This window comes from Mchenga conophoros, linkage group LG20 (genome assembly GCF_057382185.1).
Source record: "Mchenga conophoros isolate Kocher_MC1m ecotype Shallow Benthic linkage group LG20, M_conophoros_male_GT1.1, whole genome shotgun sequence".
NCBI lineage: Eukaryota > Metazoa > Chordata > Actinopteri > Cichliformes > Cichlidae > Mchenga > Mchenga conophoros.
In genome coordinates this window covers 2,180,800-2,320,196 of record NC_140545.1, presented here as the reverse complement: position 1 = coordinate 2,320,196, position 139,397 = coordinate 2,180,800, and the positions used below count along the sequence as shown (strand labels likewise).

At 41.6% G+C, this 139,397-nt stretch overlaps 7 protein-coding genes and 1 long non-coding RNA gene across 12 annotated transcripts; 3 read left to right on the top strand and 5 right to left on the bottom strand.

Annotated features, from left to right (window-relative positions):
- The first annotated feature begins 204 nt into the window (after positions 1–204).
- Positions 205–18,272, top strand: LOC146550033 (RNA-binding motif, single-stranded-interacting protein 2-like). 4 transcript variants are annotated; one of them, XM_085258949.1, is made up of 14 exons: positions 205–447; positions 6,723–6,904; positions 9,724–9,782; positions 10,809–10,900; positions 13,440–13,597; positions 13,840–13,919; positions 14,068–14,177; positions 14,287–14,333; positions 14,427–14,520; positions 14,680–14,730; positions 14,813–14,923; positions 15,076–15,156; positions 15,254–15,335; positions 15,416–18,272. In XM_085258949.1, the coding sequence occupies exons 1-13, from the start codon at positions 331–333 to the stop codon at positions 15,329–15,331; spliced, it is 1,260 nt and encodes a 419-aa protein (XP_085115075.1). In that variant the 5' UTR covers positions 205–330; the 3' UTR covers positions 15,332–15,335; positions 15,416–18,272. The 4 variants fall into 4 exon arrangements, with proteins under 4 accessions (XP_085115075.1, XP_085115074.1, XP_085115077.1 ...); XM_085258948.1 differs by having other exon boundaries at positions 6,720–6,904; XM_085258951.1 differs by having other exon boundaries at positions 206–402.
- A 942-nt stretch (positions 18,273–19,214) lies between these two features.
- senp1 (SUMO specific peptidase 1) lies at positions 19,215–28,117 on the bottom strand. The gene is made up of 18 exons (XM_085258947.1): positions 27,453–28,117; positions 27,208–27,266; positions 26,927–27,114; positions 26,769–26,844; positions 25,771–25,963; positions 25,476–25,620; positions 25,262–25,380; positions 24,647–24,930; positions 24,469–24,532; positions 24,229–24,267; positions 24,061–24,145; positions 23,823–23,963; positions 23,312–23,443; positions 22,802–23,005; positions 21,479–21,558; positions 21,284–21,368; positions 20,646–20,741; positions 19,215–20,555 (listed from the first exon to the last, which is right to left on the bottom strand). The coding sequence occupies exons 1-18, from the start codon at positions 27,584–27,586 to the stop codon at positions 20,493–20,495; spliced, it is 2,187 nt and encodes a 728-aa protein (XP_085115073.1). The 5' UTR covers positions 27,587–28,117; the 3' UTR covers positions 19,215–20,492.
- A 1,627-nt stretch (positions 28,118–29,744) lies between these two features.
- On the bottom strand, positions 29,745–35,248 carry LOC146550031 (protein lifeguard 2-like). Its single transcript, XM_085260040.1, has 12 exons — positions 35,108–35,248; positions 33,787–33,877; positions 33,564–33,652; positions 33,352–33,416; positions 33,197–33,250; positions 33,051–33,101; positions 32,915–32,954; positions 32,625–32,662; positions 32,299–32,386; positions 32,087–32,182; positions 31,340–31,393; positions 29,745–31,198 (listed from the first exon to the last, which is right to left on the bottom strand). The coding sequence occupies exons 1-12, from the start codon at positions 35,120–35,122 to the stop codon at positions 31,049–31,051; spliced, it is 831 nt and encodes a 276-aa protein (XP_085116166.1). The 5' UTR covers positions 35,123–35,248; the 3' UTR covers positions 29,745–31,048.
- Positions 35,194–38,590, bottom strand: slc61a1 (solute carrier family 61 member 1). The gene is made up of 2 exons (XM_085260039.1): positions 38,459–38,590; positions 35,194–38,104 (listed from the first exon to the last, which is right to left on the bottom strand). The coding sequence occupies exon 2, from the start codon at positions 38,021–38,023 to the stop codon at positions 36,578–36,580; it is 1,446 nt and encodes a 481-aa protein (XP_085116165.1). The 5' UTR covers positions 38,024–38,104; positions 38,459–38,590; the 3' UTR covers positions 35,194–36,577.
- A 374-nt stretch (positions 38,591–38,964) lies between these two features.
- On the bottom strand, positions 38,965–51,364 carry nr1d4a (nuclear receptor subfamily 1, group D, member 4a). 2 transcript variants are annotated; one of them, XM_085260037.1, is made up of 8 exons: positions 50,471–51,364; positions 44,710–45,015; positions 44,521–44,609; positions 44,260–44,404; positions 41,226–41,806; positions 40,949–41,134; positions 40,598–40,808; positions 38,965–40,487 (listed from the first exon to the last, which is right to left on the bottom strand). In XM_085260037.1, exons 1-8 carry the CDS (start codon positions 50,490–50,492, stop codon positions 40,291–40,293), a joined length of 1,737 nt encoding a protein of 578 aa, XP_085116163.1. In that variant the 5' UTR covers positions 50,493–51,364; the 3' UTR covers positions 38,965–40,290. The 2 variants fall into 2 exon arrangements, with proteins under 2 accessions (XP_085116163.1, XP_085116162.1); XM_085260036.1 differs by lacking the exon at positions 50,471–51,364 and adding an exon at positions 45,384–45,541.
- Positions 51,365–57,975: 6,611 nt separating this feature from the next.
- rarga (retinoic acid receptor gamma a) lies at positions 57,976–93,992 on the top strand. Its single transcript, XM_085260038.1, is given in 10 exon segments — positions 57,976–58,165; positions 65,522–65,888; positions 88,275–88,423; positions 88,632–88,773; positions 89,629–89,792; positions 90,124–90,300; positions 90,603–90,807; positions 90,981–91,139; positions 91,305–91,616; positions 91,619–93,992. Coding segments are annotated over 9 exon segments (1,533 nt in total). The 5' UTR covers positions 57,976–58,165; positions 65,522–65,719; the 3' UTR covers positions 91,675–93,992.
- A 2,854-nt stretch (positions 93,993–96,846) lies between these two features.
- On the bottom strand, positions 96,847–111,477 carry calcoco1a (calcium binding and coiled-coil domain 1a). Its single transcript, XM_085259599.1, has 15 exons — positions 111,271–111,477; positions 110,068–110,228; positions 109,875–109,977; positions 105,117–105,319; positions 104,729–104,941; positions 104,359–104,507; positions 104,197–104,266; positions 103,946–104,101; positions 103,323–103,577; positions 102,218–102,343; positions 101,911–102,006; positions 101,088–101,175; positions 100,662–100,909; positions 100,346–100,437; positions 96,847–98,848 (listed from the first exon to the last, which is right to left on the bottom strand). Exons 2-15 carry the CDS (start codon positions 110,197–110,199, stop codon positions 98,821–98,823), a joined length of 1,959 nt encoding a protein of 652 aa, XP_085115725.1. The 5' UTR covers positions 110,200–110,228; positions 111,271–111,477; the 3' UTR covers positions 96,847–98,820.
- Positions 108,920–133,117, top strand: LOC146550026 (uncharacterized). Its single transcript, XR_014890152.1, has 3 exons — positions 108,920–109,123; positions 117,988–118,164; positions 133,059–133,117. It is a non-coding gene; the product is annotated as an uncharacterized LOC146550026 (long non-coding RNA).
- The last annotated feature ends 6,280 nt before the right edge of the window (positions 133,118–139,397 follow it).

Here is a 139,397-nt window from a genome sequence, read left to right as displayed (position 1 = left end):
TGCACTTTAAGCGCAGGCAGCTCTGCATTTCTTCTTCCTAATCATACTGGGTTGGAGGGATGACTTAAATGAGCACAACACTGGAAGTTAAAGCAAAAAAAAAAAAAAAGTCTGCTAGGTAGGTTATTTATCTCCCTGCCTAAAAGGTGTTATTATTTGGCGAGAAGGCATAAGCAAATAGCCCAGTGCTTTGAGCGGAGTACATGAGAGTGCTGGGAAACGCGGCTCCAATCACTACCGCTGTTCCTGGCTCAATTTCCCTGGCTGACGTCAGCTGACTGCCTTGGCTCTCTCCACTCTCCGCTCCTCCGGACACAGCGCCGAGTAAAAATGCTGCTCTCTGTGTCACCAAGGACAGGAATCAACCCTTACAACAGCTACAACGGCAAAAACACCAAGAAGGTAAATAACGACACCACCGGCCACTTCTATCGCGTCTTTCTCAAAGTAAGTCATTTTCCCCTCTCGATGCGGTGTTGTTCGAGCTCTGGCTCTCCAGTTAAAAGCTGCTCGGCTGTTTAAGCTGCAGTGTCCTTGAAAGTGGATCACAGGCGACGTTTAAACTCGCATACTTGCCATTGCGGTGTTCGTTTCCGGCTTTTTGCTTGTTCTTCTTTAAACTGTTACACATTAAAACGGGGCCCGTTACGTTGTTGTTCGTGAAATAGTAGCAGGCTACAGTTTGCTTTCGTTTGTTCTGATACGGCGTCTGCTCGCTTCCTATACCGAGCCTGCACACAGTACAGCTTATAAATGTGTTGTGGAGGCACGCTAGGCTCAGGATAAGCTAATAAAGACGAAGCATATTTGACTTTAATATGGATTCGCCGGGTTTTAATGTCATATATTCGGCTAAGTTCTCTTCTCATTGAATTAACCACAAGTTAGCAAAGTTTTTTTTTCCCTCTTTCACGCGCACCAGCATGCCCCACCCCTTCTGTCTTACAAATGATTACTGATGGCACTATAAGGAAAGTTACTGAGCCCACGAAAGAAGTCTAGTGTAATCGATTTTTCTCTTTTTTTCCAGTAAAATGACAAATAGTTTTTAAGATAAATGTTGATTATTTTGCATACTGAGATGAGTAATTGATGAGGTGACGTGCAACCACTTTTCTGTGCAGGCTGTATGGATTTTTCTTAATTAAAATTCTGGAACTCGCACATGTGTAAAGATTATATATAACGTTTGCAGTCACGGGGAAATGTTACTTAAGTCAACGATTTGAAGTTTTCGTTGTTTGTTTTTGCTCGTGATAGTGGCAGCATTTTTTAAAAACTAATATTTAACCCCAATTTTTGGATTTATAATGTTGGTATTATAGGTATTTTGCATCACTATATATGTATATTATCTACATGGGCATATATAAAAATATGCCAACACGCTATAAAACGGCATTACGTGTGAAACAGCTGAAACGCTTCCCGTCTTTCCCTTCTTTTTCCTCGTCATTCTCTCTCCTGCCTCAAGAAGACTGGAAAGAATTCAGATTGCTCAGATTAATGATCTGGAATTCCTGGAATCCTGGATTCAGACATTGTGCTCACTTCTAGAGGTGCTTTGCAAACTGAACCCCTTTTTTTGCTGAAAGAAGACATGCACACACAGTTTTTTTTCACCCCTACACACACACCTTCACAAAGAAAGGGACTTGTAAATCCAGTGTCAAGTGGCAGCCCCTGGTCTGTGTCATTTACTACAAGAAACAGGGCAGAGAAAAGAGAGGGATTAAGAGACACCCCACCCACCCCCTCTTCCTCTGCTTTTGATTAACTCCCTGATCTTTTTTTTTTTTTTTACTTTCTCTCTTTTAGCCTTACAGGCTGTCTAAGTGTTAAGATGAACCCAGGTTTTAATCAGGAAGAGAAGAGCAAATAGGTCTCACCTTCGAGCCGCAGGACATCAGGGGTTTCCTTATGTGGTTCTTTCCACCTTGCTGTTTTTCTCAGTCTTTTTTTTTTTTTCGCTTGAAGCAACAGAAATTTAATATAAAAAGATTGCATCTGTAATACTAAAATCGTTTCCACTGCCCCTAAGGTTTCTTTAACCTAGGAGGTAGGATGGATCTATCTTTCTGTGATACAATATATCATCAATTTATAAAAGATGCTGTTGTTGCGTAGTGCAAACATGATCGACTTTGTGATGCTAGTAGTTTGTGCATAGATCGAAGGCTACTGTATGGTAATAGAAATAAGCAAATATGCATTTAATGTTAAGCAAAATGAATTTTTGCTTGTACAGTTTAATTCATCTGGGATTTTTATAGGCTACTGTGTTCTTATCTTGTGATTAATATGAACTTAAATCAAACAAAAGAACTAAATGTGGTGTCTGACCGATGTTGCATTTTGTTTTAACATGCTCTGTATCAACAGATTTAGCATTAAAGCGTCTTACAGTGAGACTCATACAGTTAAAAGCATGCGTTCTGCCTCATTTAGCACTCATTGTTCTTGCTTGGGTGAAAAAGTCCTTGAGTCACCTGCTCTCCCTACAGGAATCACCTGTGCTCCCTCCAACTGTAATCACCTCATCGGTCTTTAGCTGCTCTCTGCAACATGGTGTAGTCCCCCCCCCCCCCCCCCTTTTTTTTTTTTTTTTTTTTTGTAGTTATGCTGCTTGCACAGCTGTGGTGACAACACACAGCGCTGATTTATCTTTCTTAGGCTGTAAAGAGATAATCGTATAGTAACCGGGAAGTGGGGACTGCATAGGGAAGCAACGGAGCATCAGTTGTTCATAGGCAGATAGCATTGATTAGTTAATATATAGTGAAAATAATTAAATAACATCCTCATGCATTTTTCATTCAATGTGCGTGTGTATGAATATATATATATATATATATATATATATATATATATATATATATATATATATATCTCATTACCTCATGATCAACATTTCAAGGACGTGAATTGCACCGAACGGTGGCGTCTCTGGGAATGTAGTTCAGTTTAAAGAACTTTAATCTTGAACCCATGGTCCTCGTTACTCCTTGTATTGATGTGCTGCAGAGGAATGTAAAGAATGCTGACACTGTTATGGATATAAGGAGCAGTGTAAACAGATACTGTATGTCAGCGGTTGTGGATTGACAAATAACATGCTTGCAGCTGGGAAATCAGTGGTATGCAAGGAAGTCAGGTTTTGTGCAATGATTAACTGAGAAGAAATGTAGCCTGTAAAATGAGATTTTTAATTCCTAATCATTTAAATTAAAGGTATTTGTCACAGGCTACCCTTTGCATGCATATTTTCATGTGTTTGCACCATTACATTGGAAATTACCTTACATGGGTGGCAAAACACCTGGAGTGGGACTGGGGCAGATGGGGAGTAGGTGTGGAGCTGACTCACTGCCATCCTCTTTTCAGATGGAGCCTAGCAGAGCGCTCTTAATGAGACACTACCTTCTGACTGGAGAGCACATGAGAGGGATTAGCACTTTCCGCTAACAAGCTCAGATCCCAATTAGTAAGGCTTCGCTTGCCAGAATCGGGCCCGGGCTCGGTCTCCCGTCGGATCCTGTCTCCCCAAGCCTTTGCAGGTGCATCCCTCCTGACAGCCTGTGCAGGCCGCTTATCATGAAGGCGAGGGAAAGCACCAGAAAAGACTGTGATTGTGGAAAAACAAACAGTGTACTGATGCTAAAGAAGAGAGGGAGATTAGAGAAGCAGGATAAGATGAATGGGGTCTGTGGTTTTCTCAGCTCGAATAAAAAGATAGCTTTCAAGTTCGGAAGGATGACTCCATATCGGTTTGGAAATCATAAGGCAGCTGAGTAGTGGGGAAGCATAAAAGTTTGCACATAAATCACTATATAAAGCAAGGTTTGTACTAGGAGAAACTCCATATCCTTTCATTTATTTTATATGCCTGTAGCCTGTTGTTAGCTTGACTAAAGATTTGGTTTTGATATTCATCTAGTTTGTTCAGAGGTTTCTATAAATATAGTTTAAATAAAGGCTCCACGGACAGGAAACATCTTTAAGTCTCTAATGCTGTAAAAATTCAAACTCTATATAATCAAGTTCATGTACAATGCTGTACCATTAGCCACTTACATAATGTGTCTCTGATCCTTAATAGTGTGTCATTACAGTGTAAACAAAACACAACAGAGGCCCTCCAGCCTTTCTTTCACAGCTTGGAAACCCTTTGGTTTGAATTCATGTTACATTAAAAAAATTGCTGAAATACAGAAATGGCACCAAACTAAATTTTGATATCTCCATCTTGCTTCCTGTTCCTTGTTTCCTGCTTTAAACAGCAATATTTCTGTGTTGGCTGGCATGTGACCAGTCCTAAATGTAGTGCACCCCTATTAGTCCTGTCACTGTGGTTTGTTGAAGCAGCCATTGATTGTCTGTTTTTCTGCTCTTCTTGCCCATGTGTGTAAGACTGTTTCAGTATTTCTGGGCTGGTACAGTTTACTCAAAGCTGAATTTTGAACTCCTACAAATGTAGGGATCTAACAGTTATGAAACTGAGATCTGCATACCGCAGTGTTGTCTTCCTGTATGGTAATGTTGAGCATGGTGGTTAGCTAAGCATGTTTGTCTGGTGAAAGCTGTACGGATTCAAGATCGTTCAGGTAATGGCTAAATTCGAAGTGCATCGGAATGACAGAGTTTATGTTTGTCATCATGGGTGTGCATTAAAAATATTTTTCACTTACATCTTCAATAGATGTGCATTCATTCATTTTTTTTTTTTAAACCACTGTTAAAGGTTTGGAGAGATATTAGTTGGTTGTTGAACGTTACCCTTGGTATTTAAGAAGGAAGGGAAGAAGACATGGGTCATAATTAGGCTGATTCCAGCTGTCTTTCTTCCTTTCTGTTAATAAGCCGATGGCCTGAGGGTGACCTTGTGAGGTCCAACAAGCCATTGGTGCAGGAAGATCAATCCCTTTATTGTAAAGATGCCGCATATAGCTAAAGTCTTACTTTGAGTTGGATACAAGGCCTAATCGATCCAATACATCCATCACATTCCTTCTTATTGCAGGATTGGGATCTCTGCTGCTGTCGGATGACAGAACTTTCTGATATTTAAACATGCCTGCTGTTAGGCAAGGGTTAATACACATGGCTTGTGTGTTGTTGCTTGGTAATGGATTAAAACTATATTTTGTGACTCACCCACCGCTACAAGCCACCCCATTGTTCTCTGTGGTTTGACCTTCTGACCTCAGTTAATCAAACTGTTCCTCCTCCTCCAGCAGTAAGAGGGGACGCAACACCAAGGCCAAGCGTAGCTGGCGTTTGGATACATTTTACTTCACTTCCCTACTAATTTAATTTGGTTGGCACAAGATGGGATCAGCTGGAGTAGCACTGTATACAGCTGTCATTCTTTGTTTGCTATCTGGCCACCGACAACACTCTGGGCATTCAAAAAAGTCATGTGTCAGTTAAATGAGTCCGCTGTGGTCTTAGAAGTTGCTTGTATAATGTTTGTTTGTTTGAAACCACTTTGCTGCTGATGGGAAGCTTAAGTATGTTTTCAGAAATGTATGCAATCACCCATTTCTGCTTAATAGAAAGCTTTAGTTTTAGCAGGTTTTTGTCAATATCCACCTAAAAGGAATGCTTTATAAAACTTCCTGAAAGAGTCTGTAATAGTATCATTCTGAGTGAACAAAGTTTGCTTCATCAAAACAGCAAAAAAAAAAAAAAAAAAATAGGGTGTCTTTTTAAGCTTTTCAGCTTTGCTTCTGTATATAGTTTCATTTTTAAACCAAGTTCTGTAGTTTTGGAGAGGTCTCTGTAGGTCCTCAAGGATTTTGATGATGGATGTTGTGCATGTAAACTCACTTTTTTAGCTGTCATTGTTCTCCAATGCACCTGTCTAGCAGCAGTCTTCTGCTAAATGAAAGGTGCTTCTGTAAAAAGTACGCAGGAAAGCAATTAAAGAATTAATGTACACAAAGTTAAGCCATTCAGTCTGATTTGCTAACTGTGGACTTTTCCACTGTTCGCTGGAGAAAGTCCTCTTTTCCATCTGTTTTTAGCAATCTTCCCAACACGAGTTGTGTGCCATCTGTGAATCCTGCGCTCTTGCGTTGATGGTTTGTAGAGATGCCTGTAGAGTTGGATCTGCACAAAGACATACTCATGCCAACCTGTCCATTCTGTTGTTCTATGGCAGCCACAGCACAGTGTGCTGAGAGGAGGCACTGGCTAGCTTTTAGAACTCGTGAACTAGCTTTAGATGCTTGTTTTGATGGAGGTTAAAAAGTCAGTTCACCAAAACGTACATGAAAATATGCAATGTACAAATAAAAACAGGCATTTTAAGATGTCTCCATATTAATTTTGCATATCCTAGTAAATGTGGCTGATTGACTGAATCTTTGTATATGAATGCAATCTGACTTTTATTATTTAGTATTTCTGTTTTTTGCAAATACTACAATGGTACATACTATTTCTTCTCATATTTTGCTTCATATAAATAGTATAAATTGTGTAATCGTAATACTTGTTATATCTTATATTTCTGTTTTTCCCTCACAGTGACCTGTTATAATATTTATCTGACTGGCCTGACCTGTCCAGCCAGATTAAGCATTAAATTGATGCTGATATCTTGTCTGTGTCTCTCTAGCCTCAACTGGTTGGTTTTTTTATTTCCAGTTAATGACTGCATCCATGCGTACATCCAATTTCATGTACCTAAAAAGAGCCCTCTGTTTCCTCCACAGCAGACATATGTGTCCCCGTCCAATCATCAGATGGCTCCCCCAAGCCCCAACAGCAACACCACCACAATTAGCAATGGCAGCAGTAACAGCAGCAGCGGGGGAGAGCAGCTGAGCAAAACCAACCTTTATATCCGTGGCCTCCACCCAGGAACCACAGACCAGGATCTGGTCAAACTCTGTCAGCCGTAAGTCACCTAAAACACATTTACTTCAGCGTGCACTTACACCCAATAAATTTCTCTGGCTGTCTGAGGAAGCATGAACCCGGCTAGAGCAGACTAGATTATAATGGGTGATGGCTGGTCGGCTGCAAGGATGAAAGGCTTGCATCTCTACTTTTGGCAAATAAAGAAGATGTATAGTTTCTATACAACTTAAGTGCACAGGAACACTAAACCATACCATATTTGGTATTTATGTAATGTACAAGAGGGCCACATTTATCCATGCATTTTTTTTTTAACACATCATGTAGTGGCTTTTTGGAAAAACTAACAATCACTGGGGCTGCAAACTAAGACCTTTCAGCCTGACATAGCTGAGCACAGACTTTCCAACAACTAGGTACAGAATGTTTAGTCTCACTCTCTCATGCTAATTCATTCTGTCTCTTCGTGCTCATTCATACACTTTTAATCTATGATTATTTTTTCTCTTATGTTTTAGTCATGATACAGTATGACAGTGAGCCCTGTCATCCAGATACAGCGTCACTTCTGCACTATAAATATCATGCCATGTTGCTCATCAGTGTGGCTGTGAGTCTTCGAGAACTTTGTTGTGGACAGCATGTAGTCAGACATCAAACAGCAGCAGCATCCAATCCATCTGATATGTTTGTTAGGCCTTCAGTGGAAGACATCAAAACATGCAGGGCTGAGATGAATGATCTGCTCTTAGTTAATTGAATTATGGAGCCTGGTGATGAGAACCAGAAGAGCAGAGGAGCGTAGTGGGAGAAAAGGAGGGAAAAGAGGGCTAGAGAGATTGAACGAGGGAGGGTGAGGCCTGCTATTTTACAGCTGTCTGGAAGCTATGGCTCACATGAGGCAGCCCAACCCTACAGGAAACGGCAAGCCCAGGGGAAAGGGAAAGACAAACAAGGGCAATGGTAGTGGGGGGGTCAGAGGGGGAGGAGTGAGTGGAGTTCAGGGTTTGTGTGTCAGGTGGTGTTCTGTGGGGGTAGTTCTCATATTTCTGCTTTTACGGAGCAGATAAAAATCACTGCATGAAATGTGCCTTTTAGCAGAGCACATTAAGGCTGATGTAATTTTCAGTTAAACTAGAATGAAAGAGGATATTGTGTCCAATAATAGTTAAAGGGGTAACGGCTTGTAGATGAGGATGTAAAGCAGCAGGAAGACTACTCATGTAGGGACTCTGACTTACTTTGCTCTAGTTGGAACCGTAAATCTGCGTATACTTTGAGGACGCAGCACTTCCAGAGCTCCCCTCCCCCACACTGAGAGTTGTTGCATGCAAGCTCTGTGATGTACTGTGTACCAAGTGAGGGATGAGAGACGGGGATGGGATTGGGGGTTGGCTCTCCATTGGCCACCGGGCCCAGCATTTGTGTCTCCGGGTGCCTTGCTGCCGCTCTGGTTATGCAGCAAGTGTGCAGCATGAAGAGCTCATAACTTAAATGCTAGTTGTTGTGAGAATAAGCAGGCTGATGGCACTGCCATAGTGTATATGCAAATGTAGGAACACAATGCTGGCATATCCATCCAGTCAAGTGAGTGGCATTTTGTCACTTGGAGTCAGAAATGCATTGTGAAATTGCGGTTTTGCATATGAGGGCAAATGGCCCTCCAGCTTATACACACTGGATGGGATTGCAGAAAATAGACCAAATGAATGACTGTAACATGAAATATCTCTGTTATAGTAGATAAAATATCAAAAATGTGTGATTGTCAACACAGCCCAACATGCTCTCGTGCATGTTATAAGGACAAGGAAAACCCAAAGAACAAGCCCACATCAGCATTCAGGTTGGGATTTGCTTGCAAGGTAGAAAAGTGTTTGGGTTTTTTCCCCCTTACAGTCCTCAGAGTTTGGCACAATCAAACAGAATAATCAGATGAAGTTCTGTAATGTGAATTTATATGACTGTTTGATCTTCTTGTCCTACATCCTACACAGATGACCTTAAGCCATTTAAAAAAAAAAGTGGGGGAAATGCTTCCAGGCTTGTGTTTTTATTTTTATTTTTTTGTTTGTTTTAAATGTGTTTTATAAAAAAAAAGAATATGTTAGACTGTCACATTACAGCTAACAGGTCATCAGCTAATCCTTACTTACAAAAGTCAAATTATTTATGAAATTGATTTCTCAGAGTGAGGCAGTGGTGCTGTGCCACTAGATGCAAGTTGAATTATATTTCAGGGGGCACTAAGACCCAGTGGAGGGTTAAAGGCTGTCTAGAGAGAAGCTGGTTAGTAGAATGAGAGTGTGGCTGGGAGCCAGTATTGGACAGGACAGCCAAGGAGAGGCATATCAGATTACACTGCATGCACATGCCTGGAGAGATGGGGATTGATAGACCCTGCTGCACAGAACCATTCGCCCAAGTCGAACACTATCCTATGTATTTGCAGTGTCTACGGCTAGGTGGGGCGTGGGGTGTGGGTAGTTAATGTAGAATTTTCATATTTACGGTGAATTATGATGCAATCTCTGAAAAAATTGATGGGGGGATTCATATCTACCAGTTTGCCACTGCATGTTGGATTTCCCTGGAGATATGATCCCTATTGACATTTGTGTGTGAGCTAGAATGAATAAGATATGGTAAATCTATAGTCCTCCTAGAATGCAGAAGCCCACGGGACAGTATCATTTTTTTCTAACTGAATTTGCCCTGCCTTGGATTTGTTATCAGATGAGGTGATTGTGTAACTTTATTGAAATCTTTAGATGATTTACAATTTAGTCATCAAGAGTATTACATCTATACACAGTGGAAGGACTACCTCTGAGTGCAAACCTCACTGTTTTTCAGGTATGGGAAAATTGTGTCCACGAAGGCCATCTTGGACAAGACTACCAACAAATGCAAAGGTGAGGGTTTGTTGTTGTTGTTGTTTTAATTAAATGAAAAAACACAGCTGTTCCATGCTCATCCATAATATTTGTTGAAATGTGGCCTTTCAGTTCACTAACGCCTCTTCTAGTCAGCTGATCATTGTGTAGCATATCAAGTGGTAAAATTACACCACAAATATGAAACTAGTTTCTCATCATGGTTTTTGCTGAAATGTGTGGGAGGAGAAATACCTCATTTTATTTAGGTGGGATACTTTCTTGATAGAATGTGGGGGAGGCAGCACAACTGGTCCCTATTTGGTCTCCATAGGTTCACTGTCAGATCTGACTGTATCACACATTTGCATCCTGCCTTGCGTCACAGTTTTGCTTCTGTTGTTTTTTTTTTAAAACATGGTCCAGGCTTGCTTGCATGTGTGAAAATGCTCATAGTTACACATCGCTGCACAGAAAATGAATAAAAAACATAACCAATACGAACATGTTAGAGGGAATGGAGTTTCTGTAAAAATCCAGCAGAGAAGGAGAGGACTACTCTGAGCCCACAGCACCGTCAACCTTGGACTGGGCGAATGGGCTTGCGTGTAAATAAGAGACCGTGATCAGATGATCCGAGATGCCAAAGTTCAGAAATCTATAAAAGAGCAAGATCATGTGGGGTCTGGTGTCTGATAGTTTATAGAAATCACTCCTTTACTTCATGGGAAGCCAAAAAAAAAAATGTTGGTGCGATGTGAAATCTATGGCTGGTATCGGTAATGTGCAAGGTTACAGCATACTGCTGATAAAGTCAATAAAGCTGTTTGACAAGTGCATGAAGCCGTCAGCTTCACACTGTACCTACTGAGTAGGTGTGTGTTTATTTTTTTTTTTTAATATGGGCAGCGTCCTCCATCTGTCCCCCAGAGGGACGCACATTCCAGTCCTAGCCAGCTGTCTCTTCAGATTCATACACTGTTACCACGAGTACCTCATGAGTTCAAACTGTGCACCTCTCCTGCAGTATGCACATCTCACTGTCATATATTTTGTTCCCTGCAGGCTATGGCTTTGTCGACTTTGATAGCCCAGCCTCTGCTCAGAAGGCAGTGACGGCACTGAAGGCTGGCGGAGTGCAGGCTCAGATGGCCAAGGTGAGAACTCAGCTTGAGGTATCAAAATTCGGTGGGTTAATTTATAACTGCTTGGTGTAAGTTTAATTTAGCCTGAAAGAGCACTTTATCAGTGTCTCAGCAAAAATGTTGAATAATGATTTGATTCATTAATTTCACATTAAATGTTGACTCATTAATCATAGAGGGAAAAGGTTGCTCCTTGGATTTTTCTACCTCTTAAGAAATAACAGATCTCTCTTGCTGTTTCTAGCGCCCCATTCTTTAAAAAAACAAATAAATAAAATCAAAAATCTATCACGAGATATTCCTTTATGCTTAAATCCGCTTTTTTCATACATAAAATCGCTGGCTTCATCAGTCTGCATTATGTTGTTCAGAAACGGTCATTCTTATGTTAATTTTCCCTGCAGCTTCATCCAGACTGGTAATGCTGGAGCATATGTCATGTGCTTGACATTTGACTGTATATCAAGTGACTTAGTTAGTGTCAGATTTTTGTTACTAGTTTATGTAACAGAGAGAATGAAAGGGTTGCAGGGATTTTTAAACCAGAGAATCATCCAAACACCAATTACTAAACGGGGAGAGAGAAAAAATCATCTGCCCTGTTTTGGTGAGGATGTTCTTACCTCAGGCTTTTTGAGTTCAGCATGTTGCACAGCTTCAATGCAACATTGCTCATATGATTAAAAGGCGGCATTTGGAAACTTAAACATAAATCACCTACATGTTTAAATAACATCAGCAATGTTACAACTTCTGCAGAAAAGTAACCAGGGTGCTGTTCAGAGGTGAAGCCAGCACCCTGCAGCGCTGTCACAATAATAGTGCACTATAAGACTATTTCTGTGCACAAAGAGTCCACGGATGCTTACATGTATGTATGTGTTTATAGTGGTGATGGTGTTTGGGGAGCACGTCCCAGAGCCTGCTCTTTGAGCTCCCTGCACAAAGGACCTGTCTGTTCTCCCTAGTGGCATCTGACTCAGTGTCTGAGCAGTTCCCCAGTCAGCAGGGCACAGTGCCCAGCCACCCGCCCTGTCACGCGCACGCCCACAGACACACAGAGCCCACTTGACAATCGCACACGCACTTCAGCAGCCTTGCCTCAACCGGATTATGACACGCTCTCACGGACTCGCACACCACCGGCGCCCTGGGAAAGCTGATCTCTCGTTAAGCTGGATCACTGACATTCATACGGCTTCTTGCTCGCAAAATAACTTGATTTCAGTCACCCTTTCAGCCCGGCTTTACAACAAGACTTGTGTGTTTGCGTCAGAATTCTCTCTGACTCACTGTGACTCATTCACAGATGAAATCCACAACTGGGGCTTCTCTGCTGCTCGCTCTCATGGGTTCAAGCCTCATTGCTAGTGTACACTGCGGGGAGGGAGGAAGGTGAAGGAGAAATCAGCTTCATCGCAGGTCGCAGCGATTACACATGCATTATTCATGGAATGGAAATTAACTCGCGCTGCATTTACAGGTTTTTAATCACATCTGCACTCTGAGATAATGAATATGCATAATGGTTAGAGGGCGATACAGATACCGTTGGTCACATTAAATTTGTTTTAAGCAGGGCACAAAGGAAATTGGAAGGGGAGGAGCCTACAAAACAGTTCAAGTTGCTTAGAGTGAAACTTTCTTTCAGCATGTTTTCTAATCATTTTAAATTCAGATTTGGAAGCGCTGCATATTTTCTCTGGTTTATAAAAGCCGACAGAGCCAGCATCTGTGCCTGCATTCAAGGTCAGGATTACCACATGAATATAGCTGCCTGAATGCAAGCAGTGCATTAGTAACATGATCGAGGAAACGGAACGACCACGTTTTTGGTAGCACAATTCGTGAGATGTTCTCCAGATTGTTCCCGAAGGTCTTTGTCCAAAATGTCACTGCTCTCTCTCTCTCCACCAAGCGAGAGAAAGGGAGAGCACGTAATCGCTTTAGATCATCCAGGGATGGCAAGCCATATGAAATGTAATTATGCTTTGATATCGCAGTGGCTGAATCGCCTGCTTTCATCCTCTTAAGGTCCTGGCTCTGAACAATGACCCCCTTTTTTAACCCTTTGGAAATAAAATATAAGTGATGGAAAATAAGAGAAGAGTGTAATGAAGATCTGTGCAGATTACATTTGTAATAGTGAGCTATAGAAATAGAACTGAAAATTTCACTTGACTTAAAATGAGTTGAGCTGAAATCCAGCCAGAACTTTGTTCACCGTCTCTTTTCTCTCCAGACCTCACGGTCCACGTCTCACGGGTCCAAAATGAAATCTGACTTCAGCTTCAGACCTTCTACCTTTTCTTGCTGCTTCTTTTTTTTTTTTTTTTTTTTTTTTTTTTTTTCCCATGTCCTCTGCCTTACATCCTCCAAATATCAGTCATCTCACACACTTCCTGTTCAAAGGTTATGTAAATTTCCCAAATGTTTGCTGGCGGCTGTATTTTCTTGGAACGCTTCTATGGTCATGCCTCAGCTGTTGTTCTGTCACAAGGAAACCAAGAGCCCCAAATCATTCACCTCCCTCTGGCCTCTCTGTGGTTAGCAACAGGAACAAGACCCCACCAACCTGTACATCTCTAACTTGCCGCCGTCAATGGACGAGCAGGAGCTGGAGAACATGCTGAAGCCCTTCAGTCAGGCCATTTCCACACGCATCCTCCGTGACGCCAATGGAACCAGTCGAGGAGTGGGCTTTGCCAGGTACACGCTGTTGTAGGACAGCTGGCTGAAGTTGACTAGTTGTGCTGTAACCTTGTGTGTATTTAAGAAAATCTCAAGTCCAATGGGAGTACTAAAGTTCAAAGCAACTTTTTTAGTATAATGTTGGGTGAGTGGGCCCTCTGGTGGTCATTGTAGGTAGAAACCTTTCAAGCAGAAACTGTCATTCAAAGAAGTGATGGATTGGCTCTCTAGTTTTATTAAGCACAAAATATGTCCCTTAGGATGGAGTCGACAGAAAAATGTGAGGCCATCATCCAGCATTTCAATGGGAAATATATCAAGACTCCACCTGGAGTTCAAGGTGAGTTTTCTGGAGGTTTTTTTTGTTTTGTTTTTAAATTTGAGGCTGAGTAGACTGTCTTTATTTATTCAGCATCAAGACAACAGTCTTATTAAAACGGTTTTAGAAAACTGAGTGTTATCTCCTGTTTGGAAAACCTCTGGTTCAGCACCGTCAGAACCCTTGCTGTGTAAATTTGCTGATGGAGGCCAGAAGAAGCGCCAGAGCCAGGGGAAATATCTGCAGAACGGTCGGCCCTGGACAAGAGATGGAGAGACTGTGAGCTTTGTTTTTTTTTAGTTTATTTTTTTATGCCTGTAAGGGGGGGATCCAAACACCTCATGTTTCTCCCTCATAATGACATTGCTCTTTTGTTTTCTTCCTCCAGGGAGGAATGACCCTCACCTATGACCCAACCACAGCCTTACAGAATGGGTCAGTATGCTGGCTCATGCTAATCTCTTGTATAGCCCCAAGGAGTGGTGGTCTAAGCTGTGGTCACTAAGAAATCTGTGCCTCTTTCTGCAGGTTTTACTCCTCTCCCTATAGCATTACCCCCAATCGGATGATTGGACCAACCTCCCTTTCCCCATATATGCATCCACCTGTGTCCACCTATCAGGTACTGGGGTTGTTGTGTTTTCAATTTTATAGCTTTTTGGTTTGAAAATTTGTTTTTAATATTTCAGCCATATTTTCTTCTTTATTTTCTGCAACTATTTTGTAATGTTTCTGCACGTGTGTTTTTATATTAACTGACACGTCTTCGATTTTCTTGCAGGTACACAACCCGTCCTGGCTACATCACCAGTCATACATAATGCCACCCACAGTGAGTATCCGGCAGTTTATTTGTTTTTATTTCTCTCAAGACCCTTTTAATTTAGCTTTGATTCTTGATGTTCCCCCCATAGGGAGCTGTCCTGACACCTGGGATGGACCACACCATGTCCATCCAGCCAGCATCAATGATGGGGCCTCTAACACAGCAGCTCAGTCACCTCTCTATGGGCAGCAGTGGTACAGTAAGTACAGTGCACAGTATCTGGCTATGAGAAAGGCCAGGGTAAGAATTGTGTGGTTTGTGCCTTTTGAGTTTCAGCTTCTTTTTTGTATTTGAATTCTTCTCCGGGTGCAGATTCACACAGCTAATGAACTTATTTCCATTCTCTTCCAGTATATGCCTGCAAACACATCTATGCAGGGGACCTACATACCCCAGTACACCCAAGTGCCTGCCACCAACATCTCAGTTGAGGTACTGCCCTCCACCTCTCGCCTCCCTTTGGAAACATTTACCCCTCAAACTTTTACATAACTGCAGATTAATTAAATATTTGGTGCTTCTTTCTCAGGAAAGTGCCGTCCAACAACCTGTTGCCATAGAGACACCAACAGAGCATGCAACCTACTCTTACCAGCATAACAAGTAAAGAGGTGGGTTTTGACTGATTCCCCCAAGTGACTGTGTGTGCGTGCGTGCGTTCTAATTGGCTGATCTTGTCACCCTGCGTTAGATCTTCATCTGGGGCCCGACTGACTCTTGAGGGGTCCCAAGAGCTGAGATTCCCTGTGTGAAGAACTAGACACTCCAGGAACACAAACTGTTCCACACAAAGGACAAAAACAAAGATATTTTCTATGAACTCAGATTTTAAAACAAACTCTTTTACTTCAGACAAGCAAAGCTGGAGGACAGCAGACGGTGGGGAAATGGAAGAATGGAACAATGAGCATCTATTTTGATAACGGTCAAGAAAAGTTCAAAAAGCTGTTAAATGTGTCGTGTATGACCATTGATCATATTCTTTTTTTCTCTCTTCAAAACACTACTCCGGGGAGCAAGGATGAAACCAGGAAAAGAACATTTCAACACCATGTTTTAGGTCATGTTCTGCTTTTGTAAGATATGCAGTTTTTGTTTTTTTTACATTTTTCTCCTTTTTGACTGATTCTTTCAGACTTGAACCTGCCTTTTTGTAAATAGTTCTTTGGTTATTTTTTTGTGTGTTTCTAGCCTCGTCCAATTGATTGATTGGTGCAAATATTCGGAAGCAGAAAAACTGAAGTCCTTTTTAGAAAAAGCTGATGTTGTAAGACTGATATGGTGCTGACATCGATTAGCTTCTTTCTCTCACAAAGGCAGCAAGTTTGTCAGGTATGAAACCTTACCTGAAGCAGTCTCACTTAAGTTTTTTGGCACTTAAATTTATTTAAAAGAAAAAAAAAGTTTAGTTCCAACAATCTCAACAAAGCTGCAGACAATCAGAAGATTACACAGAAGAGAACATTTTAAGCTGATGTTCGTTGCCGAAATATTTCAGAGCGGACTACTTTAAAAGAGATGAATAGATTTAAAGCATTCCAGTTGTTGTTGTTACCCGAGAGTTTTAAATATTGATTCACTTTGAGCTGCTTCACGTGATGAAATCCAAAGTTGTTTAACAGGGATCACATCTCACTCAGAGCTGCCTGTAAATAGATTGAAATGTATTCACACTTTCGCTCGACTTCCTTGATACATGTGATGTAATGTGTCAGTGCCCCTCCCTTTTTTTTTTTTTTTTTTTTTTTGTTTAAGTAAACAAGGATGCAGATTCTTCCCTGAATCCCCCAAAAAATCAGATTTTCTGAAGCGGGAATGAAATGTTGTTATTAAAGTATAAAGACATGGACAGACATGGAGATTAACTGGTGACGCATGAATCTGTCCTGTTATATCTGCAGAAAACACTTAGGTGATTCATAACGGCCAGGCTATGGCTTTGAAACTGGCCATTGCTGTGTGTTTGCAATCTTCTTCTGCATTTCTGGTTTTTACCGTCATGTTTTTTGTTCTTAAACATTATTTAAAGGTTTCATTTTTTTTAATTCAGTTTCAAAACTTTTAAGATTGATCTTATTTTTCAAAGAAGCTTTGATTTTTATTTTTGATAGTGTGTTGTGTGCTTCATAGTGAGAAATAGAGGTTTTCACTTTTTTCTTTGTGTTTTGCGTACTTGCTTTGTTGTGGTTTCAGTGTTGATGTCAAAGAGGCTTTAATATTTCAGTTCTGTCAGTGTCACCAGTGTTGGCACTTTTAGACATAACTTCTCATGATGGATGAAGCATGTATGCTAGGTTCAGATGCATTGTTACAGAGTTGCACCGCATGCAGTTGGTGTAAGAGCAATTTATGTTGAAAACCTTGACTTACCTCATCCTGCCAGAGCAATGTAGATTCAGTTTGTGTTCAATGTTCACAGGCAATAGCCAACTACAGTAGGTCTCATGGCTGATCACAGCTGGTACTGTGTCCACATCCTTTAACTCTTCCGTCCAATGTTTGGAAAACATGCCCCAAGGTCTGTTGATCTATGCAATTAATTTATTGTCCTTATAAATGCAATACTACGAATATCCAAGAGACACCTCGTGTTGCGACAGTGGATCACCTCACAGTGACTTTATATTCTGGCTGACGTGGCTTTTCTCTTTTCATTTTAAATAATTTGTTTTGGTTTTTGTGACACATTTGTCTATGGTTCATTAATTGTAAGCAGAATTGCAACATCAAAAGGGAACTTTTTCATACCAAAACGCGGTTGTTTTAATATGACTGTAGGAAAAGTAAGAACTCCTAAAATAAATAAATATGGCAGATTTTTTTTTCTCTCTCCATGTTTTGAAGGCACATTGCCACTTTTTGTTTAGTTTAGTTTAAACACAGGCACCATAGCATTGTTTTCATCATTCCGCTCATTTTCCACTTTTACGGTTTGGATAAATATCGTCCCATCTCGTTCTTTCTTAGCTGTTACTTGTTTTCCTCTTTAACTACAAAACCTTTTATTTCCAGGTGACAAATAAACCTCACAGAAATGCCTTAGATTTCACTGGAAGGGAGTGTGAAGTGCTACTCAGCTGTGTTGGGCTTTATCTCTGACTGGAATTGTTTTCATGCACTGCAAACTGTTGAAGTTTTTCTTTTTTTTAAACTCCTTGAGATACTAGATCTATGAAGCAAAGAAATGTTTAAATGCTGATTCACTGTTGTGTGTTTACCATTCCACGATTTTAATCCAAATATATTGAAGACAAAGAAATGAATTGTGGCTTATTGCTGCTAATTTTTAAATTATTTCATCTGAAGGTCATTTAATATATCAAGTCAAAAATGGGGTCAGTTTTGTAACCATGTCCATGAATTTGTCTGTTTATTGTGCGCATCAACCTCTCCGTAAGTGTTTGTGCCATGATGCAGGGCTTTTTGTTTTTTTCCTTCATAGAGAAGAAATCCCTTCAGTTTTTAAACTTTCATCCTGGTTTGATTTTTGAACTTGCCATTTTTTTATTTTTTTTTTTTTTAAATAAAATTTTTTTTTTTCACTGTGACAGTGCTTTTGTTTGTTTGTTACCTAAAGTCCCTTTAGCAGGTTGAAGACAACATGGGATGTGCTGACCATGACAAAACTTTACGGCATGCTGAGGAAAAACCTACACATAATCCAGGCATCTTAAATGCCATGTGGCTGAAACCCAACCAACAACCACTGATCTTTGATCAGTTGTCAATGGCCTGTTATTAGCGTTTGTTGATCAGTGGTCATGGAAATTTGCATATTAATGATCAAGGAACTGACCTCACAGCCCATTGTTCATTCAGTAGGCTAGTTTGTCATTGTGCAAAAGTACTGTTTATGGCTGGGGAAGCCTGCAGTCAGCTTAGACTGAAGAAGTCACCTGGATGAGTGATGAAATGTTTCTCCCACTGAAAATGCTACATCCAGAAACGATGCTTTGGGATTTACTTACCTGGACGACTGAGCGTGCATCAAGACGACATTATGAGATATGCCATGTTTTCATCTAATCGCACTTTGGCAGGTATAAATAACTTTGCTTTTTTTTTTTTAACTTATGTTTAAGTTTTCAAGATTCAGCTAAAGAAATGTGAACAAATGATGTATTTTAGCAACAGGCTGCTGGTAGCAGTTTAAAATGGGTTCTTTGATGTTACATGCAGACATGCCAATGGGTCATACTTTGGGCTGAGAGGCTTTTTTATGCTTGAATTATTCAGTCAATGTAAGTGGCTTAAACAAACATTCCTTTGAAATGGTCAGAGGAGCCAATGCCCCCCCACCAAAAAAAACTTTGAAAGACCTTCAGAATGATAGAACTACTGCTCAAGAGCACTTTGAAAACATCCCTCTCCTTAGAAGTAAAATATAAAGAAATCTGTGGCGGCTCAACACCAAAGACAAGTTCATGCTTTACCTCGTGTCTTTGAAACCACAAATTAGTTTGAGTTTATGTGAAAGTATTTGGAGAAAAAAGCCACAATACATGAGAATTTATTTCTAAAACAGACTCGAGTCTAGATAAAATAGATAGGAAATACATTCTTAAAAAAAGTATTTTACATTGTTTGCTGTATATGTTTTAAGTATATACAAAGTTCAAAATATACTGAATATACCAAAAGGTTGTTGAACAAAAGAACACTGAAATACATAAAATAGACTTTTAACCTTATTTTACACCATCAAGAAAACTGGATAAACAAATGAGAGAACTTTTACCGTACTCTTACGGTGTAATTGTTTGGTTACACCTGCAAACCAGCATCAAGGAGAAACAATGTTTTTTTTTCACTCTAAATCATACTCTGAGGTTATGTCACATTAATTTCTCAGCTTTACTGAAGTGTCATAAAGAACTGAGTGGCATTGTATCAATTTACCTGCAACAATGAGGTAATTACCTATTTTAATATTAACTTCACCTTATAACATCAAAATTCTCGTCCAAACACAGACTAAAGTAAAATCCACACATAAGCTGCAACTCTGAACTTTGTAGACATTACAGCAAAGCTGTATGCAGTAACACAAAAGTCCAAGTCAGACCTCCAAATGTCTTTAAGCTCCAGATCCCTGACAGAAAACCAGTGTAAGCAGGTAACTGGAGAATGTGTAGCAAACCAATAGGTGTCAAATATCCTACATGCTTTACCCAGGCAGGCCTGCCTGAAACAAACTAAGCACTTTTAATATCAACACGATGTGTGTAATCTCATGTGTGCCACCAGATTGTGCCACCATTGTGTGGAGTTCTCATGTGTGAAGATCAGGGGGGAAATAGAGACTTTGACATTTGGGAATGTAATCTGCTTTTAAAACACTTTTTTTTTTTTTTTACTTTTACTGATAACACAATACATGTTAATCAATGAGTGCTCAATGACAACTGATTGTGGCACAAAAACATGTAATGAACATTCCACCTCAGAGTATGATTTGCACAAGTGTAATTTCAAAAACAGTTCTGACTGGACCGTACAAATCAAAGCGTTTGAGCTGCTGTCTGACACACACACAAAAAAAACTGTAGAAGAAGTTGGAGGCAGTGATTTGTTGCTCCAGCAACATCCTTTCAGCTACTTTTAGCCGAGGATGGAAATCGCTGAGCTGGTTCCTGATCAGACGAGCTGGTGTGAAAGTTGTTCCCAGAATTCAAGTCTCCCATCTGCGAGTCCTTTCCTGGGGAGTAAAACTCAACCATCATCAAGATGTGAGGCAACTGTACAACTTCACAATTGTCATCCTCACATCACAACAACTTGTGGTTTACAATCTCCCAAAGGATCCTTTTTCTGAAATATGGCATATGTTTCTGTCAAAAACAAAAGAGCAAAGACATTTTTAAGCCTTCATTATGACTGCTTACTGAAAAGATACTCTCACTGATGCTGTTTGAAGTTACCTGCGTGAAAGTGATTGGTTTGTCTTTGGTAATGTAATCTGCATATTTGCATGTGAACATTCCACAGTCGCTACCATTCATTTGCTGAGGGATCTCCTAAGAACAGGAAAAGAAAGAAGACAAGTTTGCACGTGCAAATCAAACCTTGATTAACCTACAGTGCAAAATGACATCTGACACTTTGACAAATTATCTATAAAATGTCTTGACAGTAAAAGCTGCTGAGAAACTAATTTGAAAATTCAGAAAACAAAAGTCACAAACATAAGAAACTGGATCTTTAAACATTTCAAATCATCCACGCTCCAATAACATGGCTTTCGTATCTTGTGGAGGCTTACAAAAGCAGCAGAACATTGTATACTTAAAATCTCAGACTGGACTACTAACATTTGTCACTATTTTGAAACCATTTGTTACCAGAAACCTAGTGAGGGCTTTACAAAAAAACCAAAAGAACTTTATAGATCTACAGCTATCAGATTCAACTGTAGAACAGTGTCTGATAGAAAAGAGAAACAAGTAAAATGCCAAATAAATAAAACGATACTGTGAGGCAGATAATGAAATCCCATCTAAAATTCCTGAAACCATGTGATTTGAACACTTGTCACAACAACCTTGTCTGTAGAACTTACATTGGGTGTTTTGCTGTGCAGAATCCAGCCTGAGGTATCCAGTTCTTTGCCTTTTTTGTCCTTACTTTCCTGTTGCAGGTATTCACTGGAAAACAAAATTGAAGTGCAAAAGTGCAAAACTCAGTGAGTTATATTTACCTCTCAAAACACAGAACCCATTTAAACAAATATTGCACATCTGCTACAGAAACTTACAACAATATTTCACATGCTTTATCGTTGTTTCCTCCCATAGAATCAAAGTACATGATGGACTTCTTGCGGAAATCCACCACCTGAAAAAAACAAAATGCTAAATAAAATCCCAAAATATTTATATCCACATTTTAACTGACCCTTAAAACAACAATAAATTCAATGATTTTATTACACGACAGAACAGTATTATTAAGAATGCAATGGTTATTGTAATCACACTGATCCTACTGTTTCCAGTTTAAGTCCAACATTATGAAGTTTCATTATTTACTTTATCGTAAAATAATGGAAATAAAGCTGAAAGCAAAATCAAAGTCTCCATGAGTGCTTCCAAAATGGTTTTTTCCCCGATGTGTGATTCAAACATGATTTGAGAGGCACTTGTAATTTCAATGTACAAAAACGCTAAGATACTAACAGAAGATGCATTTCTGTTGCTGTGCATAAATTACTGACTAAAGACAGCATAAATCTACTATTGGTTTTTGGTTTTCAAAGGAATTGTATGCAAAAATACTATATTAAATTATACTATACTTTATTTATTGAGGGCAGGGCCAAGAGTTGTGTTCCCCTAGACTTCTACTGGGGATTTGCCTGAATAGACGTGAGCTCAGATGGGATAGGGCTTTTGCCATAGTGGCTCCCAAATTGTGGAATTTGTTGCCGTTTCACATTAGACAAGCCTCTTCCCAATTTCTAGATCTGCTTTTAAGACCCCACCTCTTCTGTTGTCATTTTAATTGTATTCATTTTTTCAATATATTTAATTTCTAATTTTGTTGCTATGTCTAGCACTTTGGTCAGTGGTTACTATTTTAAAGTGCTTTAGTTGGCTTGGCCATCTTGTGACCACCACTCATTTAGCGTCTCTCACAGCTTCCAGAATTCACTCACCAACCACTCAGGTAATAAAGACTTTTCCCCTCACGACATCACATCACATCCATTATGCTCAACAACTTTCAAACAATCAGGCAAAAATCTGGACCAAATGTCTTTTCTGAAAAGGTGCGTCTTCCATATTGGCTTCACATTTGAGACTAAGAGCCTATGTACATTTTTATACTGTGTATTATTACACAGTTAGGTCCAATAATCAAGGTGTATTTATTTGTAAAACGTTGGCTCAAAGTGAAGACTTTTAGCTTTAGATAATTCAGAAAAACCAAAACACCATTGAGGAACTACAGCCATTTTTAAACATGGTTGCCTGTGCTGTCAAAGCTTATAATCATCATATAACACTGACAAAGCAGGCCTGTTTATGCTCACCCTTAAACCTTTAGATTACTTTCTACAACAGCCATTGGGACTTACAGAAAGGCACCAGTGCACCCCCAAGTGGACAGGAACCAACAAGATGTCTTTAGAAAAGATGTCCATCTTTTTGGTCCAGCGGCGGACAGCAGAATAGCCACTGCTGCGCAGCTTGGGATAGAAAAAAGTATTGAACGTATTGACTGTTGGCATGTTGGAATCCTTGCTGCGCTCAACCAGCAGGTTCATGTAGAAGTTGATCACCTGGGAAATTAAAGAGAGACAGTTTAGATCAAGTGGACATGTGCACTCGTTTAGTTGTGGATCATAAATCTAATCGTGTACTGTTTTTTGTTTTAAATAGAAGATGTAGAGAAACCGATAATTTCTTTTTCTCTACATCTTCTGAGGTTCTCCCCCTGGCAAACCAGGGGAGGTAGGCGGTATATTCATCAAGGCAGGACCTACACTGTTCTTCATCCATGTAGCCACATTGGAGCTGTGTTTCTTAATTGTGTCAATAAGATCTCTATTTTTTCCCCCTTCATTTCTAATACAACATTTACGCACCTCATCATTGAGCCAGTTGAGGTTGCTCAGGGTTTGCAGGTCTTTACGTGTAAGGCTGAGACCAAAACCTTCACTTAACACTTCATGAGGATTGCCCCCTCGCAGCACCCTGTTCACTTCAGCCTCCATTTCCTTAAGAGGAAGAATGAGACAGTATACATGTATAAAACCATGAAACAGTACTTACATTTTTATATATATTTTATATTAGTCTGACAATATGCAAGGACAGTAATTAAAAGTAAAAGTCCCTTCATGTTCTTAATCAGAATATTACTGATAAATGAGATTAAATGAGGAACCTTAACAAAACCAACAGAGAGCACTTAATTTTCAAAAGATTGTAGAAGAAATCTCTGCACATCTATCATCAAAATGTAGTTGCAGTTTTACTTTTTAAAAGATAAATAGTAGTTAGAAAACATACTTCCCTGCAACAGTCTGTTGTGGTCACTCATTTCAATAAATATATAATGAGCTATGCAAGTACATTAGGGTACAATTTCCATACCTCTGTAAGTTCAGGGAATTCTGGTTTCTCTTCCAAAGACGTCTCTTCTTTTATGATAGGACTCAAAGGAAGCTCTTTCTCCAAAGGAACTCGAACAAAGACTTCGACATCTGGGCTACGCTGCTCCTCGTCAGACAGGCGCTGAGAACCAGAAATTACAAAGCAAATTAACGCAAAAGGGAAAATAATGAACATGCCAAATCTTAACCCAATAAGGTTTTGTGAGTTGACCACTCACCTGCTGCAGCAACTGAGCAGCCAGAGCTTCTTGCTCTTCTATCTGTCTCCGTCTTTCCCTCGCCCGGGAGTCATACATACTTGTCCTACAGGAAGAATTTAAAAAAGGAAAAAAGTCCTTTTTGCACTATTCAAATGTCGTGTAAATTAAATAATTTAATACACTTACAATTCTTTGATCCATAACTCAGCTTGGAAACATGGCACACTGTTAAGACAGAAATGTATCGTGATGAGATATGTATAAACCTTGGTTGTGCTGAAATCTACCTAAACACTTAATACACATACACATTTATAAACAAAATAAGAAAACCACTTGAAATGTTTGGCTATATATGCCTCTGTTTGTATTATGTTTAACCAAGTTACACTTCAAATAGCAAGCCTGACCAAAAGAAATACTAACCTCGAGCTGTCTTGTTTTTTACTTTTTTGCTCATCTACAATAATTACAGAGTCGCCATCATGAGCTGTAAGAAAAGGCAAGAATAAGACCCATGAACAACCACCAAGTAACGTTTAATTCACTTACAATAATATGTTCCACGCTCTCCCCATTTCCATCAAGTACTCAGTATGATTACCTGATGACTGTGTGTCCTGAGAAGAGTTATCCTGCAGAGCTGATGGAGAAGGAGTTGATATGAGAGTAGCTCCTCTGCTGGAACTGAGGTCCCTGTCCAGGGACCATGTCTGGATCTCTGGCTTGCTGGGGCCCCCCAGTGGACTGGGAAGGTTGCTGGAGCACTGGCTAGAGACTCCTCTGGGGCTGGCGGGACTGCTGGGCCCCTCTGAAGTTCCTCCTGCTGCTGACCCAGTTGGAGAAGAGAACTGCAGCAGTCTGCGGCTGGTGGTCAGGAAGCTGGTGCTAATGGGACAATGACAAGTAGAATGGTACAATAAGTGACTGGTCTGGAAACAACATGATTACAACAACAGGATAAAGTGGGGTAGGCTGTTCTGATCCCCACATACCATAGCTACATGATAATGTGCACACCAGGAAAAAAAGAAGATCCCCTTTGAAGTCTCTGGCTCAATGCACATGAAAGCCATGTCATTCCATGCTACGCAAAATAAGAAGATATGAAAACTACCTTTCATGCTTCTCTCACGCCCCCCCCCCCCCCAAAAAAAACAAAATTATATCTCATTACACATTTTTTGTAACAGGAACATGGCATTGATTCAATACGTACAAATCTCTGTGAGACCTCACAATAGTGTGCGAGCTGCCATTGTGAAGATAAGACGACTGACCACCAGAGACCATAGTAAGAAGCTGCCTGTAGACCTCCTTCTCCTCCTCTCGAACAGACTGTTAAACAAAGAAAAACCCCAGTATGAACACACAGACATGCAACAAATAGATATGAAGGATACACACAGTTCATTACTGCTTTCATAAATAACCTCCTGTGCTGTGCAGCGGGGCCTGGTCTTGGGTAAGCAGCCTGATGAGGTACTGTGTGTTGGGCTCTGCACCACTTTGATGGGAAAGGTCTTCTCATACATGCTGGTGCAAGAGCTGCTTGTTGCACCTACTCCACTAAACGAACTGCAGACAAAATTTTGGATTTACAAAAAAAATTATAACAATGATTGAATATTGCTTACATGTCACAATAATAAATAATTTAACAAGCAGCAACTGCTGAAAAAGAATTTTCTGTCAGACACACAAAAGATGTAAGGAATACAAGAATACCTTTGAGTTCCATGCGCTCGGAGACTTAAAGGCCTGCCCAGCCTTGGAGAAGGCTGCCATTTAGGGGTGATGGAGGGTGGCAAATTAACCGAATGCCCGTTTGTTTTTGGCACCTCACGATGCACAGGACTCATGCACACTTGTCGCCTACAAACTTTTGATCCCGTATTTGACTTCTCATTACGCAACCACTCTGGAATACAGGGAGAAAGTACAGTAAGAGTTACAGCCCAGACAGGTTTTGAAACCTTAAATGCAGATCGCATATCATGACTTACACCTGATATATGCTTCAGTGCAAAATCTACTCCATAACCTATTAAGTAACCTGATGTGCATCTTCCAAGAAACCCAACTACATGTCGGGTCAATGTAGCCTGCAATTATTGTGACTGCCCTATTCATCACCATCGAAGCCTAAATCAGCCCTTAATACTGCAATACATTCTAATACTTCTATATTTTATTATGTAACAAGGCCTGTTGTATTGTTGCTATCAAAAAATTATTCGCAATGCTGCTGAAACTAATGTCACTGTGTCACCGTCCAACTACTCTGAACCTAACGTACCTGAGATTGATGACAAATTAGTGTTTATGCAATTAAGTAGTACAAGAGCAGAACTGGGGTATGAAAATCACAAAGCCCATACAGTCTGATACAGTACATTTGCTAAAATATTTCCAATTAAAGACTGTAGAGTAAGAAGGTATTACAAACAACAAAATATAAAGGTTGTCAGACAATTTAAAAGACATACTTGGAAGCTCTAAGCTCTTACAACAGCACTGTCCTGGAAAACACTGTAATTCAACTGGTGCCACAACATCCAAAACCCAGTGAATGTTTTAAAACCTTTTAGTTTTAATCATAGTTACTTGGAGTGGACAGGCATTCCCAGAGGGTGGAATTCTGGAAATGCTGCATATGCCCATCTCTGTTCAGCTCAGTTTTGTTAATACAACAACTTTTGAAAAGTTTAAAATGTTAAGCTTACCAGATTTTGACGTTTTCCACTCCAAAGTTGTTGAGGGAGCAGCAAATGTCTCATTCTGAGAATTCCTGTCAAGGATCTAAATCCGAACACATACAAGTTAAATAAGATTCACGTGTGCCAACAGTCTTTACAGGGACACCCATAAATCTGCACCATACCAGCCTCCCTGTCCAAATTGCTGATGATGTTGAGGGGCGCGGATGAGGTTCTCCAAGTGGCAAACCAGGGGAGGTAGTCAGCATATTCCTCAAGGCAGGACTTACATTGTTCTTCATCCATGCAGCCACATTGGAGCTGTGATTCTTAACCCCTTCAGCTGCATTCTTGACTGAGTCGATAAGATCCCCTGTAGAAATTTCAAACACACAGAAAACAATGTGTGCCTATACTCTCCACAATTACATTCACAACACACATAACAAAGTGAGTTTCTACTTACCCATTCGTGATTTCTTTATCACCAAACCATCTTGGTCGACGTTATGGCCATCTTCCAAACTTAAAGAAAAACAGACGGTATCCTGTTAACAACACGCTACCTCGTTTTTGTCAAACTTAAGATAACGGCTAAATGGACAGCGAGCTAAAACACTGCGGTCACACAAACACTGCACTCATAGTTCTGTCTGGGTTTAAGCTTCTTGGCATTGATTACCAAGGGAGTTCAGATATATCTGCTCGTACCATTCAAAGGGTCTTTTCCTCCTCATCTGACCATCTCTTGGTGTGCGTTGAGCATGTGGGTGTTCGGCAGCTGGTACACCATTGCGAAGACTGGCAACGCTCGTTTCTATCCATTCGCAGATTTTATTCAACATGGCTCAAAAGTTTTGGAAATTACGGCGCTAGTTTCAAGACAAATCGCTGTCACTGATTTCAGTCAGCCTTAGTGTCAATGTAGTCAAACCCAATTAAGCTAATGTGCTTTTTTTCGACCGGGCAAAGTTAGCCGAGACTGCTTCAAACACCAACACTCCTAACAAATGCCATTTTATCACCACACGAACACTCGCAAAACCGCCTGATATTTAGCTTACAATTAGCTAGCTAGCTACCTAACTAGCAAACTAGGCTAACTACCCTGCTAGCTAACGTTGTTAGCTACACGGCTAATTTATGAAAGTATGTTTAAATTACGACGGGAATGCGATAAGTCGCAACCGACGCGTTCAGGAAAACGAAAATCATGTTGGGTTACACCCTAACTCATTTATATATCCTTAACGTGACAATAAATTGTAAATAAACTCGTTGAAGAATAACATCTCCCGCTTCTTCCTCATTCAAAACCACAACATGGCTGAACCGAGCGTCTGACCATCGTACATTGTGATTGGGTGATTGGAGGTTGTAAATTCCAGTGTACCTAAGGCTAACTGGTCGATTGCAGAATGGTGGGACGCCTTAGGGCTCTGGTTTAACGGAGGGTCTTTGACGTCTCGACTTGTGGATACAATCAAAGCGCACTAAATCCTGTGTATTTCTTTTACTGATCAATTGCCTTTGACCTCGATGGAAAAAGCAATGAGGTCAAGGACAATGGTGAATGAGTTATTTCGTTATCCATAATTTCCTTGTACATGTACAAAGATAATAAAGGGCTATTCTGTTCTATTCTTATAGGGGGGAAATGCACTTACGGAACTGTTCTTATCCCAAGTGGATGAAATGCCATAATTTCACACGTTTCACAGTACTGACCCACACATATGGTTCTTACACACACACTGGACTTTCTGGACTTTGGTTTTGCACAACACTGGTCACTATATTCTTCATTTCCGGTTAATACTTGTACAGCTGCTGTTATTGTGTATATATTTATTTAGATTTAGATTTCTTCATACATTCTTATATAGTTCTATATTGTGTATTGTGTATTTTGTTGTACAGTTATTTTATTTTCAACTTTAATTTATATATTTATCTTTATCTTATTCTTCCCAGTTAAATTTACCCTTCATTCTAATTTGTGTTGTACAGTTATTTCATTTTTAACCTTAATTTATATTTTATTCCTTCCTAGTTAAATTTACCCTTTTTAGTTTTTCATATTTATTTCCTATCCTATTCATAGCCTTTTCCTTTTTTGTTCTCTTTAGGTCACGAGCAGTTGTCCAAGCATTTCACTACATATCGTACTGTGTATGACTGTGTACGTGACAAATAAAATTTGAATTTGAATTTGAATTTTTTCTTTCTTTTTTTTAATCTTAAATTAAAGTGTTGCCAGATGCTATTTTTGAAAGTTCTGCAACACACAATAAACCAATTTGTTCCATGAGAGATACACCAGTAAGGATGTTTCCTTAAAATGTATGTGTTTCTGCAGCAAATCACAAGTGAACTGTAAAAGTGGATTGTCTATTTCTGGATGACCTTGTGCTTGTACAATAAAAATGATAAATATGAGTCTTTATGAACCCATACACTCACTGGACACTTTGCTAGTATGCAGTTGAACCCCCTTTGGCTTTCAGAACTGACTTCATTTTTCAACAAAGTGCTGGAACCATTCCTCAGACAATTTGGCCTATTTTGACATGATAGGATGACACAGTAGATTCAATCTCCCATACTACCATACTGGTCACTGGATATTTTCACTTTTCTGGACCATCCTTGGTAAACCCTAGAGATGGTTGTGTAGGAAAATCCCAGTAGATCAGTAGTTTCTGAAATGCCTAAATTACCTTTCTTTCTTCATTATGATGGTCATTTACAACTTCAGCAGGTCATCTTGGCGATCTAGACATGCTTAAGTGCACAATGTTGCTGTCATGTGCTTGACTGATTGGATATATACATTAACAAGGAATTGAACAGGTGTACCTAATATATTGGTAAATCAATGTATAACGTCTTTTAGCATTTGCTACTTAACCCATTCCCAGTATAGGGGATGCCCCAAACTACCAAACCCAAGAATCCCTTTGTTCAGTCAAAGACTTTACTGATACAGATGAAACAACAAGATACTTTTAGCACAATTTATTTAATCAGAGAGAACCATGATGACAGTCATACGCATTCACCCGATATAACATTAACATCTAGCGTGAAATGCAGGGCCCTGATAAAACGTGAAACTGCATCAATGGAATCAAATAAAGGTTATCCAAGGCCACTTTAGAAGACATATATTTATTTTAAGCATCTAGCTCGCTACACATTTTATCTCATACACTTTCTAAAATACATCTTTCTGTCTTAAAAAAATAAACTTCAAATCTTATGAAATATAGCGTTCAAATCCCTCTCTAAGTACAGGCCTTATGAAAAATAAAAGTCAATCCATGCACATATGGCACTGTTATGTTTATATTTTACCATTTCTCACCACTTCAAACCAACTACAGAAGTGTACATACAGACCCCCCCAAAAAACTATAATGCTGAAAATGAAGGCTTCCTCAAACTAAGTACTATTCATGAAAAAACATGATTTAAAAGAGTTCAGATTCAAATGCAATGACATACCATAAACACCACAACAAGGTGAATATAGTGTAATATCTTACTGACCAAACAGTGTATAACATTAACATAAATCAACAAGTCAAGGCAGAAATCAACACCAAAATCCCACGTTGAATAAATCTTTTTTTTAGATTGTCATTCAAACTCCAGAGAACGTGTTTCCTACCCTCAAACTGTTAGACACAGTGGGGTTTCTTGTAATTCACAGTAGTAAGACAAGAATAGATACGACTGAAAACAGGCAAATTATTCAAGTCTTTTAAGCCTTTTTAAAGTTTCATTTGTGCTTCCAGTCATCCACATGAAAACCCACAGCAACAGTGCCATGATATAATGACTGAATTTGGCATAGTTAGATTTTTTTTAGAGTCATCCATAATGTATCTCCTAATGACTATCAACATCTATTATTTGCAGGAAATTTATTATACCTATGCAAGCATGACAATAAGAGACCCATATAGTTTTATATGAACACTCACAGTCTGATAACGCTACATGAAATGAAGATGATCACTGATTATTGAGTGTTTCTGGGTGATAGGCCACAGTTTGGCTCATGGCTTCACAAACATGCTAGAGACGATGGAAAGGTTATAGACATTTTATGTGTGAATACTCACATACCCCAGAAATTGGTGTTTACTTGTACAAAGTATTGACAACCTCATCTGTATAAGGCAAAATAAATAAATAAAGCTGTTAACTGGGAGCCTCATCACCACTATCAACAACAGCTTAAAAGACTCTTTTTATGTTTGACTACATTTCTGTAATTGGTGCAGCTCTTGTCGACAGGTTTACTCTCGCTTTGTTCCAAAGATCTGGAGGAAAAAGGAGAAGATGTAGACGATATCCAGGTAGATGTTGAGAGTGGCGAAGACGTATTCTTCTGGACTCATGGTGTACCGCTTGTTCCCCATAAGGAGTTGGGTATCAAATGCCAAAAACTGCAACACATATTAATAATAATTAAAAAAAAAGCAAAAACAAATAACTCAACTTTTATATTGTTTGTAGGCACCTACTGCACGTGTTCTATTAAATGTGACTGGGCCTATTAGTAATAGCTCATCTCTTTATATGCTCACCATGGTAAACAGTATAGCCCCCAACACAGCATAGACACCATCCAGCCAGGGTACCTGAATGACACATATTCATTTATTAGTTGTGATTCCACTTACTAATTTACAATAAGCAATCAGCTGAAATACCATTATATTTTATTATATGTTCTCAATTTGGAGTTGAGTCTGTATTAGTTTGAAAACATGTACTCATTTGAGGGACTTTATTCATTTTTACTATTTTAAATACTGTAGATTTAAGCAAAAGCAAAACAACAACCAGCCCTATTTGACTACTGTATTAAACTGCTAAAACAAATAAAAAGAAATGTGTAGTTATTTATTGTTTTTTAAGACACAATGGTTAGGTAGTCTAAAAATACGTCGAGAAGATTTTTTACTAGAGTCAAAGGATGTCTGAGAGTTAGCTATACTGCTGAAAATAGCAGGTATCTACCTCATGCAGAAGGGTGAGGAAATGTTAACAGTGTCATAACTCCTGTCAAAGCAAAAGGTGCTTTAAAGAATCAAAAATGTGAAACTATTTTTTCTTTATTAACCACCGAATTCCACATGTTTGTAATCTCTTCAGTAGACTACTGTTCTACATGACAGAAAATAATAACAACTGAAAAAACCTTAAATGAGAAGTTGTGTCCAAATTTGTGTCTGGTGTCTTAAATCCCGGCTGTTCTGGTACAATCAGCTAACTCGTGTTTACCTGACAGAAAAATTATGCGATTATTGGATTAGTTTGATCACACTTACATATTGGAAAGGGAGGACAAGGGCCAGCACCAAGCCAGAGATGAACATCACCATGCAGAAGACAAAAAGCACACCTTGGTATGAGGTCACATCAAACTGCAAAGAAGAAAGCACATCAAACCAGACATATGTAAGTCAACATGTAGGAAAAGGTGATTCAGGGAAGTTAGATTCACAAGTGCACAGAAAGAAGAGCATTTCGGTTTTCTCACCTTGGTTTGAAAGCTAAAGACTGTGACCAGGAGACAGACTGCTGCTGTAATGCCCAGAGACATCACCACTGACTTGGTGTTATAAAAGCTGTTAAAACAGCAAACGTGTAAAATGTTATGCAATTGTTACCACAGGGTGGGGGGTTCAGGATACTTTTTTTTAGGTGGCCTAAAAAGCACTGGCACAGATCGGATTATTCTGCTAAAATAAATAAAGTATGCTAACTTTAAACTGACATGCTGTAAAGAAAATACACTGCTGGCTATAATTATTTGAATATAAAATCCATTAAGAAGACAATCTAAAGAAGGCATGCAAAATATACCTGGACAACATCCCTGTCATGTAGGAGAGCGAGAGAGTCTGTAACATAGGACAGTCAGTCGGAAAATATAGGCATTATATGCAAATAACAGCATAACAAATAACATCACCTTAAAAAAAACTCTATATATTTATTGTTAGATTTCCAGAGTTAACTTGCAAGTCAGCTTTTAAATGCACAAAATAATGAGTTATATCTTACTGCTATAAAAAAAAGTTCAGAGAATCCCATCCATGTGTAAGCAAGGTCATATTTATTAAAAAGATAACACACATCAGCGATATACTTACGAAGATGACAAGCAGAATCAGGTTCCATGGAAACTGTCTCCTGTAGGGGTAAACAAAGACCAGTGTTTCAATATTTGATGTGATGTGAACTGTTTCCATATGATGTGCATTTCCTTTTTGATAACTTCTGCCTCACCTTGGTGCAGAGCAGCAAGACAAGGTCAGATAAGTGACAAAGAAAACAGCGCTGCAAAACAACAAGAATATTGTTTGATATGTCTTTAGACAGAAGAGACACCAACACAAAATAAGTGTACACTTCTGAGGGATGGTGTTACTTACTAAGAGGCCCAGTACCACCCAGGATTAGTCTGAATGTAGTCCTTCACAGGGTCACTGTAAGAGAGTGGCTCAGGTAAGTGTGCTACCATTCGAGGCTTATACAATTCAATATGAGAGGATACTGGAAAAAAAATCTGCTTTCATCAGACGCTCACCAGAATGTGAACAGAGCCACGATCGCGAGAGTAACCAAGAGCTGGATCATCAAGATGCTGTACACCTTAAAAAAGAAACAAAGTATTTGTTCTATGTACTGGCCTATAAAGTATATAAAAGCACTTGATCAACACATTATCAGTGATGCGCTGCATTCACAGTCACAGTGTTATCATCAGTAAGCATTTTAGGTAATTAAGCTTTTTCATACCTTTCGGATGAAGACCCTCCTGATGTTGCGATCATCCCAGTTGAATTCTGTCAGCATCTCAACATCGTTGTAGCAAGGAGCACTGACGCCTAAAGGGATCATCACAATATTTGCTTATGTAATCCCATCACTACCACATGAATTCAACAGATGGCAAATATTTAAGAGTATATGTAAGATGAAGACTCTTTAAGATGACTTGAGGGATAAAAAGCAGCCATACCTGCAGTAGCTTCCTCATAGCTCGGAGGTGCAGGCGCCACCAAGGCCTCTCCACTGGAAGAGCCGTTGGTGGTCTTGTTTGCAAGTGCCAGCTGGTTGGATACAAGATGAACACTTTGTTATCTTCAACTTAACACTTCTATTTCAACGAATAGCAAACCATTTTTTTTTCTGACTATCTCCTATGTTTGGCCTCTTTATTTAATATTAAATCTTGAGTGCAAATGGTTCCATATCTGGAATCACATATGACTGGGGTAAAGGGGTTTTAATTTGTAGTTTTTAATGTCAACAAAATACATATTGATATGAAAGTGAGGACTTGTAGATTTTTGATAGGTGTTGTACTATACCAGGATGAACTGCGCCAAAGATTTGGAGTAATGACTAAAGAAATGTATAATAATAACAAAAACATAAATATTGTTTATAAAAATAGTAAACAGCTATTATCAACAGCTTATATAAGTGTAAAATGTTCACTTTCCCATTAAAGTTTAATTTGGTGCTTTAAATTTAAATGAAACCTCAGCTCATAGTACCGATGATCTAACCCTCAGCTCAAATAGCAGCTGCTCTTAATAATTGACACTTCACCGGACACGTCAGGCTGCCTTGTCACAATTTCAGTGGGGTACGTCAAGTTTTAACCCATTTTTAGTTTTAATAACTGTAATTATAACGAATTACAAAAGGTTTTGATTGACAGGTTTACGCGCATGAAGCCTTCAGCTGTCAAGATCTATATTTAAAGATAAGAAACACCCACGGGGATCATTCGTATCTATATCGTTAGTCTGGAAAACATAACAGACAGGCGATGTTAAAGAAATAAGATGCACAGTGTTAAGCTTAAAACAATAATAATCCAGAATCCTCAATGACTGATGTAACCGCCTGGATGTAACCATGCAGCCAGGTCTACACAAATAAAGGTTGTCATGGTGATGTGACGCATTTGCTAAAGTATCACTTACACAAAATGTGAAAAATACTTTGAATATGAAAAGAAAAAAATAAATTAAGTAGATTAACTTCTCACTAATGAGAAACCCCGTGCGCTCGAGTCCTGCAGAAAATGTGACGGTGCATCGCGCAAAATTAGTTATTCAAGTAATTCTATGATTACTGAAAATGACGAAAGCCAGTTTCATCTACAGGTCCGCATTGCCATTACGCACCTGATAATAATGGGACTAAATGGATTGGGTAGGCACTCACATTAACTGTTAGGAAAATATTCACAGTAAATAAATTAAAAAAAATATTGATTTCGACGTCTCAATGAAGTCCTAACTGAATAACGACATTAAAGCTCATACCTTGCCCTGCGTCATGATGCCTGTGTGTTGTCCAGCAGTAGGTAGCCCCGGTGCGTATTCCAAACACACAATAGCTCGGTGGGGTCTTCTTTATTGGGATATTTCTCGGAGTCTGGCGAGACTAAGACTGACAGCTGTGAGAAAGGACTGGGACTGATGTGGTCTTCTCGCCTCTTTAGACTGAATACCCAACCTCTGACGATACAGTGATGTAATCCAAAAACAACGCTCAGACTCGAGCAGACACCCCCCTCCCTCACCCACCCAGGGATGTTCTAGCAGCATCCAGATGAAGTTGCACCATAGAGAAACGCTGGGACTGTACCACAGCACCGGGGAAAATAGGGAGTACGGATCTCTGCATGATGCGTTATGAGGACAGAAGTCCAGACGAATCGGGAAATATGGTCTGCAGCAGAACCAGGACAGCGGGGGTTTGCAGGGTACAGTGACATTTTCAGATTTTCAACACCAGTTAAGATTTTCCTTTCTTCTTCTTCTTGCATCTGAATGCTGTCAAACATGCTTTTAGTCAACATCTGACAATGACATTCAAATCACACCATCAGTATTTTTAACAGCTAAAACGATTCTGACTGAATCTGAATTGAGATTTTTTAATGAAGAAAACTCAAATCAAAGCGGTTTCTCAAAAACATCAAAATAGACATGTTATATAATTTGTAATAATGATTTGTAAACTCCTGTTGAATAAATGTTATAAAAACAACCATATGCCACAAAATAGAACTCCCTCCCAATATAATTTAACATATTACAAACACTTTTATTTAAAAGTGTAACACAAAGAGCCATATAAAGAACATCAAAACAGAGCATTTTGCAGATGACACAGGAAAGACATTCAAAGTAAAGCTGCTGCTGCTTGCCTGGTTTAAAGGACACCCCGCCCGCCCCAAAAAATCAAAACAGATCCTGCTCAACATACAGGAACCAATGCACTGCAGAAGAAATAAAAGAAATATAGTAGACACTAACATTCATTTGCTAGTCTACTTACTAGCCATCACCTAATTTCAAATATCCATTCAGGTCTCTTAAGTAAAATCTTTTCAGATTTGTCTTTAAGCATTAGGTGAAGGCTCAGCATCACCAAATCTTCTTGGGATTCTGGCAGGTGAAATCCCTACAGACAGAAACACTTCATCTGGAATAATTAGTGGACTGATACAAAAAGTATCAGCCAAGTTTTCAACAGTTTCATTGACAAATGTTCCCAAAGACATTAACAAAAGTCTGTAACCAATAAACAATAAGGAATCAACATGACATAAAATGTTAAACATTTTTACCAAAACACCCCACAATTTCATTCAACTCTGCTTTTGGCAAAATGTGCACCTAAAAGTAGTCTGGTTGAATATGATGTCTCTAGGTTCAGTTAGACAAAACTGAGATAAAACATTTTAAACCAGACAAGCAAAAGTGGACATGTGGCTGATCGACTTGTTACATTTCCCATTCTGCTCTGTTTCCCTCCAGTCTCAGATCTGTGTCATTTCTACCCAGGGTGAAAAGACTGACCACAGCCATCAGAGCTGCCAGCATCATGACGGCACAGCCTCCAAACATGTGTCTGGTGCCCCCACCACCCTCCCCTCCACCTGTTCCTGATACCTCCCCGTGGAGGGCCAGCAGCCCTAAGCAGGCCAGCAGGTGCAGCGGCAACCGGAACCAGGCCAGCACACCGGCCCGCTTCTCCTCTGGGATCACCCTGCCCTGAAGAAAGCTGAAGGCAGGGAAATAGAGACCACAGGCCAGCTCCAGGAGCAGGAAGGCCAGAAAGGATTCATGAGGTCTAGGTTGTCCTGGGGCAGTGGAAAAGGTTAGCATAAAGAAAGAGAAGAAGGCCATCAGCACAGCAAGGCAGAGTACGTGCCCAGGCTGTAGACGGTATTGGGTTGAGGTGGCTAGGCGGTATAGCGAGGACCCAACCATGCTGGCAGCCATCAGGCAAGAGAAGACTATTCCTAAAGGAGGCCCATGAGGGTCCAGTACTGGGGTCCACAGAAAAACAAAAATGTAGAGGACACTTTCAAACAGAGCCTGGACTCCCCCCAAGAGCATGACTCTCCTGTCTGACAGTAGGCAGCGCAGCCCCTCGTGGCAGCTGCGTGAGAACCGTGCTTTTGCAGACAAATGGGTCACACCTCCATTTGGAGTGCCAGTGAGCAGAGTCTGTTTGTCTACTTCAGGAACCCCTTGAGCCTCTTCTTTGCCCCAGTCAGTCAGGACTACCCAGCCACAGCAAGCCAGACAGGGGACTGCCAGGAGAAAGGGGGCTACTGGCCCAAGGTGGAGCCACTCAGCCAGTAAGTTAGCCACCAGCCCTGCACCCACTGCGAGTCCGTGGTTCCAGGTAGCAGCTTTGGTGAAGGTGCTGGGGATCCACTCCTTGGGAAAATCATGGACATCAACATGTCGGTGCACGTACCAGGCTTCAAATGTGGTTGCTAGCAGGGATGTGGACAGTCCCCCCAAGATGCGGCCCACAATCAAAACAAAGTAGTCTCTGGAAAGCTTGGTGAGACAGCAAGCAGAGTATGACAAGCAGAACAGAAGACAGGTCTGCCTGCGGCCCAAAGCCTGAGGGAGCCAGCCTGCAAAAGGAGCAAAGAGAACACAAGAGGCCAGACCACATACATACAAAATGGCTATTTGGGATTCCAGGAAGCTGTAGTGGAGGTAAAGTTTGTAGAGATAAGGACCCTGGAGCCAGTCTGCCCACAAAGCCAGAAGGTATGCCCTGAGGAATATTGTCTGGAAGCCACGGAAAGCTGGGTTGGCTACAGCTGTAGGGGTGGACTGAGGTGGGGTGACGCGGCGTGCCGTAAGCTCGAGGCCAACGCACAGGGCAAGCAGGAAAACTATGGCAAGATACGCTGTCACCAACATGCTGTCATGAAATGCTCCCACTGGAGGTCAAAGCTGAGGTCTCGGGGGATTTGCAGCACTTTTCTTTCTGTTTCTCAGCGCCTGCGGACAGACAAAGTGGCCAAAATATTACAGACAGACGAGTGTTCATGAGTCAGGAACTCGGCATCGTCATTCTTGCTTAACTTGGAAAAACCCAAAACATTTTGATAACAACAACAGGTCCAGGTAGATATGGCACCGTAACTTCAATCTTACCTACGTCAATGATTAAACCGCTAACTTACGACAGTTAAGTCGCTCAAAACAAGCAGATAATTATCAGCAAACAGATGTACCTGCATGCTATTGTTGTTTAGCTAAGGCTAGCCTGTGAGCTAACCTGCCACTAATATGAACAGCTCGTGCTGGCCCCCCGTTTGCTTTATTCTATCATTTTTATGTGACAGAGCTTACCGTAACGTTTAACAGTGGTCCCATATTATTATTATTACTGAGGCTAAAACGATGACGGCATGTGAAGCGATTAAGTGACAGCAAATGATACGTGGAAGTGAGCACTCGCTAGCACACCATCCGCTTCCGGGATCCGCTGTACATTATTCTACCAGAAGGTGGCACCCTTACTTCACTTTGTTGGGGAGAAGGTTGTGCTTCTAGACATCTTGTATTGCAAATTTATAATCTATCTTTTCCATTGCAATTGACAGTCTACATAGGTACTGTAAAGTTGCTTACAGCTAATGTAATAATAGTCTAATTTATTAATGCAGTCTGCTAGCAATAAATTATCTAACGTTCACATAATTGCACAATGTATAAACTTGGTTAACACACTCACAGCATACTGCCAGTGTACAGTGTTGCACAACTACGGGCCTAATTACTCAACATAGCCTATGTTTCTTTTCTAAACTGATATTTCCCACACAAATGTTTACAAAAAAGACACAGAGGCAGAATAATACATAATTCCAACTTTATATCATTGTATCATTTCTATTTAGGAAGAAAAATGTACAAAATGTACAAGATGTGCTCAATCAGCCATAATCAAACAAGCAAACAGTGAGATGACCAATCAAATTAGATCTCTCACCCAAAGAAAATATTTCTTGTGTTTGTATGACAAACATTGGGGCCAGAGGAAGGGTGCATGTGGAGTGAATGCTGGTGATTTCAGGGATTATGCTGGTTTGTTACATCATCTAATATAGCAGGAGGAGTGTCTAAGCTGTTTGAGAATCCCTACTACACATTCTCCTGAGCAAAGCTCCCTTGGCATAGCCAGATCCCCACCAAATACAGGAAGGTCATTACATTCTTCTTCATTACACCAAACTCATATGTCTGATCCATCATATCAGTTCAATAATCGATACATCAACATTGGGTAACATAATATTTACAGCAACAAAAAATAAACACAGGAACTACAAAACCCCATGTGCACTCCATCGGTCTAGATGTGATACGGTACAGTGACAGACATTATGTTTTTGTGAAATAATATTATAATCGTGCTGTCTTATCACGATGACACATTTAAATTCAAGGTGAGCCAAATGTTTTCTGGAAGGTTAGTCAAAACTTAGAAAGAGACTGCATCCTGTCATGTGCAGGTTAAAGCAGGGATCCCATTCCAGTACTGATGCAGATGGCATGTTTGTAAAACAGTGACACACAAGTGCCTTAACATTTCAGGTATCACTATGTATTATATACAGATTCCCTTTTTCTTAAACACAAACTGACACATGGTCAATCATTACCAGTGGTCCCTAAGTAAAAAAAATTTCATATACAACATCCATCATTTAGCGGCTGCTTAGTGATGGTCTGTTAATACTGTATGACTTGCGGAATAAACAGAAGTGAACTGGCTTTTATTCTTAAGTATACAGGATATAATGAGCAAGTGCACAAATGATTTTTTCTTTTTCCAGAACGGTGCTAGTAACTCTACACAATGATTTAATCTTTTTCTTTTTAACTGAACAATGTCTCTCAAGTGGTGTGGAGGTTTATGCGTGTACATGAGTTTGTTTTTATTGTATTGTATTTTTTCCTCTCAAAACATTGCATGACGATCAACAGCAATTCAAAATATGTATGTAGCCCTCATTTATCCTTTTCAAAACAACACTCATCAATTGCACAATTCCTTGTTCCTCAATATTGAAGGAAGTCCTGCCCTTGGAAGATAATATCTGTATGTGTGTATGTACTGTGTATTTTTCTGTGTGAAATAGTCTTTTTCCTGTGCAGTCTGTGAAAGAGGGGACTTCTTAAGGATCAATGCGAAAGGCCAACAGTTTGTCAGAGTGCAGGTTGTTGAGGGTGCGGAGGTCTGGAAGGCGCAGAAGCAGCTTGGAGAAGAGGGTGGTATCATCTGGACGACGGCGAGTGATCAGTGAACGCAGGGCGCGGATAAGGCCCTCCTGTAGCTGCTCCACGGCCCTCGTGTCCGAAATGCCGGAACGGTCTGAGGAACACAGAGCATACCGGTGTGAGTGATTTGAAACAGTTAGCACGTTGTGGATTCATTATCGAACTGTCACTGCGGTGCAGCATTTGTAACTGTTGTTCTCTAACCTGCAGAGACCAGCACCACGGCCATGAAGAGAGCCATTTCATCAGGCTCTAGTCCCAGAGAACTCAACTTCTCACTGAATTCAAACATTGCATCCAGCAGAGAGCCCATGCCCAAGGCACGCAAAGTGGGCAGCGGGTAAGTTTGGCCATTCAGGAATGTCACTGTATGCTCCCCAGCATTGAACAAGGTGCAGAACCTCACCATCAGAACCTTAACACGCAAGAAATGGTGAAAAAAGACGAAAACAAAAAGATAAACGTGAGACAAATGCTTTAGCCAAAAACACATCTGGACACATTATGATGCATTTATCATTACCAAAATGTATAACTGAAAATGTATGTCATTACCTGGAAGGTGCCTGATTTTAGCAGCATGACCTGGTCCTGTTGGCTAAGCTCCTGAAATCCTGGGATGCCTTTAGCAAATTCTACAACCTCCTTGACAGCAGGGGTGAAACACTGAGAGAAAGACTCCCATATCTCCTGACTTGTGCGTTCTGCCCCTGACACAGGGCACGCGTTGAGAGGACAGGCCTTTGAAAAGACAAAAAACATCAAGTCATAAATAGCTTGTCGAATAATGAATCATACAGCAGTCCTAATTCAGCGAGCGTCTTGTACTTACCAGCACTTTAGCTCCTGAAGCTAACTTCCATGGGCAGGAGGGCTGATTTTGGGTACTGCCTGCAATGCGGAAACTGTCATGATTGGCAGAGCTTCCCCTTTGAGGTATTGTAGCATTTGACTTGTTGTGATTCTGATTTGATGACACTAAATAGGTATACCGATTGCTGTCCATATTGTTAAATGCAGGTTGGTTGTGATTAGAGGAGACTGGGCATACACTGGCGGGGGTAACTGGGCAAGACTGATAACTCTGAGCTGAGGAGGGGTGAGATGAAACTTGAGGAAAATTGCCATCCTGAGAAAAGGGAGATGTGTTGTTGTTGTTGTTGGAGATGATGTTGCCTGACTTGGATGCTCGCTCCTGGTTGCTGCTGTTGCTGGTGAAGATGTCACGATAGGCTCTGGAAATGGCTCCAATGGCCTCTTTTGAGGTACCGTCGTCTGTGCTGGTGGGATTTTCCCTCACTGAAGGGGAGTCCATGTCCATGGCAGCCGACTCATTTAGGCTGTTCATGTAGCTCTGCATCTCATCCAGAAGTCGCTGCTTCTCTCTCTTAGGGATACGGCCAAAACGCACCGCTAAGGAAGATACAAGCAGAAGAGAAAAGGTTAGGTTCCTGTCACCGACAGCACGGGCAATCCCAGTAAATGTTTGTTTTGTGCTTTTCATTTCTCCGTTCTTGTCTTTTTCTAAATAAATGGTAATCCTTTTTCTTATTTGATCAAATACAATAATCCAAATCAGCAGCTCAACAACAACGAAAGTTACAAATGAATTCATAGATTTATTCATTTTTATCAAGAGATAAAAACTCGCAGCTTAACATGCTTAAACTGTTTACAGTGATTTCAAGGTGAATCACACAAGTGGGGAGATGAAAATTTCCTTTTCTTCATCCATACCCCCCCCCCCCCCTTCTCACAGTAACCATCAGCTGGAGAGGCTATTTATAGACCCCCTGCTGCCATCTGCCTCATCCTCTCCTCTATCCACCACTATCGTCTTCCTCTACTGCTCCCTCCCTCCATTTGTAAGTAGGGCAGTGGGGCAACATCGGCATGATGTCACTGGCACTGAGATCGTGAGAAGGAGAAGTATGAGAGTGGTGGGCTTGAAGAGTTGAGGAGACAGAAGTGAGAGCATGAAGAAGACTGACACGAGGGATGGCGATGCTGGAAAATGACTGTGTGTGCGTGGCGCTCCTGTTGTGCAGTCATACTGTCAAACTGTGAGGACTTGCCTCCCTTTTGGGGACAAAAGTACTCATCATGTAAATCATATAATTATAAGGTCAAGATTTGACTAAGGTGAAGGGAGGATTAAGGTCTGAACCGAGCAAGTTGTGGTTATTGTATTCTCTATTCTGGGTAGTGCATGTCACCAGGAAGCGAATGCAAGTGAAGAAGTGTGTGTTAGATAAAAATGGTACATCTTCAAAGACTTGAAAGTAGAGCACACGCGATTTCTTTTATAAAGCATATAAGTGGTATAGTGGTGTATACATATATGTATTTATATATATATCAGTTGCACACTGCATACAACCACAATTTAGAATAAAAAACAGAATGACAATAACTGTGCAAAACTGAGTGATCAAGAGTAGTTGTAGTAGTAGTTTGCAGGATATACTAAAGAAGCTTTTGTAATCTGCAGAGTAACTTGATGAGGATGTGGCCAATAACGTAACATGAGCTTAATCCCTGTCATCATGGTTTAAAAAGAAGCAAATGCACACTACTGAGCTGCATATGCAAATTATGTTGAAAGGCATTTTAAAATCTAACCAGAAGGAAGAAACCTAAAGAAACTTTCCTGTATTCTGTCTGATTACGGGAAGAAAAGTGTGCCACCATGCCAACGGACTTCAATATTTGCCTATATTGCAGCGCCAGAGTTACACAGCTGCCTGGTGTGAAATCAGGGTGTACTATTTATTGTGGGCTGCAGTCAGTTGCCTGCGGTTTTCCTGTTTTCGTAATGCTTGAAACTGAGCAAAAAGGGGTTTCTAGGTTGTGGTCCTTAACGCATTCAAAAATCTCCCGTAAGAGGGTCAACCTGAATGTTCTCTCATTTGGATGCATTTTGCCACCGTCTTTTTTTTCTTTTCTTTGCTGTGCACCAAAAGTGTCAAGCACATGCAGAAATAACACTAACCTCTTTACTAGATTAGGCAATGCAGAGTACTGGAAGGTGGAGATAAGCAGAAACCATACTGAGAGGAAGAAAACAGGCAAACTACACCAAGTAGGTCATGATGTATGAGTACACTATAGGGCTGATTCTGTATTGTTTTTCTAGGTCAGCCCAACTGTTTTCTTAATTTGTGGTGATAGGTGATCAATCACTGTTCAGCTTTCAGAGCCAGAATGAGGTGAAAGGAGTGTTACGCCTGAAAAATTCTGTCATAACGATGGTTTCTGCATCCCTTGCTTAATTGTTGCCCTGTCCCTTATTAATTGCAGTAAGATGTTCTATGGGCATACACAAGGTAATCACGTTGACCCTGTTCCAATTTCCTAAAATAATTCCTGTGTTTGCTGCAGTTTTCCCGATGATAGATAGCTTTAGGGACTTCAAGGTTCCTCTACTCATAAATCACTGTCTGAGGGAGAGATGTAAGGGGAGCTGAGGGAACATAGTGGGTACATATAAGGGGGAGGGGCTGCACTGAACAAGAGCATAGAGGTAGGTGTTGGTGGATGCTGCAAAGGGCAGCAGAAAGACACTTAGTAACTTAAAAAGAGTGATACAAAGCCAGATGGTACTTACAGGCAGTGCAGTGACAAAGTAGGAGGGCAAGACAGGTGCAAGTCTTCCTACAAACTGAGTGACTGAGCTACTGGCATGATGACCTCAAAAGTCTTCCTGCATTACATTTTTCACTCAGACCTACATATCAGTACTGCACCACTTTCTGTGTGCCCATTTCCCTGCTGCTTTGGCTAATCAGAGCACTGTGGTATTCTGGCAGAAGAGCGAGAGGAGAAATTTCAGTAAAATAAAATAAAAATATGTCAGGATGTCTCACCATCTCTTGACATGCCGACAGAGAGGCATTTCTTGAAACGGCAGTGCTGGCACCGGTTCCGATTCATCCGCATGATCAGACAGTTCTCATTCTTCACGCACATCTTGTAGTTGATGTTTTGCTGGATGCTGCGTCGGAAAAACCCCTGACACAAACAGACATGTTTACATATATACCATGTGAAACCAGGGCACAAAAAAATCAACACATATATGAAATATTCCACAGTTTTTTCACATTTCTTTCTGATTATTGCCTTACCTTGCATCCCTCGCATGCATGCACTCCATAGTGGAAACCAGATGCAATGTCGCCACAGACTTTGCAAAGCAAGACCATTCCACCTGTCTCTGAGGAAGGAAAGTGAACTGTGAGATAAGCTGCAAAAACACACACATACGTATATGAAGGAATAAATATTTATGCATATCGATAGTTAGGAAAACTTACTGGTGAAAGTTCCCGGGAATCCGCATGGCCTTTTCCCCGCAATGGGGTGTGCATAGGAATGCTGTGGAGTAGCTGCTGGTGTTGAGGGGCCACTATAGACCTCTGGGAATTGGAACACCAGTTTGGAGGATGGAGTGTTGCACCCAGCTGCCCTTTGTTTCAATGCCCCAATCTCCGTGAAGGTAACCTCCTCTGGAGATGAGGGCTGGGAGTGTGAAGAAGGTGATTGTGTCTGGTATCCACTGGAAGGGCTGCCAGGGCTGGGACTGGCACTGCCAGAGGAGCCAGCATACAGGATTACTCCTCCTGAAGAGAAAGAATGGAGATGTTCACATAAAAAGACTTAAAAAAAAGCCTTGTTTAAATTTGGCTGGATTAGATGATTTATAAATTTAAAAAAAAAAAAATCTGGCTACCCATAATTGCTTAGAAAACCTGCAGGGCTACTTTATAGATGTGGATGTGTTGTGATGTAATGTTGCACAATCTGTGGACAGCGGCTCTGAGTATCTGCAGCGACGTCGCTGCACGCTGAGTGTAATAGGCGTAATGGTGCGCTCAAGAGGATAAAGTGGGCGCTAAAAAGACTGCCGATGGCACAGCAACGAATCAGAGAGACGTTCACTAGAAGAATCACTTAAAAATAATTCTTGCGTCATGCAGTCTTAAAGCACCTGTAAATATTAGCGGATTCTTTTTTGTCATTCAACTGTGGCTGTTTCCGAACTTTCGTTTCTCTCTCGCTCTCTCATTTCTAGTCAGGCGTTGTGGATGAGCGGAGACACGACCTCACGTGTCTGCGGGGTCTGCTGCCTCCTCCGCTCCAATAATAGCCTCGCTCCCCTGGCACCGTGCCCAGCGCCAGCTAACAGCACGACACCTGACCGCCGCCTCACATGCGTGGACTCCTGACACGGTTACTGGCCGAACCAAATCCGCAGTCTCGTGTTGAAATCTAACACAATTTGAAGTCAGATCTGTGTTTATAAACATACGCTGAATGGGACAGCCCCCAACCGCCGCCACCCTCACTCACTGAGCGTGAGGTAGCAGCGAGCCTCTGCTACTGTCGTTCCACAGTAGAAGAATGTGAGTCACGTTTTTGTTTTCTGTTTTGTTTTCTGTTTTTTTTTTTTGTGCAAAGGTAAAACCTCGATTTTGTGGTTTGGACTGCCGTAATAACAAGGCAGTGTGCAGCAGAGTCGACTAGAGACACATTCAAGATTACAAATTAGGCTCTGTACGCACTTATTTCAGTATTAAAAGCAGTCTAAAAAATATGTTTCCAACTTAAAACTCTTTTTTTTTCAAACTTGCACATGCAGCTGAGAGTGGCACGCTGGTTTTCGCTGAATGTGCCTGGAGACCGATCCCTTTGCTGCGAACAGCATTTGTTTAGCGCAAATGTTTTGATAATCCTTCCACCAGCACGTGTTGGAGGATTTGTTGACTCATGCCAGAGTCATAGACAGATCCAGCAGACCAGACCTGAGCCTCACCTCCTTGTGAGCCTACACGCAGACAGTGAATGCCCAGCCCACGCCGACTCACTCCACCCAAACACATTGCATGTCCACCTGAAGACTCACATGTACAGTAGCCTTGTGTTTATGAATGACCCCCTCCCGAGCCACTGTACTGTGAACGCTGTTAATGAATAATCCGTTTCTGCTTTTGAATAGTGGTGCAGGAAGTGTCCAAGCAGGCTGTGAAGTGCTGCTGTAATTCATTTCTGTTCTACACATAGATTTTCGTTTAAAAGATAAAACTCTATCTTTCATCTTATGCAAATAGTCCATTAGGAGGGTTATTAAAGATCTGTAATACATACAGGAATGTATTGATCTACTGATTGCAAACACAGGTAATGCAACTCCTGCAAGGCTACCTGCCATATTAAAGCACCTGAACCAAACTCCAGTTTTGTCTGATCCTGTGCCTTGCACAGGATTTCCCACGTACTCAGAGGATTTCCATGCACCTTGCTACAACGTGCACAAGATTCCCACAATTCAGGTCAACGCAGACAGCATCAATTGAGGACGCGGTCACTGCCCATCTTAAGTTTAGTGTACCCGTGCAAACGCTAATCTGCCTGGGACCAGAAAGCAGGCAGAGAAACGTGAGCACTGGATCCTCCACAGGCGGTCTCTCTCTCCCTTCTGTTTCCCTCTTTATCTCTTACTTTCACTGGCTGAAGTGGATAGAAGCACAGTTAAAGTGACAACAGTCATAATTTTTCCCCTGGGGGTAAAGTTTCTAAATATAGATCCCGACTTTCTGGGAAAATATTATTTTTTTTATTAGTATTATTCTAAAACAGAAAATATGCAGGTCTCTGCGGCCAATGAAATGAGTTTGTGCTATGCTGAACACAGTTTCTACTTGGGTTGTTTGCAGAAGACTTTGTTACCTCGGGCTCGTGAAAGTAGGTCAATATCGCAGGAACTTGATAGAATTGTGTCTATGTGCCTCTAGCAGCTCTCTCGAAACTGGTGCCGCATCACACAGCAGCTCTGGCTCATGCAATTAAGAGGGCGAGCTGTATTAGAGTATCACAGTGGGTGGCTATGGCCTATTTTAGAGACCCCAAGAATATGATTCGTCGTGTAACATCCTGTCTTGTTTCAGTCTGTTCTGTGGTCTTGATAAAGCGTCGGTTTCATTGCTATGCAAGCTTTCAGCATTTTAACAGTCACGTTCCACTCCAAACGCACGATGAATGCACGAGTGCCCTGAACCGATTCGTCGGGGACAGATGTTGCAGAATCAAAATCGACTCAGCTTTGTACCACACTGCAAGCTCGCACTGATTTAAATGAAAGGAGGGGGCGGTGTTCAGTAGAAGCAAGTGGTGCATGAGGCGGGGAAACGTGACCAGAGAGAAAAGAGTTAACGTGTGGAATTGCTGACCCACTGACCAAGCTCTGCCTCACCACCACCGCAGGCGGCATCGTCAACACAGAAGCGTCCGTGAGAGCGGGGTAGCGGCAGGAGGAGGGCCCGGATATCTCACGCGTCGCACGCGGCTCTGCAAGGGAAGCCACGTGAGGAGGGCTTTTTGACAGGGCTTTCACCGGGAAGATGTGAAGCGTGCGCTCCAGCCGGGAGCCAGAGCTTCTACAGTCCGCCAGAGGCTTATAATTAAAGAGCCAAATTAAATAGAGCAGCATGTTGTGCGGCAGGGTGGTCTGACCGCGCACCAGCAGCAGCAGCAGCAGCACAGCCGGGCGGTGCAACTAAGTTTAAAACAGCAGGGCGAAAACTGTGTGTCAGTGTGTGACCAGACCAAAGTATCTCGGAGAAAATTCGCGTGAAGATAGAAACACGTTTAATTCAAAATCCATCTGTTTGTGATTAGTCATGCCCTGGGATGTTAAATGTAATTGTTTTCTTTTATTTGGCTGAGTCTTAATTTATAACCAGAGGACTGGTTCACTTGTAACTCAGGTCAGCTGCACCACTCAGCATCTTCCATTCTGAGTGGTGCAGCGATACAGGCTGCTGACAAGAAATTGGCCTATATTGTGATAGGGCTACTCATATTTTTGAGGACACAGGTGTCTTACTTTGGGATACACATTTTTTCCCGAGTTTGAAACGTCTTCTAGCCTATTTATATGGCCTATTTTCCCCCCATACTTCAAAAATAATGGGGTTGGATTACTATCTAGCAAATGTTTAAGCACTGAGGACATAATGTTGACAAAAACGGGGCTTTTTGTCTGAATGTTTGTGCCAGTTAGTCAGCCTTAGCACCAACGCACTCTTTTACAGCCAATGGCGAAAAATGGTTTGAATACTTTAATGATGCTGAAAATATTGCAGAAGATCTCCACCAGGGGAGTGCCAGAGGACGGTTTAGAGAGGAAACTAAAGTCCCTGAAGTTAAGCAGTGAAGGGCATAGAACTTCTTCTTTTTCTCCAATTTTGCTTACACCATCTGGTTATCATTTGACGGCTAAATGCGAGCAAACATTGTAGCTATGTACTATTATAGTGCTACAGAGCTGTCATTGCAGGTGTCATAAAACGTTTTCTGACTTCCACACCCTGGTCCAACTGCCTTTAAAAAAAAAAAAGAGCTGATGTGAATACTAATGTTGATAAATACTTTCCAATGCGTTCCCAACCATTTGTATGTTATTATATGCTCCAAATATTAGTTTTTACTGATTTATATTTCCCCAATAATTGGCCCTGTGTAACCTGTTCCAGCTGACTGTAGCCTACTCCCCTACATTATGTTTACTAGTATTACATAACAAGCCTGCTAAGCTATATATCGTGAATTTGGGTCTATTATTTGAGTTATAAGATCTTTTATGTATGAATAAATTATTGCATTAACCTTTGGGTGAATGCCTCCTTCACATGCAACAACTCACTCACTCAGTCTGTAACTCATTCTTCAACAGCCTTGGCAATTGGAGGCATGTGGTTATAATAATGTTTATAGCTTTGTTTAGATGACTGAACTCATAAATCTAATTATGTTTGGTCCCAATAACATTATTGAAATATTAAAGGTCAAGCCAATGTGGTTACCATTTGAAGTATTAAGGGCTACAAAATGAGGAAAAAGTGGGATGTCATTAAAGACATTTTATTTTATTAATTGAACAAATAAATAAGAAAAATATAAATAAACAGTTAAATAAAGATATAAAAACTTTTGGAAAAACCTTCTGCTTCACTGCTTCTGCCTCTTGGACAGACAAACAACAAAACTCAGCACCCCAATCTTTGTTTTTATCGGCTGAGTAATACTACAGCTAATATATGATTATTCATCTATTTACTCTGGCCCACTTTATCAGTGAAATCTCAAAGTCATAACACAGTTAGTGGGTTCGTTTCCAGTTCTATTGCACAGGGTGCGTCCATCACCTGTGCCAGAACGTGACCGTGGCTGTTGTAAATGATTCACCGTCAATTAGGAGAGGGAAGCAGAGAGCATGTGCACCCTTGACGGATCTCGAGAAAACGCTGCTTAATACCACTTAACGGATAAAGGTCCTTCCATTATCAGCCTTTATATTGTAGGCACTCCAGCAATGGCTTTGATAAAGGAAAACAGGCACGCCCCCTACGCCAAACAGTGTTTTTCTGCATGATATGACAGGGCTGCAGTTTAAATTCTGGCATGACAGATTATGATTACAGTGCCGGCCAACATACTGTAACTCCACGTGAGTTTGTTTTCGTGGGGAGAAACAGGAAGTGGCCAGCCTCCCTTCAGTCCCGAGCGGCTCACCTTCCCAGGCGTTGTTGCGCTCGGACATTTGAACGATGCACAGCAACGTCCTGGTAGCTTTGCATGAAGTTTTACTTTAAAATCGGGTTTTGTTTGACCTTTAAATTCACAGTCTTAATTAAAACCACTCAGCTCAGAAATGAGTAAAATACAAAACCCTCAAAATTAAAGTTCATCCACTCGTTGCTGCATGTAATGATAAAAAAAATCGCCACAAGTAAAAATGAATGAATAAATAAATAAATCAGTGGTTTGCACAATTATTAAAGCAGTGGGATATCGCATTTCTGTGATGTATTCATTTAAGCTCTGCTTCATTTCAATCAAAATCAGCTCTGTTTTACACTTAATAACACATTATGATCAAATCGAGCTGAATTGCTATCGTTTATTGATCGCTGGTACCAACATGAATGAATATCCATCAGTCGTTCAGTTCTAACTTTTGTCATAATCACCATTGCTAGACATTTGCAGCACGCCAAACATAAAATAGAATCTTACCACCGCCGGGGCTGTTATCCATTTCTCTCTTGTGGATGATTAAACCTCTGGATAAACTTGATAGCAGACCTCCGTGAATGTCACGTCACTAGACTGGAGCAAAAGTCTTTTAAAGGCAGACGAGAAAGTCAAAAAAGAGTTTTGCGCAAAACACCTGCTCCATAGAGCGCAAAAATAGGAAGCACTGATTGGAAAGAGTCCAGTGCTGGTGAAGTTGTTGTTTTTTCTTCTTCTGTAATCTGTAGGTGATTCAGTAGATGGCACCTCTTTTCTGTTAGATCTGAATTAGTCACACTGGTCTCCACCAATGATACCTGGATACCTTCTGCTCTCTGAGTACTGCACCTCTAGCTCTAGCGCGCGTGATGTTGCACGACCGAAGATTAAACTATTCTCACGAATTCCAGGAAAGTGGAGTCAGCATATCCTTGAACACACTGTCGGACTTGACACAAGCTGCACACCCACTGATACAAACACCCACATCAATCACGTTGCAGGTGAGTAGGAAATGTGACCGCCTTTTCCGTTCTCCCCAACTTGTGTTGTGGCTGTTTGTGTAGGATTTGGCTCACTCTTTGTATGTAGCGGAGTCCCGTCTCTCCCTCTCTCTCCTTCACGCTCTTGTGCGTTTTCATTGGCGGGGATCCGGGGCTGAGGGGAGTTTGATGCGCTTATTCGAGTGTGGTGTGTGTTCAGTAAAGCCACGCTACATGTGCGCGGTGCATGTGCCGGAGAGAGCGCTGCCCTACTGATACACATTTTATGCAAAATACAGAGCGTGTGGTGAGGAGGGATGGAGAGATTGGAGGATGGAGCACATGGACAAGAGGCGTGGCTCACCGTGACTGCTCTGACAAGCAGCGCCGCAAACGGATGGTAAACATCGAGACATGCCAAACATCATGCAAATGGCAAGTCCAAAGCGCATGTGCCAGGGGAAAATGTAGACGCGCGAGTGGACTTATGAACAACATGCTCATTGAGGAGACCACGTGCGAACACAAAGCATTTGTCAAAATTGGAATTTCAGCAAAATGTGGATCCTGTGCGCTTGTGATATATTCGCGTTTTGGTTTTTTTTGCCCGTGGCTTGCGTGTGAGGGTGAATTATTGCATCAATGCCTTATTATTGTTATTATTAATAGTTAAAATAAGTTTCTAAATTGGTTGGGGACAACAAATTGTCGATAGTGCAGTCGTTGAACATTAGCTTTGAACAAGCAGGCGCGTATGGAGGTAACTTGTGGAAAGCGCCCCTCGGTGGCAATTCAAAGCATTAACGCTTAACAAGTGTTTCAGATCACAAGCACAAATGCACGTGACTCCCGGTGATTCCACTGTGTAGAAAACCAGCCGTTCTACTTTAAAAAATGCCGCAAACACGTTTTTATTATTTGCTTAAATATCTAAAGTAACCCTAGACATAGGCTAATTTTAATAAAAACAAACGAGCCATCAAGTCAAACAAACATTTACTTTATTTCTAATTTATTCTTAACAACAACAACAACAACAACAATAATAATAAACGGATTTATCATGGATTTTATTATAGGAAGAAGTGTCTTGCTTTAACATGTAATGAAAATTATTTGACTATTTTGCTAACCTAAAAAAACCCTTTAGTCTTTCTCAGCAGCCAATCTACTGAGTTAATTGTTTTAATGGCCCTATTCGACTGAATGACTCTATTAGCCCAATAAGGAGAATGTTAACGTCGGAAAACTGTATTAAATAGCCTATTATGTTTATTATAAGATTGCACGAATGTAATAGTAGTAGTAGTATAGTAGTAGGCTAATAGCAAGTTTGCATTCCTTCAAATTAGATATCATTTTAGGCAACGAGGAAAAGTTTAGTATTTATTAGCTTCTGTAAGTTCACATTGAAGTGTTCTTTATTTTATTTTGACACGTGTACTTTTTTGTTGCTCACCTTTGTGGTGGTTTCCATCGTACTGAGCGGAAGTGTTGCTGCACTCCTCCCCTCGCACACTAGGTGGCGTAGTAGTGTCATAAATCTGTCCGCACGGTGGTTCCCATCGACGCCCCTGAAGCTGCTACCGCGACAGTGACCGACTGGCAAAGGATCGTAATCTGACAAATGACTGAAAGATCCCTGAAGCAGAGCAAACACCAAAGAGGACACCTTTAAAGACTGTAACTGACTTTGCTTTGTCTCCTTCACAGAAAACCTCTGTCTTCTTAGTTTCTGTGGAATAAATAAGCTCGCTTTGGAAGCCGAAGCATAAACTTCTCAAGGCCAAGAAGAAGAAGAAGAAGGTAAGACTGTGTACTTTACATAAATCATCTACCGCCGTGATTAATTGCATGTGTCTAAGAGTAAACGGAGCTCAAACGGCGTCAACCCGGGCGTGTGTTTACTGTATGTATGCGAAGACTCACGCACTCATCATTAGAACACGTTACGGCAGGGCACGGGATAATTACAGGCTGCTGAAACTGTTCGGGGACTGAGCGAGAGAGAGAAGTCTCTGCCAACATACACACCTGCAGAGAGCACTGCTCTGCCCGGGGCTTCAAACACAGTCTTCATCACTTTCTTACAGTCTTTCTGCCTGTGCGTACCTCGTCTGTCACCCGGCTCCCCACCGCCCACTCCCTCCCTGCCTCACACACACACACACACACGTCTTGTTGCGTGTTATGTGAATGACGCCGGGTGTGCGGTAGATGAGAAGTTTATTCCAGAATGAACCACCAAAGTAGTCTTAGATTGACGTCCAGGATGGTTGATTGAGCTCAGAAATTTCCCAGTAGCAGAATGTGCGGAATTAGCCTCATGATTAGTTTTGTTCTGTTTCCCCCTTCTGTACAGAAATGCACAAAACTAAACCTTTGTCTGACTTCAGCATACTAAACATATGCCTAAGTGCTCAAGAAAAGGAAAACTTGTACTTTTTTGTGCACTCTCCCTGTGCAGTATTTAGTGCCCACGTTTCTCACAAGGGCAGTTTTATATGCAGGGAAGGAGGCATGGAAAAGAAGACCTTTCCTTTTGAGCTCACAGATTTGCAGTAATTACAGAATCACTTCCATATGTGGCTCTCTGGCTGCCTTCTGGCTGCCCCCACCACCCTTCTCTTCCCCACTGCTCTCTCTTTCCCTCTCCCCTCTTTCATTTGCATTCTCCCCAATCGCTCTTTTTTTCCTGCTTTTATTTTTTTATTTTATTCTTGGCTTTTCTTCGTGCACTCGGAGCATTTTCTTTTTTCTCCCTGAAAAACCACAGCTTAAACAAAGTTTATGATAATCAGAACATCCTGGCATTTTTGGCAAACAGTTGTGCATTTTGGTGATTCAATTAGATGATGCTTGCCAGAATAAAAAGAGCTTGTGTTCTTTAGTATGAGAAGAGAAGGGAGGGGGGAGAGAAAAAAAAAGAGACATGGACCAGAGAGGGGAAATGTTGAAAAATACGGAAATATGAAAAAGAAAAGGAGCTCAGTGAAGAATTTGAGAGGCAGGAGTGTGAAGGAGGGAGAGGTGGAACAGAAAATGAGGCAGGGAGAGGGAGGGCTGGAGTAATGCTTTTTGACAGAGGTGGGTTCAAGATGGGTTCATGGTGACATCATGGCTGATTTTGTATTTTTCTTTTTTTTGAGGAAAGTATAGACAGGAGAACCGTTCACACATGTTGGGGATCAGGCAGAGCGCTCATGTGCTGGCACACACGCTGGTAGCTGTGTCGACAAACTCTGGATGCACCCGAAGTTATGCGCAAAAAGTGCCGACACACACACACTTTTACCCCCCCCCCCCCCCCCCCTCTTATTTCTTCTGTAGTAGTAAAACAGTTTTTTTGGCTCCCTCTTGTCTCTGCTCAAAGCTTTTTGTTCATTTGTTTGTGTTAGAGGAGTTCATACTGGTATATGCCCTCCGGTCCCTTGCACATACATTTCTCCTTTGCTCATGAGTAACTCATTTTCCTGTGAGTAGTATTCCTCTGTGTATGTTTTTACTTCAAGGCTGCTGGACTCTAAATGAGCGCACTTTGCCAGGTGGGATGAATGAGCTCCTTCATTTCACAGGATGTGTGTATAAGACTCTAACCAAGAAAGAGCAGGCGTGCGTACATTTGTGTGTGCATAAATGTGTTTGTGCAAATGAGCTGCTGTGTGCCGTTGCCCCTGCGTCCCTTGCCCGTCTCAGCGCGGCACCAAACTTCTCATGACATCAATCTGAATGTGGGGAAATAGTGATCTCATCATAGGCATCTTGTTACTGATTGAAACCCGCCGCCACTGACACCGACTCCCTGCCCCCCTTCTCACCTCCCCACCGCCAATGCTCCCCTCAACCTACCCCACTCCACCACATCCATCTGTGTCTCAAACCGGCCCTCCATTTTTCTTTTTATTCCACACCTCTTTCTCTCACATTCCCTGTACTACCCCCCCATATCTCACTTTAACCCCTCTAACCTCACTTCCTCCCTCTCTTGCACCCTGCATCATCCCCCCTTTCCTCTTTCCTTTCTGCCCTTACTCCCTTTCCTCTGCCGGCGAGCCCCAGGCCTCTACTTCTCTGCTCCGCAAATGCAAATACGTGGAATCTAAAGTGGAAACACACGCCCGAGTATGATGTTTCCATGAATATTTCATATCTTCATAAACACACCCGGAGAAACTGCAAAGCTATGCGCTCAACAATGCCTGTGTTTGCCGGATGACTTCCTGTGAGGAATTGCCTCTCTGTGTTTGACTTCTTGTGAGAGCACACTGTGTTAGGATTGATGTCAGGGGCAGTGTGTTATGATGTCACGGGCTGAAGTTAATGATACGAGAATGGCAAGGGCCATAGGCCATGTTTCCAGTGGTGCCCAGAGAGAGAGATAGCACCCTGATCTGTCTTCATTATCCCCCCACTCTGCAGCCTCCCAGACACAATGATCATAAATCTCAGCCTGGAGCACACTTCACTGACACTGAAACACAAACACTAGTAACCTCTGACCTTCTCACTGCTACTGCCTACACACACTCATCCATGCACGCAGACACGGGTGCCCACACACTTACTGCAACTGCACAGTGCTCAAATGCCCCCCCCCCCCCCCCCCCCCCCCCAAGCTCACTGTCATAATTTAATAAGGGCCACAGCATGCTCCGTGCACCGCCACACACAATACTCTTCATGCACTTGACTACACATTCTGACACAGATGCATGGTCTAAGTCGGCCTGATGGCTGCACACATACTTGAAAAGCTCATATTAGAATTGGTGATTTTTTTTAAGCATCCTATGGCTATATTTACTTTCTTGTTTTATATTACACAACTGCTGATTTAGTAGTGCTTCATAAACATTCAAGGGATTTCTATCAGCCTTAGTAGCCTCATAAGCAGCACATAAATCAAATATAAACAAGATAAAGATCAGCCAAAGTTTTTTTTTTTTCTTTGCAGTGTGGCTTAGATCTGTGCTTCCTGAACATAAGGTTTCTGCAAAAAGGCAACAGTGCCTCTCGCCACTTATCCATTCATTCACCCTGATTTTGTACCGGCATCAGAAATGTCTGGAGGAACAGTTTGGTGGGCTACTGTAGCCCACATGTGTTCGTAAAGATCGAAAGCTCACAGGAATAACGAGAGTAAAGCCGAAAGGTTTTTTTTCCTCATTAGGATGGCTTGACTTTATCCCGCAGACATATTGGGGTCAGTGTGTTTGAGGATAAGATCTATCTCCGCATCAGGCCAGTTGCTGAGGTTTACAAACAGAATAGGCGGACGGCCGTGGATGTGCAGGTAGCTTTGGAGACAAACAGAAAAATCCACATGCTGCAATGTTTGGTAGTTCCGGTTCAGACCATGAGATTTATGAGCTTTATGAGATTCATGAAGTTCCCCAATGAAGAACAATAAAGGATATTTTTATTCTATTCTATCTTATTTAGGAGATTGTGCCGTGATGCATGGCCAACAGGCCTGAAAGTCACGACTTTAGATGAAGTTCCAGAGTAAATATTACACGTATAGGTTAGTTCTGATTTAATTTTGTTTTTAGTGTTGTACTTGCTTTGTTTAGACTAGCTGTTCCCTATCTGTTGTTTGAATGAAGTAGGCATGTAGTTACACTGACCGTATGTGGTTTGTTCTTCTTCCTTTTTTTCTCTTTGTTTTTGGGTGTGTGTGTGTGTGTGGGGGGGGGTAAATCTGAGAAACCATAGTCGATATGAAGAGGTGCCTGTTTAGGTGCCAGTTGAGGTGTGCCTTCCCCTCCCAGTTTTGAGGTTTGAGGTGCTCCTCATAACCAAAACAACTTGAGAAACATGACATTCAGAAAAAAACAGGGCACACGCCCAGAACCACAAACACATAAACACAGATCTGAAACATATGATCTCATATGGAGAGAGGGGCACGTTCAGGGGCACACCCAGATCTGCTGCTGTCGCTGCACAGCCCTGCCATCTCACTCGTGACTTCCTTGCAGCTTATGTGCCAACGCTAGTTTCGATTCAGGAACCAAAGTGATATATTTAGAGAGATGGGTCTGCTTTTTTAAAAACACATTTTCTGCCTTAGAAAACAAAAAACAAAAAACCCAAACTATTCCCTATAAAGTTTGTCAGTAATTAGGCAAATGTCATGTATCCCCCCCCCCCCAAAAAAAAAAATAAAAAAATAAAAATCATGCCAGTCAAGGCCCAGTTCTGTTTTTTATTTAATCCCAGTGCCAAATGTTATTATATCAATTATTTGGTGTCCAATACTGGCTTAATGGGTTTCAAAGGGCTCCTCATGCTTGCTGTTTTAATGTTAAGTGCTGTTGTTGTAGCAGCATTAGTAATAGCAATAATAGTAGTAAGTTACTGTCTCAACTGTGGGAAGATTGGCACAGAAACATTGTAAGCAGTAAAACGCAGGCCAATGCAAATATGAGTCACACAAAAGGAGCACCTTCAGTGTGGGCCTGTGCCGAGCAGACAGTCCATTAAGATTGTTCCATAAATTGATCACACCAGGGATAAATTACATAGCGAAACATCATAGAAATTCTTAGAGGGATAAACAGATTGGCTCGCTATTAAAACAGTGTCTGTGTTAAATCAAAACAATATAAAGTGGATGATCTGTGTTCTTCGGGATACTAAAACATCCTCTCCTAATAAACCTACTTAACTTATTGATGAAACACAAATGATCTAAGATCACGACATGCGGTTCAGCATGCACAAACAATTTGTAGGTAAACTGACTCTTCAGCCAAGAAGTTAAGAGGTGGGGGGAGAAAATAATTCACCCAAGAGACAAAGAAGGGAGAGAGAGAATTAAAAACAGAAACTTAAGCTCTCTGGGCCCTTTTCTTCCCTCCAGGCATTTTGTGGCTTGTGAAAAAATGTGCTGTATATTTGAAGCGTCGGGGTCACGTGACAAAGGAAGGCTTTATGAATCAGAGTATAATTATTTCTAAGTGAGTGAGAGAGTGTGTGCCTGTATTTGGAGAGTGAAAGACTGATTTTTAAAAGGTAGAGACTGGAAAAGGAGGAGGAGGGTGGCAGAGACAGGGAGGGAGAGAGAGAGACTCACTGCTGCTCTGTCTTTGCTGTTAGAAGGACTCTGTTGAATGTGCACACATCTTTCCTCCTTTTCATTGGCTCGCTCCGGTCATCGGACCCTTTTGTCGAGTGCTTTATCTCCCCGTCTGCATCATCAGCTCGACATCTCGTAAGTAATTTGAACTTTAAAAGTTTAGAGTCGCTAACTTTCGTGGATGCTTGCTTTTTATTTTTCTCTCTCTCTCTTTTACTGCTAACAGAGTGTGTGTCTGTGTGTGTGTGTGAGAGAGTGCATTCTCTTCTGAGACTGGTTCAGCCGTTTTAATTGAAGACAGAGACCGAATGTGCGAGACACTTGAGAGACTTTGAGACAATTAATCATTGTGTTACAAAGTCCGAGCAGATTTTCATGTGTAAACACTAAAACGTCCCCACACGTGTTTGTTTGGATGCGCCTGTTTCAGTATGTTTGCTTCTTTGTGCTTCATAAACACGAGAGCGACACAGAGTTTATGTGAAAACATACTCGAGCATGTGTGTATGCCTGCATGTGCACACATGTGCTTATTAGCGAGTGTTTCAAGTGTTACCCAGTGCCTGTGGAGCTCTTTATTATTAGCATATGTGTGCGTGTGTATGTGTGTGTCAGTGTGTACACAATTGCATGTGTTTGATGTGTATTCACTAGAGGAGTCACCAGTCCTTGACCTGTTTTTTTTCTCCATTTTTTATAACCACCATATGAACACTTGGAAAACACGAGTGTTGTTTTCCATATTTTAAACAACGGAGACTAATTCCTCTGGAGTGAGGTGTGCCCGTAACCCCGGTTTTAGTTTTGTGGGATGTTTATTAATTGTGCTCCCACAGTTATTTAGCTATGATGTCAGAGAAGATTATTTATTGATGCTGGCATCTGCGCTAGGTTAACAGGTTCAGCTTGTTACAGCCATGTGTAACACAGTGCATTTAATGCTGTGTGATCTGGATATCAGATAGAGTTCAGAGTGTCCTCCACAGTGTTTGGCTTTGTCGCTCCACTGGTGAGCAACAAAGCCACGGTAAACTGCCTTCCTTGAATCCCTTGGCTTTCCACCTGCTGACACTTGGCGGTGAACTGGATGTATTTCGCATGAGGAACAGGCTAATTAAAGTGAATTGGAAATAAACAGCCACTTGGCCCAGTGAGGGAGGCCTGCTCGAAGGCCAGTGGTTTCTATGTTTCCCCTCCGCTTTGGTCTATCAGTGTGACAAGTCGTGTTATCTGGAGTGGAAGAAGCCGAGCTCATTTCTGTGGCAGAAAAATGTCACAGCACTTTTCGCCTTCAGCAAAGCGCTCTTGGGCCTTATTCAAGGACAGGGTACCCATACAGAAGCAGCTTTACCTTCATGGTGCGCAGCCACGGCAAATTGCTTGTCTTCCATGACAGTTTGGAATCAATTATTAATGTGTTTGCTGTTTTGCACACCAGATAAGTGTGTGCCTTAGCTCAGTATACCTGTGTGCAGTGTTGCATCACTGGCCTTGAAAACATCCTCTCAATATCAATGTTGCTCACATGCTGTATCATCTGTCATTACTGATTAGTAGCATATACTGGTGCAATATGCTGTATTTCAATTAAAGCAATAACTTTAAAACTAATACATAGCAGATAATACATTTTATTACCCTGTACAGCTAGTGGTAATTTCTTTAGTTCTAAGTATGGTATACAGCAATAAAAGAATATTTTATGGTAAATGGCCTGTATTTATATAGCGCCTTACTAGTCCCTAAGGACCCCAAAGCGCTTTACATATCCAGTCATCCACCCATTCACACACACATTCACACACTGGTGATGGCAGCTACATTGTAGCCACAGCTGCCCTGGGGCGCACTGACAGAGGCGAGGCTGCCGGACACTGGCGCCACCGGGCCCTCTGACCACCACCAGTAGGCAACGGGTGAAGTGTCTTGCCCAAGGACACAACGACCGAGACTGTCCAAGCCGGGGCTCGAACCTGCAACCTTCCAATTACAAGGCGAACTCCCAACTCTTGAGTCACGATCGCCCCTTTATCTCCTATAAATCCGTCAAAGTTTAGTAATGCCAAAGCTGTGTGTGTACGTCTCTTTGTTTGTGTGTTTCTGTGTGTAGGTGCTGTTGATAAATCCTTGGTTTTGGTGGAATTACTGAAACAGCAGTTGAGCCAGGAAATCGTCTGCATTGCAAAATCTGCTAACAATCCTTCTTTGTGACATGACTTTGAGTGGTAAATCAGGGAGTTGTTGATACCTGTCTTCTTCTGGAATTTCTTTAGCAATTAAGGCGAAGTGGTGGGGAGGGGTTAGACAGGTGGTTTAGGAAAATCGAGGGGCTCTCTGCTGCCGCACTATAATTAACCAGGAAGCTATCTGCACGCCATTTCCTATGTCTGTTTTTGCAGGTGTGCCATTCTGATGTGAGGATTTACATCTAAGCCTCCACCCAAGTTCTCGTTAAAAGACCTTGTGCCAATGGCAAAAAAAGATGAACTTGTGTGAAAGTGTGGCCTTTTGAATGCTGTGCTTGCTTATGTGTGTGTGTGTGTTTGGGCCTGCATGTGTCTGACTGCTGCTTTGAGTCCTGCGGCTAAAGGCAGCAGTGGTGAAACCCATCCATTACTCTTCGCTCTACACAGAGAGGATTGTTTTCAGCGTGTGTTTAGGAAGGGAAACCCCTCCATTGTTGCCTCCGTGGATCCTTACCAGTTCTTCCTTTACGTCTTCCTACACAGACATATTAGCAGCACAGACTTTGACTTTCACACTGCTGCTATTTTAAAGTTTCTTCCCTCACCTTTTTTTTCTCCGCCTCTCTCTATATTTGTCATGTTTGCTTACTGCCACTTGCCCTTTTCCTCATCATTGCATGTTTTCCTGTTTTGCTTGACCAACTGCTAAAAGTCTCTGTGTTGTGTACTGCAGAGAGAGGCGCATCATGGAAACGGCAAGCAGTCAGGATGACTTCATCATGTCGCAAAGCGTTTTATGTCTCACTGTGTGTTCTCACTCTTTCCATAGCTCTTCTCACAAGTGCATGTCAACTCAGATCGTTATGTGACATTATGATTAAGTGAGAGCAGAAACATTATTTTAAAATAGTGACTAGGTGACAGTGACAGTCATGGCGCTCTTTAACAAAAAAAGAGGAAAAAACAATCCCTTTTTTAAGTGACAAACGATTACACAGAGGTGCTTCTTTGCATTGTTGCTTCAAGGAAATGGTATTTGTGTGATGCCAAGAACAGGCAGATGTCAAACAAGTTTCAGGTGATGGAATGCAACTGTGTTTGGAGCGTCTGTCATTTTGGAGCCATTAACCAGCTACTTGTTGAAAGAGTGGAAGCTGTCAGCTTTGCATCAGATAAAAGCGTCACGGCTATTGTTTTCTCAGGTAAAGTACTGCTGACGTTTGCAACAAGATCACCCGTGAACCTGTTTCAGTAGGAGCGTTTAAATTTGCCTGTGCAGCTCTGAATCCATTAACGGCTTTTGAAGGCTGGATGTGGGCATGTCAAGCAGTGATTAAACGTGTTTTTAGCTCCGAGATGTTGAAACACTGGTCCGTTGGTGCAGTTTGGACACCTGGACTTTGAAATCATTCTTTAACAGCTTGGTGTACAAACTACTTAAAATATAACTCTTTGCAACACATCATTTCCTTTATAGAGTTAATGAACATAACTCACTTTGTGATGTCAGCAGTTTAAAGACAGTGCCTGGAAGGCATGCACAGTTTTCTGTCAAAAAACTGACAGGAGTGGGCAAGTCAGAAGTGGAAAAAGAGTGAGAGGATGTTTTCCCTGCCAGGATAGATGGCACAGTTCATTTATCTCGAGGCTGTGAATGTACAATTCAGAACTTCTGGTAAAGGCGCTGGGTTTCTGCTCTGCACAGGATAGTTCCACAGTTCCACAGTTTTTAATTTTACCTCACAGAAACATGTATATTTTGACCCTCTGCTGAGTTGATGAAGCTCGACAAAAAATCTGTGAACTCGCTCAGTTTCTGGAGAAATGAAACAAAGAGAGGTCTCTGTGTCAGTGTGGTAAGAGTGGGGAAAAGTGCCTTTATAGCCATACAAATATAAAATTCTAACTGAATATTCTTCTGTGTTCTCACTGACTGGAATAAGAACCTCAACCGGTAAACAAACCAGGAAAGTCATGGCATCCAGAGTCCTGCTCGCGTATGCCGAGTAATCACCTGTGGTTTCTTTTGCAGAGTTAAAAAAACAGCTGCCTCGCTTGGTAGTGTGGTGCAGAGCTTCCTGAGATGCTGTGATTTATTTGTTATGTTTGACTGCAGTTCTTATTGCCTGAGGGGCTCTGTCACAACAGTTAAGGCACAATTGTTGTTTTGCTCACAGAGGACTTGATACCCTTTGTCTGACAGACATTCAATCTGTGGGAACTGTTGTCTCTCTCTCTCTCTCTCGCTTTCTTTTTAACTCTTACTTGATTTTTCATTTTGCTCCGTCTTCTCCGCAAAACTCCTCCTCAAACAAGAGAATCTCCTTCTCCGCACGCATGCCTGATCTTGTTGCATTGTCTCCATATTGCCAGGTTGATTGATCCAACTTCATTTGCTACATGAAAATCATTGGATTATCTCAAGTGTAACCAATGACTTTAGTCTAACATGATGGACTGCAGTGAGCTCTGACACTATTTACAGAAACAAACCAAAGCAAATTTAAACTGCTACAGTGCACCTCTCTTAGGCAATGATGGAAAGTCCCAGCAGCAGCCGTAAACCCACCCATAGCTGGCCCTGGTGCTCCTTGCTTGCCTGGCTGCCTGCTGCCTCCTGTGTGCCCCCCAGGCTCAGGGGAAGTGGGGAGGCCCTCCATGCCCATTTGGCCCTGGCTAACAGGGGATGAGGTCACTCCAAATTCCCCTTATCCCCTTATAGCCCCAGACGGGCTGGCGAAGTGAGCCTACCACAGGACCCAACATAAAACATAAATGGCTCTGTAAAAAGCTGCTGGGCTGATGTGACTCATTAAAAAACTCTGGCGCCAACTCTTTTATTAATTCATTATTGTGTTTAGGGAGCGTAACGTTACTGGGTTCTGTTTTAAAAGGCTGCGTCTCTGTGCTTCAGTTCTTTTCCTTCTAAGTGTTCTTTTTCTTTCTTTTTTTAATACTTTTGTTTTGCAACACATATTTGAATGTGGAGTGGAGCTGTGGTTTATTCTGGTAGAATTCAGCCTCTGGACTGTCTCTCAGACCGTTTTAAACTTAATTTCTGAATTAATATGCCACGCTTTCCTCCTGTCAGAATACATAATTCACACGCACTGATTTGTAAACTCCGCTGTCAGTCTTCTTTTTCTCACACAGTCACCCATTTCTTTTATCCTCCTCTCTCTTCCAGCTCTTGCAGACACATTGTGCTGCCTCTATGGGGCCTGGTCTGGTTTGAGTTCTTGAAGCAGATCTCCAAATGGCCCGAACGCTTGCCAAGTACATACTCATAACCCGCACACACATGCACATTATGAGGCTACGCGTTGCTGGCAGTCTTGTTTTTGCAGTCTGTACCTCTTCTCTCATTAGGCCCAGTGTGAAATCGTGTGATGTCTCCAGTAATGTTTTTGCGCCTTGGCTGCACAGTGGAATCACTACGCAGGGTCATGGTACAAGTTGTATAAGCAGTGGAAGGATGGAGGGATGGGGCACAGAGGATAAGACTGGGTATAAGGATATGATTATGTAGAAGAGGTGTAGGCGGGTCAGAAGTGGAAGGGGTGGGGTGGGGTCCAAGGTAGGTTGGAGGAGAAATATACTGGAAAAAGTAAAGACGTAAAACAGAGAGAAAGAAGGAAAGAAGAAGAAAGATGGCAGTATGGCTGTGTTGGCAGGATGGGGGTGGGTGCCTATCCGCGGCTGCTCCTTCCTGAAACGTGGCCACCCGAGCCTGCCTGGGCCCTGGATGCACATGTGGAACAGTTTACTGTAATGGAACTCTAAATTAGTGGTGGTTTGAAGCTGCCTGCAGCAGTAGGGTGTAATTAACTGGCTCTGTTGAAAGAGAAAGAGCCAGAAAGAGAGGCAGGGAGGGAGCCAGAGCCCTGGAAAAAGGCACGGGGTGAGAGGTGTGTGTGCATTCATATGTGTGCGTGTGTTAGGGGATGCTCTCACACATGTGATGTGTGGAGTTTTTGAGTGCTTGATTGCGTGTGTGGCGCATATGTGTGCTTCTTGGAAAGCTCTCCCTTCTTTTTTCCCGGGCATGGCGCCACCTCTTAGTGCCCCCATGTGCCCAGACCCTGTCACTGTTCCACTGTGCTTTTTCGCTCAGTTCAGCAGTTCACTGGTTTAGCCTTAGATCTTTCCACCACCCCCACCCCACCACCCCACCCCTCCATTTCTTTGTTTATACCGAATTCATTACCAGGATTTTTTCCCTGTCTTTTCTCCCAGATTCACAAGCCACAGCAGTTCCAAATTCCTTGGCTCTGCTCTTTTTCAAAGCCACATATAAAAAACAAGCTGATCACACCACCCACTCATGAAATCACACTAAGGAAGCACAAGCAAAAGGAAAACATGAAAAAGAAAATGGGAGGCCTCTTTTATATTTCACCCCCCCTTTTTGCATTGAGAGTCGACAGAGGGGCATAACTGCAGCCTTGTCTGCACTTGAGCCTGACTTGTCTATGCCCACTGTGTGGTGTCAAAGTGACGAGAAGGCTGCAGGAGGCTACAGCCAAAATGACTCTGTGGGATGGGAGCCTGACCTCAAGAGAAGATAGTTGGAAGTGACAGCAGCAGTTAGCAATCAGTGGATCTCATTTTCCCTACTCATCGACCCCCCCTCCTCCCTTCTTCATGCTCTGGACCCCGTGTCTGGGCCCCTGGTCCTAGGGGAAAGAGGCAAAGAGGCAGGCTGCTGTGCTAGGCTGGCAGCAGGAACAGAGGAGCTCTTTATAATAGAGTTCTGGTGATTTAAATCATATGGTATAGCCTGGAATCACTGTAGAAGTCTGGAAGCTCTTCAAAACTGTACAAGAGCTCCCTCTCTCTCTCCCCCTCTCTTTTCCTCCTCCCTCCTTCCTTCCCACTCTTCACTGTTATAACTTTTTCCAAACTTCTTTCTTATTTTCTTTTCCCCTCACCCAGTCCCAGTTTTTTTCTTTTCTTTCTGGCTTTTCCCTCTCCGAGCCTACTCATTCTTTTTCTCTCTATCTGTTATGGTTCTCGCCATCTCATCCTTCCTCACTTCCTCTTTCCTTCCCATTCGCTCATACCTGTTGGTATGAAGTTTACACATCCTTCTCGCATTAAAACTGTGGATGAACTATTATCGGACCCAGATGGAATCAGAGTTGATGTGAGGTGAATCCTGTTTGTTGAATCTAGAGCAGATCTTAGCATCAAACAAAACACTAATCGTATCATCATGTTCATGCCAATCAAAAGCACTTATTCTTATATTTTATGTGGAATTAAATTAATAGGAAATTATTTACTCTTATCCTCTCATCTGCAGAAAAGAGACAGCAGGACTCTTCTAAAGTGGAGTCCACCTATCCTTCAGTACCTCCGAGGCCCCCTGTCGCCCATACGTTCTCCACGTCTTAAGACTCTTCGACGGACACACATCTCAGCCTTGTGGAGGATTCCAGGTGTCGAAAGAGCCGTTACCTTCAGCCAGCCGCCTGCTGTGGACCCTGGGTGATCCGTCGCCATGGCTACAAACAGGGAACAGCAGGTGGGTCACATGACCGGCTTCCCACCTGCTGTGTACCCCTTTCCCTTCAACTCCATGAGAAGCCACTCCCCCTTCGACCTGCTGGCCAACAGCAGCCTGTTTGGGAGATTTGGGGCTGACCTGCCCAAAGAGATGGCTGCTCTCTGTAAGTCATTTTCATTACTCTGTGTGTTTGTGCTTGACTTGCCTTTCCTCTCATTTTCCATCTCAGTTCCAAGAATGCATACGGCCATTACTTTATTTTTAGTCAGGTCGCATTAAACACCATCTACTGGAAAAGGGGAAATATGGCTTAATTTAAATTGCACTACATTATGTGTAATTTTGTGGAAATGGAAAACTTTAGCGTCTGTTTGTGATATAGGACCAGTGGTAGAAAAAAATCCCCCAAAGAGACCATGAGGAAAAAGTCTACTTTCATCAGTACAATGATTACTCTGCTCCTGTGGTTTCCTTATATGCTTTATGCTTGTAGATGGTGTGGTTATGACCGCAAGCTCTGGCTCTGGCTTCACGATGCGTGCGTGTATCCGTGCGCGTGTGCGTGCCTGGACCTCTCACAGAGCTTTTGTGAGGCAGATAATGCACAAGTCTGTAATTATAGACAAAACACATTGAATTATGTATTAAGTGATGAGTACTGAGCATCAAAATAGTTAAAATGAGTACTAATGCAGTTCAAACATTTGACTTGGACAGCGGTGACTGATCGTATAATTAAAATGAAAGGTGAGCTAGACACTGGACTTGATTCACAGCAGCGTTCCCCTGTCAACTGTGTACTTCTATGCTTGACCATAGGGGGCACTGTTACATTCTGAAGCGCTGAGACGGGGATGATGTATAGAGAACAGAGCACAAAGAGGAGATTGTTGGCAATCCAGAGTCTTTTTCTGTTGTGCAAAAACTAGCAAGATGAAACGCACGGTGCCGACGTACATTTCTCGTTGTTCAAAACACCTGCTTGTCTCAAAACCACTAATCAGCAACAGGATTCTAGGTCAGGGAGGATCCTTGTGTGGAACCACTGCGGTATAATTCACTGATGATAATAATGCCAGAAGAGAGAGCGAGAGAAAAGAATGAGCACTTTTGTTGAGGTTAAGCCATGAGGTAAAGGTAAGCAGAAGTTATTTGAAATCTGATCTGGGTGCAGTGTTAAAGGGGCGGCAGGTGGTGGTGGTGTGTGGTAGTGGAGGAGTAATAATGGGTGTGGGTGGCAACAGCTGAGCGCGGAGCCTGCCTGTGTGTGCAGCCCCCTACTCCCCCCACCACCACCGCAGCATGCCTGAGCACCTCTCCAGCCTTTCAGCCGTCAATCACTACCTCACCCCCTCTCTTCCTTCTCACTGCCACTGCCCACCTAATCCTCAAGGTATTTTCACAGAACCAGAGAGAGAGAGAGAGCGAGCACCTGGGGGTAATGTCCTGGTGTGGTGGAATCCAAGAACACACCCAGCAAAAACACACACACACATATATATACACACAGGCAAACATGCACTCGGAGACACTCTTCCCTCTCAGTTTCTTTTGCTCTCTGTCTGGTTCTCTCTCATGAAGCCACACACACACACACACACACACACACACACACACACACACACACACACACACACACACACACACACACACACACACACACACACACACAGCAGTTCTTTCATCTAAAAACTAGAAACATACCCCTGACGCAGAATGAAATCCCACCACGCTGACAGATGGATTCTTTATGGTTTTTATGCTGGCATGACTTAAAACAAAAACAAGTATCAAAGCACAAACAGACGCAGGCAACCACATGCACTGGGGCTTCATACACGACTGCTTGTACTGACACATCCACGCTGGCAGTAGTATCGTTCGCAGGGGTTAAGGACTGCAGTTATTTGGTTTAAGCTTCGGGTCAGAGTGTGAGAAAAGCTGGGGACAAAGATCAAGTCAGGATCACAGTGACAGTTAGCTTCAATTTGTCGAGACTGACATGTTTTTTTAAGTGTCTCTATATTAACATAGCCGTGCTGGTTGAATGGTGTTTACTGTCACAATTTACTATTTCATTATGTTTACATTACGAGCTGCAGCTATTGCTTGAATGTCAAATAAATGCCTGTCAGTTGAATATTAAAAGAATTGCCTGCTGGACTAATTCTGCGTTTCACTGTACAAAAATACATCTTAGTTCAGTTTAAATGCTGGCAGCTCAGTGGAAAACTCTCTGTTGTTTTTTTTTATCTGCTTTTAAAACATCCTATTGGTGTATCCCTTGACAAGGAATGTTACAAGTCATTTTGCTGACAGCAGTCTCATTCCCCGCTCTCTTAAATGTTAGTGGGGAAGACAAAGGGCCTCGGTTTGGACATTCCCCAGGCCCTCTTTTTCTTCTCCTTCTACTTCTTCAGGAGTTGACTTAACAGTCCTGCTCATTGTTGTCAGGCTTGTCTGTACGCCAGACTGAGAAAATACCTTTCACATAAAGGGAGTAGCACTGTGGAAATTTCACCGTGTATCTTTGTGTGTGTGTGTGCAGTCAGTAGCTCTTCATGCTTGCACAACTTCAGAGTTTTTTGCGTAATTGTTGTAAGAAAGGTACCCTGGGTGACACCTACCTTTTGTTTAGATGTGCACACTGTGCTGACCTGCCAGAGCACCTCCCATGGCGGTGCTCTGTCTTGGCACCAGAGTTCTTTGGAAATACCTGTTTTGCAAGGAGGTGGGAAGAGACAGAAGAGGGATGGGAAGGGGTGGGCCGACTGTGTTTGCACATGTCCGCATAGTAAGCTTTTCTTTTTGCTTAATGCATAAATGGAAGATCCAGAAAACCTCAGTGCCTCTCTTCAACCTGGGTGTGCTGCAGACTCCCACTGTAGCTGCTGATATCTGAATAAGCGTGCAATGGCGTTTGTTCATCTGTGAGAAGGTCTGATGGCTCTCTGCAGTGTGTTGCTGAGGCTGTTATCAGTTGATCCCTGTCATTACGGGAGCCTTTCAAACAAACAGTTGGAAGCCCATTAAGGCCTCTTATTATGTGATAACATCGTCACTGAGCCCTGAAACACCTCGCTAAGCTTTCACCAATCAGGGCCAGAGCGCTGGCCTCAGACTCAGCCGTGGGGATGTTTTGAAAAGCTAGTAGGTCTTTTCCTTCAGCCCACATGGCCTGGCCGAAAAATCTAAAGTCCTCTGCTGGGCTCAAACTTTCCATTCATACCATAATTTGTAGGGTTATGCTGAGTGATGAATACAGAAAACCCATGAGAGGCCCAGCTGTGAGCTGCATCACAGTGGGATGAAATCAAAAGCACTGTAATAATAGAATGGAATGAATAGCGTGTTGAAACCTGTGTAAAAGCTGGCTCACTTTGCTCTTTTGTGCCTCTGGTGGAGAGAAGGGCAATAGCAGTTCATTTAAAGTGTCTGTTAGACATGATGGACTCGTGCACCAGCATTAGCATACAAGCAGTGTGGAACATATGCATGGATCTGCGGCTGCACACACACACACACACACACACACACACACACACACACACACACACACACACACACATACATATGCAGTTCAACACAAAACATCTAGTTCGGCAGATTGTGAAAAAGGCCAAAATGTTCCAGCAAAACAAAAAAAACAAAAAAAAAACACGCAGAGTGACATAATTAAAAACACTCTTTGCATACTTACACACACACACACACACACACACACACACACACACACACACACACACACACACACACACACACACACACAGAGAAACAACATAAGGAGGTCATGTTGGCTTAGGGAGCTAAGGGAGTTGCGTAAAGGAGCCATTTTGGTGGGAAATGTGGTACGGCAGGGAACGTCAAAGCAAACCTTTAAATGGAGGCGAGGGACAAGGGAACGATGTCAGCTAGCAGAGTGAAGCTTTCTCCACTGGAGGTGAAGCAGAGCACAAACGGCACATTGAATCTCCATTTATTTTCATAAGGTTGAAGTGCTGGGTTTAAGCCTAGCCTTGGTGGTGTAGAGTAGGATTAGTAGGATTTGCCTCTGTGCACATGTGTATGCTAATGTGGGCATACTACATATCTGATGAAAGCAAGGGGCAGAGAAAAAGATGAAGTGATCTATGTATGGATATGAAAATGATGATTGCAGCCCCGCAACCCAATACTTCCTTGTAGGTACATATTTCCCTACACACACAGGAAAACCAAACGCTCATCTGTGTTTCTCATTGTTTGAACAGCTATAAATAATTGACATTACATTTTTTGCTATGTTGGGTGTCGGTTTAAAGGGAAAAACACAACACAAAATTTCCTCATTAGTAAGGCTCAACAGCTTAGGTCACAACATATCACTATAATGCTTTTGCTTGTATTCTACAGGAAGGATGACTAACCTTGCTTCTAAAAAAACATTCTCTCTTAAACATACACACATGATTTGATTGTGGTGTTTTATCAGCTTGGTCACAAGTTAGATGTTATATTGGGTTGAAGACTACAGCATATGATTCACATCATTTTCATCAACATGAAGCCTTTCTGTGGCTCCCCACTCCCACCCCCTCTGCTTGACCATTGTTGCTCTGGAAGAATCCATTCTCATCGGCATTGAAATGTTTCTTCGTGGATACAAACTCAAGTTTGTATTCATTTGCTGTGATCTTTCCTTTGAGTGGATCCAGACAAATTCCCATAAATTGTGTTTCTTCAAACACCAAATGAAAACCATGCAAGAAACAAATACCAGATCATTTAGGTCATTGAAAGTGAGCAGGTGGATGGATATACTGAACTACACTCATTTGCCAAAGACAATAATCTTAGTTTGGCTGCAGCTTCTGAATTGTGAAAGATGTACTTTATATTGTTTGGTAAAACCTCGACAGTAATAGAGTGAAAATCGGAACAATCAGATGACGAGTAAGTACTTTGCAACAGTGGAAAGGAAAAACTAATAATGTTAAATTTCTGCTACTACTACTAATAATAACAAAAATAATTTTTCTTGTGCTTGATCATCACACTAAGTCATTATTAGCTCTTCTTCTTTCTGACTCTGGTACTAAATGCCGTGAGTGTCAACACCTAAACAAAAAAAGCTCTCATATAGCTGTTTGCTCGCTGGCATCTCTGCTCCTGTGACCATGATCTTCATAGCAAATTAGCAATGCAAGCACTGGACCATTTTGGACTATACTTGTGTGTGATGACAGCATGTGCAGCGCTGTTTGGCTTTGTCCTTCATCTGTCAGTGAGACTGGAGTCTATTGGCTGTAATAAACAACTCTGCATTGTGTGACATCCCTGCTTTTATCTCCCTAGGCGATCACAGGCCTCAAATGACAGGTGCTCCACTCCTTTTTGGCAATCAGTTGCACTTATTATTTTTTCACTAACGCTAGCCCTGATTCTGTAGTGCTGATTTTTTTGTGTAAAAAACGATCAGTTTTCCTGTAGACTCCTGGTGGAGCATAGGTCTGTAACAACACCGTAAAAAATGATAGTAAGTAGAATATCTGCTGCTCCATGATGATATCCACCTAAACCCCGCTGGCTTATGCACTTCAGAGTTCTCTCGCTCGGTTCCCTCTTTTCTCCTCTGCCTTTACCTTGGATTTCCTCTCATTATCCCACACTGCAAGTGGGAGCCAGATTGCCCTAAGTGCTGGAAACTTTCTGCAACTTTGCAGGACTTAAATGTGTGTGTGTGCATCTGAAAAGCCAGCAAAGGTTGCCGATAACAGAGGGACCACAAAGTGTACTACAGCTCTGACATGATGACAGATGAAGATAAACATGCTACTATCAAAAGTGGGAGGGTGCTGTTTTCAGACAGTCTTTGTGGGCACGTGCAGGATGAAAATTGCGCAATGGCGAGAGAGGAAGGCTGGCTTCTCTGAAGACGTGGGAGGGCACACAGGTCCAGGACGTGCCCATGAAAACAAGACGGGGGTTTGCATTTTTGGCCGAATCTCACTTTTTCTCACAAGAAAACATGGGTAGCAGAACATCATGACAGTGCAGAAAGAGCGAGAGAAAGAAGGAGGGAGAAAATGTGAAAAAGAAAGATGGCCACGAGTGTAAGACCTTAGCATGTGTCAGATCTTTGACTGGTGGAGCAATTGATGGATGAAATGGACAACAACACAAGGATTGCTCTTCTTTTTTGCCTGATGTTACTTTTTTAGTTTAAAAAAGAAGCTCTGCTCTGCTTACTGAACAACCCTTAATGGGATGTGTGCACTTTTAAGTGTGCGTGTTCTGCGTAACCTGAATCTGGCTGTGGTGGGAAGGCTTCCTGGGCTGGTGTTCAGTGTCTCTATCATCACCAGCAATCTGTTTCAGCATGTCCGCACGCTGCACACATGCCCACATCAGAAATGGAAAAGCTTTACATTCCTTTCAAAATGACTCTGTTGCGTTTAGTGCAAAGGCCTCTGTCTTTATTACCTCACACACGATTGCGTTGTTGACTGCTTGGCTAGAACCTGAATGACTGTATACAGAGGAAGTGGCAACAATGTGTTGTATACGTCTTATCTGTAATTGGCATCAGAGTGTCAGACAGTAGTAAAGCCTGACTGGGTTCCAGCACACGTGGAGCAGTAAGCAGACCAGATCCAGCTGACTGGATAAAATCGTGAGACACGCACATAAAATCGTAATTAAAAAAACAAAACCTATTTCAACATTTTAAACGTGTGCTCAGATTTGTTCTAATCGCTTAAATGAAACATGATTGAAAGCAGACGTCAACATGGAGTGGCCAGTGAGTTGGCAGCCACTGAAAATGAACCATTTCCAAAACCTGAAACAAAAGCAGAAACTTTGTCAACTAAAACAAATCACGCAGTCAGGAAAAAGTGGCCATAGGGAACTTGATGAAATGGGGAGAGTATTTGGAGAAATGGGGTGGGGGGGGGGGGGGGGGGGGGTATTATGGAGAGAGATGGAGAGACTTGTGAGCCAGTGAGTGAGGGAGAGAAGAAGGGAGGGCAGGATAAGTTTGGGGGAAAGTTAGTGGCCCAGTGGGGGTTTCTTCCAGAGTTCAGCCTCTCTGGCTGGGGAAGGAAGGGAAGGAGGGAGGGGAGAGAAGGGGAGGCAGGGACCAGCCTGGGTCAGCAGCAGTATGGAGTATGTGTAGATTAGATGTCTAAACTCACTCGGCAAACCCTCTGAAGCCCTGGAAGGCTCACAGCTCACAGTGTAGTTTGCCAATAACTGGAGAACCTGGAGTTGGTGGTCTGAATTATAGTCTCAAACACAGTAAAAAGAAATGTCAAAACCAGTGGAACCGGATAGGGTTCGTAAATCTCTAAAAACAAAAGAGTGTGAACACATGATATTTGAAATAGATTTTTTTGCAGCTTGTCAGCCCACAGAGCAGCCCTGGCAAACCGCGCTGATGTTACATAGAACATTTGAGCACCGGGGGATTAGCCAGTTCTTAGTTTCCAGGATGCTGTATGAAACTAGCAGCGAGGAAAAGAAAACAGGAAGGAGACGAAAGACGAGTGTGAGAAGAATGCTTGTGGATCATAAAAATGTGACTCTAGGCTGTGATGATTTAATCTGAAATGTATCCAGACCAAGACATTTTTTGAATTATTGTGAAAATGGGTGGAAAGCTAGAGAGAAGAAAAGTGCCCCCCCCCTTTTTTTAACAACAAACTTCAGCTAAGCGTTGGCATCTCTGATAGATGCCAGTTTGTTGTCCCCGTGTTGTATTCTTGCCATCATAAAGCTTTCACTGTATGACCTGACAGCTGTATGAAGAAGCACATAAAAACTACTGATGTTGTTTACTATTTGATGAAATAAAAAGAGCTATTAAACGTGCGTCAGTTTGCGAGATTGAGTGTGTGAATCTCAACTCACAGGTGTGTGTGTGTGTGTGTGTGTGTGTCTGTGTGTGTGTGTGTGTGTGTGTCTGTGTGTGTGCGTGTGTGCCAGCTTAAGAAAATAAACCTGAAGTCTCCATTGGAGGAATAGCTTTTAAACCAATAAACATAGTAATGAAAATCATTCAAAATAGCCAGAAATGTGAAAGCATGGTTTCTTTCATGAGACAGGAAAAAGAGTGAAGTGTTAGACAGAGGAGGAGGAGGGAGGAGGGAGGACGCTGTGTGTTTATGGAGAGCGTAGCCAGCAGCACAGATTGACAGGAAATGGTGTCTTTTTTGCCTGCTGGGCTGTACCACTTGTACTGCTTTGACAGGGGGAGATGAATGTGAGGAGCTCACAGACTGAAGCTATTCTATTATCATATATCTCCCATTGTATCACGCTGTTTGCTTTAGCCCAGCCAGAGTCCATCCCTCTGCTGAGCAACAGTTAGGACCAGTGTCAGGCTTTTTCATTGACCTCACACTGCCCATTGATTTCCTTTGATTCACTGCCACTCTCAGGGCACTGCAATTTTTTAAGCTGAATTGTTTTTTTTAATCAGTGCACAGAAAAACCATTGTTATAATGAAGGTTAAATGTGTAGGGTATACGTTTTAACTGTGAATCCACAACCACTAAAATATTCAGCTGCCACGAGGCTTTTTTACTGCATTAAAATCATTGCTTGAACAACCTGATCGACGCTGCTTCCTTGGACGTCTTTTGCTATTTCTACGTCGAGATATAAATCACAAGCAAGGTCAAGTAAACCTGTGAGAAGTGTGTCCAGCACATGGTGTGTTTGTATATTGGAGATATTTGTCTGTGTAAATGCACTGCGGGGATTGAGCAAGGCAGCCCTCATTCATCACTGTTAAAGCACTTCCAGAGGGAGCGACAGAAAGAACTGCCCATCCTCTGTTCCCTCAAACAGACAGAGGAGAGGGAGGGATTTACCCTGGCATCTGGTTTCTGGGTTCAGCCACAGCACAATGTTCTTTCTCTTTCTCTCTCTGGCTCTCTTTTTGACACACATACACGCCCGGGCCAGTGGCTGGACTTTAATATGGTTATGATTAGAGACGGGGGCTCAGTGAAGGGAGGGAGGGGGAAAGGGGGTCTTATTTACTGCAGGGAACTGGGGGAGGTGCAATGTAAAGAAAGCCAGAGACAGGGACCAGATCTGAATGGAAGACGGTGGGGTTGGGGTAGGTGGGGGCACTGTTTGCATTTAGGGCTGAAATATGAAAAACAAAAAATCGTGTGTTCAAAAAAACAAACAAACAAACAAAAAAAAGCACAAGAAGAATGGGGAATAAAGTTTTGTGCTCCAGCCAGATCAGTTCTTACTCCAGTGCAGACTCTGCTGGACGGCCCCTTACACCTCCCCTCCTCCTGGGTTCCTCTCTCTCTGTCCCTCCCTCTCTGGCATTCTCTGTCTTTCTCTCCACCCCCTCTTGCAGCGTCATGCCAAAGCAGTTGGTTCACTCCGCCGTGTCTGGGGCTCAGCGAGAGCTGCGAGAGGCTGTTATTTAGGTCTGTTACAGCAGACTGGGAGCAGCTCACCCAGGGGCAGGGGGGAGAGGAGAGAGTCAGAGTCACGCTCAGCTCAGCCAGTCAGGAACCATATCTGCATTCCAGCTGAGAGGGAAAAAGGAAAACTCCAGCATCGGAAGGAAAAGACAGCAGAGAGAGAGTGACAGCGCGAGATAAGTGAAGGGAGGGAGAGGAAGGTAGTGAATCTAGATAGCTGTTGCTGCTGTGAGCTCTTGTCACTGCTTCAGTGAGTGACGTGAGCAGTGGAAGCAGGGTAGGACACAGGCAGGACTGAGGGCTCTCACTGATTTTTGCCGAGGGTGGGGGGTACCATGTTCGACTGTATGGAGGCTCTGGGAATGGGCCCCCGTCAGCTCTATGATGTCACCAGCCGTGGTGCATGCATGCTGCGGAAAGCGAACCCCTTTTTTGCCGGGTTGGACCCCTTTGCTTGGACGAGCACTGCCAGTGTTCAATGTAAGTGGCATCCTGTTTGGATTCTTCTATGACACAATCATGTTTCCCCCTCTCTTCTCACTCTCCTTTTCTTTCGGTCACTCCTTCCTTCATTTTCTCATTGCTGGCTTGTTTACCCCTCAGGGCTCGGCCAAGGGGGCTGCTGTCAGGGGCTACAGAGCAACACAGGAAAAGACAGAGACAATCCCCTCCTCTCCTCTCCTCTCCTCTCCTCTCCTCTCCTCTCCTCCTCTCCTCTCCTCTCCTCTCCTCTCCTCTCCTCTCCTAGCCCACAGCCAGTTTGAGCTGCTCAGCCATCTGAAAAAAAATTCTCTGCTATGATATTATATGCACTGTGTGTTGGGTTTTTAAAAAATGTGCTTGTGTGTATTCGTCTGTGTGGTGAGTTTGTGAGTTTGAGCCCACAGAGTCAAGTTTCAGTAACAATGTTTGCCACCTGGGGTTTGACCTTGCCAGGTGCTGCATACTAGAAAAGGAAAAGGTTTTGGTGAGTGACAGGAAGAGATGACAGTGACGTGTCAGATGTACTCTATCTGGTTTATTGTCTATTCACAGCATGAGTTTAACACTAGAAGTGAGGTGTCTGATGAATTTCACATGAAAAGTTAATGACAAATGTTGCCTGTTTTTAATAATACAGTTAGTTAATAATAAGTTTTGCTGGGCCTGCTGCAGTCTTCATAGGTCAGAGGTTTGTTTATGCTGCTGGATACTAGATGGATAATGATATTCCTCCAGAGCCAAACAGCCATGAATTAGTAAGCGGATTAATTATTTAGCAGATAAATGTATGAATAAATAATAATACATACAAATCTCAAGAAAGCAGAGATATATTCTGGCCAACGTTCTCTTCTCTCTTTTGCTCGTTGCATCTATCCACTTCATTCCCCCCCGCCCCCCCCCCCCCCTCCCTTCTTCTGCCGCTGACTTCAGACAAGGCTCTGACTCTAACAACAACTGGGGTCCATTTTCATCTACTTCCAGGGGGCTGCTACTGCTGTGAGAGAGTGTGTGAGAGTGGAAAGGAGTGGGGGTGTGGGGTGTGTATGCATGGTATGGTGGGAGAAGTGTGGAGGGAGCCAAGCCAGATATGACAGTGGAAAAACAATCAAGAATATAAGAGGAGCCGGAGCGATCAGATAAGCAGCTTAACTTTGCTCTCGATTTTTCAGAGCTGCTTGAAAGTGTTTTCAATTTTTTTTCATGCTCTTCCGTTTGTTCGTCCTCCCTTCTTTTTTGTGCCTTTTTACTTCCTTGGGGGGGGGGGGGGGGGAGTCATCTGTCTTCATTAATCGTGAAGACACCAGCATTTCAGTGGCCGTCATGCACACTGGCTGAGCTTTAATGAAGACAGATGCCCTGTCAGTGGAGGCTGAGGCCAGAGGGGACTCCAGCCACGCCAGCCTGCTCTGCTTAGCTAGGGGAGCCCTGATGATAACAAGATGAGATTTGTTTATTTAATCAATCAGGCCTCTATGGTCCTTTCCTTTTAACCCATTCACACACATGCACACATTTAAAAATTAGGCCTCAGATTCCAGAAGTATATTTTTCTTTCAGGTCTTTGTTCCACACAATCAAAGTTAAAAAAAGGAAAGGGGAAAAAAAAGTCCAGGGACGCTGCCCTGAGGGTGAGAGATCTAAGTTAGCAGAGCAGAGCAAAGTGGCTGGTGTGGTGTACTGTTTCAAACCCAGTGTGCCCAATAACCTTTGTAAACAAAGCTGTCCTATCCCTGCACAAGGAGCCATAATGCCCCTCTTTACTGAAGCAGTTGCCTCCCATTGTCCTCATCAATGAAGCTGATGAATTGATGTTTGAGTCTGATATCTCATTAAGCCAGCCCAGCTGCACAACAGAGGGACCTGTCTGGCTCTTAATGCCACAGTCACACAAGCACGCACACTGCACACCAAAATAGCCACTGTGTTTGTAAAGCAAGTCACCTGGCCCTGGATTAATACAATAATATACTGTTGTCACACAGGTTTTTTTTTTTCCATTTGTAAAAAGAATTCAACTCTTTAGCAATGCTCTCTACAATGTGAGGATAAAAAAAAACAAGGTTTAGCAGAAATGCAAAAACAGTTTTTCTCTGATAACCTGTGTGGAGAATGTGCAGAGAAAATGTTTGTCTGCCCTAAATCTTTCACAAAATGAGTATAACCTCCTCTCTTTGCAGTAAATCTTCAGCGGTGATAAGTGTCTCTGCTGTTGGCCATTAGCCAGGGACAATCAGAGGACTTAAAAGTGTGTGGTCAGTTTTCTTGTTTTTTTGTTCAGGAGTGGGAGACCTTAATGTCAGAGGTTAGGCAGAGGCTACAGCCTGGCCAATGTCAGATCTACTGCATGTGTGGTAAGCTCGTCAGCTTGCTGAAAAGGAGACTCTTTCAACCAGCTTGGCTTGTGTAATGCACTTAAGTGCCTTATGCCACAGAGCTGGTACTACATCTGAGCTGGCCTACACATAAGGATAATGGACACTGATTTAGTCGTACGTCAATGAGAACTGAATTAGTCAACTGCCAGGGAAGCCATTTGAGACAGCCTATGCCGACAAATCCCCTCTCTGTCAATGTTCATTTGCTTAGAAGAATGAGGCAATTACGTTTAGCAGTTCTCCAGGGTCAAAAGAAGGGAAAGTGTTTTTTCTCACCAAAGTACACTCTTAGCTCGATGTTTTTGAGCACACTTTGGATTGTAAGTCTAACAAACGGTATATATAAGAGCTGGACATGACAGTAACAGATTGCTTGAGCAATTTGTCACTATGTGTGTCTTCACACACACACACACACACACGGGCGCACACGCTTCTTTGTTTTCCCTTAATGTGCTGTTCAAATGTGAATTGAGGGGCTAATTGAAATGGGGGGTATAGATCTCGGCAGCAGCGGTAGAGAAATAAGAGCTTCCTGTGACCGCTGGCACATTCTGGCCCGATCATTTTCTCCCTGATAGAAGTCTGCAGTTATTTCATTATAATTACAAAAGATTCAATTAAAAGATTAGAATGCCTGAGGGGGCAGGGCTGGAAATAGATGGTGGTATGTTGGTTAGTGGGTGATGTGTGTGTTTGTGTGTTGGAGAGAAAGAGGGAGAGTACTTACACTTCTAATCATTGTCACTAACGTCACGTGTTTATATCGCTGATTTTCTCAAGATAATGTCAAAACAATGTGCTCAACTTTAAAGGAATAAGCCAGTCCAGGGTCAATGAGTTGTAATTGATATGAAGGAGCGAACAAACGTTAAGCAGGCTGCAACTAAATTAACTTTTTAAACAAAAAAAACCATTAAGCTAGAAATGTGAAAAAAACTGGCATCAAAGAAAAGTCTGTTTTTGGTTTTTGATCGCAAGCTTTAATTATAAAAAGTACCTCATTTAAAGTGCACTCTAAACTGTCAGGCCTGCACTACAGTGTAATAGGCTCTAAATTATTTATTAATGTGTTGAGGAATACAGTGTCCTGCGTGATATAATGCAGTAGCTCAAGCAGCTGCAGTAGTCCTTGTTTTGTAATAAATAATACATAGCATCAGAGCCAAGATGGTTATTAAATAAAATCGCAGGCCTGTTGGTTCATTCTAACCTTACAACAGTTTATGTTACATGTTATATTACGCTGTGGAAATCATTTTAATAGGGTGAAGCCATTTTTGGTGTCAGACCTGCTGGGCTGCAGTATCACACCACCTTGTTCACAGATCTCTGTCAGCCCTGCAGTAATAGCTGAGCCCATTAATAGGCAGCGCTGTCTATAAATAAACAGATTCAATCCTAGCAGTTGCTTCAAGTTTTTTCCACAGAGCCCCCTCCTGTGCGTGGTTTGACTTATGCATAAATCAGAGCGTGTTAACCTATGCTTGTGTGTGTGGTGCCTGTATGCGGACTCCTCTGATCAATGTATGTTCAAGTTTACGTGTCCACTTGGCTGCTGTTGGGCACCCAGACTGCTGTGTCAAAAGCAGAGACGGACAGTGTGCCAAGCTGGATTCCTCAGGCCTGTGCTGGAATCTGGCTCCGCTCTAACAGCAGTTTATAGCCCCTCAGCAGCGTCAGTCGCACCGCTGTAAATAAAACTCGTCAACCGAATGTGAGTCCTTGAAAGGGCTGTTTTTGTTTTCCTGTCCGTCGTGTTTAAACAGTATTTCACAAGAGCGAGTACTCTGAAATTTTACGTGGACTCGTGACGAGCTGACGATTTGTGGATCGCAGCACGATAAACGTGACTGTTATGAGGCAACTGGGCTAGCAGTTTGCGTGAGCTCCAGATCAGTATAAAATCTGGACTTTTGTGAGTTCTTTCACAATAGTTTGCTGGTCCCAGAGGTATTGTGGCTGCCCACCCTAACACCCGTGTCTGGCTGCTGCTATTGTAGCTGTTTACTGAGAACAGCTCTTTGCCTGCCAGGCACATTTTCCGTTGCACAATGGCGTGGACATTTGGCAAACTATGCATACTTACGTGCGTGTGTGTGCTGTATTAGTGCATGCACCTGAAAGAGTTTATTTCACTGGTGAGCATGTGATGTACCACTGCACAAGCATGTTTGTTTATAGCATAGAAGAGTGTGCATGTAAGCTGAGAGCTGTGTGTGAGCTGGCTGTGGAACGAGCAGTTCTGTTACCAGCGTGTTATTGACTGACGGCTTGGCTCGAGTGTTGCTACGGGCTCGGCGTTAGAAGAAGTGGAGCCCTCGTATAGCCAAGTCGGGTCTAGAAACCCAGACGAGTCCAACTGTCCTCCTCCTGTGTATGTGTGAATGGGTTGTGTTTACGCAGCCGACAGCGTTTGGCAGGGAGTGGTGAGCGGCTGGTGTAGTACAGCTATTATCTGGGCTCAGGGGTGGAGAGAGATGGATGAGGACTTGGCCTGGAGTGGGTGGAAGGAGGGGAGGACCGAGGGGAGGGAGGGAGGCAAATTGGTGTTGTTTTTCCCTTTGACATTAGTCAAATTCTGCCAGTGCGCATATGTGCAACTGACATGACCATCCTTCTGGAAATGGTGCATGAGTTCATTTGTGTACACTTGCATTAGCTTGTATTGTTTGTGTTCCTTGTGGGTGTATTTTGCTGTAAGGAGGAACAGGTGTGTGTGCGTGTAAGCTGGCATGCCTGTAATTGTGAGCCTAGCTGACAGTTTGGGACTTTTTACAGAAAGAAGATGAATGCCAGTGGAGAAATTAACAGATGTCTGTTTGAGTGCGTGTGCGTTTACGAGTGCACATGAAACCAGGTTATTGGAAGAAATCAGGTTAAACCAGGAAACAGGAGAATGTGTTCACATTGTCAGAACTTTACATACAGCTGGTCAGTAATCAGATTTCTCTGCTCTGTTGTGTTTTTTAACTAATACCGTCACACTATACAGTTTCTCCTCTTGTCTCTCAGTATTAGGAATAATCTGCCTGTTAGCTGCTCTGACTTATTCATTGTAGCTTTGTTTTTAGGCAGATTTAGGATATTTATACTTTGGATAAAAGAACAGTTTCAGCATTCATCTTTTCTTTCATCCCACTGTATTGCCTTTCCAGTGCTGCGTTTCCTGTTCCCCGTTCCCTCTTTGGCACGCACACTTGTAATATCCCTGTTAATCCTGTTAATCCATTTAAGTGTAAACTAGAGTCTGCAAAATAAGGTTTCATTCAAAATCAGGTTACTCCAGAAAAAGAACTACTACCAGGTTACTAAAGTAATGTTAACACACTTACTGTTTCTCTGGGCCCCTAGAGTCAACGTTTTGCTCTAAATCTGACACAAGAAGTGCATTCTCACCTAGACACGTGAGAGACACTCTTAAGCACAAAAAAGCAGCACATGCTCTTCAGTGGCTACACAGGAGCAGATAATATGTCCATGTCTCCACCATAGCTTGACCTGTGAGTGAATGGGTACTTGCAGTAGCCTGTTATCACGCCTGGATTTATGGTAAATGGCCTGCATTTGTATAGCGCTTTTCTAGTCCATAGGACCCCAAAGCGCTTTACACTACATTCAGTCATCCACCCATTCACACACACATTCACACACTGGCGATGGCAGCTACATTGTAGCCACAGCTGCCCTGGGGCGCACTGACAGAGGCGAGGCTGCCGGACACAGGCGCCACCGGGCCCTCTGACCACCACCATAAACTTCTGCCTCACGGTAAGAACATCTCCCATTTGCCATAAAACACTAGAGACAAAACCAAACAGACAGACGGACAGCCAGTTTGACAGGAAACAATCCAGCAAATGAATTAGGGGCTGTTTGGGATGATTTCTCGCCTGTTTAGGAATGCTCGATCGACTCAGGTTAGCTGCTGTTAAGGGAACTGACTGGCTGGGTATTGCTTACGTTCCCAGTGATGTGTTCATTCAGTGGTAATTGTCAAAATGTACCTTTAATACTTCATGTATTAGTCTTATGTGGAACTTTGTTTTGTGACACCTCTAGAGACCGTAATGGAAGGAAATGAATCACTGTGTGGCTCAAAATCTGGCTGTCACATCAGTCATCTGAGTGCCTCCACCCAAACGGAGTTGGGCAACCTGTTGGCGGTTTGCTGCCAAGCAAAAGTGAAAAACTCTGATATGCATCATTGCTTCACTGAGACACTCAAAGCAGAAGTTTCTCAGAGTGGCTTTAATACCTTACAGGATCTGTGGTTTTATGCCAGTTGAAGGGGACTGCTGATTCTTCAAGAGTTACTACTTATGCATAGATTGCTCACTCAGAAGTCAGGAAGCCACAGTCATTTTGTCACTGCTCTGCCAGTTTTGATCTTAGTCTCTCTGAGTTCTTCCTTCTTAACTTCTTCCAAGTGACTGTATAGAGGAAAATGCTGCGATAATGTGTATTTGGCAGAGTAAACTCACAACAGAAATCAGTTAAAAAGCTGGGTGCATGATTTTTAACATTTTTTTTTTAACAGTGATCTGCATCCTATGTAACGCCAAGTGAAAAGGCAAGAGAAACCGCTTTGTGTAGTGTGTGCAAACTCTTTGGCGTGGACATTTACATGTTGAGTGGAAATGAACTGTGTGCTGCTAGTCGTGGGCGTGTTGTTCCTTCCAATAGGAGGTTTGCGTTTGCGTGCTTTGGTGTGTGGTGCTTCCCCAATGTGCCGGAGTGAATACTACTGTTGTTGTTTACATTATCCGCCTTTCCACTCACTTCCTCTGACAGAGCAAGGCTGCAGCCACGGCTGGGCTACTTCTACTTTTGTAGGTTTCTATTGTTGTGGGGAGGAAGCAATAGCAATTGAACGAGCGCTAGTGGCCTTGCCAAAGACAGGCAGGTGAGAGCCAGGGCTACAGATGGTGAGAGGAAGTCTGGGAGGACGAGAAACAACCCGAGGATCAAAGACTCAGGGTTTCCCTCGATGACTGCTTTCTCCTCTCTCTTCACCTCGCCTGCGCGCCTGTTTCTGCTCTCTGTCTGCTCCCTTGCCTGCCTGTGAACTGTCCTGTCTTCTTGACATGATCAGTGGCCCAGCACTGTGCTGGGTTGCCAGGTTTGGGTTCACTCCTCAGTCACTGGAGGTGAGCTGTGCTCCTCTGTGGTGGGCAGATGAAGAGTCAGCTGGAGCTCACGGCAGGGATGAGGAGGTGCATTTTTTCCACAGATCTGCACTTGACTGTCTGGTTTTTCCAGCGCTGGTCATAAAAGGCCACTGACTGTCTGAAATATTTTTATTGACGTTATATTTTCTTCATTTTTTCCTTTCCTTAATACCGTCTTGCACTAGTTTGGTACAAGGACATTTGAAGGAAATTTTATTTGCTGGGTTCATTAGGGACAGGCGGCTCAGCAGACGAGTTTGGCTGTTTGAAAGCAGCTTGTGTGTTTGTTGACAGGGCTGTGTGGTGCAGGAAAAGGGGGGTGCACGCTGCCAAATGTTTGCTTGCTGACTCCATCAAGAAAATATCAAAAGGCCCTTTATGAGGTGCTGTAAAGAAGACCAGGTGTTTTGAGAACACCACCAGACTCCAAGGGTAATTCCACTTTTTAAAACATGCCCCGGGGATACATTCTTGTCCCACCTGCTGCCTTTCCTGCTTTTTTCATTTTTAAAGGAAAAAGGGGTAAAAAAGAAAAAGATTAAAATGTGCCTTGGCAGCAGCTTGTGTGCCATGTCACATTGTGTCATTCTTCAAAAGTCCACAGTTTTGTCATTAGTACTGACAGAAGCCATGAGCAAATGGGAAAATGTTTTTACTCAACATGCTGGTCTGGCGTCAGATCGCATGCATGCGTCACAAATGTTTATCGATGTTTGTCTCATTGCTTTCTTCTGGTTCCCAGAGAATGGGTTTAATTCCCTTCAGGAATGTGTTTCTTAATATCTATTTTCAAATCTCAAACCCGAGCCATCTCCTGATTGGCCGTCTTCTTTTCACAGGCGTGTTAGTGTGTCAGTCTGTGGGAGACCAGGTGATGAGCTTTCTGACAGCTGTTGAAAGGCGTTGCTACTGCTCATCACCTTTAATGAAAGTCCCCCCTCCCCTGTCAACACAGTCAGGAATTCCTCCCATTTTTCTCAGTGGTTTTGTTCCTCCACTTCTTTGTTTCTCTCGGTTATAGGCCGGTGCCATTTTGAGTGCTTGTGTATATATATATATATGGGTTATATATAGGTGAAACAGAATAGCAATGGGAAATGAGAGCACATGTATGGAGGTGTAGCAGTAAGGGATACTGAGAAGTGGCTACAAAAGCCAGTGACGAAGATCCTCCGGAAACGCTGGTACTGAAAAGAGGAAGGAAGCAGGTCTGTTGTGTGGGACCTTGTAGCAGAAGCCTCAAGAGTGATAGCAGGAAGACATGGGCAAAACAAAACAGAGAAGGAGAGTATTATGTGCTGGCACCACTGACAAGGGTGTGGTACTACTTTCTTTTCCTCTTTCATGAAACCCATTTCTTTACAGAAACCTATTCGTGTGCTGATGGTCGGTCAGTCGTACCCTATGGTGCTGTAGCCTCTGCCATGGTGTAGAGGGCCAAAGGCACCCTTGAAAGCCCCACCTAGTGTGCCAGCAATTCTCCCAGCCCACTGTTCACCATCCTCTCCCAATCTGCTGTCCTTCTGCCACTACTCTCTGCCCAGTCCCCAACCCTCTTTTCACATTGAACCCTACTGTGTGCCCCTCTCTCCCCCTCTGCCTCAAAGTCTCGACAAGAGGTACAACTTTACAGGATCTTTAGTGAAAATAGAGGTGGAGACAAAGGCCACGCATGCCCGTGCATGCAGTTTAGCACTAACAGGGAAAACATCAACAGAGTGAGTCGCACACATAGAGGAGGGGGTGTTTTAATGGGGACTGGAATTCAGTGGTGCACTGTTACAAACAGTCCGGGCATTTGCAAGTGAAATATACACTACAGAGACAGAGCAGAGCCGCTGGCTGGAGTTGCACGTGAATGCTGGACAAGCACAAAAATAAACACCTACACGTATCCTACAGATGTATTGCACTGTGAGTGCACTGGGCCCAGAAAGAATACGTCTAAGCGTTTGCTCTCACATGCCAAGGCTGGAACTTTTGGAGCAGTGTCGCACTGAAGATTCAATCACTCCAACAGGTCACGTACTCAAAATCTGCAAGCCTATTGTGAAAGAATACTTGTTACAGTGCCAGAATGTCATATGCTGCTCAGTTAAGAGGAGTGTGTTGCAACACAAAACAGGAGCTGCATAGTCATGCGTTTGCTCACATACATTAGAAACACTCCTTTTTTCCAGCTGAGTGAACAGCAGGCAGCCTCAGTGTTGCCAGGAAGTCTTCTGATTATTTCTTTAGTGTTTCTCCTTGTTCTGGCTTTCTTTTCTCTTCTGTTGGATCTCTTGATACTAAAGGGAGTTTGCTTGGCTCGGTTAACTTGACCTAGAATTCACTGTAATTGACCTAGTTGAATTCACCTTCAGCTACACAGCTATTTCTGTCTTGTGCAGTTATATTTCACATCTAATGAGGCTGTGCTGAATGCTGCAATGCTCATCCCATCACGCTCAAGTATTTTAGTGTAATGTTGCTGTGTGTTTGTAGTTTGTAGCCACTGAGTGTGTTTATGGGACCAACTTGCTCAGTGGCAGGGGGACCACTTGTGCACAGCAATGCAACACGGGATCCGAGAATAAACTGATACTTAGCAGGAAGCTAACAGTGACTGTTGATAACTTAGCTATACCTTCTTCTTGCCTTTCTTTTTCTTCTTCTCCTCCCCCAACAGCAGCACCCATACCACCTACCCCACTCCTCTTCTCATCTGTCTGTCATCAGCTCACAGGCCTTAGACAGCGGATTGTCATGCAAATGGTGCCCCAAGCCTCAAAGCGCTGATAAGGAGGGCCTCTCATTTCACTGGGCTTTGTTTTCTAAACAGTGATGAGCTGAGTTGAAGAGACTGAGAAAAGGGGCTCGGGGTAGCTTTCTGAATGGGCCCTCTGACTGTGGCGCCCTGGGGTAAGTGGTACAGGGGATTTGAATGGAGTAGGCTGAATGAGGCAAAGTCTTGGAGGTGGATTCAGGAGTCATGTTCTCTGGCAGGAACCAGGTTCAACGTGTTGACAGAGCCTGATGTATTTTGTCTGTCACCGCTGCCCGGGTTTTCTCCAAGATGGACTTTCTGTGTTTGGCCCGCTTTCTTTATCCATTTAGACGGTGTCAGTCAGTGTTCGTTACTTGACGCCACATATGGTTTGTCCTTTTCTAAGGGGTTGTCAGCGCTCGGTTTGGAGCCTCATTTGCTGCTGTTATTATTGCATAAACAGTGGTTCATGGTGCGTTCAGAGGGTTTCTGTTCTCCCACTGACCCTGCCGTTTTGTTACATTCTGGCCAAGGAGATATGAGACTTGCTGTAGAAACATTCAGGGGGCGTAAACTTTGGATTTTAGATTGATTTGTGCATTTGGCTTTGGGATTGGTCTAAAAACTAATGGAAAACATCTTTGACTTGAGCAAAATGAGGTTTTCAAAGGAGGACTGCGGATTTCTGAAGAGTCGCATATGAAAAACAGATGTTTAGGCAGCAAGCAACAAATAAAAAATGTCTGATGTATTTCTGTTACTATCATTAATGAGGTAGTTGCAGGCCAGTCAGAGCAGCTACAGCAGAAGTAGTAGTAATCGTCAACTTGGTCTTGAACAAGACTTGCCCTCAAGAGCAACTTTGTCCTCCCCCTCTCCCCCCCCTCCCCTTCCCCTTTCTCTGTTTTATATCAAATTCCTCTTTTTACGCCCTCTTTTTTTCTCTCCTTTTTGAAGTCTCCTCTCTCTAGTAAAAAAAGCCATGCTGGTGGTTTTTGATTCTGCTTTGGGTGTGAGAGGGGGGAGTAAGTTGGGTGGGGAGGGTGGGGGGGGTTGTAGGTTAAGTTTAGGCAAGTCCTCTGTGCTTTCCATTGAAGGTGCTGGGGAGAGGTGGGGGCAGTAAAAGTTAGAATTTTAGAGCCTGCCTGTTTTTTATTTTATGATTGGCTTTTTTTCTCTCTTGCTCTCTTTTTACGGGCTGTGAGCTACAGCTGGTGGTGTGAATAGCTGCCCAAGGTGACTGAGTCCCAATAAAGTGCAGGCCAGCCGGGCTGGGGCCTCCAGTCCAGCCATGGGACTGCCTTTATAAGCCAACTTACGAGCCTAGTCCTCTGTTAAAACCTGGCAGGGCTGCACTGAGGAATTTAGGGCCAGGAAACAAGAGAAAAATAGGGTTTGTGTGTCAGGGGATGGTGGTGGGATGCAGAGTAGGGGGTTGAAGTTAGAGGGTGACCAAGGGTGAAACTGTTTGTGTGCAAGTGTGTGTTTGTGGTTTTGTGGCATGTGTGGTTAGCATCTTATATTTCTCAGGGGGAGTATGGAATCCATACCCTGCACACTTGAACCTTCCAAAAGAGCCTATATGGGGTCCACTTTGGAATATAATGAAGTGTAATGTACCATATCAAGTATGTGACTCGAGTAAGCACTGATGTCACAGCTGTGCCTCAGTTTTTGAGACATAGAATCAGGGCTCTGCACCAGCTTTGCGTGTCCGTGCATTTGTCATGTGCCTGTGCTGTGCGTGCAAGATGTTCACATGAGATGTTGTCAATGTGTGGAATGAGGAAAAGCCAGCTTTGACTCTTGACTTTTCTCAACTCATTAGCTCGCTCTGTTACCTGCCCTTATCAAAGAACCTGTCAGACACTGTCAGTTACATCTTAGTGATGTAAAAAGCAGTTTTCTCACAGCTGTCAAAGAGCCCTTCTTCTCTTATTTATTGTCTTTACATAGACAAGAGTTATATGCGAAGACAATATGACAATATGTTCTATGCGATATCCCCAAAGGGCCCCTGAGTTTGGCTCCTTAGTGATAATTGGTACCAGGAAATGGGAACACTTGATAGTTCATATGTTATTTATCTTTTGAGACTTAAATGTGTCTCACTCCACGTCCAGGCAAAATGTTTACCAAGCGAGCATGACTGTTAATCAGTGTCTGTTGGTGGAACCTCAGTCATATCTGCCGTGTCATTTCTTAGTGTGGTTATCTATCCACATCTGCTACATGTATTCACAACTCCACATGTGGCCTTTGCAGAGTTAGTAATAGTTGTACGATAATGATTAGTAACTGATCATGTGCTCCACTGTCTTTTCTTTCCATGTTCACAGCGGTGGAGACCCAGAGCAACAGCTCAGAGGAGATGGTACCCAGTTCTCCGTCTCCACCTCCCCCACCTCGAGTCTACAAGCCCTGCTTTGTGTGCCAGGACAAGTCCTCCGGGTACCACTACGGGGTCAGCTCATGTGAAGGCTGCAAGGTGAGAAGAACCAATCTTTTGAACACTGGGTTTTCTGAAATAGAAAAAAATTTCGATTCTCTATTTTGCATTCACATGATAAAAGAGGGATGGACAAAGGGCAGGCTGAAAGAGATACAGCGATATGTCACAGCCTTTATAATGATAACTGTATTGCACATTCTCCCTTGCCCTCTTCCCTTTTGTGTCTTGCTTCCTGATGTTCCAGGGTTTCTTCCGTCGCAGTATCCAGAAGAACATGGTGTACACTTGCCACCGAGACAAAAACTGTCAGATCAACAAGGTCACACGCAACCGTTGTCAGTACTGCAGGCTGCAGAAGTGCTTCGAGGTCGGCATGTCGAAGGAAGGTGAGTCCCCCTCTGTTTGGAAAACAGGGTCACTCTCTCACTTGCACATAGAGACTGAGAAACTAGGCAGCAAAGACAGAAGCAGATGATGAGCCCACCAGGGGTGGTGATCAGGGTGAGGCTGGGCACTGTACCAATCATATGACTAATCCCTTTACAAAATGAATCTGACTTCCTGTTTCACCACAAAACCTCGCCCCTCTGGCCAGCACACAGACACTGCTTTCATTCATAAAGACAACACGGGAGAAAACAAGATTTGGGAGTTTTGACCAACGTATTGAGAACAGGATTCACGCCATTTGCGCAATCAGAAACACCAGCTTGTTGGGGGGGGGCCTTTTTATTTCAACCTTTTGTGTAGCCAGCTGCGTGTAAGTGGCAGTTTCTTGCCCTTCATGAAGCCCCGGGGACATGTATGTGGGTGTAATGTTTGTGTGGGATGTGTGTTAAGACCGGGATCACATTGTGCCTCTGCTATTACTGGATATCCTGAGAGGAAGGAAAGTATGGGAGGAGGAGGAGGAGGTGGGAGAAGAGGCAGAGAGAGGGAGAGAGCGTACTGGCTTATGTGCACCGGTCAAGTGGATAGAGAGATGGACAAGGAAGCCAGCGGGTGATAAGAAGGAGATAGCCAGTGTCCGTGCCGGGCCTCAAGGAAATATGTTAATGCTGTTAAGAGCAGAAAGGTTCTGGTTTCCACTAGCGTGTAACATCTCCTTGGCAGCAGTGAAAGACACTGAGCATGAATGCTGAGTTTGTTTTCAAATGTCATTACAGATAGATTAAATTAACTTTCTGTATGAGCTTTAACATTGTATGTGGAACTAATTTTGTTTTCTCCCCTTTACATAGCGGTGCGCAATGACAGAAACAAGAAGAAGAAAGATGTGAAGGAGGAGGTTGTTCTTCCGGAGAGCTATGAGCTAAGTGGAGAGCTAGAGGAACTAGTCAATAAAGTCAGCAAAGCTCACCAAGAAACTTTCCCATCACTTTGCCAACTGGGCAAATACACCACCGTAAGTCGTGCACATAAACCCCTATCTTTCACTGCTGCATTTGGAAACTGTCTCTCAGCTACGTCAGCAGTGAATGCTCCCAGATTGCATGCTTATGAAAATTCGCAGTAACTTTCCCAACATAGTGGTGGCTTAACTAATGCAGTTCCCCATTAAGCCATCTGTGTGGCCTCGGAATGATTGATGCAACATGTAAATGGAATTCTTTCCCCACAGTTGACTGATGTAAAATGTAAATGTGAGGCTCGGTGAATCTTGCCTTTGATACAAACGTGGTTGCACACCTCCTCTTGTATGACATGCTGAACTGTGGGTGTTTTTGTTTGTTCAGAACTCCAGCTCGGACCATCGAGTCCAGCTCGATCTAGGGCTATGGGACAAGTTTAGTGAGCTTTCCACCAAATGCATCATCAAGATAGTAGAATTTGCCAAGCGGCTGCCGGGTTTCACCAGCCTCACCATCGCTGACCAAATCACTCTGCTTAAGTCCGCCTGCCTGGACATACTGGTGAGGAGCTTTTGTTTTCCCTTCTGCCCTCTTCACTCACTTTTTGTAAATAAATGATTCTGTCAAAGCTTATGCTGAAATATGGGTATGCTTCCACCCGGTGGTAAGAAGTGGCAGTGCATTCAAGTTTGGCCAGATAATGCAAAATCTATCATATATACACAACCAGACTGGAGTAGTTGGCTACCATTTTGAGCTACTGCAGATATTTTTAGTGTTGTAAGAAGTCATATTACACTACTTTACATTTTATTTACATTTTTTAACGTTCAAAAAGTTTTACACCTTGTTTTGCTTTTCAGATGCTGAGAATCTGCACACGCTACACTCCAGAACAGGACACTATGACGTTCTCAGATGGCCTGACTCTGAACCGGACTCAGATGCACAATGCGGGCTTTGGGCCGCTTACAGACCTGGTTTTTGCCTTTGCAGGCCAACTTCTACCCCTGGAGATGGATGATACAGAAACCGGTCTCCTCAGCGCCATCTGCCTCATCTGTGGAGGTACTGCAGCATGCACCTACTCTTGATTGGTCTGTTATAAAGTGGAAAGGACTTTAACAAAATAAAAGTTAAACATAATTGATTTTTGTATGTAAGAGATTATTTAAAACTGTGCCATTTATTTTAAAAAAAAAGAGAGAATGAGAACATGTGTTTGCTGCTTTTTTCACTAGACCGCATGGATTTAGAAGAGCCCCAGAAAGTGGATAAGCTACAGGAGCCTCTGCTTGAGGCTTTGAAGATCTATGCCCGTCGTCGCCGCCCCAACAAACCCCACATGTTCCCACGCATGCTGATGAAGATCACTGACCTCAGGGGCATCAGTACGAAGGGTAAGAATGGAGAGAGTGCTTTCTAAGATTGAACTCTGTACACTTTCCCAAGGTCCTTGCCAGAAGAATACATCTTTTACAGGACACTCTACTAGTTCAGCTTCACTCTTCCTTTTATTCTTTATGATGTGTCCATGTATTTTGAGCCTTGCTTTCTATTTTCAGGTGCAGAGAGAGCTATCACTCTGAAGATGGAGATCCCAGGGCCGATGCCTCCTTTGATCAGGGAAATGCTCGAGAATCCGGAGGCCTTCGACGATCAAACAGAGAGCAATGAGAGCCCGCCGCCTCCACCACCGCCCCCACCACCACCCGCGCCTCCAGCCCTGGTTCTAAAGCAGGAGGCTGAGGATGAGGACGACAGCTGGGCCACCGAAAACGGCAGCGAGCCATCACCGGAAGAGGAGGACGAAGACGACGACGACGATGTGGGAGATGAAGATCGAGACAGGGGCTCGGACAGTGACGGGGAGCCCTGGGTGTTTTAACTTCCATAGATGGGTTGAGGAAAGGCCTTGCTCGGAGGGCGCAGTGAAAAGAGCATTTCACACACACACACACACACACACACACACACACACACACACACACACACACGCATACAAGCATATAAGTAAACATACACATATATAGCACAACCTCATTCACTCTTCCACCTCAAGAAAATGCTGGCCTTCCCTTCTCCCTCTCTCTCTCCTGACTGCACATCACTGTGTCCTCCTCCACTGAGCACAGCAGAGCCTTAAGCGTATAAACATTTCTAACTCAGGCCACACGGTCCATGACAAGTGAAATGCAGAAAAAATGAGAAGTCAAGGGAGAGATGACGGTAAACCAGATGAACTCCTGGCACGGCCAAGAGAGAAGTTAACGTGACAAAAAGAACATAACCTCTTTGAGAAAGCTAAATGTTTGTTGTTTTCTCCCCCCCTACCCCCCCCCCCCCCCTTACTATTGTTGTTTATATCTAAACAGGGGAACCTCCAAACTAGACACCAGAACTAAGCAGTTGACTTTGATTGATTACAACAAGCACATTTAGAGCAAGAGTACAGGGCAAAGCCAAATTGAGTATGCAACTCTTTTGTTGTTATTTTTAAATATTGTTTTCATTCTTTTTTTTTCCTTTTTTCAGTTTATGAATAAGTCCTTACATATCTATATACCATTATATTTTGTTTTTTATTTGTTATTCTGGTTTTATATATGAATCCTTTAGACAAGTTTTTATCTTTGAAGAGCTTTCCTGAGAAGATATTCAGAGGGAAAGAAGGGTAATCAGAACTGGCTGGGTCTTCCTTATCAGCTACATATGCTTAGCTCGGGCTTCTTGGAGCACTTTGGCTCCCTGTGGATGATAATCAACCCAGGACTTTCTTTTTTGTTGCAGTGACTTAACCAGTTTCTGTTATCAGGTAATTGGCATTATTCTTTTATGCTGTTGTTGCGGCCAGCATGTGCTGTCAGTGCAGGAAGTATCTTTGTGCCAAAGTTAGGAACAGTCATCTGTGGAGCATGAGTTTAACTACTGGCAGGGACTCCAGATACAATCCAGCGGTTCTCATGGCAGAATGCTCACTCACATGTGCACTAAAAACACACTCTAATTATCTTGGACAGTGTATCCACAAAAGCGCAGAACAAACATACACACTCCTTTCGCTCTATGCTGAGTGGTAGCAGATGTGCCAACCTGGCACAAAGTGCCGGGATCGGAGATTCAGACTTGACCGTATATATGTAGCACTTTTGTGATCATCTGTTTAAGCAAGGCACATCTCTTCCATTAAGTATAGAGCAGCTGTCTGTGAGCATATGTCCCAGTTAGCATGTCAAAACTGATGGTAACATCAACATATTAAATATGACGGATCTTAGAGCTCTCCCTGATGATATCAGTAGATTAGCACACTCATTCAACACAGATAAAAACACCCAAACATACTAGTATCATATGCATCAACACAACCATTAAAGGCATATGCAAAGCAGGAATCTTTATGGAAGACATTTTGGAATCAGACTCAGGGCTTTTCAGTAAGGACCAAACCCTAGCTGCTTCCCAGCATGCTAGAAACAGGCAATATTTATGCGTGCATTCTTGACTATGCGATTCTCAGCCCCACTTTGTGTAAATAGAAGATGACAAGTCTGAAAAACAGCATGGATACCAGTCTGACTCTCCACAGAGCGAGGAGGGACCACCATCATCGTCATCCTCATCACAATCACCGTCCCACCTGCGTTCACACTGGTATCCATGCAGGAAACTGCCCCCTCATCCCAAAAAGCCATTATATCATCTTGTCTTCTTGTGTATATTCTCACTTTTTTTGAAGAAGAAGAACAGTGGAGGATTATGTGTTCTCATGTATCATTTCTTTATTGCCAAAATGTCACAGTGGGCGATCAGCTTGGAAAGCACGGCTGATATACAGTACAGAGGTTTTTCTCTCCCTCTTTGAAGCAATACGAACATAGTTTCTGTAGCAGCGAGAGGTCCCATCCTCTAAATATGGGCAGGTCTCCTCATTGTGTGTGTGTGTGTGTGCGTGCGTGTGCACGTGAGTGTGAATGCTTTAGAAAGTTTTCAGTCATGGGTGGATGTCCTTGGCATGGTGCTGTCACACAGAAACTCTTGTGTGACCTCATCCTTTCTCTCTCTGCTACGCCGTCACGGTGATAGTGACGGTAATGCAGGCAAAACTTTGAGATTATGTTATGTGTTATGTTATTGTTTTTTTTTTTTTCAACATGGCCAAGGTGTTGTTCTTCCTCTGTTTATGTCAACTCTTGTCATACAAAGAAAAGCCATATAAACAGTGAGAGGCACAATAAACTACTTTTGAGAGATTCCTGGACTTTTCTTTATTACCATTTCTTTGTGCTAAAAATGATGTGATGTGTAAGTTCGCTTATACCAGTGTCAAACTTATGAAACACAGTAAACTGCACTTTTGAATGAACATAATCATTCATTACCGGGGTGCAGCAGTAGAGGGAGCTCTTGCACTGTGACTGTAGGGTGTGCTGCATGCAGCTGCGTTTACTGCTTGGAGGATAAGGGCAGGGTCTGTTGGGTCATGGAGAGCTGTGGGTGCAGAGGCTAATAAATCACAGCCTCCTGCTGAACAAGGACATCAGATAAAGGTCTGTTCCTAAGATTTGTTCACTCTGCAGTTAAAGGAGTGCAGGTGGCAGCATAAAAATCATCAGAGAACGACTCTTTTCCTCTGCTTTCATCTCACTGTGATCAGAAAGTTAAAGCATATCTAGCCATGAATTCTTTAATGAAAGCTGTACGAGAAGGCTGCAACAGCACAATAAATTATCTCAGTTTTTAGATGCATTACATGATATATCAATTATTATTTGGTGCCATTTAGCTTTGGCTCAAATGAAATAAGATAAAATTACATTTGGCTGTGCAAATTTGTGGTAACATGTTTTAAAAAATATGCCCAAGTATTAATCATAAAATCCATTCATAATGAAAATATCATTTAGCTCCTGCATAGCTGTTAATGTGGCTCATGTTAGAAGTCTGCTGGAGGAAATGAAAGCGATTCTTTTACAGTCAGTAAGCTGCTCAAGCCAGTGCGCTCAAATTATACTGAAACTGTGTGAAATTTGAACTTGCAGAAGTGACCCAGCACTCGCTAATGGCCTGTGAAAGGACATTCAGTCACTGAACTCAAGTCAAAAGCTTTGTCAGAGTATGCTGTGCAATCTTTAAACCAAGCAAGGAAAGGCCTTGTTAAGAAGAGTTTTTTTAAGAGGACCAAAAGTCTGCCCGCGTGTCTGTGTCAAGGTTATACTGCCTATCTTTACTGTATCACTGCTGCTGATATGATCACTCACTCTCTCAAGAGCGGGAATCCTCTTTATAAAAGGCTTCTGACAGTAAACCTTTTCTTTTTAAAACCCGGCCACGTTGATACTAATGCCACACCTTTATTTCATTAATAGAAAGAGAGAATCAGAGCAGGGTGATAAACACAGATGAGATTCTATCAATTATATGATTGCTTTAATTATCATTAAAGACAGATCAATAACACCAGACTGGAATTAAAATAAGGCCCATACATTATACACTATTTTACAAGGAACAATCAAATTGCCTCATATACTGAACCCTGGAAGGTGTTGCCATGGGAACCCATGCAAGGGTTTGGGCATGCTTGGGGGGAATTTAAAGGAGCCGGTTTAGTTTTCTATATGCTCATCCTCACACATTAGTGACGGTTGATTAAATAATGACTTGAGATGGGTAGGCTTATTCATTTGAAATTAAAGAATGGAAATGTGACACCTAGAGGTACAACTTCACAATGATTTAATAAAGTGTGAGAAAAAAATCACCCTTGTAATATTCTTACAACCAAAGGACATCAATTATTAAAAATAGTAAAGAATCCATAAAAGCAGGCCGTGAGTGTGCATACCAACGAATATCATTTGAATATTTAAACCCACACTGATATCCCGCTGCACATCTGAGCTGTAGCTACAACTCGGTCAACACACAGGAGAGATAATGGACCAGCAGCAGCTGCAGGGCTTCAGAGAGTGATCTGCAGGATAAAGCTCAGTGAACCCAAATGCTTCTGGCAGCAGTTAGTGAGGAAGGTGCTGGGCTCGGGGTGTGATAAAGGCAGAGAGTGTTGGTGCATGTGACCCAGGTTTGATGTGATAAAAAACTGTAGGGCCTTTCTGTGTGCACCTGAAGCTATATACAAGACAGAGAGGTGCATATGTCATGTGCTGGAAGCATGGAGCTGGGTGCAGGGTCATAATGTGAAATACCACATCATTTACTGTGTGCCTCCTGGATGGGTCAGAACAGACAAAAAGGACACGTTTGCCATTTGTTACATATGCGGCGAATCCACCGAGGGTTGGGGATCACAGTCAAGGAGGGAGAGAAAGAGAGAGGTGAGGAGAAGGTGAGAAACGTTTTCATGTGCAAAGACCATAAATTTAACACCTTCCCCTGTACGAGCAAGAAGGCAGACGGGCCATCTCACTGAAAGGGTAATGGAGAAAGTGATGAAGAAACGGGTAAAGGTATCTGTGACAAGAGTGAGAATGGAGGGCGTGCCAGAAGGGAGCCAGAGGAAATAAACAAGGCCAGGTAGAGGTGGGGGCGATTTGGGAATGAGGAGCAAGCACTGGGAAGGCGGGCAGGCGGGCAGGCGTCTGGGTCATAAAAACTAGGAGATGTGTTCTGGCCTCTGGGTCTTCATATCTTTTACATTTCTAATTAAAAGAGATAAAGAGTGAGGGAGTCATCAATCCCACAGTGATTTCCCAGTTAAGGTTTTAGAGGGGGCTGTAAACTAGGCAGCCCGGCATCATTGATTTTATAATTAGCTATTGTCACCCCAGACTTAAGATGGAGGGAGTGTGGTAGAGGGGCACGACGAGAGCTTAAAAGACAGAGCAGCACGACTCTGCTGGTGGAGTGAGGAGGATGAAGATGATGAGGAAGTCAGCCCTGAGGGGGGACTGCAGGAGAGTCAAAGGTGAGGAGAGAGAAAAAACCCAGAATGGGAATGTATATGAAACAGGCAATGAGCCAAAAGGGAATATAGGCTATAGAGCCGTGTGAAAAGAAATGGCATAGTTAATTACCAATGAAATGTCATGTGAGGATCAAAATATTGCTATAATCATTGGCCAGAAAAAGACACATTAGACCCAATAATGGATACATAAACGTTTTTATTATGCAGAACCCCACCCAAACCCCATTACATGACTGGTAAGAAAATACACAGTGTACATGTGGGATAACCTTCACATACAGAAGTTCAAAACAAACCGTAACCACTGGAGTTTTATTGCGGTGTGAGACAGTGTCCTGATGAGGAGCACTCGTACTGGAGATCTCAGTGGAACAACAAAAAGATAACTTCCTTGAGACATAAAGTCAGATTACAACTACAAACAAGGACTACTGAGAATACGTTTAGTGTGCCATCTTCTGGGAAAGAACACGGGGCTCCTTAAAACCTTTCAACCATCCACATATGTAGTGTAACACAAGGTAAATGAGGCGTCGGAAAGACGTTTACTTCTTTCACTCCTAATTTTATAAACTTAAACATTAGGATCAATTCCTTCCATATGTATTTTTTTACATCTACCTTTACCATACGATGTTGGCATCACTCCCTTCCATTAGCACCAATACCTTGCAACAACGTAACCTTTAAACAACCCATTAAAGTATTTGAAAGCATAAAGTAAAAATAGAAAAGAGATAAAACGTGAGTAAACACAACACACGTGGGTAATGGTTATGATAACAATGATGAAGGACACAGATGGCATATTGGTGAGTATCAATATCAACTTTTCATCTAAAAACTCTTCTCTAGTAAAAATAGGGTGCAAATACAGCAGATAAAATCAAGCATCAAGGTATCTAGTAAATTCTCTTAGCCAAGCATGGAAAATTTTGTTACACATTGCACAAACTGTGAAAACTGTACACCTGTTTCAAACTAAACCTGAATATAGTTTAATTGCAGCATAACTCAAATTAATTATAAATAGAAAATCATGAAAAATGCATATAATATTGATTAAAACGTAGGCAGCATTTCTTTTATTAGGCAGTATATTACCTCAGGGCTGGGGGAAAGTATCAACACCATGATTCTGATGTCAGGATCTATAAAGATGACTCTACTTCATTATTTTAGGCACAAATTTAGAACTGCATCACCATGATTTCTGTGCAATCTAGCTGTGATAAAGGCTGATGCTAAATATCCCGAATGAGCAGCTAGAGAATTTCAATAAACCCAGGTTCATTAATAAATAAAAAAAATTGCAGCTTTGCAGTGTAAAGCTAATAAACATTAATTTCATAATAACAATTATGTGAAGTTACTCAAGTAGAAAGTTGCATGTCGTCCCTATTTAAATAGACCTGAAGCACAATCTGTTGAATAAGCTTTCTATTTCAAAAGCTCGTCCTAAGCGTCAGCATCCCTAAATCACCTTAACTGCATCTGCATGACAACAATCACCTGCTAATGCATACAAGAAAGTTCAAATCAAATCTTAGTTCTGAGTAAATGGAGGAGAAATATGATGTCATAGACCTACATTACTGCAATATAATTTAGCATGATGCTGTATCATTACTTTATGCCGCCATGAAAAGTGCTCGAAGCTGCTGTGGAGAATTTAATGCTGGAAGAGAGTTTTGCTATGATTTCCAGCGGAGCTGGGCCTGCACAAAACATCATAATTACAGTGCCTGTCATGACTCCTGATCACAAATGCAATAAAAACGACATAACATCCATCGTAAAGCTCTCGACATAGCAATGATTCAACAGAAATCATTCTGCTACAGCCTGCAAACTCTCAAATGCCAGAGCCCACGTCTAAAAGCCTGCTGCTTCAAACTGTGCACCACTCTTATGTCAGTCATAAATATTGTGTTGACCTGCCACCGCTGGCAAAAACAGTCAGGGTAAAAACACAGCAATCTAGAAGGACAAAAAACAAGGTTTATGGCAGATACAACATAATTGCATATTAAAATTCTGTCTGTATATAGAGCATAAGCTGTATTTGTGCTTGTTATAGGAAGTAATGCGGAAACAACAAGGTCCCTCTTTCCCTTTTTGATCACTTGCTGTGGGTAGGTGTCCACTGGTTACCAGAGCGAGGTGTCAGCTGAACCACTGGAGGAAGAAACAAAGGAGAGAGAAAGGATGTGTGAGTGTGTTAAAAATGGAAAGAAACACACATTCTGGTTGAAAGAGCAGGCGAGACGAAAGGAGTGGGTGAGTGGGAGAGCGAGAGCCTTAATGATGCTGAAAATTGGCCCGTGACTGCGGTACACCCCTCAGGTAAATCATTGCTACAGCTTGCTGTCAACTCGTCTGTCCCCTTGTCCTCCCATCTCGCCCCTCCCATGCCCCGAATGTGTCTCAAACAGCCTCCCTCGCTTCACCCTGACTCAACTTCTTTTACGACCACGTATTCAAAACTTCCATCTTCGAGTCATATTCACCGTGCCACCATAAATAACTAGTTGCACATGTCTGTGTGCATTAGATACCTTTGAATTCATTGTGCACGCATCAAACCATTTCTGCGAGAAGCCAGTGAAGGAAAGTAACGGAGTACATTTACTCAGGCATACATACATTAGTTCACTCCCCAGTTTTGAGATACTTTTCTATGTTCCAGGGAGAAATATGATACTTTTTACCCCACTGCAGTTTTATAGCGGCTTTGTTCTTTAATTACTTTGCCGACTAAGACTGTACACACAAATCAAGTCATGAGCTCATAAAATATAAAGACAATGCTAGAGTTTAAAACCAGCCAGCACGACGGGGTGATATCTGGTGGCTTGTTTTGCCTCAGACAAATTTTCATTTCCATATGCAGTCAGCAACGCAAATCTTTTTTGAACCTTAAATCTTCACCTGTGCACAATTTGTTGCAATCCCTCACGTGTTTAGCAATCCTACACCCTTTATTGAGAATATCCTTCAGTGTATTTTGAGTGCCGACAAGAAGTTATTTCTGACTTTTAGAGGCTATAACACTAGCAGTTTATGAAACTGTTATATCATCTGCGACATTAAATACTTCCTTGTAATAGTAAAAGGAAGCGGTTGAAGAACAAATATGCTTGAGTAAAAACTGTCCCGTACTACACATATTAGCAAAATATAAGTACTATGTCTGCCGTAGCATGGCCCTCATCACGGATATATTATTAGATATGATATTAATAGATTGTTACTACTAATGCAATAATCTGAAAATAGCATGGTGCATGTTAATATGGAGGTATTGTTTGTGAATTAAGGTCTTTTCAGTGTTTAAAAGAAGAAGAAAAATGATCACAAATCTTTGCTTCTTTAGATATTGTACACTTTGTCTCTCTTTCACTGGTAAAAAAGACTTTTTAACAATGCAATGTATTCTATGATCTGTACTATCGTACCCCATCCTAACGCTGATCAAAATCAAAGGGATAACTTTGGCTTTTAACATTTTAACCTAATTTTCTGTAAATACATAAAGTTTATACTTTAATACTGGTTAAAAAAAAGAAAAGAAAAAGAGTATTACTCCGTTAACACTTCACAGTAATGGGTATAAAGAGTAAGTGTTACATGTATAAACATATAAGGGTACGCGTTTGTAGTGGAAAGCTGTACCTGAGAAAAGTATCCATGGGGTCAGGCAACAAAAGAGCCGTTTCCTCCCCAGAGCTGTTCCTTCTACACTCACGTGGATCGCATTCCTCCTCCTTAATACAGTAAAACACACACACACGCACAGGATGACACTTAACACATATCTATCCAGCAGCTATTACCATCCAATAACTTGCACACTAGCAGCCTAATTGGTACTAGGAGATAATGTCTATATCAAACGACCCACTGCCCATGTTTAACTGGTGTGCATGGCTATCAGCATGAAGGCATAGCTCAGTTTCAATATCACATATAATTATGGTGCACGTCTCACCGAATCAGAGCTGTGTGCCAGAGTGTCAGCGGTGGCCTGGTGTGGAAGGGAGAGCGGTGCCGGCTGGTTGATGACCACTTCCCTCCTGCTTACCTCCCTGGGGGAGAGAGGAGGGGTGGCAAGGAGCAACGAGTCAGGCTGCCCCTGCTCACATAGGCTGTAGTGTGCCAGGGGGGTCGGGGGGTGGAGGATCTGCAAAGCCTCTGGGTTCTCATCCTCCGAGTCAGATGACACACTGTCAGGACGGCCTGCCAGACAGAAACATTAGTTAAGAAATAGCGGTCACTTTTCCTCAGAGCGCTGCTCTTGTCGTCCACAACACGGGCCAATCTGAACAATATTTAGTGTGGCTCTTGAATGATAGTTAACACTTTTATTGTTCACATCTGCAGGGCATACAGTAGATTGATGTGTAGCTCAATTCACCTGTAGAGGCAACTGGGGCCGAGTTCCAATTGGCGCTTGCAACTGTTCCCATCTTCTGTTCCAGCTGACAGATGTACTCCATCAACTCCTGTGGTGAAAAATGCAGTCATCACCCTTATAACCCTCAAAATGTCAGACCTCTTCAAACCAGCACTACGTAACATTATTGCACTGTGAAAACACAACGGAAACATTTGCCATTATATAAATGTTACCACAGTACAATGAACATTTAAGTCCTTCCTTGGTTTCTCATGTGCCGCACATTGGCTGTTGTACTTAGATATGGCTGGAGTTATAATTAGGCTGGACAGTAATTTAGAAAAAGAACTGAATATTTACTTCTGCCTTCAGAGTGAAAATGTTATGGTAGTTAGCCAACAAAACTCTGCAGGCACTTTAACAACAACAGCACCGACTGCCCTGAAATCCACCGATTTATATTGCACTGTAAACAAATTATATTGCACAATAACAAGAGGACAACCACAGGGAGATGATTCCCAACAGCAGGGTCATTCACAATAAGAGTATTACTGTTGTTATATCAGTAAGGATGTGTGTTCATTATTAATACAAAGATTTTAGAAAAAATTGCAGGGGTGTGACCAGGCTTTATAGTCACACACTAAACTAGATTTACATTTAAAAACTAAACCATGAGACCTCAGCAACTGATAATGGCACAAAGTCTGTGACACCACACACGCACAGTGTTAAATAAGTACACTACCCACCCAGAGTTTATCGTTCGCTGCTTTTTAAAACTAGTTTCTGTCAGTACTGATTCAAATCATGCACCGTGGCAGACAAGGTTTCTAACCTGTTTCTCTGCAAGCAGCTGCTCCTTCTCTTTGTGGGCAACCCTCAGGCTGGCCTTCAGCTCCTGAAGCTCCCTACGGGTTTCACTCAGCTGAACCTACAAGCCAGATATCACAAAACAGCAGGGTGAGGTATATTAGACCCACTCGAAAGACACTTTGACTTTTGTGTGATGTTCTAGAAGTAAACAGCCAACATCTAAATGATGCTCATTCTGAGTTTGACCTTGTTTTTGCCAGTTCAAACAAAACTATTTGTTCACACAGATACAGAGTAGGCTATAATGTATATGAAGCAGCTTCTCTCACCCGGTTGCAATCTTTTTCTCTTCCAAGCTCAACCTCTAGCTTCACTCTCTCCATCCTTTCCTCTTGCAGCCTCTCCTCCATCGCCTGCATCTCTTGGCTGAGTTTCTCCAAACGCTCATGGTCTTTCTATGAGGGTGACACACAGACACTACTACTTACTGTATTTACTTCATATATAATTTATTTGCCTCTGCCATTCGATCTTTAGGTTATGGACTCAAATATTGACTCGATGTCATACCACCTACACATTACACCTACAGAAGCTGCTCAGCCATGAAGCTCCTGGTGCAGTTTCCATGCTGATATTAAGGGAGTTTGAAACTCTGGAGTTACTGGGTCAGAATAGCGTTGGGGCCCCTGCTCTCTGTAGCTTTACATGCTCTGCCGCTTCATGGCTGAGTTGCTGTAGTTCCTAAATGCTTCCACTTTCCAATAATACCACTTACAGTTGATTGAGGAAGAAATTTCCCAAACTGACTCATTGCAATGGTGGCATCATATTACGGTACCACGCTCAATTTAAGCTCTTCAGAATAGGTACTTCATGTAATACACATCAGGCAATAGGATTGAACACACCTGAATTCAAAGAGTCAGAGGTGTGACCCAGTACTTTTAGTAGAACCAGCCATATAGGCCCATTTTGAGAACTATAGAACATTTTGTTCTTTTTCTCATTATTATTAATATCCACTTCATATGTCGAATGTTACATATACCAAATATTACAAATACAAAACCCTGCAACAACTTTGAATCAAAACAAAGACTTGTAAAAATAAAATCAGGTCTACTGGGTGTGACATACTTAAACCATTTTTATCAAAAATATAACAAACTGTTCAGATGTATAATAGCAATATATTGCTACCCTCTCCCTTGCACCTTCATATCAACATAATGTCGCACCTGCTAATATTGATATAAATCTCCCTTTTCTCATTTCTCTTTAAGCATTTAAAAACTGATCGTTTTTTCTTCTTTTATTATGCTGCATACAATTGTTATTGATGCCATGGGAATATTTCACTTTGAAACCTCGTGGCATTTATTAGTGACATTCTACATTTTCCAGATTTCATGCTCTACAGCGATGCAGTACCTCAGCCGAGCGCTGCATGTTCTGCCTCTCCTGGGCCCAGTGGGCTCTTCCCTCCCTCAGGGCCAGACTGGAATCTGCAAGCTGAAGGGTGAGCTGAGCAGCCTGAAGGCGAGCCTGATGCAGTTCAGCTTGCCCCTGATCCCTCTGGGCAACCATAGAGCTGAGGTCACTCTTCAAGCCCTCAGCAGCTCGTTCGCTCATGTGCAGCCGCTCACGCAGGCTACGCATTTCTTTCAGAGATGCCTCATTTTCCGCCTGTGCATAAAGGACCAAGAAACCATGTTGGTTACTCATCTCATACTTCAGGTGATTTTCTGTATATTGCCAGACCCAAAAATATCTAAGAGTGGATTTGAACTGGTCATTGTTGTTTGTTTGTAATTCTTTTAAAACATAATTGCTGAGTTAAAATACAAAAAAACATGTTCCAAATAAAGTAGCAGTGATCACTTTCCCCCCAAAAATCAATTCTGATTTTATGTCCAAATACTTGTAACACATTTCACAAGAGTCGAGTTGAAAACAAACAAACAAACAAAAATCCTATTTTTACATCCTCTGAGTGAGCATCCTGGTCGAGTTTCAACCACTAAAACATTCATTAATAAGTCCTTTGGTTTGACCTCTTTCCTGTGGGCTGTGGTGAGTTTCTGGGTGAGGGTGGTGATGGTGTTTTGAAGCTGCAGGACACTGGTGTCTCTTTGGGCGAGGGAGTTCCTCAGGCCCTGGAACTCCTTTGACAGGATTTTGAGCTCGCTTTCTGTTTGTTCCAGCTTAGTCTAAGGAAAAAAGGCAAGAGATGGGAAAACTGAGATGTTGGGGGGGGGGAGGACCATGTTTTACTATGTTACACAGTATGTTTTGAACTGTGCACCTGCAGGCTTCTTCTCTCACTCTCCTCTTCTTTTCTCAGAGCTCCTGCCCTCCTGGCTCTTTCCTTAATTCTGCACATACAGATTTTGTTATAGACAATCAAAACTATTCACAGGACCCACATAAAAGTAAAAGAAGGACAAATGAGAAAACCATGTCAAACCTCTCTAACTCGGTCTCTTTTTCCACAGCTCTCTGTGCCAGGGTTTTGATGTCGTCCTCTAGCTCTCGGATTCGCGCTTTGCTTGCCTCCCTGGCATCCATTAAAGCAGTTTTCTCCTGGGCTAGTGATTCTCCTAATGCCTTTTCCTCCTAACAGACCAGAGGCGTGTTTAATTTTTGTGTTAATATAAGAACTCGGGCAATTTCTTAAATGTCTCCTGCTTACATTTTTACACTTAACACACAGGGACATTATTTAAGCAGAAATGCTTTATCTGAGAATGAGGGCACTGCTGTAGGGAAATGGAAGCAGGCACATCGGTTCTAATCAAATGACTGTGCCCACCATTTGCATAAGCTTCATACATCACCTTCTGCTTCTTCTGCAGCTCATCAAGCTTCTCTAGAGTTTGGTTCAGCTCTTTCTGAAGCCTGGCGATATCACCCTCCAGCTCTTTGCGTCTTCTGTCCCAGGCCTCTCTCGCTCGCTTGTACTCCTCATTCTCTTTCTCTCTTTGCTCTTTAACCGCCTCCTGCACCTGCAAAAGCTCAGCGCGCTCTCGCAGACATTCCTGCAGTCGATTCTAACAAGACAGAGAACAGAGGAAGCAAGCAGCATGACTGTGTGCCCGTCTTTGTGTAACTGCAGTAAACAAGAGTATTGATCCCCCCCCCCCCAGCAGATGTGTTTTATAAGCACTCGTTAATTTTGCAAAACTGAAAACACACACTCTCCCATGCAGTATCTTATCCACTCACCTGCAGCAGCTCAGCCCTGGGGACTACCAGCAGCATATCTGTGCCTGCCTCCTCTCCATGGGAGTCTTCCTCAAGAGTCACCAGATCCTCAAGTGGCTTTGGTGCACAAAAAGTGAATTTAGAGCTGCGAGAGCACACCTTCCCTTTAGCATCAATATATACGAACTCATACTCCTGGGAGCTGGGCTTGGGTAGGTAGGAAGCTAAAATAGTCATTTAAAAAAAAAGCAAAAAAAGCAAAAGGTTATATTACAATCTGCAGAGAAGAATAATTGTTTTTCAAAGTAGCCATGCTTTAATTTAGACCCTACTTCCCATTATACTTTTAGTCAGTCTAAATTACATACCTATAATTTTGGAACATCTAATCACAATTTAAATTAATGTTCTGGTAAATATGAACTATGAGTCTAATACATTTATTTGTATTATATTGCTGGTTAAGATGATGTGTTTGCCATCAAAAATCCATTTCACAGACCCTTTTTACAGCAAACATTTTGACTTGTCAAAGTAGGGAAAGTGTATGAATAATGGCTGTATTCCACTTAGGGGAGGTCCCCCTTTTGCACATTCTGTTTTATTGCCATGAAATAGGAAACTTAATGGAACTAGGAAGACATTACTTTGACTTGCTCCTCCCCTGCTGTGACAACTAAAAATACACGGGTGACAAATTCAAGTAAAAACTACTCGCTGTAAACTTAATGGCCTTTAATTCGTCATCTGTCTTACTGCAGTCTAAAATGGCCTAGCTTTGCAAACTTGGATTAAGCCCACTGCTAAACTAAAACATTTATTAAATAAAGCTATCTTCTCATTTAGTCTTAGAAACTGTCTGATAATACTTCAATTCAGTAACACCAGGTTCACATGTTGCAATACAGCTTCTGGCCACTAGTGGCAGCAGTGCGGCCATTCACGGCAGGTGAGCGACAAAACGATGACGTCTTTTATGTAACTTGTGTCCCATGGGCTGTGAGGTCTGTAAGCGTCTATTCATTCTCGTTGTATCATTTGTGAAAAACCGCAGAGTACCTGAAATAGCAGAGCGTCTCTGGTTAGCTAAGCTGGCCAAAGTCTTAAACAGGTGTTTTAAGTGACTCTCGGGCAGTTTGGTGCTTTTTTTCCACGTAAAACTTGAAGCGCTTTGCGAATTGAGCTTCTCTGCGCCATTTATATGTTTGTTGTAAACATCGTCGGCGTAACAGAAGCAGTTAAACAACTTTGTATGTTCTGCTTTTGTCCTGTAGTGTCAAAAACAGCTAGCTCCAGCCAGTGTTGCCAACTTAGCGACTTTGTCGCTATATTTAGCGAGTTTTCAGACCCCTTAGCGACTTTTTTTCTAAAGAAAGTCGCTAAAAAAGACGTGAAAGCTCGTATCGCTTTTACTCTCAACAAGCAGCGGGTGCTGTAACGCAGTCAGTTCTTCTTTTACTCTTATGCTGTTTTGTGGATCACAAGGTTTAAAACTACTTATAAACACACACACACACACACACACACACACACACACACACACACACACACAGTTTTGGGTCCAAAATTCTTCAACTTGTACATTAACGACATCTGTAAAGTGTCCAAAGTATTAAAAATGGTTCTCTTTGCTGACGATACAAACATTTTTTGCTCTGGTGATGATCTGCAGAATTTATTGGAGGATATGACTAATGAAATAAGTAAAGTGAAGTTCTGGCTTGATAAAAACAAATTATCATTAAATTTGAATAAATCTAAACTTATGTTATTTGGAAATAGTAGTTTAAATACAAATGCAAAGATTCAAATAAATGGTGTTGATATTGAAAGAGTCAGTGAAAATAAATTTCTGGGGGTAATAATAGATGAAAAACTTAACTGGAGAGCTCACGTAAGATATATTCATTCCAAAGTATCACGAAGCATTGCAGTACTAAACAAGGCAAAACAGGTATTCGACAGAACATCACTTCATATTCTCTACTGTTCACTGGTTTCACCATACTTAAGCTATTGTGCAGAGGTCTGGGGCAATAACTATAAAACCACATTACATTCACTTTTTACTCTTCAAAAGAAAGCAATTCGAATCATCCACAATGCAGGTTATAGGGAACATACAAACTCACTATTTTTGCAGTCTGAAATATTGAAAATTGACGATATAGTGAAATTCCAAACAGCACAAATTCTATTCAAAGCAAAAAATAAAGAACTGCCAGGTAATATTCAGAGTATGTTTTTTTTGAAAGAAGGAAGTTATAATTTAAGGGGTTTTTGTAACTTCAAAACAATGAAGGTACGTACTACAAGAAAAGGCTTTTGTGTTTCTGTTCAAGGAGTGAAACTATGGAACAAAGTGAATATGGAATTAAAGCAATGTCCAAACATAAAACTGTTCAAAAAGAGTTATAAAGATATGATCTTCTCGATCTATAAAGAAAAGGAAAATATTTAAATTAAGCGAATGTCTCTATTTAAAAACAAACAAACAAAAAATTCATGATGTGATATTATAGTATATAGTATATCAGAAATCTGTTCACTATTTTTATTACAAATTATATCAGTAAGGAAGCTGACTAAATATTCACTGATAATTTATGGGACAGGGGTGGGATTAAATAAGTGTATACTTCTTCCCACTCCCTTTCAACATGTAAATTAATCAGAATGTTTTTTTGTATGTAATTTGTATAGTATATTTTTTTTCTCTCATTTCTTTTCTAAATGTACTTGTATATTGTTCACATGTTGAAATAAATTACCAATCAATCAATCAAACACACACAAAGTAACTCCACCAGAGCGCCTATTTCGGGTCACTTGCCGGTCCAAGCCCGGATAAAGGAGCAGGGTTGGAATTGTGACATTAAAAAAAACAATAATTGCTAAAAGAAATTTAGTTTGTAGTTCTAAATAAACTCTAAATGCATTTAAGACTTTTTTTTTACTGACTTTATGTCTCTTCCACGATGTTATTTCTCTCTCCAACAACATAGGTTACAATTAGATTAGCATGACCAATTATGCAAATTAGGCGTTGACGTCATTTAGCGACTTCTAGCGACTTTTAGGACAGCCAATAGCGATTTTCCTTACTGAGGAGTTGGCAACACTGGCTCCAGCAAGCTAAACGCTCATTAAACAACATGTGTTTGTTTATCACATTATAAAATAGCTTTTCAGTCGCCTCGACTGTTTGTGCTATGCTGCTATGTCCTGTTGAAACCACAGAAATTAATCTAGTATCAATTCAACAAACATCCTGTTAATGATGCGGTCCATGCTTTCAGCTGTCCTGCCAAAAAATGTTTTCCTGCTATTTAAACCGCTGTAAATGACTAGCTGGCCTATAATCTGTCAAACGTATCTCTCATGAAGGATATCGAGTCATTATGTGCCAGAAAGAAAATTCCCGTCACAAAGTAGAAGCTACAATCAGTTTTTGGCAAAGTGACTTTTATATATCCTTTATGAATCGATGTAAAAACTATCGTTGACAGTAAAAACGTCTTCTCCAAAAGAGAGCTGGCCAAGAGGGCAGGAGAAATTGCAACAAATATAACATAACAGTTCTATAAAGATATTTTAAGTGGCCCAACAGGACTGGATTGATTAAAATGTAGAGCACAAAGTGGGTATGATAATGCTGAGTTAAAAGACACTTGCAGAACAGGTCATTTCTTTATTTTGTACGTAACCACTTCATAAATCTTGTTGACTACAGCCTATCTACCAATATAAGCAAAGCTATTAGTCATAAAAACACATCAGCAATCACTGTTTCGCATAAGACTGTCGCTCATAAAGTTGAAGGCTTACAAATTTTGAGAGCAAAATAACTGCTTTTCAGACCAGCTGTGCTACTTGCATAACGTTAAGACTTTCACTATCACCTGAATCTGCTTCCTTTTCATGCACCTTTAACCAAGCATACTGGAACTGATGATGATACACCTCCTGCCTCCCACACTAACCACAAAGCAGTCAGCCTTATTCTGTGACTCCTTCCAGCCTATAAAGTAAGTTGATCTAATATCATTATCTCACACAGACCATAGCTTCATGTTTGGAGTGATTTACTTAGAATTACTGTTTCACAATACGGCTACAGCAAAGGGCCAAGATAGAAAACAGACAGAGGGAATGACACACGGTAAAGTTTATGAGCTGTATTTCAACTTCGAGCACCGGCTAAGGTCACAGAAGAGGCGACCTTCTTTTTAAATCACAGCATTGCTGCTGATAAGGAACCATCTGTACTTTCTTTAGTTTCCTTTCTCTGTACTGAAGAATGACATTGACAGTATGTTTAAGTTAGCGATAAATCACTTTACCAGGGGTCAATGCCACACCTGCTGCACACGTGCCCCTCACCCTCAATCAGGCTTATCAGCTGCCCCTGACACACAGGACAAAGTGAACACTGTATTCTCCAGTGAGCAGCAGCAGTCAGCAGAGCAGCCTTTGGGCCATTGTCTTACTAAAGAAATGAATTCAAACCATGACAGAGAGTGTCTCTGTTAGAAACCAAGTTAGATATTTCTCTTGTGCAAAGGATTTTTTCCCCTTTTTTCTGCTGAAGAATTATTTTAAGATAGAAATAAACATTTGCTTCCACTTAGCATGTGATTCGCTAGCTTTTTGTAAACAACAGAGCAATTCATTTTACAGAGGCATCAATCTCCTGCTGAAGGTTTTATGCGCTGATCTAGTACAGATCCTGTGTGACTATGGGAGGTAAACCCAGTTAGAAAACAAAGGTATGAATACCCTGAAACTGAACACAGCAGTTGACATCTGTGCCCTCTTGGTAGTCAGCCGGGGCTAGCGCCCATACAAAGGTGTGGTATTCCTTTACTGATGTCCATCCCTCCTGAAGAAGAAAATGTGTGCACAGTGTTAACTTCCAGTTGGATATTATTTATTTAGTTGCTTTTCCAGAAATTCGTCAGAACAGCAATACCTTGAAGAGCCCTATCCAATCATTACTGGCCCATATGTGCCGTGAGCTCAGCGTGTAGTGGCAGTCGACTCTGCTCTCAGGAAAGTAGCTGCAGCCCACGTTTCTAAACTCCACCTGCCAGTCCTTGTCCATGGCAACACAAAACAAATGCTCTATTGCACCTACAAGAAAGAAGGTAAAAAACAAACAAACCCCAAATCAACCTAGAAACCAACATGCACAGTTACATTACACAGCTATTTCTGGAATATAGGTAAGAGGTGGTCCCTGCTGAACAAACAAGAGGCCCCAAGTGTGTGAGTATTTTTGTTCAGTGTAAGATCTAGACTGAATGCACACTTAAGGAAACAGCACCGATGCACAACTAATCCTCAGTGACAGCATGGTCTTAAGGCAACATGACACGTTACACAGGTTGTCACCAGGGGCTATTTCAGTCATCTTCAAAATCATTTGCTATTATACAGCATCACGTGTAAGCATGCAGGATATGGGCTCAGATTCCACTCGAGGTTACTTGCCACGAATTTGTGGTGTCCCTGCAGTTAACCACACTGCTTGCCTACCGAAAGCACTATTTTTGTGTGTGGTGTAATAACTATGGTATAGGCAACATTTATGATGTGATGGTACACTGTTACACAAACAGGGTGAAACACATGGTAAATATACATTTTAATAGAGCAGCAGAGACAAGCATGATGAGATTTTCAAAAGGAACAAAAATAAAGCAAGCGCACTTTAAACCCAATGAGGATTTACAGCGAGCATGTTCTTTAAACTTGGATTAACTTTCTGTACTTTACATTTATTCCCTGTGGTAGAGTCAATAATCACAGATGATACAAGTTTTCTATTTTTGTTTTGCAAACAAACATCCGTTCGGACAAGATAAAATACAGACAGTGCGTAAAACAATACACCAGTGATCAAAATAGCTTTCCGTGGACTCGTTTTACATGGCACGAGGCTTAAGGCCCAACAGTAGCACATGTCAAGAAAACAGTGTTATGCCCGTCGATGAAAGCTTTAAGCTGACAAACAAACAAACACAGGCACTGCGGACAGACCTGAATCCGTGCACGTTAGTCATATTTGTTAATCTGATGGAAATGCAAATAATAAGAGACAATGCAGGGCTTTGTTAACTACCAAAAGAGATCTGCGCACATTATCTCGACCCGTTTCTGATGTCTTTGTTACCTTTACGGTCCTCAGCCCTCTGCAGACGGTCCAAAGGAGCCCTCTACGTGCGAGGTACCGGACTGACAGTCCTCAAGAAACCCACGAAAGAACACGGCCGATGCAGACTCGCTTTCCTCACGGAGCTCAGCTGGACCAACAACGCGAAATAACAACAAAAAAGCCAAAGCAAAACACAAGCACCACAGCTTCTTCTGCACCGTGGAATTATGGGAGCTGTTGTTCACGATGTAGCTGAAACTATGCCGAGATACTCCTTTTTAAACTACAACCCCCAGGCTCACAGTAGACTAACAGATCCGCTGAATGTAATCTGACGCGTCTCATCGGCCGCCGTTGTTTTTCGCATCGGATATCTGCCAAACCGCGGCTGTCCTGCTCGTTCACCAATGGAAAGAGTGTGTGTTATTTGCGATGAGAGGAAGACACTCTTAGCGGATGTAATAATGAAAACGGATGTTTTTATTTGCAGTGATTGTTCGAGTTCATAAATATTTGCTACATTGCGCTGTAAACAAATCTGCGCATTATTTTCCATGCAGGTAGACTTCGCACTATGACGGTTATTTAATTTGATGGTAAAGTATTACAGGTTGTATAGTTTTTGCCTATTTATTTTAGTTTAAATCAGTGTCCCACGGGAGCCTTTTCCACTTCATGTATTATCTATACTTTGATGAGGAAAATCAGGAACCACAGCAGATCCTCTGACGTCAGCCCACGTTCCAGATTTGATGGAGGGGAATTCGGATTTTAGCCAAAAATTTTTCCAAAATAATCCAGTGATCCTGCATTTTGGAAGCGCCCCAATTTGGCAGTTTCTTTAGGGTAAGCTTGATATCCCACAACGTCTTCAAACATGAGGACAAATAGAGCGCATGACGAGGTTACAGTGCCGGGCAGCAGATGGCAGTATACCATCTTGAAAACCAAAATTACACATGCAAGTCTAAACACACAGTGCGGTCTTTTAAGCCCACAATGAAAATATATCACAGCCTTTTTGTCCTTTCACTATTAGATACAAGATAAAAGGGGGGGGGGGGGGGTACACTGTCTCTCTATGCTGCAAATTTTAAAAACAGCCTGGGTTCACCATCTCTAGCTTTACCTTAATTCATAGTTTTGATTTTGCAGATATATCAGAAGAGAAATGCAAATATGGCTGTGCAGATAGGTCTCAAGGCTACAGTAGTAGTATTGTCTATCTGGGTTCACAATGTGTTATTCTGAGATTTTTAATTAAAAAAAAAAACATTAAAATACTGGTTTTAGTTGAACTGATTATATTAAATGATTTAAATTTAAATTAGAGTTAAAATGGCAAATAAGTCTTTAACTGCAAAAAGCCATCAATAACAAAAACCTATTTAACAGAAATGGAAATTAAAAGTTAGCATTCTCTATTAAAGGTTATTAGTCCTCCACAACCACAAGTTAAATAATGCTCAGCCTGTATTATTATAGTTATTGATGTTAGCTCATTGCCCATAGCCAGCCTATTTATCTCTGCTCATTGATGAGACACTCCAGTCACACAATACTTTACTCCTCCTCAATTAGTAAGTCCAGTTTGGCTAATTTAGTCTGTTGACGACACTATAAGGATACTTCATGTAATTTTATGCCGACGGACAGTCAATGCTGAGACCCTATAAATTGTGTTTAAGTGGATTAATAGTGTGCTGAGCCTGTGTGAGCAAAGTGGTGATGGAAATAGTGGCTCGCTCTCACAGTGGGATAATTAAATAGGTTCTACTGTGATGACTGGCTTATTCAGTAGCCACTGTTTACATGCGTGTTTAGCTTTAGGTATTATTAAAGAAAAAGATTTCTTATGTTGAATTCGTCAACATAATTCAGTATGGTTGTCTTACGGGTTCCCTGGAACACAGAAAAATCAGATATACCAAAAATACTAGCATAAGTATTGTTTATGAATTAATTCTATATGCTTATTTCTGCTGGTTTTGTGCCACCCTATTTTATTTTATTTTATTTTATTTTATTTTATTTTATTTTATTTTATTTTATTTTATTTTAGTGTTGTGTCTGATTTCCCATAGCCTTGACTTTGAAGCGTCATTGTTGTGTAAAGTTAGAAGACAGTTGTGCAGTAGGAGTGTGAAGGCTTCACCATAACAGAGGCTAGACTTAAAGTGGATTGTCCATGAAACTGCTTGATCTTGACCTGGCTGCCTGCTGTTATGGCTCCTCTGCCTATCATAACATCCCACCTCTACCCTGCAAACTTGCGCACACATGCAGTTATGCTGACCGTGTGAATTTACAGCTCTTTTTTGTTTTTTGGGAGGAGATGGCTAACATTCACACTTTGAGGCGTTAGGTTGGGGGAAAAAATAGTGTTCTGGCACAAAACGTTCAACATGTTGTTTATTTATCTGTTGTGGAAGTACTCCACACAAATTTAATCCCTGTCATCTGCTGATTTCTAGCAGCTTGGCTTGGAATTTCTCTCAATGCTAGAAAATGGTATAGCCCCTGAGTGCTACTGCAGTTTTATTACCTGAGGTGGTTTGTCTGAATATAGCTTACCACATGTCTCATTCAAAGGGAATGGCAGGTATGTGTCACTAGTCATAAATTGCAACTAGCCTTCAGCAGTAATCAGTTGCCAAGGAAACCTCAAATGGGATTATGACCTTCTGTTGTGTATAGCCAAGCAAATTGTTAGAGTTGTCAAGATCCAAGAGACAAACATTAAAGATTTATGTCAGTAAACAATTTATTTTCTCATCATACTAAGTTAATGGGTAGCGTGTCTTGCGTGGAAATAAAACTGAGAATATAAGTTGGCGGCATTTTTTTTTCTGGCTGGGTATTACTTAAAACTATACGGGCAGTTTTGACTTTAATAATGGTAGTTACTGTGTTTTGAAGTAATGTTGTCTTGTTTTAAGATATAGTCAAAGAAAGGCATTACAAGGTAGAAAACAAAGAAAGAAGAGCAGAAGCAGAGTGCCTAGAAGGAGGGTAGAGTGTTGGGAGGGTGGAGATAGAGAAATGGGGGACGGTGGTATTTAGTATGCACGGCCAAGCTGCCCCATCTGCTTAGCGCAGCAGTCCCTGTCGTATAACTGTCTGCAGGCCGTGGGCCACATAAAGAATGTCTCAGATTTGATGTAATTCCGCAAAATTAATGACAGCTTTACTCGGTATGGGCCGTGAGGGAATGATTAGTGTTTGATCGTCCATCTGATCAGTTCCCTTGGCTGGCTGCTGAGAGATGCTCCACTATATGCCGGTATGTTGCCTATGGCAAGCACACATGCACACACAGATACACCTATCCCAGAGTAATTCCTGGGCCCCCATGTTGTAGTTTATGTTTAGGTTCTGGTTCGCGTTTCCCTCAACAAAAACATCCAATATCTTGTAAAATTCTCTGTGCTGTGACACTTCACATCAATGTGAACACCTACTGATGTGCTGGATGCAGGTCCCACTGGTAATGTGAATGTGCACAGGGCACTTTTATATTAGGCTGTGCGGTATTTCAAAGAAAAGTGGAACAACCAGCATCCAATTTAGAGAACTCGGAGGTCACACTATGACCTTTTACAAGATATGCTTTACTGCAGCTGTGATTGGAATTGGGTATTAGTTTTTAAAAGAGATGGTGAGTGGATTGGGAATTTGAGAGAGAAAAAAAATTGATCCATTGGATGGATTGCTGGAGTTGGACAAGTGGAATACCTCTCGTCGTTTTAATTCAGCCCCACCTCAGCGTTCCCAACCCCCATCTCTTTCCTCCTCTTGGGCTGCTGCGTTTACAAGCGAAGGGGGCATTCTGTTTTACAAGTGAGCCTGGTGCGTCTCGGTGTGCTAGCAACATTAAAATTGAACTCGTCTTATCTGTGCAAACCGCGAGGCTTTACATCATAGGCTGTCGTGCTACTGCCATGAGGCCCCACTGTGCTTTTATGTAATGTGGTGCAGTCAAAAACCCAGTGGACAATTAAAGTGAGCTGATAGATAAAGAAGTGATTGAAGACCAGAATCTTAGTTTGTGGAATGCCCTGTGTGTTGGGGGGAGGGACACTTTAGTGGTTTATTATTGTTAACAAGACACAACATCTCACGTAGACAGACTGAACTGGAGACACAGTTTTCAGAGTTGCATCTATTTTTTGTTTTTTGCTGAGTTGCATATGGCAAAGCTAATTTCCCATCTGACCATTAGTACTCTGGTCAAGTCCAAAGCATGGAGAGCCTAATTCAGCAAAGGCTTGGGGAGGGCTGTTTCTGCCAACACAGATTGTTGGACAGATTGGCAGTGCTTCACTCTGTGTTGATGCAGTACTTTTCCCTCAAATTGTGCACAATTATAACAAATCACTTGCAAAAACACCATTAAAGTAAACAAAAACTTGTTCCAGTTCAATTGCAACTCAGTCCATTATCCTCTCTGTTTTCTCCTTCCTCAGTACTTTAGAGTTTTTGTCCTTCCTTCCATAACACTCATTCCAAATTATTTGAACGTGTTTCCTCCTGCTTGGGTTCCCCCCTTCCCTGTTGCCATTCTCTAATCTCCTTTCATTTTGCTCTTTTTCTTGGCCCACTCTTCCTCCCCCACTGCTTTCTTTTTCTCCTCTTCATTTTATATTTTTGGCTGAGCTGAGGACCTTTCCTGGTGCAGTGACCTTTCTGGTTTTAAATTAAGCCCCACTGCGGCACGTCTCTCTTCATAGATCGCCAGTTACGAGCCTTCAGAGAACCGCAAAAAAATAACGATTCTGATGAAATGGCCCCTTTAAAAAGCTCTTTCAAATTCCTTTTACATTTTTCTTTGCCTCTTCCCCCCTTTCTGGTTGCATTAATATTCACACTAATGAGGAACATCCTAAAGAGCAGACCATGGAAAATGTGAGAAGAGACATATGCATGTGCCTCCCGACATGCACGTCATACACATACTGTTGCTCATTGCTAATGGGGTCTAATTAAATGCCACATATGTTTGAAGTGATTTATGAAATCTGGGCATCCAGGGCTTGCATTATGATTGCTTAATCAGAAAGAGACCATTTTTCAATGAATAACACAGTTTGTGGCCTTTTAGAAGAGACCAATGTTTTGCATTATGTGATTAATAGGCCTCTAATAAATTTTTTTAAAAATGATAAATAGTTCTTACTGCGCTGAGGTCATAGTTCTTTTACCTGGTAGTCCAGCATTTGTCTTAATATTAGTGCAGAATTTATAGTATGATGTCAATAGGCTTGGGCCATGTTAAGAAATCGGGTTATCATAAACCACAATGCAATACAGTCACGAAGAACCTCCCAGGTGCTGAGTAAAAGCACAATGACTTGTTCAGGACCACCATCCCCTGGAAATGAGGAACCAGAATAATTTAAATACAGAAATGGCTTGAATTTAAACATAATTGGTCACAATCCAACCTCACCTGTTCACTGAAACCTTCTAAAACTCAAAATAGAGGGAGTGATAGCAATTATTGGGAGTAATTAAAGCATTTAAACTTTTCAGTGAGGACTCAAGACTGTTTTGAGCTACATTAAAAACTATGGTTTTAGTGGCTACTGGCAGAGATCAGTGTCTTGCACTGATAGGTGAGAAATTGTAATGTTTACTTTTGGTACATATACAGATTCACTATAATGTGTTACAAATGTTTATTTATCTATACATATCTAAATAGCCTTTGTGTAAATAGTTCGAGACTGAGGATTTTTTTTAAGCAAGAATACAATGGATACAGCAGAGAAAAGCACAATAAAAGACAACAATTACAAATATTGAGTAGTTTAAAAAATGATAGTAATGTGTTAAGCAAATCCTGTAAATTCTTTGGAGGTGCAATTTAATTTTTTAGAGCATATTGTTTTATATTGTTTGCAGTATTCTGTGCTGTGCTGAGATCCAAGCAAATAATTTTGTATTTTAGATGAAATGTGATGATTAAGACATAGGCTGCATAGGGTCTATATAAAAGTGGCAGCTTTCTTAGAAGACCTTAATCAACAGAGATTGTAGTGTGTGAGGTTATTGTTTTCGTTTTGCTGGTCCAGCTTGTTGCTCCTAGTGTTCAGTTATTATTGTACTGCTCATAAAATTAAGGTGTCCAAAATTAAGTTGGACATCTGAATGAAATATTCATGGTGAAAATCTTTACAGACATACTCAAAATGACACTAAAATCAAAGGTTAACCAAGTGTTCCCTTGTTTTGAGCGCTGTGCTTTGAGCACAAAGCACAGTGGTATTTGCAAACTTGCATATTTCTTTTTTCTGGAAGAGGTTAGGGCATGCTGGAATTATAGCATGGGAAGATGGCGGAATTTAAGCTCCCTAAAACTGTGCTTTTTCCAGTTACATATTTCATGTCATAAAAATTCCACTGACACCCTTAGCTGCAGAGTAACCTGTGACTTGATGTGGAAATATGCAGAAAGCATCACGATTGGTCCTCTCCAGTAATGGTGAGCTGTGAATGTTAATCTTCACTCTATATGGGCTGCATCCAGCAACATGCAGAGATTATTTCTGAGGCCCATCTCCTAAGGTGCTCCTTGTAGCCTTGGTAACCCTAATGAATTATGGGCCAGCCCAGTTAAAACATGTGTGGTATTACCCCATTCCACGGTATGTCCTCCTGGGTGTCTATGAATCACTGATCTCATCAAACTGGGTTTCTCTCTCTCTTCCTTTCTTTCTCTATCCTTCCCTCCAGATCGCCCCGTGTGCTTCCCTCCCCCATTGCTTGTCACCGTCCAGTCCCCTGGGGCGTCTGTCTGGGATCTGCCAGGCTCATCAGTGAGGAGAGGAGAAGGCTAACTGGGAGCCCTTACTGGCTGTAAATCCAGAGAGGGTGGAGAACTTGCAGCGGCCACACGTCCACTGCAGCCCAGTAAGTCCAGCAGCCACCTCTCCTCCCCCCAGCCCCCAGTACACTTAAGACACTTACAATCCGTCTGCATGTGCAAATGCATTCACACAAGTACTCAACAAGGGTTTGTTCTCCTACTGTTCAAAGTTAACCTAACTTAATCCTGTTGCAACCTGACCCAAGGAATGGGATTTTAGACACCAGGTATTTTGATGCAGACATTCTGTATCTTTATATAAAGGTTGAGAGGATTAACATGTTACAGAGTGTCTGTGTTTGTTATTGTTAATATTTTGCAATACTGTCAATTTTGCCTCCTGTTAAAACAATAAATGGCATGATTATAGGCCTGTATCTGTGGGCAAATTGTCTGTGTATGAATAAGCATATCGTTGGACTCAAGAAGAGTTTCTATTTGTGCTCAAGTGTTTATTATTTCCTTGAAGGAGGATGACAGCAAATGTTTGCTGCTAATGAGGTGATCAGAGTTCTAGTTGTGTCTAAGAAGTGAGACATCATTTAATCCATGGTGCTATGCAGAGGTAATTTCAGTCTCAGAGTAGCCATAAAGTGCTGGAAGCCTAGCACAGATCTCGACTGCAATGCAGTGAGAGGGGCCCTTCTCTCTCATACATACATTTAGCTGGGTGTGATACCATTCCATACACATAGACACACACCCTCCCTCTCCTTATCTGAGAAATAAGCATTTTTACAGAGTTTGAGCTGTAAAAGGAGAGGAGCAGATAGCCCATAAATCTAGCCATAAAAACGTTAAGTTGTCAGAGGTGCCATCAGCTATCAATCGTGTGCGGCAAGCTGATGAAGGGGAAATAGGTGATAAAAAACAGCATTTTAGGGAAATTATGTCCAGTCTTCCATTTGCGAAGTGCTGCAGTCGCATCACTGCAGAATCTTAATCACTGGCTGGTGTGGTCAGGGACTGTTCCTCGCTGTGACAGTGAGGAGGAGCACACCCTAGTGGGAGGGTGGGATATGGAGGAGGCAAGATGAGCCGTAGCAAGGGGGGGGAGGGGGTGCATTGGTGTGGGGGCAGCATTGTAGAAAATTATACAACTACCATAAATCACTTCTACACTACCGTTTTTTTCCTCTCCCTCAATTTCTCACTTCCCCCATCCCCACACTTGTGCTCTGCCTCTTTCTCTGTTTCTTTCTGTACTTCAAGGCTGTGCATCTTCTTCTCCTCATTTGCACTCCCACCCTGACGGTCCCCCTGGCTTTCCGCCCTTTATTCTTCTTTCAGTCCCTGGCGATGTTCTTTATTCGAAGCACTGTTGGTTACCCTCACTTCCCTGTTCTCTATCTGTCTCAGCTTCATTTACACTGTGGTTTGTTTACATGCTTTCTTTATTGATCTGCTTTTTGTTGCCTAGCAGGGATTTATCTCCTGTCCATGGGACTGTATTAGTAAACCCCGAAATTGACCTGTCTCTCTGAGATGGTTCCGATATAGTCTGTTCTTGAAATAAAAGAAAATGCCATCTTGTCTGCAGCTTATTTCACATTTTATCAGACAGCACTGTGACGGGATTCCTGGTTGCTTCTTTATTGGGGATTTTTTCCAAATAGAAAAACAACCAGTGATGCTTTTATATGCTGAGGCATTCTAGTACAAGTCATGTCTTTATTGAAATGGTCGAAATCCAAAAGCAAATTATGCAATATCCTATAGCTTCTTTATTTAAACTATATATATTGAAGAATGTGTCTTATTTGCACCAGTATGAAGGAGTACGTGCCTTTAGTGCGTAGAAATAATATAAAGGCATCCTGTGAGAGTATCCATGCCTATTGAATTGATAAATGCCTCCATTGTGTGATCTGTGACTCCCCTGTAATCTAAGGTCATTTGTTAATTAATTTGAATAGCCCTACAGGCTTTGGTTCTGCTCCAGTGGTCTTGGATGAGTGATGTCATTCTGTACTGAGCTGACTTTAAGCATTGTGAAATGAATGCAGTGAAGCATGTTCATCTGCTGTGGCCCCTTCAGTATGTCCTGCCCTGTGACCATATATCACGGGAAGGTGTTGCTGTGCATGAACCACTACCTAAGAAGTGGAAGTTGTCATTTTATTTTTCACTTTGTAATAATTATGAGGAGGAACTACTGTACAGACTCTACATATTATGTATAAAGAGCTTATTGTTGTTGTCTGGACGCGTTTGTAAAATTTCTTATATTTTCAGAGAAGACTTCTTCACCAAAGTCGCTGATCATCTACAGTGGATCTTTGTGGTTCTGGTGGGTTTATGCTCAGACATTAAAGATGTACTGATGGTGAGCGGTTATCCAACTCTTGTGTCAGGTGCTGTGCTGCCACCTTTAGTTAGCCTGAGGTACTGTAATGCAGTACCCATTTACACATCATCTCTCTACGTGGGCTATTCTGCAGTTTAGTCACACAGCATCTTTTTGTGACAGAGGGTAGTTTAACAACACATCTAACCCTACTGCATTACAGCTAGTGTACCTGTGAACATGCAGACTTTGTTTAAAAGGGGCTGTCACATAGAATAAAGTTGTTCCATGCTGTGAGTGTGATTTAAAAACAACTAACTTTGTAAGCAGTGTTGTCTTGCATCATGTGTGTCTCAAGTATTGCCTTGTGTTAGCTAGGCATTTTATTGGCTTTTTTAAAAAAACTCAAGAGTGTGCATTCAGATATGTCATGGTGCTGCTGCTAAAGCTGTGAGCCTGCCTTTTTCCATGCATCGTTAAAACACCGATCCCCAGGACAGATTTCAACCTTTTTCTGTTCATGTGTAGTTTTTGCATCAGCACTAGCAGTTATAGGTTTTGACATTTAGACATTTCCAGACATGCTACTTTGAACACAAAAGACTCTAATCTCAGCTGGATGGCAGTAGATTTCTTCCATGTATTAATACACAAAGTCAGAGACTAGGGATGTATGGGTTTAATTTACGCGTATCTACGCTAGAGTGAGTCCTAATGTAAAACTTGTGAAATGTAAATTGACATGATCTGGTCTCCACTTAAGATTTTTCCATTTTTGCAGTGCTCTGAATCCCATTATGTGTCATATATTTTTTATTCAGAGTCCCATTCCTCATAAAGAAAAACTTCTCCAAGTTTCAGACGGTATGTTTCTTTCTATCTCTCCTGAATCATTAGATGATTAATCCTGACGTGGTCCCCCAAATAATGTTGATGGCATTAATTGCTGGGTGGGTATGGGTGAGCGCAGTACCTTCTTGTGGAATACAGTTTTAGGGAGTGGTTTTTCTTCCTGCTGACATGTTACTGCAGTGACAGCTGTATCTGCCAGGGGGCAGGCAAGCACACACATCAAGGCAGCAGAGAGCCACATGCAGCCCTGCCTTTGCAGAGCTTCACTCCCTCTTTTGTGGTAATATTGCTGTTTCTGTTTCTGAGTCTGAAGGTATTTAAATAAATATGCAAACTTCTTCATATTATTGCTGTTATATGTATTTGACTTGAATTATGAATATAATTTTGTAAAGCCTATTTAATTATAGACACTGTGGTTTATATTACCTATTCATGTTCGCTTTATTAGAATTAATTATATCTGTCAGTTTCTCTATTTGAAGGTCAGAGGAGACAATATGGTGATGCAGTGGTGATATTACATGTGCATTACAACAAATTTATGTTCAAACGTTCAACGAGTTTAAACAGCATACATAACAAGAACATATTCCTTCTCATAAGTAAGCTTGCCAGCTACAGTTCAATGAAGTTAAGTTGGAGAGCTGTAATTTTGTACCAATAAAACTGTTGAAAGAATTTTATTCATTTCACTACCACTCATTTTCCTACTCAGCTATTTATGAGCAATAAGAATAGATACATTAATGTTACTGCATATCTGAATAATGGTTTTGCACTAAACCTCCTCTTGAGCATTCAGTGTTTTCCCTTTATTTTTAACCAAAAAAGTAAAATCAAGTTATGATTCCAGACCACTTATAATTTAGTTTGGAAGTACTTTTCATTTTTTCTTATTATCTATATTTATTGTAATTCCTCATTGTATGTTTACTATAGAACATATTAAAATAAAATATTGCAATTGCTTTCATGTTTTCATTCAGAATTAATTTGTCTACTCATCAGCATTTCTGCTGTTATGAAATGTCAGGAAGTGTTTGCTGTGAGTTCATAGTAGCCTGTTTAACCTTATTTGTTATTGTGCTATAAATGTGATTACATCCTAGGTCTAAACTTGGTTTTAAGCCCAATGTCGCTGCTGTTTCCTTAGGCCTCCATAGGAAAAAAAAGCCATAAACCTTTTTTTCTTCTTCTTCTTTTTTCTTTTTTGAGTAGCCGTGTTAAAAAGAACACCTGTAACTCGACACACAGACCCCTCTACTAAAATGCCAGGGCCATGACTCATGGGAATGGGCACACACAGCTAAATAGATAGTTTGTGTACAAGCTTGTCTTCCAGGTTGAATATTCTCCTGGTTTCAAACAAAACATGCATTTGGACAACATCTGAACGGAGGCCATTTTGGTTTGGCTTTATGTTTGCACAGTCCTGGGATTGTGCAGTTGCAAGTGGGGGATGGGCGAGCTACTGCGCTACCATGAAGACTTCTGTTAATGTTTTAGTCATTCTGGTGCCGCTGGGCTGGGAGACAGATTCAGTCAAAAAGCATTTGAGTACCCTCAGGTCCTCGGAGTGATTTACTATGTATTTGGACATCGGCAAAGAGCTCTTGCACCTTGAAATTCTCTCTCTCCTTTTCTCCCTCTCCCAATCGTTCTTTCTCTCTGTCTCTCTCTTTGCAGTAGTAAACCCTTAGGAATGATCTGTCATGCTGAGTCACCTTGAAGATATCTAAGGTACTATCACTTCCTGTCACCTTTTCCTTCATCCCTTCTCCAATCCGCCCTCCCTTCCACCGTCTATCTTACCTCATCTTTCTATCACCTTCAAACCTTCTGCTCAAGTCTCAGCCACATCCCTCTTATCTTGACAATGAGACTTTGTATGCAATGCTCCTTCTGCTCAGTCTCTTATCCTGCCTCTTGCTCACCAGCTGGGCACATCAATCCATGTGACAGGTGGTTGTCAGTCAGCGCCTCACTGGTCAGCACCCTAAAAAGTTTTAAACATTGCAAGGTTGCCAGTGCTAGAGAAATTGCATCAGTTAAATGAACAAATCTATGGTTTTCATCCTCACTAACAAGTGTAAGTAAGTGATAAGCAATTATCAGTAAGTTATGTTACCTTGACAAGTTGTATTTACTGCTTTGTTGCCTATGGCAGCCACCCTGAGTCGAGTGAAGAGGAGAGCTGTCAGTGGCCATCAATAACACGTCTGTGTGGTGTGGGTGGTGCAGGCTGTGTGGCATGTGTTTTAGAAGTGATGGCCAGAGGCCCTCTGTCTATGCAGTTCAGAAAATATGGTGTCATTAGCATCTGTGTCTCCATAACTGGCCGAAGAGGCCCAAACATATCTGGTATGCAGTGTTTAGAAGGCACGCAGACGGGATAATTGGTGAGCAGAATGTGTCCGTAGCTCCAGACTTTCAAGTGCTCATTGCCTTTGAGTGTTTTACACCCCAAGTGGCTCAATAGCCTAGGGGAAACAAGGTCTGCATTGATTTATTGCTGACCCTTAGGTCTTTTGTTTCTTAGAGCCAAGGACAACTTAATAATCAACCGAAGTCTCAAAGTTGAATTCCTATAATGAATTTCATTTGATTATGTTATCTTTATTTGATAGAAATCATAATGCTGCAGGAGTATACATATAAATGAAACCTGTATGCTATGCCTTTGCTGCTGCATTCTCTGGCAGGTTTGGTTACTGCTGTGGATTTCATAATCACAGCAGTCTCTCTGTCAATGCTGGTGATTAAATGCAAGGAGAAAATGTTCTTCGTGAGGTAGCTTTTAGGGTTTATTTCAAACACTATATTTAATTAATGTTAGTTATCTATTGATTGCTGCTGCATAAAGTGCTGAACAGTATACTGTAATTGTAGGTCCATATTATTGTTTATTCTGTTACATTGCTTAATCTTTTTTGTGTAGAGTGCATAGATGAGACATTGCAAGGTAACCTAGAACTAAAGATGATCTCATGCTTCCCTCCTTCTGTATCTCAATTGCTTCCTGCTTATCTCATCAATACACAGAGAAATAATTCACTTAGTTTTCCATTACCGTTTAAATTTTTTGACCAAGACATATTTGCTGTCAAATGCTATGTCTTACCATGCCTATATTTATTTTTATAAAATACTCTAGTAGATATGGTTCAGCGATTGAAACCACAGTGAAGAATAAGAGTAAAAAGTCTGTGTGTGACTTTTCACAACATGAACTACACCTTTGTTACGATCATCTTCACCATGTCAAAAAAAGCATTTTTATTTTTTGTATTTTACTAACATAGTATATACATTTCATTGTATATTTCAATATCCAATTCCTTATATTTCAAATAGGTTACAAAACAATCTGCAATTTCTGGACATTTGTACTAGTATAGGCTTAAATAAGTCTGTGTATGAGGATATTGTTGCTACCTCTGCCAATCCAAACTGGGAAACTTTTGCCTTGTCTCAGGATTTCACTTAAATTAGAGCTGGAATATCTGCTCATTTGAACAAACCCCTGCCTAGCCCTCTAAGGTATGGCTTGAGGTATGCTAAACTGCAGCCAGCAGCAATTTCTTGCCAGCACTATAAATGCCCAGATGTCAGTACCTAAGCAAAGCCTGACATAAGGAAAAATGATTAAGACAAGCAGAATCTCCAACACACACACACAACTATAAAAGCTACTGAGAGATAAATATTAGCTTGAAGTTTTGTATCAGTTTAATCCAACTGAAGAGACGGAGCAGTCAATACATTTTCAGACAGTAGCTGTAAATTATGAGTATGTTCGTGGGAGATTAAGGACTACTTTCAAATATACTTACAGATTAGGTGGGAACTTGGGAGTGACAGTTGGCAAAATATATACATTGACATGTAACCCATGCAGTCTATTGCAAGAAAATGAATAGTGACAGAAGCATTTTGGCTATTTAATTAGAGACCACCTAATCGCTTCCATGTTGCTCTGCAGTGGTTATTCGTCATGGTTGGAAAGTGTTGGAAAGCAGTAGTAAAAAGAGAGTGAAATCAGCATACGTAAATGGAAACACATGAAGTCTAATTACATACTATCTGTATTTACCGTCATGAAATTGGAGATTTAGATGTCTAACTGAAAGACGGGAAACATTTGTGAATGATATCGATGGAAAAATCATCGAAGATCGTGGCAGGAAAGGTTTTGGAGGAGACATGTTGTGCGGATGCATATTTCCTCCATTTGATCAGAAGTGGCAAAGAAATACTACACCCTTTTCTGTCGTGGAGTTTGGACTCCACCTACATGACCAAAGATGTCCACCTTTCTTTACTACAAAGCCAAGGCTTTTGTGGTCTGGTTAAAAATAATACTGTTGTCCTTCTGCAAGAATTTTATGACAATGGTATATGCATATACTTGTGTAATTATTCACAGGGACACATTAAGTCACCAGACAGGGGTGTGTGCTCATGCACACATGGAAAACTCACTGAAGTCAAGAAAAAACTGCTTAGATGAAGAGAATTAAAGACCATGTCAAATGTCCGTTAGTGGTTGCACTTAAGAGGTAAAGCAGTGGCAAAAAGTGATTTTGATTCACAGCTTCTACAGTTTTTGATGACTTCATTTGATTTGATGTGCCAAATCCTCTCATAAATAAACAGACAACCTCCCACCAAAAGTTAAAACAAGGGATTGAAAGTAAATTTCATTCCTAAATTTATAGCCCGAGTTCTTTATACAATAACTGACAGTAAGTGGCTGTTAAACAAGATAAAAAAAAACACTTTACTGACTGTTAAAGGTCTAGTAAAAAAAAAAATAGAGCTTTAGTTTTAAGTTACGATGTGATGAAAAAACTGAAAGCTATGGCTCATGAAGTATCTATAAATACTCAGAATGTTGACAAAAATGTGATAAATTTTGTTGCACTTAATTTTAAATGGAGACACAAACTATAACACATATTCCATATTATTTAATGCTGGTAAAAGACTTTTCCAGGAGCAGATCCATCACTCAGCTAATTTCTGCAGTAGGAATAATGATATACAGATAAAGGCATGCTTAGCTTCTTTACTTAAGTACAAAGTGTCCAGGGCCCTGTGCTTCGTACGTTGCTTACTACATCCAAGATCAAATGAAACATCCAAGACCAAATCATCGCGCTAACTCTGAGCTCGCTATTCCGGTTCCCCGAACACACCTGTTGTTGACGATTAGTATAGCTGGATGAAGTAATGTGAGATCACTGGGTGGCCCAACAGGGGCTACGCATCGATAGTAGAAACATTGATCGGCAACCCTCTGATTGGTCGGCGAAAATGTCGAAGGAGCGCGCTCGGTATTTTCCGGCAGCAGAGCAAGAACTCTTGAGTGAGGGATTTCAGGAGTTTCAGAGTTTAATTAAAACGCAAGGGAACACTGCAAAGGCTGCAAAAGCAAGGAGAGAGGGCTGGCAGAAAGTTGCTGACAAATCAAACTCGTAAGTAATTCAATAATAACAATAATAATGGAGTGGATTTATATAGCGCTTTTCAAGGCACCCAAAGCGCTTTACAATGCCACTATTCATTCACTCTCACATTCACACACTGGTGGAGGCAGCTACGGTTGTAGCCACAGCTGCCCTGGGGCAGACTGACAGAAGCCAGGCTGCCATATTGCGCCATCGGCCCCTCTGGCCAACACCAGTAGGCGGTAGGGTAGATTTATCATATCACACCATATTATCCAATATTATATTACATTATATTATATTATAATATGTTATATTATATCCCCTTTCACATTAGAGCCACAACAGGACCCACTAGAACATGGGAACAAGTAAAAGGGAAATATAAGAATATTCTACAGAATGGTAATATTTATCACTTATATTGCTTGTCGTCTCTTGGAAAGAGACCCTGGAATACTCTGTTTGTTTGTTCATAACAGCAACCAAGAAAAGGGCAGAGCAAAAAAAAAAAAGACAGGTGGTGGTCCTGCACCCCCTCGTCAACAAGTTGGTTAAGTGAATAATACCCTCACGGGAAAATCGATATCTCTCTATGAGCACACTGTCGCGCTGAGCTAAAGGATCCTGTCTGTCCCGCAATATACGCTGAATTCTGAGGACTCTCCTTATCAATCTTGCACCTTCCGCAATGGGTTGCTCGCGTAAACGGACAGGATATGACTGCGACAGACTTCCCAAATCCACCTTCGCTTTTATAGCCGTGGTCTCTCATCTTGATTACACGAAGTAATTTACAATTACTACTCTGAAATATGAATTACATCTGTAATAATCACATACATGTAATAGAATGTTAATAGTACATTTCCCTTTTTTAGGGAATGACCTGAATGTATCTGTGTGAAATCAATAAAAGGATCAAGTGCTGCATTATCTTTAGTTACATTGATGTTATTTATTTATGGTGAAACAGTGGTGGAATATCGCTGTTGCTTTCGTATGAATGACGCGGACATACCTGCGTGGCCGCGATCTAATCCTGTTTACATAAAGTAAACCTGCTCCCCAGCAGGTTTACGCTTACGGCTCTGTTGCTATGACAGCAAGTCCCGGATGGGCTTCGGGGAACCGAACGATCCAGGATCACGCGAAATCGTCAACAATCTCATCCAGCTAACTCACTTAGCGCGGTACGAAGAACAGGCCCCTGGTGTAAAATATTAAGAACTGTGTATGTATCTCACAAGTATGTGTTTTTAAGTAACCATTTTCTCTCTTTCTTAAACACTGTATTCACATTTGATGTCCAATAAATACGGTTATGAACTTCCAACCCAGTTTGTTTCTTTATGCATTCTTTTTTTATATATTGGAATTTACACTTAATATAGATAATAAACTAAAAACACTTTAGACATAAACTAAATTAAAAATAATAATGGCTTTGTCAAAAACCCTAACCCTAAGCGATCCCTTCAATTTTCATACATTCTGTGTGGAAATAGCAAAAGAAGCCAATGCGAACTAACTTGTTAGACTTGCGCAGTTAAAGCAGTTCAAGTATCTGTATCTATTTATCTCCCTCTCTATCTCTGTATGTCTGTTTATCTGTACTGTAAACCAATAAAAACCATAGAAATCAGTCTTGTTGATTTATGCTTCTCTGCAGCTGGCTTTAGCTCTCTTATGTGCATTTATAGTCTTCTTGCTTTGTGTGTGTATTGGCTGGATGTGTGGTTTCTATATCCTGGCTTTGTTGTGAAACCTGTCACATCTTCATTGGCTTCGATATAATTTAGCTGCGCTTGGATGGATAGATCCTTTTGATAGAATGGCATATGTGGCCCTTACTGTGATGGTCCTTCAGTACAGTTGTGTTTATAAGGATGCCGTAGGAAGACAGGATGTGAAGCACAGATTACAAATGGCTGTTCCTGGCTGCTCTACAGACAGCTTAGGAAGATCTGAGCTGAACTAGGACTGCAGTGTTCTGATACATGTTGTTGTGGTCGACTGACTCTACAAGCGTATAGACTCTTTTGAAAGATTTGATCTGAACCTCAAAAAATTATGTTTCAGTATTTACTATTCTAGTTCATGGTGAGGTGATTGATATTTTATGGTTAAGTGGTTAACCAGGTGGTAAGGATTATGTTAGAAAATTGCAGGAAATATAAATTTAAAATTCCCAAAGTTAGTGAAATTAGCTGCTGTGTCATCTAGCCATCAGCTGGTGGCTATAGGCTCATGTGTTAACACCCAAACAAATAAAAATCCACCCCATACAATTGTAATGAAGGGGAAAATGTGCTATAAAGACGAAACCTGTTTTTTGGGGGTTGGGCTATAAAGATGTGTTTTTCTTTCTTTCTTTTTCTTTTTGCTCTAAAGTAGGACATCTTAAAATGGGACTCATGGTGAGCTTTAAGTAAATGTTTGGGGATCTTCAGATGTTGAGGCATGGGGACTGAAAGGCTGCTATAAACGAAGTATTGATAAAGGCAAAGTTTAAAGGTTGAAATGATCATTTCAATTAAAAAAACACACTGTATCCTTTTGTGTATTTGGTCTTACTGATTGTACAAGTATTCATGGGGACATGAACAAATGTGAGAATTATCTGCAGATCTTGAAATGAAAAACCTGACTTCTCTGTGCATCTAAAGTTACGTTCTGGGGCTGAATCGGAGAAGCCAGGCATAACCAGTCATTGTTCAAAATCTATTCAACAATTAGGTGATTTCTTATTACTTGTTGGTAAATTTGAGGTTTAAATAAGATGGGTTCCACTGCATAAAGAGGTTGTAATTACAAGCTCGTAATCTGAAATCTTGTATGGAATTGGAAGCTAGTGGGGATTGTGTTCTCTTTATTAATCCTGACTGCTGTAAAGAAGATTACATCTTTGTTTGTCCAAAAATATTAAAAATACCCTTTCTTTAACCCCTTTTCTCTAAGAAACAAGGAAGAAATATGTCTCAAATCTCTACATATTCCTCTAAATTCTCTTTGGTTTTTATTTTAAATAGATAGATGATAAATATCATGTATATTATGTATGCACATTTAATCAAAAGTACATAACTGATTAATTTTAACTGGATTTCTGCATTAGAACTGTGTACACAGCTAAGTCAGAGTAAATTATTTACAAAGATTACACTTTCATTCTGTCCATTAGTCAGTATACTTTTCTTTTATTTACCTTTCCAGTCCAAACTAAAAAAATCTCAACTATTTGAAAGATTGCTGCTACATTTTGGAAGAGAAATTCATTGTCAACTTTGGCAACTCCATTTAACATCACAAGTAAGTTGAAGGTTCCAGTTTAATGTGGCATATATTTTCAAGAGCACCAAAAGACTTTGATGGTGGCTATCAGGGGGGCCTGGAGACAATGATTCTTTTTTTCTATATTTGGGTCCACTATGAACACCCTGTAACACCCATTTTCCAAAGAAGATTTTGAAGTAATTTTTCTTGTGTATACATAAACAAAGTTCTTGCTGTCTATTTGATTGTGGAGTATGATGGTGGAGTGGTTAGCATTGTGGCCTCACAGCAAGAAGCTTCCTGATTCGAATGCCAGTTGGGCCTTTCTCTGTGGAGTTTGCATGCTCTCCCTATGCCTGTGTGGGTACTCCTGCTTCCTTCCACACCATATGCATTGTAGGTTTAATGGAGATTTTGCCATGGATGTGAGGTAGATAAAGTACTCGAAGTGCATACAATAAGTGCTCTGTGAATGTAGAGTTAAAATTTAACTAGTCTAAATTATAGATGGACCGATCCGATATTACCTATCGGTATCGGTCCGATACTGACGTAAATTACTGGATCTGATAACGGAGAAAAATAAAAAAACGTAATCGATCCATTAAATATCAAAAAAGCACCTCACAAAACTTGCGACATGACGTAATTCGGCTCATAACCATAGCACGTCGCAGCAGTAGGCCTCACGTGATAGAGCGACTGTGTGTATTTGTAGCCTCGCTACCAATCCGGCATTTCATCTCAGAGGAAGTGATCCCAGACAGAAGTAAAGCAAGTGTGTAAGTTCATCTCTGAATGTTTGTAAAGCATTCCCATGTTAAGCTTAACAACCGATATATGGAGCGACTGCCTCTCTCTCCCTCTCTCTCCTGCTGCTACTTCAATCATGAAACTGATCAATGATCAGTCTCTCTTGTTTGTTTATTGCTCACTTCGCGCCAGAAAGAGGAAACCAGCGGCTGAACAACAGCAGCACATTTAAGCTTGATAAGCTGTTGTTAGAATTTATTTACTTTCTACTTGAGGATCTTTTTCTACGTAGCTGACGGCTGGTAACTGTGCAGGGGCGGATCTAGCAAAGTTTAGCCAGGGGGGCCGATAGGGTATTAACAGGGAAAAGGGGGCACAAAGACATCCTTTTCTTTCTTATTCTCATTTAAAATGTCGAGCTTTTAATAAAAAATTATCTGAATCTTACACCCAAAGTTTTAATCTGATGTAAATAGTTACTGTATATAGTAACTATTAAGTCTAATATACCCTAGTAAGCTATACTACTTTTTCCTTTGGGAAGGTACCATCTGTGCAGTCTGCAGTTCTGTTGAAGAAAGATGTTGAATCTATTTAATTATTCTTGGAAAATAATTTATTTCGGTGCATTTATTTCACACTGCATCAAATTAAAGTTGATTACATCAATTAAGCATCATGAGGTGGAGGGTGGGGGGTGGTTCCCTATTTTTTTTTTTTTTGCTGGGTGTTTTAGAGCCCTATTTGTTAGGTTGCTTACTCTTTAAAATACTTTAAAATACCAGAATAGGGAGGATGGAGTAGGTTTAAGTTCATTAGATTGATCAGTTTTGTTGAACTATGAAATATTTTGGGTGCAGTGTATTTTTTGCATACAGATATAACTGAATAGCTTTAGTGTTTGTTTTTTTAACTTGAGAATGAACTTATTCAAAAAGCAGCAAGATATTAAAAAACTGTGTTATTGATTAAAAAACACACTATATCGGATTCATATCGGTATCGGCAGATAACCAAATTTATGATATCGGTATCGGACATAAAAAAGTGGTATCGTGCCATTTCTAGTCTAAATTGCTTCAAGTGGTCAGTAAGACTAGAAAAGTGTTATCACACACATTCTTACATATTCTTTGAAAAGATTAGCATTGTGTTTACAGCTGTGCTAATTATTCTGTATTAGTACTGAGCACAACGGCAATTTTAACACACTTGTGTTTACTGGGTAAAATGTACACTGTTTTAGTTTAGACAGAAAATACAAAGTACAACTGAAGCTCATGGAAACATATTTTTATGATGTGGTGATTGCAGTTTGTTTGCTAGGTACCATTTCTGGTAATTAATTACTACTGCTTGTTATGGCCCCTTCTCAGTGGGCTAAGGAAGGACACAGTAGCACGTGACGATCTAAAATTAATGAAAGAGAAGGTTGAGGGCAAGTGTAAAAGACATGCAGTGTTTATTTACTGCATGTTAGCACAATACTCAACTGGATAAAAATTGGGTGAGGGGGGAGGACCAAGTGGTTGCGCCAAATAAAAGAAATTAATAAAATACAAGCAGCCTACAGCCTCTCTAAGGTCTAAGTCAAACAAACTCATAATAAAAAGGCCTATCTAGCTGGTCTACTAAAAGGTTAGCCAAAACCCATACAGAAGTGGCATCAACCGCATAACCTTGTGTCTCTAACGTGTGTCTATGTGTTGCGTATGTATAGGGTACCACAAAATAAACCTATCCAGCCTCCCACCACAAACACATTACCCATCCACAGAAAATACAGAACACTACTCAGACAGCGTTAACAGCTGGCCAGCTGGTCAAGGAGCTGCCCCATTTGTGATGATCCCTGGTGAGTGATTGGTCTCCTGTGCCCAGATCAGCCAATAGGCATGTGCTAATAAAGTTTGAATAGGCCAGTAGGTGGAAGCTTTACACCTGGAAGAGAAAAGAGAGACAGAAAAACAACCGTGCCACCTATCCTGGCATGTAACACCCATTAAAAACCAAACCCAGGGTTGGGTACAATCTTTTAGACAGCACAAGAGAGAGCGTCTGCTACAATATTCTGTGAACCTTTTTTGTAATGGATGTCTGCGATATGGGGACATAGCTTTGCCCAGGGACTTGGGCAAAAGTCATTGGTTATGATTATATATCCTAGACAGGAACACCAGAGGCTTATGATCTGTGAAGATCTTAACACATGTAATATGTACCATGTAACGCTCATTGAGAATTTTTAGTCAGGATCAAAGTTTCACTGATAAAAAGACATTATTGAGACTGTAATTGTGCTATGATTTGATTTCAGGGTGCAGAGACACGCTGTGAGGTTAACTGATGATTCTAAAGGGGCCAAAGATGTGGATGTGAGTGTTAATGTTATTTTTCTCTCTTTGTGTTAGCTCTGTGATAAACTAGCAACCCGTGGGTGTTTTATGCTTGCATGTATTAAGCAGAAATCTTTTCCTAAACCACACCAAATGGTACCAAGTGCAATAAAGAACAAACCACAAAAACAAAGGGTGAGTGGAAACAAAACATCAGTCTAAAACCAATGGTCATACATGAACTCCAGTCTTCTTGGTGAAAATCCTGACCACCACTCCTAAGATGGAGTGGAGCATGTATTTTCCTCTATAATTACATTTGTGATTTCATATCCAAACTGTTGGAAGTAAAAGGAGAAACAGTCTGTTGACAAGTAAAATATGAAACAGCCAGTTACTTTCCATAATTATGGCGTTGCATTAAAGGAAGGATGGCAAAACACAACAATGCTCAGCAGTTGTAAAATTTCCTTTCAAATTTCATAATGTCATTTTTATGTTTGTCTTTTTGTCTGAATCACTACTCTTACACAGACATTTGTGGCAAAGAGAAATAAACATTACTCTTCAGTATAACCAAAAAGTGTACACAGTAGGAAAAAAATCTTAAAAAGACTTAACATTTCTGCAGCCGGGATGCCATATAAATGCTGTACAGTAACAGACATTTACCCACAAAACTGTAAAATACAGTTTAAGAGTTTTAAATTACGCAAGTTCTTGTGAGTTTAGCAGATAATATATGTTAAAAAAGGTGTATAAATATCTTTATATTAAAAAAAAAAAATCAAATACTTTTGTAATACAAATAATCAGGCTTAATATCACAGAAAAAAACACTGTTATAATTTGTGTTTTGTATTTCATTTTATTTGAACATTTTTACATTTGATCCATATTTAATTTTATGGCTGTTAATGTTATAGATTCCATTAATGATTTAATAATTATAATATGTAGTTTATATTACTATATAGTCATGAATATATGTAAGAGAACATGTTATGGCAATTATAATGTACTCTTAATTACAGATAATATAAAGTGAAACTTTATTTTGTACCTGATCTATAATTCAAGATTCTTTATTCATCACATGCATAGTTATACAAGTATAACACGCAGTGAAATGTAACCTGACACGCTCCTCGACTTGTGCAAAGGGGGGAGAGAGGACGAACATTATATATTATATACATTAGGTGAATGTGCAGTAGTAGCATTGTATGCAATGTAATTAAGCTAATGTCAGGTAAAGTGATATTTTACAAAGGCGTCTGGACTTCTTTAAGTTGCTTCAAGCAACTTAAAGAAGTCCAGATGCCTTTCTTTCCAAGCTCCTTAGACTGCTACTGTAAGACTGCTTAAGTTCAATGACATTTTTTATATAGCACCAAATCACAACAACAGTCACCTTAAGCCACTTCATAGTGTCAGGAAAAACCCTACAATAATAGAGAACATTCCAACAAACAGCGCCCTTTGAGCAAGCACAGTGGCAACAGTGGGAAGGAAAAACTGCCTTTTAACATGAAGAAATCTCTGGAAGTAGCAGGTTTAGGGTGGGGGAGTCATCTGTTGTGATGAGTTGGAGGGGAGGGAGACAGGACAGAACACACTGTGGAGAGATAGAGATTAATAATAATTAATGACTGAATTCAGAGTGGTTTATAAACACATAGTGAGAGAAACAGATGAGTAAAGAAGAAATACTCATTGCATCATGGGATGACCCCAGCAGCCTAAGCTTATTGCATCATAACTAAAGGAGGATTTGGGATCACTTGATGTGTTTTATGTTTTATCAAAAAGGAACATTTTAATCCTAATCTGGAAAGTAGTGAGAGTGTCTGTCTTCTGAGTCCAAACTGGGAGCTGGTTCTACTGAAGAAGGAATGAATTACAATAGTCCAGCCTAGAAGTAAAAAAATGCATCAACTAGTTTTTCAGCATCACTCTGAAACTAGATGTTTCTAAATTAAAAATATTGCACTAGAAAGCAGTCAAGGACTTCTCCTGGTTAAAAGATTTTTAGAGCAGAGTACAATTACCTCAGTTTTATCTGAGGAAATTAAGAGGTCATCCTGGTCTTTGTCCTTAAGACATTCCTGCAGTTTTACTAATTGGTGTTCGTCATCCGACTTCGATGACAGATAAACCTGGGTATCATCTGCATAGCAACAAAAATGTATGCTATGCCTTTGAGTTATAGTCCCAAAGGTAAGCATGTATAATGTACACAGAATTAACCTTTGTGTATGAAAAGGACTCCACATTTACATTAACAAGTTGAAATCTATTTGATAGCTATTATTCAAACCACTGCAGTGGAGTACCTTTTATTTCTAATACTCTAATCGCTGTAATAAAATATTTTGGTCAACAGTATTTGCTGCAGATGATCAGTTAACTCTTTACAAGTACTCTTTCAAAAAAATCTTTTAAGTAAAAGAAAGATTGGCTATTGGATTATAATTGGCCAAGATAGCGGGGTCAGATGATAGCTTTTTAAGTAATGGTTTACTTACTGAAATCTTAAAGACCTGTGGTGCATATCCCATTAATAGAGAGAGATCGATCATTTAAGGCTGAAGCAGTAATTAATGGTAGGACTTCCTTGAGCAGTCTTGAAGAAATGGGATCTGGTAGATTCATCACTTTGCCTTCATCTTTATTTTTACTTATTTATACAGGGAGATATTTCGCATTTGAAGCTGTGGTTGAACTAGATAAATTATTGAACAATGAGATTTAGTTTTAGGGTGACCGCTCTTATACAGTTTGGGCATAATTACTTCCTGGTCTTAGGCTGGAACGCTAAACTTTGAATCACATTGAATATGACAAGTTTCCCTGTGCTGCCTATACCGGAAGAATTCTGGCCACTTATAGACTAAAAACTTGTGCTTCACCCCAGGTACAGCTCACAACAGGTACAGCGAAGGTTCACAAGTAAAGTGAATAAATTAGATTCAGAATACTTTATTAATATCTAGGGAAATTATGGGGGTTACGGTTGTGCCAGGACACTAACATTAAGAAAAACAGAAACAAAAAAACCCAACAAAAACAGACTAGACCAGTCTGTCTCAAAGTGTGGTACGCGTAACACTAGTGGTACGCGGGAAAACTCCAAATTTTTTTAAGATTAAATAATATACCATTGTGGAGGTATGCAAAGACGACACGAGAGTTTCCGAGGCTCTTCTGGGAGCCGGAGTCAACCAGAAAACGTGTCCCCGAGCTTGAGTTCTCTATAAAGAGTAGCCTTTCCTTATCATAAGGCGTCGTGGCCACTACGGAGCACTGGCGGGTTCGTTTCCCTGCAAAGGTGCCACAGCGCTGTCACGCTGATGGTTAAAACACAGCCATCATGCTGCGATCCCAGCCACCATTGATGAGTTGGAGGCCCCCGGGAGAATCGATGGGGCCGTCGGTGAGTCGGGAACTATCGCCTGGGTGCCGAAGCCCCTAGTAGTCAGGAGAATGCGATCTGCTTCTTCTGCAAGTGAGTGGTTATCCTTTGTGGCCAGTAGCGGGGAGTTGTCGAGGCCAGCTCGCACCGGCAACTGTCGGAGGAAGACGTGAGTGAAGAGGAGTCTGCCGTCATCCGTTCCTAGCAAGGACAGTGTGCTCTCCGTGAGCTCGAGTGCGGTACCATCACCCAGGCCCGAGAGAGAGAGGAGTTTCTTGGCCACTCTGCATCAGAGAGGGAGTAGCGCCACAGCAGCAGTGCCTTGAGAGCGGGGTATTTCTCTTGGGTGAGAAGTGAAGCTGGAGGATGAACGCTAACTTTTATTCCACTCAGTGAGGGTTACCGATGGTTAGGAACAAATGTAACTGCATGGCAGGATGCTGTTAACGGACCAAACTTCAGTCTGGAAAACAACTGCAATGTAAGGTTAGTCATTAATTTAGTGCTGCATGGGCTGTAGTTACATCGTAAGGTTTTAAAAACGGAGCTTTAAAATGAATAGTGATGATAAAAACCGAGAGGCCGACAGTGATCACTGACCTTTATGGGGGCTCGTTCAGATTAAATAGAACAAAATAAAAGCATTAATAAATGCAGAGTAGTTTGGACTCAGAAGCAGGTTTCATCAGGTCATCACTTAAAGATTGGATATTCCACCTGTTGTGAATGTTTTAATGCAGTACAGTTGTTATTATTATCATTTGTCACATCCTGTTTATGATATTAAAAATAAATAATGTTTATACAAGAAATAAAATTGACTCATGTAAACTGTAAGTAGAGTTAAATATAGGCCTATACTACTGTACTTTAATGTCGGTCATAAGGGTGGTACTTCAAGAGCCATATATTTTATGAGGTGGTACTCATTGTGAAAAGTTTGAGAACCACTGCACTAGACTATTAGCAATACAATATGTCAAGATATAAGGAATAGTACAATATATACACTATAAACAAATCACCAAATAATAAATATCCGGGGTTGACAGATGTGATTATAAATGAATATCAAGAAAATAGACAGCAACATTATTAAGTAGAAAGGGAGATGGCCAGAGGCAGGAATGATTTCCTGTGTCCTTCAGTGGTGATTTTTGGTAATCTCAGTCTCTCACTGAACGTGCTCCTGTGGCTAGCCATGTGGCTAGTCATGGACTGTGTGGGAGGTATCCAGCATTGTCCTTATCTTGGACAACATCCGCCTCTCCGACACCACTTTAAGAGAGTCCAGCTCCATACCCACAACATTACTGGCCTTACGGATCAGTTTATTGAGTCTATTGTCATCAGCAACCCTCAACCTGCTGCCCCAGCATGCAACAGCATAGAGGACAGCACTGACCGCAACAGACTCATAGAAAATCCTGAGCATTGAAAATCAGGATTTTCTAAAACAGATAAAACAGTTTGCCATCCTTGAGGAAAGGTGGCCAAACATCATTGCTCACTTCTTATCCCTTCTATTTTTTTTCCTTCTATTTATTTTACATTTCGTTAGTGTCCTTGTTATGACTAGCATCACGAAACAGTAGCTGCAGCCCATTCAGATTGCTGACCTAATCCAGGTCCTCTAGAATAGCCTATTCATATGTGGTCTTGCCGTGTCTCCCAGTAAAGAGTGCGGTAGAGAGACCAGCACACAGACTGCTACACGCGGAAAGGAGGACAGGGCTGTAGAAATGCATCAACCCAGCAGCAGGATCAGTATCTCCTCCTTTGTGTGAGGAGGCTACTCGTGCATGTTTCTGACAAAACTGTCAGAAACCGACTCCGTGAGAGCCCAACTTCTCTTAGTGAGACCTGTGCCAATAGCCCACCACCGTGGAGAGCAGGCTTGCGCAGTTTTTGTTAGCACCGAAAGACCACCAACTCTCTTTTTTTTAGAAGAAAAAAAAAAAGAACAAGTAGAGAAAAAACAAAACAAACAACAACAATAAATCAACAATAAAGTGCTAGTGCTTATCCTTATAGATTAATATTAACATTAATCAACATTAGTTAATATTAATATTAATGACTACTTGCTCCTCTGTTGAAGCAAATTAATAATGCTGGAATATCTTAAATGAAGTGGAACAGCCACTTCCGGCAATAGCAGGAAAATTTGTGCACGGTCATATGGTGGACTACGAAGAGATTTCTCGTGCTGGTAATTTTTCTAAGCATTTAAGTAATGGTTTCCAGTAAGTAAAAAGTCTATTCGACGAGCCTCTGAGGGAGAATTCTATCTTCTCCAAATTTAGAAGTCCTTGGACATAGGTGTCAAACTCTGGCCCGCGGGCCAAATTTGGCCCGCAGCCTAATTACATTTGGCCCGCGAAGCCATACCAAATTACTATTAGAGCTGGCCTACTGGTATTACACAGCTACTATATATATATTGTTTAGTATTAAGCTTTGCTTGTTCCATATTCAGTTTTTCAGCAAAACTTGTTTGAGTCCATAAGAAAAGATTCATTCTTATATCTGGAGGAAGATTTTTCTTTCAATAAATATTAATGTTAGCCCGCGACCTTGTTCCAGTTTTGAATTTTGGCCCACTGTGTATTTGAGTTTGACACCCCTGTCCTAGGATGTCATGTAACCAGACTTTGATTAATGGTGACTGAGATGATTTCCACAACAACAAAATTCATTTTCGGGCAATAAGAGAAGCAAAGGCAATAAGATTATTTTGGATAGCTGTGATACTAAGGTTATTTGGTGGTTTGCCAAAAATAGCAATATGTGGAGTCGGAGTTGGATTTATACCTAATATATCTGAAATTGTTTTGAAGAATTGATGCCAAAATTCAGACAGCCTGAGGCACGCCCAAACATATGAGTAAGGTTGCAAGGTGTC

Coding starts and splice junctions, on each gene's coding strand:
- LOC146550033 (XM_085258948.1), top strand. CDS start 331: ATGCTGCTCTCTGTGTCACCAAGGACAGGAATCAACCCTTACAACAGC. Junction 9,783..10,808: donor GACTACCAACAAATGCAAAG/GTGAGGGTTTGT, acceptor TGTTCCCTGCAG/GCTATGGCTTTGTCGACTTT. Junction 14,731..14,812: donor CATACATAATGCCACCCACA/GTGAGTATCCGG, acceptor TTCCCCCCATAG/GGAGCTGTCCTGACACCTGG.
- senp1 (XM_085258947.1), bottom strand. CDS start 27,586: ATGTTGAATAAAATCTGCGAATGGATAGAAACGAGCGTTGCCAGTCTT. Junction 24,533..24,646: donor TCAGGACACACAGTCATCAG/GTAATCATACTG, acceptor CTTTTCTTACAG/CTCATGATGGCGACTCTGTA. Junction 20,742..21,283: donor TGCACAGCAAAACACCCAAT/GTAAGTTCTACA, acceptor TCCTGTTCTTAG/GAGATCCCTCAGCAAATGAA.
- LOC146550031 (XM_085260040.1), bottom strand. Junction 32,387..32,624: donor ATGACAGGGATGTTGTCCAG/GTATATTTTGCA, acceptor CTGTTTTAACAG/CTTTTATAACACCAAGTCAG. Junction 32,183..32,298: donor TCTTTAGCTTTCAAACCAAG/GTGAGAAAACCG, acceptor TCTTCTTTGCAG/TTTGATGTGACCTCATACCA.
- slc61a1 (XM_085260039.1), bottom strand. CDS start 38,023: ATGTTGGTGACAGCGTATCTTGCCATAGTTTTCCTGCTTGCCCTGTGC.
- nr1d4a (XM_085260036.1), bottom strand. CDS start 45,414: ATGACAAAAAAGAATCCGCTAATATTTACAG. Junction 44,610..44,709: donor ATTCCCGGGAACTTTCACCA/GTAAGTTTTCCT, acceptor TTCCTTCCTCAG/AGACAGGTGGAATGGTCTTG. Junction 44,405..44,520: donor ATGCATGCGAGGGATGCAAG/GTAAGGCAATAA, acceptor TGTTTGTGTCAG/GGGTTTTTCCGACGCAGCAT.
- calcoco1a (XM_085259599.1), bottom strand. CDS start 110,199: ATGGACAAGGACTGGCAGGTGGAGTTTAGAAACGTGGGCTGCAGCTAC. Junction 103,578..103,945: donor CCACAGCCCACAGGAAAGAG/GTCAAACCAAAG, acceptor CTTTATGCACAG/GCGGAAAATGAGGCATCTCT. Junction 100,910..101,087: donor GGCCCCAGTTGCCTCTACAG/GTGAATTGAGCT, acceptor TCTGTCTGGCAG/GCCGTCCTGACAGTGTGTCA.